This window comes from Aedes albopictus, chromosome 2 (assembly GCF_035046485.1).
Source record: "Aedes albopictus strain Foshan chromosome 2, AalbF5, whole genome shotgun sequence".
In the NCBI taxonomy this organism is placed as follows: domain Eukaryota; kingdom Metazoa; phylum Arthropoda; class Insecta; order Diptera; family Culicidae; genus Aedes; species Aedes albopictus.
Window position 1 is genome coordinate 158,601,823 of NC_085137.1, and position 105,053 is coordinate 158,706,875.

General features: G+C 40.7%; 4 protein-coding genes and 2 long non-coding RNA genes across 7 annotated transcripts; 2 read left to right on the forward strand and 4 right to left on the reverse strand.

The window, feature by feature from the left end:
- The first annotated feature begins 697 nt into the window (after positions 1 to 697).
- LOC109424218 (E3 ubiquitin-protein ligase CHIP) lies at positions 698 to 34,419 on the forward strand. The gene is made up of 4 exons (XM_029858695.2): positions 698 to 1,524; positions 30,820 to 31,160; positions 33,327 to 33,489; positions 33,550 to 34,419. The coding sequence occupies exons 1-4, from the start codon at positions 1,405 to 1,407 to the stop codon at positions 33,790 to 33,792; spliced, it is 867 nt and encodes a 288-aa protein (XP_029714555.1). The 5' UTR covers positions 698 to 1,404; the 3' UTR covers positions 33,793 to 34,419.
- A 3,839-nt stretch (positions 34,420 to 38,258) lies between these two features.
- LOC109414335 (putative uncharacterized protein DDB_G0294196) lies at positions 38,259 to 55,454 on the reverse strand. The gene is made up of 3 exons (XM_019688154.3): positions 54,906 to 55,454; positions 54,445 to 54,676; positions 38,259 to 39,073 (listed from the first exon to the last, which is right to left on the reverse strand). Exons 1-3 carry the CDS (start codon positions 54,920 to 54,922, stop codon positions 38,924 to 38,926), a joined length of 399 nt encoding a protein of 132 aa, XP_019543699.2. The 5' UTR covers positions 54,923 to 55,454; the 3' UTR covers positions 38,259 to 38,923.
- Positions 55,455 to 57,827: 2,373 nt separating this feature from the next.
- LOC109414334 (DNA topoisomerase 2) lies at positions 57,828 to 83,205 on the forward strand. The gene is made up of 6 exons (XM_029859017.2): positions 57,828 to 58,295; positions 77,413 to 78,342; positions 78,438 to 81,506; positions 81,575 to 81,685; positions 81,756 to 82,088; positions 82,358 to 83,205. The coding sequence occupies exons 1-6, from the start codon at positions 58,281 to 58,283 to the stop codon at positions 82,436 to 82,438; spliced, it is 4,539 nt and encodes a 1,512-aa protein (XP_029714877.2). The 5' UTR covers positions 57,828 to 58,280; the 3' UTR covers positions 82,439 to 83,205.
- Positions 64,712 to 75,101, reverse strand: LOC109403418 (uncharacterized). Of its 2 annotated transcripts, XR_009996811.1 has the most exons (4): positions 74,697 to 75,101; positions 74,535 to 74,622; positions 74,403 to 74,475; positions 64,712 to 64,948 (listed from the first exon to the last, which is right to left on the reverse strand). It is a non-coding gene; the product is annotated as an uncharacterized LOC109403418 (long non-coding RNA). The 2 variants fall into 2 exon arrangements; XR_003893749.2 differs by having other exon boundaries at positions 74,535 to 75,099.
- Positions 83,206 to 87,309: 4,104 nt separating the features above from the next.
- On the reverse strand, positions 87,310 to 93,806 carry LOC109424214 (large ribosomal subunit protein uL30). Its single transcript, XM_029859356.2, has 3 exons — positions 93,672 to 93,806; positions 93,267 to 93,592; positions 87,310 to 87,834 (listed from the first exon to the last, which is right to left on the reverse strand). Exons 2-3 carry the CDS (start codon positions 93,590 to 93,592, stop codon positions 87,375 to 87,377), a joined length of 786 nt encoding a protein of 261 aa, XP_029715216.1. The 5' UTR covers positions 93,672 to 93,806; the 3' UTR covers positions 87,310 to 87,374.
- A 281-nt stretch (positions 93,807 to 94,087) lies between these two features.
- Positions 94,088 to 104,189, reverse strand: LOC115258899 (uncharacterized). Its single transcript, XR_003893905.2, has 4 exons — positions 104,042 to 104,189; positions 103,494 to 103,967; positions 102,902 to 103,423; positions 94,088 to 95,645 (listed from the first exon to the last, which is right to left on the reverse strand). It is a non-coding gene; the product is annotated as an uncharacterized LOC115258899 (long non-coding RNA).
- Between the last annotated feature and the right edge of the window lie 864 nt (positions 104,190 to 105,053).

Here is a 105,053-nt window from a genome sequence, read left to right on the forward strand (position 1 = left end):
CAAAATTAAGCTCTTATTCGTTCAAAAAATAGAAAATATTGCTTCAGGAACAATTACTTTGGATATTATCGAGGATATTATGATGAAATGATAATGTTGGTATTGACATAAAATTAGCCGAATAGCAACAAAACGACGAAGGGAGCGCTCACGAGGGCGACGCCGACGACGCCACGAAATGTAAACATGCACTCTTAAACAAATCCAAAAAAGAATAAAAATCTGTGTGATAATTTAGTGTTTAGCACTTACAAAAAAGCTACATTTACAATAGAATTAATTAATTTTGCTTTTTTTCGACAAGCATGAGGAACACTTTAATTATAGTAATTTAAAAGAGCATTGTTCGACGTAGGAAAATCTTCCCATTTCAACACATGTATGTGCGATATTATTTAAGAGTGCTCGATGTTGTCCGGTCAATATACTTCTGAACGAAAATCACCAGATGGCGATAGTGTTTCAACGGTTTTTAATTTAAACTTTTGGAAACGCATTCCACGACGCATTGCACTAGCCACCACGTCAGTTTGTCGGTGATGGAATTATCTCTACACCGCTAAAGAAGTCAATTTTGCAGAACGTGCTTTTTTTTTAATTTTGCGTGAATCATTTTGAGCGTGTATTCGCGATTTTCCATAATAAATTTATGTCGCCCAATGCTTCGCACAACTGTCAGTGTCAGTGGTCATTGTTTTGCATTTCCGCGAGTCGACGCCTGATTTTCCGCGGATTGTTCGAATTCCAGCAAAAAAAATTGTTTTACCGTCAGTTTTTCTCTCCCCACTTTCATCGTTTTCGCTACTGCAGGGACCGTTCAATATTTTCCATCATTTTCGTTGTGAGTCGTCGAGCTATCGCGATCCGTGTGTGGCGTAATAGAAACGCAAGCTAGTGCTCGCATCGTATACAGCTGATTTTCATTGTGAGATATCCGGAGTGAATGTCGTCGTAACACACGACGACGACGCGGGCGGAGGAAAATAGATTTTTCCTGTGGTGAAGGTATTTTTTCTTGCTTCAGTTTCGCTTTGACAGTCGATCGGGGAGAAAGGCTCGGACCCTCCGGAGGAGGAGCAATTTTTTCGCGAACGTCCAACAACAAAGAAGCAAAGGGAAATCTCCTGGCAGCTTGCTGGTTCGGTTCCGTCGCGAGTGCTGAAAGAGTGGAGGACTTTGGAATTTCAGACAGTGTGGAGCGAGATAAACGAAAAGATTTTGCAACGAAAATAGTGTACGGGTGTGGTGGTGATTGATAAAAAAAAACGCGAATCGCGCGAGTTGATAAGTGAAGAAGTGGTATTACTCAGTCCGCACGACCTTCTACGCCTCGGATATTTTCATCTCGGTAATTCGGGACACAATTCGGAACGGTGCTACGGAGGAGCAGCTTGAATCACCATCATGAGCAAGCATATGTACTCGACGGCCAATCTGACCGATGTGGAGCTCAAGGACCAGGGCAATCGGATGTTTTCCTCGAGAAAATACGACGATGCCATCAATCTCTACACGAAGGCAATTGTAAGTGACTGCACTTTTACTCTGTCCGCACAGCAGCCATTCCCCCCTTCTCCTCTTTGGATACTCGTAGTCGTATGAATATTTTTGCTCCGCTCCAGGAACTTTGTCTCATCGTGAATGTCTTCATCGCTCGCAGTAAGCGCAGCGCAGTGATTGGACAATCAATTACGACGGCGACAGTCGTTTTATCTGTTTTCGCGCTGGTTGCTTTGATTGATGTTTACTGTTTTGTTTAGTAAGCAGACATAGGCGCTTCTTACGTCTTCGTGTTTGTTACGGATGTTGCACTCAATTATGAATTCCTTCGTTCGCACCAAAAGCGAACGCGTTTAGTTGCATTGATGTTGAGATGTAGGATTTATAGGGTGGGGATAGATCAACTAAAATAAATATGCATTTTTTAGAATGTACCTACACAGTCTGTATCCATATCCATATCCTACCAGAAAAATGAACTTGTGTCTCTATGTGTAACTTTCGAAAGGCTCGATAGGTATTCGTCCAGGTTTGTGGGATTCATTCAAAAGTTTTTCTAGGATTTCATCAGAAGTCCCTTCTGGGATTCTTCAAAGAGTTTCTTCTGGTAATTTTCCAGGAAATCCTTCAGAAATTCATCCCGAAAAAAATAAAATATTCAACAAAGTGTTACTTTTTCTAAACAGCACCAAACATTTTCAAAATTTGGCTGTTAGTTCCTCAACTAGTTAGCTTGATCTTGTAAAAATGTAGGGCTTGATTGATGAAGGCTAGATGAAGTTAGAGCATTTCTAGTAATATTGGACTACCGATCATTAAACTGCTTTATCTTGTCACTTTAATTTGAAGAAGAGAGGCGATGAAGAGAAATCGATCATGTTACTTCCGCCCTTATTTAAACTCAATCTTGGTTTACTTAAAGACTGTTTTAACATTATTATTCACCATATAACCCTCCCCCTTCTGCGCACGGGCCTGTATTTTTCTCCCACGGCCCATATTTCTGTTTGTCTAGCTCTTCAATCTTTCGTTGCACCTCTTTCTGCATGTCGCTATCCTACTGCCTCTCTCTTTCTCAGTCTCTATTTCTTCAACACTGTCTTTTTGTCTGTGTCTCTATCTTCCTATTTTGCAGTCTCACTTTCACGCAATCTCTGTATCTCATTGTTTCTCTACATCTATCAGTGTCTCTTTATATGTCTATAAGACTAGCTCTTAATCCAATCATTTGTCTATTTGTCTATCCCTCTAAACTTAAATGCCATCTATATACCTCTTTGAAGCTACATCTAAATATCTATCTTTCTGCCCATCCCTCTAATTGACCCGGGAGCGGTCGCGCCATGTACTAAGTACATGCAGCATGGAAAATACACAGCGTGAGCGTGGCGTCGTTATAGGTAATCAAAGATGCGACTGCTCGAGGGTTAACTGTCTGTTTGTCTTTAAGTCTCCTTGTTAATCTAGTTGTCTATTCGTCTTTCGTCATTCAGATGATGCGTTCTTTAAATAAATGAGTAATAAGAAAGATAATACATCTCCCTAGCTCTGTACTGCATAACAGTGCCATATGAACAGGAAACCCATCAAAGATGGGACTGTTATACGAGTGGGGGCAGTATACCTTTGGGAACGTTCATAAATTACGTCACGTTTTTAGAAGAGAGGGGGGTTCAGTAAAGTGTGACAACTCATACAAACACGTCAGAGGTGTTATACAAAAAGCGTGACATAGACAGTAGGGGGTGTTGAAAATGGACATTTTTTGCGTGACGTAATTTATGGACGGTCCCTTTCTAGCTCTTTATCTTTGTATCTCTCATTCTTTAGCTCTCTATCTAACTACCTTTTTTGTCTATTTTATGCTCTATCTCACTTTCTCTTTATCTCCTCTATTTTTTCTGTCCTTTTATTCCTTTTAGCCTCTATTATACTGTTGGTCTATTTCTCTACATCTTTATCTGTCTATTGGCCTCTCTCGCTTTTACTCTCTATTTCTGTTTCTATCTCTTTAGCGCTCTGCCTGCCTAGGCTCTAGGCCCTCTAGTTTTAGGTTCTCTAGACTCTAGGCTTTCTAGGCTCTCCAAAGCTTCTAGGCTCTAAGCGCTCTCTAGGATGTAGGTTCTCTAGGCTCTAGGGGTACCAGACACTCCAGCTCTTGGCTCTAGGATCTTTTGGCTCTCTAGGCTCTAGGCTCTCCAAGATCTAGACTCTTTAGACACTAGGGGCTCTGTAGTCTGTAGGTTCTCTATGAGCTAGGGTCTCTTGACATTCTAAGCTCTTGGGATTCTAGGTATTATAGGATTCAGGGTCTCTCGGCTTTCTAGACTCTAGGCTTTCTAGGTTCTAAGCTCTTCAGAGTCTCCAGGCTCTAGAATATGCCAGCTCTATCGTTCTCTAGGCTCATTTTGCACTATTTTCTAGGTATTCTAGGTTACACGCTCTCTAGGCTTAAGAGTTTCTTGGCGCTAAGCTCTAAACTCTCTGGGGTTTAAGCTCTCTACGTTCTCTAGGCTCTCTAAGCGCTGGTCTTTAGACTATCTAGGCTCAAGGATCTTTAGGATGTAGGCTCTCTGGGCACTAGCGGCTCATTAGGCTCTAAGCAGTCTATGATCTAGGCTCTCTAGGCTCTAGGCTTTCAGGCTCTATGATCTCTAGGCTCTAGGATTTCTAGGCTCCAAGACATTTAGGCTCCAGGCTTTCTAAGCTCTTACTAAGCTCTCTAGGCTTTATGCTTTCTACGGAGTTTCTTCTGGAACTTTTGAAACTTTTGAATATCGAGCTGTTGCTAGACTATCCCTTCATTCTTCTTTGAAATTTTCCTAGGATATCTTACTGTGTTTCCACCGAGAGATTAATTTGGGAAGCATTTAGGAGTTAATTATACAAATCCTCCAAACAATTCCAATATTGTTTGTGCTGAATGGCAGCCCAGGTGTCAATCTGAAGCTTCTCTCAACACTTAGATATCGGTATAGCTGGCTCAGGGCAAGTCATGTAATGCTACAGGGCGAGCTAACTCATCAGCCATTTCATTTCCAGCGATGGAAGAATGGCCAGGTACCCATACAAGGTGTACAGCATTTGCTGAATTAAGCTCCTCGATTTGAGTTCGGCAAGCGATAACTAACTCTGACCTAGAGTTGACCGAAACACGGCTTTAATAGCAGCCTGGCTATCTGAACAGAAATATATTACTTTGCCCATTACGTGCTGTTGAAGTGCTGATTATACTCCCCACATAATAGCAAAGATTTCGGCCTGAAAAACGGTGCAGTGTCTACCAAGTGAGTAATAAACACCAGCACCTGCTCGACCTTCGAGAAGGGAGCCATCAGTGTAACATACACTGCCGTCTGAAATACTTCTCTCCAGATATCCAGATATCCACTCTTCCCGGGAAGGGAATTTCGTGGAAAATGTCCTATATGGAAAATAACAAGCAATTGAAAGATCACTTGGAGCAAGGACAATTTTGTCCCAATTCATAAAAAGTTGAAACAACGAGGTGTCTGTTGATGTGCGTTTCACAGGAGTTTCCTCTAGTTGAACGAGTACCCGTAGATGGTAAGTACAAGAAAGTGCTTCTTGTTTGAGATGAATGTGTAGTGGAACAACGTCAAAGAGAACTTCGAGCGCTGCCGTGGGAGTTGAATAGAACGCTCCAGATATCCCCATTAAGCACATCCTTTGGAGATGGCCTAATTAAATAAAGCGAATGCTTTCTCGATATCGTAAACAACCTTGTGTAAAAGAGTCACAGTGGACTTTCCAGATTGGTAAGCATGTTGGTTCACATGAAGAGGCACGTTGGCCGGATGAACATCATGGATGTGATGATCCACAATGCGTTCTAAGCATTTCAGAGGAAAAGAGGTCAAACTGAAAAGTCTGAAACTCTTTGCTTCTTCATACGACGCACGACCCACTTTCGGAATAAACTTCACAGTAATATCCCGCCAGGATTTGGGAATATACCCTGTAGCAAAACTGCAAACAAGTATTTTTTCAAAACATGTTCGAAATGATCAAATCCCTTCTGAAGCAAAATAGGATAAATCCCATCTGCCCCAGGAGATTTGAAAGGAGCAAAGCTATCAAGTGCCCACTCAATCGATTCTATAGTTACAATACTTCGAGCCGAAGCCAGGGAATCGCAACTACTAGAAAAGACATCAGGTTCATCCGAAGATGTAATATCCACACATCCAGGGAAGTGTGTGCTGAATAAGAATTCCAGAACTTCCTCATCAAAGGAAGTCAGATCGCCATTTGGCATACGAAGTTCATTCACTTGAAAATCTTTAGATTTTGCAAGGCTTTTGTTCAACCGACTGACTTCACTCAAACTGGAAACATTTGTACAAAGGTTTTTCCAGCCGGATCGTTCAGCAGACCGAAGCGCTTTTTGATAGGCCTTGCGAGCGTATCTGAAAGCCTCCGATCCAGCCGAACGACGTCTGTTCCAACTCTTTCTACATTGTTTCCTGAGCTTCGCCAGATCACAGTTCCACCAAGGGGTTCCTTTTGTGGTCTTCACAGACCGCAGAGGGCATGCTTCTTCAAAAGCTTCCATGTTGAAGGCCGTTGTAGTATCAACGGCATCATCTAAATCACTTTGAGTGTCAATGGATGGTGTTTGGGTATCCATGAAATTTGATCGCAACCAAAACAGTAAAGAGACACCAGTTGGTTGATCGGGGATACCTGAAACGCAAGGTTTGTGAAGTAACATTCACATGTTCAAACAAGATGTAGCGATGGTCAGATAGAGATTCCCCATCTGACACACGTCAATTGGTTTGCTCGTGACTAATTCTACCAAATCGTTATGTCTAACAATTCCCCTCTAGCAGATACCATGAAGGTTGAGCGGTTGCCTATGTTAAGTAATCCAAGAACTGTACTACTTAAGTATTCCAACAATCTGGACGCTTTCATGTTAATGTTTGAGCTGCCTAGATGATACGATGAGCATTAGCATCACTGCCAACAATTAGCGGAAGGCCTTTTGAAGTGTAGTATGTGATGACTTGTTTGAAAGCATCCCTAGCAGATGGTTCATCTTGCGGTAAATAAACCAAATAATAGACTGTTTCCTGTTGAGGTTTTCAACAGGTACATCAATTGTGACAACACATACATCTCTGGTGGTTAGTTCAAAGACGAGTGTAGCAACGATTGCGTTGTTGACAAGCACACATGCTCGAGGCATGACACGCGAGTTTTCCATTCCATTCTTACTGAAAGTTGGAAACACCGAGTTCACAAGGTTTCCTAGATACAAATTCCACTAACGAAAATAAGGTTCTTAGACTAAAGCCACCATTTTCATAAGTCTGCAAAGATTTATCATTGCTGTTCTTTTATGCTGAAGATTTATCTGAGCTATCCTAACCGTAGCCACTACCCACGATATCTAAGAAAATACCCAATCAAAACTGTTTTTGAGCGAGTGTTTTCTCGATTTCGTAACAACTTTGTGTAGATAAACATATTGATTGTCATTAGGAAGCACATAAGGAGTACTTTTTCACTAAGGTTATGACTGATAATTTCAATCATGTGCCGTATCACCTTAACCCAACATGAGTTTAGATTAATCAGAAACATTTTATGCTTCAGTGAAAGTTTACAAAACAAAAACCATGGACTGAAAAATCACAATCATGTTGGATAGATTGACGTCCGCCTACCACTCAGTATCTATAGTTATGTTTGCTGCAACTCGAACTAGAACAAACACTAATTGCAAAACGTGCCAAACTACAAGTTGGTACACTGATATGATATTTTTAGAGCCAATTGCCGGTACACACTCATTTCTCGAATGCTCGTCTATGTATATACAATATGCAAAAAAAACATTTCCTTCTATTCCTTGTTCTTCCTAGTATATACGATTTTCCCGAATTCCAGCTGGATATAGACAGACAACACACATTCCGCTTTGACGTGAAATCCGCACACTCCAAAAAATCTAAACGTCAAGGTTACGTGAAAACATGCGTAACTTTTTTCCATCGCACTTTTCACGTAGCACTTACGTGAATTGGGGGCGACGAAAAATGAACGCATGAACTGATGAATTCTGCCATTCCACTGGAATGCCCCGTAGAAGTTACGTGATTTTTTATGTATGCCTCACTAAGTACTCCAATAGAAGACATATGACCTTTCAGTAATTTTAGTTAACAATTAAGATAAAAACCACCACATTTGGCGTTGACTTCAATGGTCTTTTTGTCGATTACTCCGAATATTTGTGAATCAATCAGGGTAAATGCAATATTCTTCGCCACTGCTCTAAAAAACACCTTTCCATTAGTATGTTAGTATGGAATGGCGAAAATTAAAACATTTTTAAATGGAGCGAAGAATATTGCTCTTACCCTATATAAATTGATGATTGTTATTAAAACAAGTATAAAAATGATACTATAATGGAATATTTATTTGTTTGGCTCTGCTACTTCCAAGACGCTTTCAGGGTTCACTGACACATAGGAAGGTGCCGTCCGGTATATTGACGGTGGTTGGCAATCCTCCTTCGGTTCCGTCAGAGCAAGCAGCTGCTGATGCATCCACATGCGAGCAGCATTATCAGTATATGTTCCGATGCAGTGGAATCAGAAGAAGTCAAAGCTAGTTGAAACTACGAGACTGCTTATTCGCGCTCTCACTTTGGGTAGGCGGAATTTATCAGTTTGCCTGTCGGCTGGATAACAACTATTCGTTGTATCAGTCAATTGGATGGCGACTGAGGCAGTTTCCATAGTGTGTTCCGGATCCGGTCTTGAAGAAAAACAGATAAGTTTCAGAATCCTGTAGGGAAAGAAACAAAACAAATAAATGCCTTTGTAACATTTACAACACAAATCAACTTGCCTCTTGCATTCGATTTTCGCGTTCACTCTGCTTTTCTTCGATACTCGAAAAGCTGGAAATGCTATCAGCAACGACTGGTGAAATAGTTTCGGAATGCGGCTGTCCAGTTCTTGGTTCCACCACCACCGAAGAAGTGGATGGCTCATGAGCAGCAATTTTGTCAGGAGTAGATTGGTGCGGCGGAGTAGATCGGTGTGGTGGGAGCTGGATAGATGCAACTTGCATCATGCAAGCGAATGTGGATCAAAACAAGCTTTGCCAGTCAGCCGCAATCGGTAACCCGCCGGTAATGCCGAAACGGATTCCTGCAAATTCAAAAGGAAACTTATAAGTTATCATTTCTAATGAAAAAATAATCATTTACTTACGTTTCTTGTTCGCCAAAACGAAATAATTCCGAACAAAACCGCATATTTTCAAGTTCTTTGCGTCGGCTCCAATGATGTGCGGGTTTGATCCGCAGAAATTGTCAACAAACTGGTAAAATAACCTCCGCATTCTGTTTAAAGGATCAAATTCGAACTATTATGAAACATACCTTTGATTTTATTCAATTTATCATCAAATATTTCCAGCAAATGGTCCGAAATGTCTAAATACGCTAGCAACTCTCGTAGACTGTTTTCAAAAGACGCCATCTTGAAACGCGAGCACAGCACAGAATGAACGGAGGAGTGAATATAATATTCAGCGGTCATAATGAATTCAGGGTTGTACGTAGTTTTCACGTAAGGGGTATATTGAAGCACAGTAAACACAACTAGCGGTGCATTTAAGTTCGATCGATGTTCCGGTGACTGTCATGTTGGTCAGGTAAATTCTCAAAAAGTTCATTTGTTTTTGGTCTACGTGATTTTTCAGGTAGCATTGATGTTTGGATTTTTTGGAGTGCACTGCTCGTAGTGGTATGCCAACGTATTGTCGGGCCGCCACCAAACCGGACTTCGCACAATCAAGTCGCGACGCGACCCAACTCGCGACGTTTTTAAATCATGTCAAAGGTAGTGCGCATCGTTCCCGTTGTTGTCAGCAACACAGTGCACTAGATGCGAAACAGTTGCGACACTTGTGGACCAAGAAAATGGCAATTTTTGATTGAATGTCGGTCTTGATTCCAACCGGATAGACAATACTACTACTGAACCTAACATAAATGGCATTCATTCATATTTTTCTTTTGGTGACGAACAAACGTCACGCCACTTTGCATTGTGCCGTATGTTGACGACAATGTTGCTATCAATAGTCGCGCTTCACGTGTTTTCTATCGACTGGTATAGCCCAAAAATGGTTGACGGATTACGAGGAAAAAAGCTAAATTGAAATTAATTTACGTGAACTTCTAGGGTAAAAGCTCCCTTAGTGGAGGTTGTACCAATAGTGGTGGTAATGGTAATTTAGCATAAACGTTCAAGTGCATAAGATCCGTATGTCGAAAACATTTCGTATTAAAAATCAACGCAAATAATGTAATCTATATCACGGATATCTCGGTCTACATACAAGGGCTCTCGCAAGGATTATCTATGCAAATATTGAAGAATTCCTACCAGGATTCATCTTATAATTCCTCCAGAGAATCATGTAGGGATTCGTCCCATAATTTCTTATGGAATTTCTTACGATATTCTACTCAGGATTTCTCATGAGATCACTTCAAGTGTTCTTCGAAGGATTTCCTCCCAGGATTCCTTCAGGTTTTTCCGCCGGAGTTTCTTCAGGGATCCTCCTAAGGTTTCTACCTGGGATACGAAATTTCTTGAAAAAAAGTCTCCTGGGTTTCTTTCATTGATTTTTTCAGGATTTTTTCTGGCATTTTTCCTTCCGGGATTCCTTCAATGAGTTTCTTGGAATTCATTTAGGGATTCTTCCATTGCTCGTTCTCGGGTTTTGTTATGTATTTTCTCCTACGATTCCTTCAAGCAGTGGTGATTCCCTAACCTCAAATCTACCTGTTCAACAAGTATGAATTCTCAAATTTTCTTTACAAATTAGCTTGTTATTAGTAGAAAATGACGAGATTCCAATTCTTTTTTGATCCTAAACTTCCTGTAATCGTAAGTTTCAGGGGCGTTGAACAGGTAAAAGTAAGGTTACGAGATGCATACCTGCTTTCAGGGATTCCTTCAGTTTTTTTTTATATTCCGTTGGGAATTCCACTCCAGATTCTTTCATTAATATTTCCCGGGATTCCTTCAGGGATATTTTCTATCAAGGATTTCTCCCTGGCATTCCTTCCGGGATTCTTTTGTAGATTTCTTCCGGGATTTTTTTACAAATTATTTCCAAGACGCATCAGGGATTCTTCTAAAATTCTTCCTGGGTTTTCACTTAGATTGCCTTCAGGTGTTTCTCCCAGGCTTCCTTAAGAGATTTCTTCATTGTTTTATCCCAGGTTACCGTTAGAGATTCCTCCCAAGATTCTTTCAAGGATTCTTCCCGGAGTTTCTTTACTGATTTCTTCCGGAATTCCTCTTGCGATTTCTTTGTTGATTATCCCCGGGAGTTGGTCTTGTATACACCAACCCCCCCCCCCGGATTTTCTTACAGTATTCCATCCCAGATTTTTCACGGATTATTCCCGAGATTTCATCAAGGGTTCCTCGGGTCCGTCCATATACCACGTTGACTAACAAATTCTGGTTTTTGATAGGTGTCGACTATTCTCTAGCTTCCTCCCCCTTCATGTTGTCCACGTAGTATATGGACGGCCCCATCCATGACTCATCCTTCATACGAGATTGCTTGAGGTATTTCTCCACGGTTTTTTTTTCTGGGATTTCTTCCAAACTTTCTTCGGGAATTTCTTCCAGAATTCTTTCATTGGTTCCTCCCGTGATTTCGTTATTCATTTTTACCGGTTTTTTTATAGGGTTTCCTCTCAAGATGTATTTAGGGATTCTTTCAAGGCTTTTTCGGGGATTCCTTTAGACATTTATCCCGAAATTCCTTCCGACATTTCTTTTTGAATTCCTTTAGGGATTTCTCCCGGCATTCTTTCCGGCATTCTTACTCCCGAGATTCCTTTAGGATTGTTTCCCGGATGTTTTCAGGGATTTCTTTCGAGATTTCCCATATGATTCCTTCGGGGATTTTCTCCAGGATTCCTTCAGATTTTTTTCCAGAGTTTTCATCGAAGATTCTTCTTCTTCTTCTTCTTCGTCTTCTTCTTTATGGCTCTACGTCCCAACTGGGACTTGGCCTACCTCGCTTCAACTTAGTGTTCTTTGAGCACCTCCACAGTTATTAATTGAAGGGCTTTCTTTGTCTGCCATTGCATGAATATTGTGAGGCAAGTATAATGATACATTATGCCCAGGGAGTCGAGAAAAATTTCCCGACCGGAACGGGAATCGAACCCCCGCCGTTCCGGATTGGCGATTCATAGCCTTAACCACTAGGCTAACTGGAGAACCCATCGAAGATTCATCTATGGTTTATATAGAGATTCCTCCATTTCTTTATTGATTTATCCCGAGATTCTTTTATGGATTTTTTTTACATTATTCTGAAATTCCTTCAGTGATATTATTTTCGGGATTCATTCATTGATTATTGATTTTCGGGATTCCTACGGAGAATTCTTCCAGGATTCCTTCAGGGATATTTTCCGGCGCTCAATTAGGGATTCCTCCCGGGATTCCTTTATTGACAGGGTGTCTACTACCAAGAAAAACCTGGAAACCCGGGAATCCTCAGGGAATTTTATTTAACAGGGAAAACCTGGAATGCTCAGGTAATATCTTGGACCTGTTCAGGAAAGTTTTACTCCGATAAAAAATGAAACATTGGGTCATAAAAATAAAAAGTAATGAACTTCACTACTTGTAGATCTACTCAAAAAAAGAGTCCATAGAGATTACTGAATTGTTGATATGAATGAAAAAGTTTTCGAGTATGTAGTGTTTTCTTCTTTGAACATGAACTTTTACTACATGTTTGTAGTAAAAACAAACTGACTAAACATATAGTTTTCCCGCAATGCTGCAGGTTCTTACTGGTAGCTTGTGGTTCCGTGAAGACGTTGGAAATTCCTCTGAATGATTATTCGTAAAGCAACTTAAATCAAGAAGGAATCTGGATAATCGGGAACACAAGAAGGGCTCCTAGACCTAGCAAATATTTCCGACAAGACGACGATTCCGATAAGATGCTGCAAATTCTACGTGGACGTGGATGAACCTGGAAGTTAAAATCCGTCTATCCATCCATCCCGTCAGGGTTTCTTTCTGGATTTTTTTTTTAGAAATACCTCACAGGATTTCTCATAAAATTCCTTCCGTATTTTTCATGGAATTGCTTTTTGAATTGTAGCACGCAAATTGCGGCTAAGAGTTTTCCCGTCTTCTGCTTCGTTCCCTGGCTCCGAAAACAGACGGCTTAAGCGCCACCTCCGAAGAGGACCGTCTGTCGAGTTATGTTTGCCCGGCAAGAAACCCAACCTCAGGGCGGGTTTGTTTTTAAGAGACCAAATAGCGATTTAGGGACGATACAGAAAACTCAAAAGTACGGTGGATCGAGATGTCTCACTTATAGAGGTCGCCTTAAGCGATTCTCAGAATATGGTTGATGCTAACCGTCGTTCTACCAACTCACAAAGACACCACTCACGAGTATCATCATTGGAAGAACTCACCAATTCAAATTTCCCTGTTAGCTTCGGACACGTGAGTGGAGAGACTGATTTCCCAGGCAGTCTATCCTGGCGTACAAAAAGACTAACAAAAAACAGGTAGAACGACGCGAACGTGAGAAATCTCGAAGACCAAAAAAACTGTTACATCGGGAAAAGCACTAACATTCTACAAAAACAGCATTTGAAGGTAACAAAAACTAACGAAACATTTATTCAAATTTGATAACCTAGGTTTATTAACGCATGTTCCTTTCCATGCTATCTCGCTTTTCCTTCTTCCTAGCTTTCCCTACGTGTGTGCGGTCTAAATTTGTTCCTAATCTGGTTCAATCGACGTTTATCGAAAACGATTCTGCATCCGAGCTCGGTTAGTGTGTGTGGAGTTTAACACATGCGCATGATTAATTAGATTGGGCTTTTGTTCTACTCACGGTACCTTTCAGCTACTCATCAATGCCGTCGACAAAACAGAAGCGACGGCGTGGCGGTCGACGGACGGCTTGACAAAGCAGAATGTTATTCTTAGCGCATCCTCGCTGGTGGTATTGCGACGATTGCACCAGATGCGCGGCGGTTCGGAAAGTGCGCCTTTCTCGCTGCCGGTCGCTAAACGGACCGGACCACCGGCGCAGTTGCTTCTCGGTGTCGATGACGATGGGGGTCGTCGATGGCTTGGTCGGTGTGGTGGCTACTATATGAACGCTAAAGGAAAAACGTGGTATTCGGCCGCCTCCGGTGGGTGAATGTTCCGGTCACCGGAAAAGTTGCTTGATGGCGGATCTGACGATGGGGGTCGTCGGTGGCTTGGTCGGTATGGTGGCTACCACATAAACGCCGAAGAAAAAACGTGGTTTCGGCCGCTCTGTCGGAACGGTTGTTCCCTTCCGGCTTTCCCCTCAAACCGGGACTTTTGACGCTGCGACGTGGGGTCGAGAGCGCGTTTAGCGAAAAAGGTGCGGTGTGCCGAGCTTTCGGCCGTGGATCGCAGGATCGAAATCCTGAATAAAAAGCCGTCGAACGGCTGTTCGACACGTTTAACAAAAAGTTTACTCCACACAACAAAAAATATCAATTACCTTTTTCTATTCACTAACACGCACACACAATCTACTTGACCGCACTTAACCTTTTGGCTTAGGTTATTGAACTGGCTAACTGGCTAACGGAAAGGAACGAAAAGTAACATTTAATTCAATCTAAAAGACTTCTCACATTTTACTATATTACATACTTAATTAAACACACCGCGACACAAGAACTTAGAACACGCACTCCCGCCTCTTCCACGGTCCAGGTCAAAATGGACGAGTAGAAGTTCTGTAGGTCCTCAGATAAGGTCGGATCCCAAGACTTCGTGGCCGGAAATACGTAAAATTACCGAAGTAATTTTACGATCTTTTCAAACGACAATTCTCATCAACCACGAATGAGAACCGAATAAATTGCTATCTCTTTCACTTTCATACCCATCTGAATGATCTGTATCGCTCCATCTATTTTTAAATACCCGATCCAATTTTATCGAGAGAGTTCGGGCTTGAACATTGAACCTCGAGATTGTTCGGGTTTCGTGGTGTAGTGGATAGAACGGCAGGAATTTTATTTACATGTATTAGACTTGTGAAGGCGACTTGCATGCAAGTTGTATGCGGTTTTGAAGTGCATGTCATTTCGAATGGTGACATTGAATATCGCAAAACATTTATAGTGAACTTTGGAATTTAGTACATTTGACACTGAAAACATTAAATTTGAATGAAAAATAAATCAACACGGATAATAAATTAACATTGAAGAACATGAAAAATATTTAATTTAATATACAATTTATGTACATTTTATATACATTTTATATAATTTATTGAATAAATCTTAAAATAATATTTACCAAAAAGTGACCATGCTACAGAATTTTTCACGGATAGGTAAACTACCGGATTCGTTCCAGTACTTTTTCCAGAATTCCTAGAATTTCGACCGATTTCTCCTGGATTTTTTCACGAGGATGCCACAGATTTGTTTTTTTTTTTTATCCCAAATTCTCTATAAGAATTGCTATCAGGATAAACCGTAGAGGTTGCCGCAGAATTTCTCCTAGAATTTCTCTCGGGATTCCACATGGAGATTTTACGCGATTCCTTCTGCTGTTCTTCTTTGGACTTTCCCAGCAGATCTTCCCAGAATTTCTCTCAGAGTTTCTACATTCTACAGGAGTTATTCCTTCGATTTCTACTGGAGTTCCTCCTAGTATTTCTTATGGAGTTTTCACGAAATTTTCTGCAGGAGTTCCTCCCGAGATTTCTTCCAAAGTTTTTCCTGTAATACCTTCAAGAAATTTCTGTAAGCTTTCTTCTAGAGTTCCTTCCTGGTTTTATGCAAGAGCTAGTTTATTTCCTAAAGGCTCTCGCAGGGTATATTTTGAAGTTTTTACCTGAGATTTCCCTTGGAGTTTCTCCTGGAACTTCTCTCAAAAGATTCCTTCCGATTTTGGTCCTGAGATGTATCTAAGAGTTTTTTCTGAATTTACCCTGGACTTTCTCTTAAGATTTTTTCCGGAGTGACTGGAATTTTTGCAGGAGCTATTGCTGATATTTCTCATTGATTTCATCCCATGAATTCTTTCAGAGTCATGCTGTTCCTCGTAGTTGTACCGGATTTCTTGCAGTGGAAATTGTTCCAAGATTCTGGATACTCCTTTAGGAATTTCTTTAACCCTAAAAGGGATACCTTCATGGCCTCAGTTTCGTCACCTCACTGAGTGTGTTCCATCAAAGATGAGCTTTGAAAGGCGCCTGGGGCCCTAGGGTTAATAATAACTCCCAGAGTTCTTGCAGGGATTTTTCCGCGGGGTTTCCTCAAAATGTCTCCTGGGATAACTAGCGAAATTCCTTATAAGAAATTCTTTCGCAAATTATTCCCTAGACTGCATCAGGAGTCATCATCAGAAATTCCTACGGGAATTCTACCCAGGATTTTTTCATTGTGTCGTCATGGGATTCTTTCAGGATTTTGTTTGAAAGTGAATCTGCATTGCTATTCGACTAACGATTGCTATACCGATACTCAAGCTGTGGCGGCTAATTTGCTACGTGGAAAGGATGTAATTTGTACATCACTTTTACGACGCTACTGATGTGAAGGGAATAAGAGATGTGATATCACAAGAATGTTTTTGCTGTGGCACTCACTGTTTTATATCCCTTTCGTGACGAACCAGCACAATTGTGCTATACAGCGGTAACAGTTTTGCAAATTGTCTTCTTCTACTTAGACTTTGTTTTATGTGATGTTAACTGTTTCAATAGTTCAGCCATTACTTATACTTGTTTGTGTGTAAACAAACTTTTGTTAACATGGCCTGTGAAATTTACCACAACAAGGTAAACGAAAAGTGGACAAAACCCGTATAACATGAAAAAGTATTATCTGTCGCATATTTTTTATTTCCGATTTATCCAGGTAGTCAAAGCTAGAAATCGTAAGACAAAGAGTAGTTCTTTCAAATGAGGAAAAATAATGGTTGCTTTTTTTGGAAAATCTAAGAGGTCTGGAGAGCCAAAGTTGAGCAATTTGTATAGAAAATTCACTGTTTTGCGCTCCGTCCCGAAAGGGATATAGGGGTTTCTCTCGGAGTCTCCGAGTCGGAGATACTTTCAGGGGTTCTTCAAGGATTCCTAAAGGGATTCCTTTTGAAATTTTTCCCAGGATTATTTTATGAATTTTTTTTCGGATTGATTGATTTGTCTTTATTAGAGAGACTTTCAGCCCTTGGCTGGTTCGTCTCTTTTTTTTTCGGAATTCTTTCAGGTATTCCTCTTGATATTTATTTAGAAATTTCTTCAGAGATTTCTTCATTGATTCCCTACGAATTTGTTTCAGTAAGTTCTCCCGAGATTATTTAAGGGAATTCTTCTGAGATGCTTTCAATGATTTCTCCAGGATTATTTGTGTTTGCCATAATTTGAATCCCTCCTGAATTCTTTCAGGGATTTCTTCAAAAATTCCGTCCGAAAATTGCCCCGAGATTCCTAGTGAGGCTCCTTACGAGACTTCTCCTGAAATTTCTCCCGGGATTCCTCCTACTAGGATTTCTTTCGGGATTCATCCTGATACTGGATTATTCCAGATAATATTCCCGGGGTTCCTGCGAGGACTTTTGCTGGTTGGTGGGGCATACCCGAGCAAACGCGGATAACAAAGTGATATCACTTTAATAATAAACCATGTTATCGGTGTTATCATGTTGTTATTTTTGTTATCATCTTTGCCAGTTGATGATAACCAGATGGTAACAAATTTGGTTATCGATAATTTTGGTCTATCGCGATAACACAAAAATACTAAATGATAACAAAATATGTTATCAGTTTCCAAACGCATATTTCAAAGCTTTTCCAAAACTGAGAGTCTGATGAACCTCGAATCTAAAAACAGATTCCGCTTTCTACCTTCCATGCGTCTGTAGTACGAAAGCGTAGCCTTCAAAGACTCTCCCTCTCACTGTGTCCCGTTGGTATAGGGGCTAATCGGTTGCGACTGGCAATCACTCGATCTAGGTTCGAGACCCGCTGACCGCAATAGTTGCCAACATGGATTGAAAATTATAAGATTTTTTTTTCAATTGCTGACGATGTCGGTAAAGTAGATTTTTACTATTTTGGTCGATAAAATAACTCTGAATGATAACAGACTGATAACAAAAGCAGTTATCAATCACCTGTATATTTTTATGTTGATAACTAAATGTAATTTAAAGTTAATAATCAATAATTAGTTATTAAATCATATCCATTCGTGAACTTAACGTCAAATCCACCATTTTCCAAACATGTAACATTATAAGATGTATGGCTTGAGTTACGGAATTGAATAAATAATAATAATAATAATAATAATATTAATGTTAAACAAAATATTGTATAACACAATTAGTTATCAACTTGAACTCAATGATAACTTACCTTCTTATCATTATGGTATTCGAGGAGTAAATTTGAGTTATCATTTTTGTTATGTTGGCTCTTAATTCAACCTAAATGATAACATATCCAATTATAAAACGAATGATAATCAGGTAACAGAACTTGTTATCATTTTGTTATCCGCTTTTGCTATAGGGGGTTGTGGCGTGGTGGAGAAAAATATTTGACAATGTAATAAGCCATGTATCAAGTATGAGAAAATGAGCTATCAGGGACAGGAAAATGTCAAGAATAATTTTAAAAATGCAATCTCCCTTACGGAAAGATCATGAGCCAGCCGGAAATCCAACCCAGACACTCTTTTTTTCAATGAAAAAGAGAACCGATTCTACCGTAAGATAATCATCCAGCCAATACAAAGCTCTAGCTTTTATCGATTAGTTATAGAAATGCAAAGAACAACATTAAACAATTACCACCACCGCCAGTCAACAAAACAAGCTAAACGATGTACGAAATGATGTTTTCATTCTTCATAAAAAGTGAAACTCTCGCAAGTCAGCAGGCATGCGGTGACGCAAAGAAACAACAATAAAGAAAGAACTTCGTGAATCAACAGAGGATGGCCATTAACAAGTAGTAGTTTATTCGTTGGGCCTTCCACACGGTAGATATTATCATCTTCCGACCCCGTTTGTTTCCGCCACGGCAGCAGCAGCAGCAGCAGTGACGTGAAATCGAAACGAAATCGTACCATTTATCGACAAAACAACGACCTTGAACCCTATGGAATATAATAGGTTCGTCCGTTGTCCCGACGGGTTTGGCCCATGCCTACCGCAATCCGACCTGGATTGGGGGTTGCGTTGGTTATAGGTTGGTCGACCTCGTTGCTCGTTTGCATGTATGGTGTCGTATTTCGGTTTCAATTTTCGGCATTGCCGAGAAAAAATCTATCTTCGATGACGTGTTAAATCTCAAAAGCTTTACAGAACAGCCGTTTTTGTCCATGATTTTCCATAGCTTTGTACAGTCGATACTGGCGTTGAAGTTGATGAACGGGTTTGTATTCGGATCATTTCTGGAGGATTTGCCATACGGTTGATTTGCCGTAGTCCGTAGTCGACTGGCCGTCGATGAAGCCAGCTTGATAACTTCTCACGAAGTCATTAATTTTAGGTGCCAGGCGACGGACTTTCTAGGCAGCATTCAAAATGGTGATCGCTTTGAAGTTCTCACATTCCAAATTGTCGCCTTTTTTGTGGCTCGGACAGATTATCGCTTCTTTCCACTCCTCCGGTAGCTGTTCGGTTTCTCAGATCCTGACTACCAACCGGTCTGCACCGGTGGCCAACTTTTCCGGGCCCATCTTGATGAGTTCAGCTGCGATACCATCCTTTCCAGCTACTTTGTTGGTTTTGAGCTGGTGAATGGCATCCTAAACTTCCCTCAGCGCAGGAGTCTGTCCACTGTTGTACTGTCGTAGTCGTTTCCTTCGTTGCCGTGGTTTTCCGTGCATACGTTCTTTCTCTCTGGCAAGCTCAGCTGCTCATAGAAGTGCTGCTTCCACCTTTCGATACCCTCACATCCGCCAATCAAGCGACTCGTATGCGTTGAGTTTCTGTTATGGCCTTTCCATAAACTACGTAGACTCTTAGCGGGGGACGGGGGGGGGGGGGGGGTCTGGCCAAAGTCTACGCTCCATACAAAATTCGAAAATTTTGTATGAGCAAATGTCTACGGAGGGGGAGGGGGGGGGGTCTGAGAAGAATAGACAAACAGATAATGACTCAGCTCCTCAGCGGTAGACTAGGTATAGTTGTATAAACAATCTCAGCCTTAGCCTTACGTTACCCGCCACCTTCAATAATACCACAGGCCGCCCAAGCCTAGACGTTGCGGTTTCTTCCAAACCGCCTACCTAATTGTTTAGCACTTTGTTCTGCATAATTCAATTATGGCAATTTTCCATCAAAGGTCGGTGACAACAATAGAGCACTGAATATAAAAATAACATTCAACATAGAGCAAGAAAATTCCATAGTCATCCTCGGCGTAGCGTGTGCTTCTTGCGCGTTCGTCAGAAGCTGAGAGTTTGTCCACAAAACGCAGGAAGCCCTACAGGATTCCAATTTCTACTGCATGTTGGAATATTGCGTAAAGTCGAGATGCGTTACTGGAGGTTTGTCAACGGAGGTGATTGCTCTTGTACTTGCGATAAAAAAATCCTTGCAATCACGAGCATTCTACGTTCAAACCCCATTGCAATTTACATTGCGATAGCAGGGGAAAGAATGTTGACGTGTAATACGGAAGATTTGCGCTTTTCATTGCGCTCAACGCTACACATGGTACAATTAAGGATGAAACGCGATGACGTTATTTCACACGTATAGTGATTGCTTGGGTAAATCACATTTTCGTACTGTGCTAGCTTTATCTTCTTCCTCAGCACACGTCTCTACAGGGACGCCTGCGTCTCGGATTAGAGTTCTGTGAGCACTTTCACTTAGCTTAGCCTAGATTGAATACACAGTACACATAGGGCTTGTATCTAATTCCCGTCTATCTAAGCACCGACCAATAATGATCCAATTTATTCTTGAACCTCGCCTAACGCCAATTTGGTCAATTTGGTTTCAATTACTAATTTATATACTCAGGGAAGTAAACTATCGAAATTCATCAAAATACCTTATGAAATCTAGCTATAACTGTAAAGAATAGATGTAATTTATCATGCTTATTATGACTAATTACATAAGATAAACTTTTGAAAAGAGCAGAAAAATCTTAAAATGATGCAGACTGGAATCGATCCATGAACATCGAGATCACTGAGCTCTTGCCCAACCCACACGGCTATCGACGCTTGTGAATATCGTGTTGCTGAATGTGTATAAAAGCCAAACTGTGAGTCGATTTCGCGTCATAAAGCAGCCTTATGAAATTCATTCTGATCGTAATGAATTGCCATTTCATAAGTTAGACCTTATGGTAAACTTAGGTTTATTTGGCTGAGTGTAAATTAGTTTCCATATCGTGTAAAAAATATTTTAAAAGAACTACAATTTCTTAAAAATAATTAGATTGAATAATTCGGCACCAACATTTCAAAAGGGCGTAACTGCTTTTGCAACCAATGCCTTCTCACAGAGCTGTGGGTCGTATTTCATTCATCTCACGCAATTCACATCCATTAATCGAAAGAGGAGGATTTTATCTTTCTATTTGTGCTAGTGGATTGCTCGAGAGGGATGGGATACGCTCCACAGCTTTGTGAGAAGGCATTGGTTGTAAATGCAGTTACGCCCTTTTGAAATGTTGGTGCCGAATTGTCCCTCGAATTCTGTTTCCGTCTAATCCACGTCTATTTTAGGCACACTTTCTACGTGACACTATGGTATAGATGATAAAAGAAATATGATGTTACCTCAGGCGTTTATTCGAAAAGTCGGTCAAATTCTTCATGTGTTCAGTACTATTAAGGCGAAACTGGAAGCATTTTCTCATTTTTTCGGTTTTTGATTTTTTATTAAATACAGGGCTGTTACAGATGGCGCGGATTTTGCGTTTTTCGCGGTTTTTGCGTTTCGCGCGGATTTCGCGCGTTTTTGCGAATTTCGGCGCGGATTTTGCGGAAATGGTTTTTAAATGCACTTACATCAAATATTTAGACAAGTAGCTCAACGAAACCAGAAAAAGAACGTACCAAGGTGTACCGAAAGGCTATATGTTCACTCCAAAAATGAAATTTTGAAAGAGCCCCCGGAGGGGCAAGTTTCATATACCAATCGACTCAGCTCGACGAGTTGAGATGATGCCTGTGTGTGTATGTGTGTGTGTGTGTGTGTGTATGTATGTGTGTGTGTATGTATGTGTGTGTGTATGTGTACAAAAAAGGTCACCTCACTTTTAGATAGTAAATATCAACCGATTTTAACGATCAATGCCTCATTCGACGCAGAATCTGGTTCCATTGTTTCCTATTGAAAATGGTTCGGATCGGTCCAGCCGTTCCGGAGTTATGGCCATTTAGGTGTTCCGGATCGGTACCCCTGGAAGGGGCCAGACATGAACCATGTCTGAACCGGTAGTTGTCCGGAACTGGTTCGGGGGGTCTCGACGGATGTGGCCAAATATAAAAGAGTACCAAACCCATGCATGCGATACAACAAATAACGGCTTTTCTGATAACCTGATGACTGGTTATCAAAGAAATATGTTAGGACCACATTAGGGACAGCCGGTAGTGCCGTAACCAGTTCCGGGTGTCCCTCCTAAAGCGGCTAAATATATGCGACAGAGCAAAGCTAGGATTTTTTGATAACCTCATGAACGTTAGCAAGCAAACAGGTTCAGACCGGTGAAAAAAATGTTTTACGCATATGGTCAAATCTCAACCGTTCGGTAGTAATTGAACTTTACATGTTTTTGAGTTTGCTTGTCTCAAACTGGCTATAACCTGAAAATGATCAAACTTATCGCATTTGAAAGATTATTCAATTTGCTACCAAAAAAAATCTTGGAATCTATTTGTTTAGTTAGATAACTAGAGCTTAAAAGCTCGAAAGTAGTGTTTTGCCTTTCTCGTACAGTTAGTGTACTAAAAAACTATATGTTCACTCAAAAAACGATTTTTCGAAAAAAAGGCTCGGAGTATCAAGTTGCATATGCCAATCAACTCAGTTCAACGATTTAAGATTATGTCTGTATGTGTGTATGTATGTATGTATGTATGTATGTATGTATGTATGTATGTGCGTAAAATAAGTTCACTCACTTTTAAGGCACTTCCCATTGGCCGATTTTTCGGGTTATATCTTGAATCTAACTGGAATTGTTTGCTATTAAAAATGGTCCAGATCGGCCAAGGCGTTCCAAAGTTATGGCCATTTCAGTGATCCGGACCAGCACCGGTAGAACTGGCTAAAACTGGACTAGCCCCATCATGCGATACATCAAACTGCGGCGATTTTTGTAACCTTTAGCATGGTTGACGAGTTTTGTGCGGAAATCAACACTGGAGACCAGAAGCTCTACGATGTCGGCCCAAAATTCAAGATGGCAGCCAAATGTTCAAGGTGGCTGCTCAAAATTTAATATGGCGGCTGTTTAATAGAGATTTAGGCTCAAAGCATGCTATATGGGAATATTTGATATGTGGTAGATGTCTGGACTCCTAAAATGGCGACTTGAATATCCAAGATGGGGGTCTGAAATCCAAGATGGTGGCTTCAAATTCAAGATGGCGTCTGTTTAAAGAAGTTTAAGGCTCTAAAACCATGCAATATTTGGTATGGGAAAGATGTCCGAAGTCAAAAAATGGCGACCCGAATGTACAAGATGGCGATCTAAAATCCAAGATTTCTCTAACGGTTGTTTAATGAAGTTTTAGGCTCTAAAACCATGCAATATTGGTATATTTGCTATGGGGAAGACTTCCAGAGTCCAAAGTAGCGATCAGGATATCCAAGATGGCGATCTAAAACTTAAGATGGTGGCTCCGAATTCAAAATCGCGGCTCTTTAATGGAGTTTTAGGGCCTAAAACAATACATTTTTGGTATATTTGGTATGGGAATAATTTCTGGATTCAAAAAATGGCGACTTGAATATCCAAGATGTTGGTCCAAATTCAAGATAGCGTCTTTTTCTTAAGAGTTCGAGGCTCAAACATTAAAAGCCAGATAAACGATATGATTTCTGGTATTATGAAATGGATTTCTGTTAATTGTATGAAAGAGCGATATACATCAACATTTCGCTTGAGTTTTATTGAAATGGAGTTTCGAAGGCACGAGAAAGGCGCCATCACCGCTAGGTGGATTAATTAGGGTTTTTAAAGTAGTGTTATGGAATGTTGTGCTTAATTAAAAATCGCGGCTCTTTAATGGAGTTTTAGGGCCTAAAACAATACATTTTTGGTATATTTGGTATGGGAATAATTTCTGGATTCAAAAAATGGCGACTTGAATATCCAAGATGTTGGTCCAAATTCAAGATAGCGTCTTTTTCTTAAGAGTTCGAGGCTCAAACATTAAAAGCCAGATAAACGATATGATTTCTGGTATTATGAAATGGATTTCTGTTAATTGTATGAAAGAGCGATATACATCAACATTTCGCTTGAGTTTTATTGAAATGGAGTTTCGAAGGCACGAGAAAGGCGCCATCACCGCTAGGTGGATTAATTAGGGTTTTTAAAGTAGTGTTATGGAATGTTGTGCTTAATTAAAATCAATGTTAATAGTCCCTAGTTTGGAGTGTTAAAGTTACACTAAATTATACGCATTTGTTAAACTGAGAAGATCCTCTTTTGAATTTCTTAGTCAAACTATTGAAGTTATTTCTGTCTTAACCCCGAAATCAATTTTTGGCTAAAATTTTGAATAGAACGGCAAGATTTCTGAAATAGTTGTTTCTTGGTGATTCTGAAATCTTTTTTATGGAATTTGCAAAGAGATGTCTACCGGAAGTTTTAGAGAAACATTTGGTTGATTTTTGTAGTCAAATTTAATAAAATCTTGTAAAGAAAATCATTGGTTTGGTAGGCTATGTGTGTCGTAAGAAATCAAAATAAAAAAGATGCAACTAAGATGTCCTGGAGCTTTTAATGATTGCATTCTTAGATAATTCTATGGAAAAAAAACTTTAAAAACTCTGGATAAAATATTATTCATTAGAAATTTCTAGCGATTTTTTTTAAACATGCATGAATTTCTTGATTCATTATGAATGAGTTTCAGAATGACGGAATTGACAAATTTCCTGAATCAGTTATTACTACTTGTAAACAATTTGTTTTGCTAAAACTATGATTTTCGATCAGAGCACCCGTTGTGAGGGGCACAGTGATTAAAGGGTTTCTTGGTAGATTTTTTTATGCAAAATACTTGAAAAAAATGTTGAAGCTTTTGAAATCTTTAGAATAAGAACATTTTGCTGAAATATCCATCCAATCCTAATTTCCAAGGGTGTGGTGTGACCAGAAACTCTTATCATAAATGATCCAATGAATTTATACTTTTTCAAGAATCTCTTGCTTAATGTTCAGAACATTTTTTAAATATCGCCCTAAGGAACAATATTTAGTGGTGATTCAATCAAAAATTCACTAGTATTACTCCGTTTGTTTCTGCAAAAAGTAATCCTTGAATTTTTCAAAAAGTTTCTGAAAATTCTCAAATGATCTTTTGGGATTTCAGGATTTCTTCCATAAGGTTAATTATAAATTATTTCAAAAGTTTTGCAAAATGCTGCCGTTTTCTCGTAAAATAGTAAGCACTGATTGATAAGCAATCGAAAAATTATTGATCCGAAACATATTATTGCAATTACAAAAAAAGTCTTGTTTGAAGTAGAAGTGGTTATACAAATTCATGGATTAGTAATTTAAAATCAATTTATTCATTGATCAATTGATTTTCTCTTAAAAATTTTGGGTTATAGTAAGTTTGAGTCATCAAAGCCATATGTTTTGTACTGGCGCGGATTTCATGACCTCGGCGCGGATTTCAAATGGCTTGGCGCGGATTTTGCGGTTTTCAAATCGACACTTTTGTAACAGCCCTGTAAATAACGAAGCAATATTTTCAGAATCGTATGAGATAAAGGTATCTTCTGAATTTTTTTGAGGTGGAAAATGTTTTTCCATTTTGGCAGAAACCATTTTTTTGTGAAATTTTGTTCAAAAATGGTTTCTGCAAAAACGAAAAACATTTTCCACTACAAAAAAATTCAGAAGATATTTTGATCCATACTCTACATGTGCACGAAAACCGATTTTGAAAATATTGCTTCGTTATTTAATAAAAAATCAAAAACCAAAAAGTGAAGAAATGCTTCTAGTTTCGCCTTAAGCAGAAAGCTTTCAAATTCAGTTATATGTAGCTTTAGAATAATGACCAAAATATTACTGTTTATAAACTAGGATAGGAAGTGACAACAAAAATTCGCCTGTCTTGTTATTTTTTCGTTCGATTTCGATTACATGCATATTTCGATTTAAATTTACATGCATATTTCACACCGTAAATCATTAATTGCATCTGGAAAAGCATAACTTGCAAGTAAAATTGATTTCAAACGAAAGGTTCTCTCATTTATAGTGAAATATATCCCCAATTGATTTTGCACCAAATCAATGGTATTCATCAATTTTTAGACATAGGAGCAACTTTAGGATGATTTGCATACCGACATTTTTAAGTCGATAAAATTTGGGCAGAAAAATACAATGATTTTGAATATTGGTATCACATGTTAAACCTACAAACTAGCAACACTGCCAAACCAATAACAAAGCGATCTGATCGCAGCAAACGGATATCAATTTCGACCAATCAGCGACTGCCCAGCAAACCAGAAGTCATATAAGGATGTTAATCTAAAGTTATATTAATGGGCACATATAGTTAGAATTGTATAAGGTGCAATAACAGATTAGGTTAAATTGTATACGAAGTCCACAATTTCATCTGATTTCATTTGGCTGTATAAGTAATACCAATTTTGCGTCAACAATTATACAACTTCATGTTGACATTCTTCAACAACTTCAAATGCACTTGTTTCGATTTCATTGTAATCTTAAATGTGAGATTACATTTGAGGTCATATTTGTAAAAATAAAATTATACGGTGAGGGTATGTAGTTGGAGAGCCAGTGGTTGATGAAAATTAAAGGTTTTTAAGAATATTTCAATAGGCGCATCTTTTAACTCAAATAAGTGAAGGTGCAGGTGCGTTTTATTACATTGACCTACCTAAATCTCCTACTAGCAGCTTCAAAGGCAGCTATATGCAAGTACCAGTCCAGCCGTATAGCGAATGAGCAGCTGCTCTGTTCAAGGCAGAAGTTTCTATCGTTCCTCGAACGGTTCATACATTTAGCTGCCGCTGTAAAGCCTCACCTCAGCATAATTAATGAATTTCACTAAACCACCAAAATATGTCACACTTTGCTTCCATTTTCACCAACATTTTTGTTAAAATCCACACTTTTGATCATGACACTGACACTACTTGTTGCTATTTTATTGTTTGTGAAAAATAAATCATATAAAGGGTCAAACTAAATTATATGTGAAATTATATAATTCGCCGGATGAATTCATCTTGAATTGTATATGTCTAAATGATTCTGTCAATTTATACGTATATGACCTCCAAAACGTGCATTTTAAACAATTCTTTTCGAACGCAGCAATTTCCACATAACTGAGTTGCGACAGTGTAATGCGTTTGAGTGCACAATTTTATCACCCAATACTGGGACTTGTGGCCATTCATATCAGTCTTCGAATTCTTAATATTTGCCTAAATTTTACGTTCTACAACAGTCAGTTATTGACACAGTGGTAGGGTATCTGATTAATGAGCTGCAGGTCGGAAAATCTAGGTTTGTAATGTTCCTTTTTTATATTTGAACATGTAAACATGAAATCATATATATTGCCAAGCAAAGTTATAAAAGCAAGTTATATAATACGCCAAATGAATTCGTCTGAAGTTGTATAACTTAAAGTGGTTTTTTCGAAATGTACGTATATGGCCTCCAAATTTGTGCGAATAGAGCATATTTGGTGCATCTTATACAATGTGTTTTGGACGGATAAGAGTTCACTCAGCACAGTTGTAACAGAATTATGTGAATCAATTTGTTGGCTGGGTGGTCTCCGTTTGACAGCAAATTGGTCTCAAATCGGCTGACTACGTGACGCATCCTGTCCTAGGATAGGATGCGTCACGTAGTCAGCCAATTTGAGACCAATTTCCTGTCAAACGGAGACCAGACGCTGATTGGTAGGAATTTATATCCGTTTGCTGCGATCAGATCGCTTTGTTGTTGGTTTGGCCATGTTGCTAGTTTGTAGGTTTGACATTTGATATCAATATTAAAAATCTTTATATTTTATTATTCAGGCTTCATCGTTTCAAATATGTCAGCATTCAAATGTAAATCAACCGAAGGTTACTCCCATGCCTGAATATTGATAGAAATCATTGATTTGGTCCGAAATGAATTGAATTATGATATATTTCACTATAAATGAAAGAAAAATAAAAATAGTGCTTTGCGATGCGAAATATGCATCAAAATTTCAATAGTTAAATTCAAATTGTTTGAAAGATTTGGAATAAAGAAAAGTGGCAGCAATGGGTTTTCATCGTTGGCAAAATCAAACGGAAAAACAATAAGGCAGGTGAATTTCTGTTGTCACATCCTATCCTAGATCCTATCCTAGTTTATGAATATGTTTGCTCACCAAATCATAGCACGATCACAGTGCAACAAAGAAATCTTTTCTCTGTGGTTGTGAAATACGATGTTTTGTATGCAGAAAATCCACGCCTACATTTGCCTGCATCTTCCTGAGGACAAAGACAACTGTTTATTTACAATTTATCAACGGGAAAAAGCATTTTATCTAAATATTTTCGCTGCATTCTGGAGCAGTAATCCACAGAGCTTTTGCGGGGTGTAAAATAATGGTAGCGAAGTGAAAATTGAACGATGATGAAGAACAATTCGGCTAGCTGCTGCTTTGGTCCGGTTTTCTTCGGCATATGCAAAACGAGAAAAATGGTGAAGTCGTATGTAAAATGAAATTGAAACTATTGGGACTGGTTATTGATAGTCTACATATTTTTGCTGCCATCTGATGCGTCATCGACAAAGGTAAGTTGGACTATCTGTTATGATTCGATTGGCTACTTTCCATCTGATATGACGGGAATAAGCGCATGAGCATAGGTGATTGTACACTTCGAAGTTGCTACTTCGTGATTGACCAGAGCCAGCGGAATTGCACAGAGAACCTACAGAACAAGCTTGGGATTAACACAAACTTCACAATGTACACGTTCCGAAAGCTCAAACTTTGTTGGGTCAACAACGGTGCCGGCCATGTCCTTACGGTCAACCGGGGAAGGGAAGGAATGTTAGTTTGACAACCATTGCTACTAGAGGTTGTATATACTACTGTGCCCTCCACAGTTGTCACGGGAAGAAGTTTTTGTTAGTAAGGAGGGATGGATAGTTACATAGATCAGGTTTCACTTTGATAAGCGATGTGATCCATGCATCTGTGAGCATAAAAAACACATACAAACAATTGCGTCACATATCGGGAGAGGTATATGGAACGTTTTTCCATTTGGTGGCGTTGTCAGCTGAATCCAGTCCAAAAGGTACCCATTTCCACTCTAGGACATCGGTTGCTGCAAATCAAATCCACGCTCCACGAATCCATAGCACTCGGCGGTTGATAGCATAGGTGTATGCATTCACAGGATTCCAACAATTCCAGCCGAGGCATCGATAAAACTTTTAGCGAAGCCGCCTTGGTTTTCACGTTGATCAATGTCATGTGAATTCCACTCTCGACTTCAAGTCGGTATTAACCCAGGCTTCTGCAGAATCACTGACATCAACAAGAATATGAACCTCCAGACGGTCAAAGTTCGTAGGGAACGGAGAGCTGAAATAGGGATCTGCATTGTATCCAGTTGCGGAAAGTAGACAATCCATTTTCGCCAATGCAATGGCGATGAAAAGTTGTTCGTTGACATCCTGCATCAATATCTTGTCGTGGACTAGGAAGAATACAACAAATCCTAGGGGTCAAAAAAGCTCATGATCACCTTCGGGACCTTGCGTTTCGTAGGAACTGTCTTTGAGAACTACTTTCAATTCTTCACGCATCGCAAAGGTATACGCAAAGACTTTATCTGTTGGAATCCATTTCACTTACGAGTACTTAATTCGGTGGTAGCCTCGTCTCCACCTGCAAGAACGAACTCGTTCAACGAAACTGTTTCGGTCTCCCCAGTTCGCCGCAATACATCGCTCTTGTTGGACAAAAAGTGGCGGATTTCATATCCAGCCTTGGAGTGGCCAAATTTTAAAGTCGTGAACTACCTATACTGTCCAGATAGTCGACCACGTAGTGATGCTCCTTAATAGCTCCCGCTGCTCTAGGGAGCCGGCCTTCTGCTCTTGGGTAGTGTAGCGCGTATTGTTTAACGTCGTTGATGTTCTTGACGAACTGAGCATACGATGGGGAGCTGGTAGAGCCGAACTTTGTCACTCCAATAGCACAGACCTAAACAGGATCGCCGGCGCACGTTGTGACGGTCAACGATCATGATTTGAACGTTCCCATCAGCCTCTTACAACTTTATTTGGAGAAACATCTCAATGATATCTCCAGTTACTGCCACCGGGAACAGTCGGAAACCGCTGAGCAGTAACTGCCCAATCCATTCTCATGGGCCCGGAAGTTTCTCGAACAGCTGTATCAGCTTGCATCAGCTTCGGATTGGAAAGTTTTTGTTCCTGCTCATTTGCCTGAAGAAGTTCGGCCGAATTTTGAAAAGCCAAGCCGAATTCCATGATCGATTCCTGACGGTCATTTCTGGGTCCCGGAGTTCTACGTATTTTCTCATGTAACGACCAGATCAACAGCTCCGAAGTGTACTTGTAGCTAAGTAAATATCCCTGGCGGCTCGCTTTGGGAGAGCTTAGTTCCCTGTAAAGTTCTGGCTCCATCGCCGATATTGATAAGCGTTGAGTATCATTCTGAAACGACAGGTGGATGATGATATTCGGTTTAGGCTTGGGGATTCGAAGAACTTGTGGTTTGACCGAGGGGGATACGAAGATTTCAGCTTGCTTCAAAAAGTCGTACACAAGTTTCATGTATAAACTGATCATAGAAGTCGACATATCTATCATAAATATCGCCTTCCATAGAGCCCACCCTCGCGAGCAAGTCCGCTTTCGCATTACCCGAAATCGAGCAATGCGAAGAGGAAGGAATCCAAGCCAAGTTGTTAATATTCTTTCATCTATTTTTTTCTCAAACAGATTAAAAACCCAACCAATGCCACCTACTTCACAAACCGGGCTCTCTGCCACATCAAGATGAAACGATGGGAATCATCCTGCACGGACTGTCGGCGGGCACTGGATATGGACCCGAACCTGGTCAAGGGACACTTCTTCCTCGGGCTCAGCCTAATGGAGCTGGAATCGTACGACGAAGCCATCAAGCATCTGATGCGGGCACACGACCTAGCGCGAGAACAGAAACTCAACTTTGGCGATGATATCGCGTCGCAGCTCCGGCTGGCGCGCAAAAAGCGCTGGAACATTCAGGAAGAGAAACGGATCTGTCAGGAGATCGAGCTGCAGTCCTATCTTAATCGGTAAGTTTTGTGTTGTCTGTACATAATTAAACACTCAAAGTTGACTCGAGCTTAGGAATTGCACAATCCCTCAGGTATTCCTCCAGCAATTCCCTCTGGAATTCCTGCATGGATTATCAAAAACTCCCACTAATATTCCTTCTGGGGATTCCTTTCCAACTTTCTTCGGGAAATCCCTCGAGAAAATCCCTCCGGGGATTCCTGAGGAAATCCCTCCGGGGATCCCTGAGGAAATCCCTCCGGGGATCCCTGAGATAATCCCTCCGGGGATTCCTGAGGAAATCCCTCCGCGGATTCCTGAGGAAATCCCTCCGGGGATCCCTGAGGAAATCCCTCCGGGGATCCCTGAGATAATCCCTCCGGGGATTCCTGAGGAAATCCCTCCGCGGATTCCTGAGGAAATCCCTCCGCGGATTCCTGAGGAAATCCCTCCGCGGATTCCTGAGGAAATCCCTACGGGGATTCCTGAGAAAATCCCTCCGGGGATTCCTGAGGAAATCCCTCCAGGGATTTCTGAGGAAATCTCTCCAGGGATTCCTGAGCAAATCCCTCCAGGGATTCCTGAGGAAATCCCTCCGCGGATTCCTGAGGAAATCCCTCCGGGGATTCCTGAGAAAATCCCTCCGGGGATTCCTGAGGAAATCCCTCCAGGGATTTCTGAGGAAATCCCTCCAGGTATTCCTGAGCAAATCCCTCCAGGGATTCCTGAGCAAACCCCTCCAAGGATTCCTGAGCAAATCCCTCCAGGGATTCCTGAGGAAATCCCTCCAGGGATTCCTGAGGAAATCCCTCCAGGGATTCCTGAGGAAATCCCTCCAGGGATTCCTGAGGAAATCCCTCCAGGGATTCCTGAGGAAATCCCTCCAGGGATTTCTGAGGAAATCCCTCCAGGGATTCCTGAGGAAATCCCTCCAGGGATTCCTGAGGAAATCCCTCCAGGGATTCCTGAGGAAATCCCTCCAGGGATTCCTGAGGAAATCCCTCCAGGGATTCCTGAGGAAATCTCTCCAGGGATTCCTGAGGAAATCCCTCCAGGGATTCCTGAGGAAATCTCTCCAGGGATTCCTGAGGAAATCCCTCCAGGGATTCCTGAGGAAATCCCTCCAGGGATTCCTGAGGAAATCCCTCCAGGGATTCCTGAGGAAATCCCTCCAGGGATTCCTGAGGAAATCCCTCCAGGGATTCCTGAGGAAATCCCTCCAGGGATTCCTGAGGAAATCCCTCCAGGGATTCCTGAGGAAATCCCTCCAGGGATTCCTGAGGAAATCCCTCCAGGGATTCCTGAGGAAATCCCTCCAGGGATTCCTGAGGAAATCCCTCCAGGGATTCCTGAGAAAATCCCTCCAGGGATTCCTGAGGAAATCCCTCCAGGGATTCCTGAGGAAATCCCTCCAGGGATTCCTGAGGAAATCCCTCCAGGGATTCCTGAGGAAATCCCTCCAGGGATTCCTGAGGAAATCCCTCCAGGGATTCCTGAGGAAATCCCTCCAGGGATTCCTGAGGAAATCCCTCCAGGGATTCCTGAGGAAATCCCTCCAGGGATTCCTGAGGAAATCCCTCCAGGGATTCCTGAGGAAATCCCTCCAGGGATTCCTGAGGAAATCCCTCCAGGGATTCCTGAGGAAATCCCTCCAGGGATTCCTGAGGAAATCCCTCCAGGGATTCCTGAGGAAATCCCTCCAGGGATTCCTGAGGAAATCCCTCCAGGGATTCCTGAGGAAATCCCTCCAGGGATTCCTGAGGAAATCCCTCCAGGGATTCCTGAGGAAATCCCTCCAGGTATTCCTGAGGAAATCCCTCCAGGGATTCCTGAGGAAATCCCTCCAGGGATTCCTGAGGAAATCCCTCCAGGGATTCCTGAGGAAATCCCTCTAGGGATTCCTGAGGAAATCCCTCCAGGGATTCCTGAGGAAATCCCTCCAGGAATTCCTGAGGAAATCCCTCCAGGGATTCCTGAGGAAATCCCTCCAGGGATTCCTGAGGAAACCCCTCCAGGGATTCCTGAGGAAATCCCTCCAGGGATTCCTGAGGAAATCCCTCCAGGGATTCCTGAGGAAATCCCTCCAGGGATTCCTGAGGAAATCCCTCCTGGGATTCCATGAAGTTTTTTCTTAATTTAATTGATGACGAAATGTGGTAACAAATTATATTTTCTACTCATTGCAGACTCATCAACGAGGATATGGAAAGCCGACTGGCTAAGCTTCAACTAGATGATACTCTAAATGAGGACGCCCTTAGAGACAAATCGATGGAGATTGAACGTGAATGTGAAAATCACACCACCGAACTGAATAACATTTTTGCAAAAGTCGATGATAGACGGAGGGTAACTTTTTCCAGTTGGAATAAAATGAGCAAACTTATTTTAATTCTTCCACGTTTTCAGAAACGAGAAGTACCTGACTACTTGTGCGGCAAGATAAGTTTCGAACTGCTGGTAGATCCCGTCATCACCCCGTCCGGCATGACGTACGAACGCAAGGACATCGAGGAGCACCTACAGCGAGTTGGCCACTTCGATCCGGTGACCCGGGTCAAGCTGACGCAGGATCAACTCATAGCCAACTATTCCATGAAGGAGGTGGTCGATGCCTTCCTGGCGGAGAACGAATGGGCCCTAGATTACTAAGATTGTCGAAACACGGCATCCTACCAAGCTGCTCCTACAAATAGGTACACCTAGCTCCTAGCGAACCGTCGTCGTCAGTGAAATCCGAAAGCCAATTACCAGGTATGTTGGAACTTTTTCTTGATTGTGTGCCCCTGTTCCTCGGCGTGGGAATTGAACACTACAAAACGTGATTTATGCAATTAACTTCGACTTTGGCTTCGATAAATAAATGTTACATATACCTTATACCGTTGGAGTTTGATCAATCCATTATCAGCTGTGAGCCTTGTTACTCCACGAAATTGTTCTTTTTTACTCAAAACAGCCAAACTTATCAAATACCTAGATGTGAACCTGTGACTTATACGTTTCCGTGTATAAATGTTTGGTACGCTCAAAGCAAAATATCGCCATTCAATATATCAGCAGCTGAGCAAATGTATTTTGTTTATTTGTTAGAAAAAAAAATTGTTAAATATTTCGACAAGTAAACTCCTTATTTTTCGATTTTCTATGTCTTAATCACTTGATTGGCAAGTTGACATATTTAAACAAATTCACTTGGTGATTCTCTAGTTTTAAGTTGTGTAAATTGATATCTACCTTTTAAGAAATTAGCGAATAAATTATGTTCATTTCGAGTAATGCGAGAAGCTTTTTTAATCCGAACATTTCCTGTATGGGTGTTGGTTAAGTTGTAGAAGTATTCCGTTCTACCATGTTCATGGTAGAAATTTGTTTCGTATTCCACTACGTAGGGTGGGGCGGGGCAAGATGGGTCGCATAAGGATGGATCACCATAACTTTGTAAATACAAATCGTATTGGTTTGTATTCGTCCGCTACTCTTTAATACACTAGTTGGCTATGCTAAAAGTCGATAAACAGTTCATTAAATACAAAATATGATGTTAAACGAGCAGTTTTGAAAAGTGATCGATTTTGCACCGTGAAAAAAGTGCGGGGCAAGATGGGTCACCTTTTAAGTAATTCACATTTTCTCAACGAAAAACGTCAAAATATAAGATTTGTTCCGCATTCATATACGCTCCATATCCATACTGAGTAAACAAGAGCTACTTGTAAACATTTTATAGATTTATTTGGAAAATAAAAAACTTTACGATTTGAGTGGTTCTAAGGCGACTTGAAAGTCGATGTTTTCACTAAAAAATTATCATAATTTTATGTTATAATTTTGAGTGTTCATTCCGCTTGATTGAAGTCATTTATGAGATAGTCTTGTAAAAAATAATAAATAACTTTTGAATGCTCCAAAAATACGCTCAAAATTGAAGGTGACCCATCTTGCCCCGCGGCCGTTTATATGGAGATTATATGGAATGTATCGCATAAGAAAAATGACTAAAAACCATTTTATTTTTTATTTCCAATGAGAGTGAATAATTTTTCAATCAATGTCCCAAACTTTTGTATATTCATGCTGGTCATCTAGCTAAATTACTAATATAAACAAAACATGAGTAATGCGCCCAAAAATGGCACTGACCCATCTTGCCCCGCGACCCATCTTGCCCCGCCCCACCCTACATTTCTGACCGTGAGGAAGCAGTTTCGGGTTATAAACTATAAGTTCCCAACTCAAGTGTGAGTCTCCAACAGTACATACATGTATTTGCTCTACATCACATTAGGATAACACATAATAAGCAGTACTTACCTTACCGATCAGGCTGAGGCCGGGGTGGCCTCAGCTGTACATAGTAGCCGCCTCCATTCCACTCGGTCCATGGCTGTTTGTCTCCAGTTCCGCACTCTGCGTAGGGTCCGCAGATCGTCCTCCGCTTGGTCGACCCACCTAGCTCGCTGCGCTCCACGTCTTCTTATACCGGTCGGATGGCTCTCGAGAACCATTTTAGTCGGGTTGCTATCCAAAATCCTGATGACGTGACCCGCCCACCGTAGCCTTCCGATTTTCACGGTATGGACGATGGTTGGTTCTCTCAGCAGCTGATGCAGCTCGTGGTTCATTCGCCTTCTCCAAGTCCCGTCCATCTGCACTCCGCCGTAGATGGTGCGCACCACCTTCCGTTCGAAAACTCCAAGGGCGCGGCGCGTTGGTCCTCTGCACGTAGGGTCCATGTTTCGTGCCCTGCCCATACAGGACTACCGGTCTAATCAGCGTTTTGTAGATGGTTAAATTCGTGTTACGGCGAACTTTATTCGATCGTAGAGTTCTACGGAGTCCAAAGTAAGCTCGTTTACCTGCCACAATGCGTCTCTGAATTTCTCTGCTGGTGTCGTTGTCGGCGGTCACCAGTGAGCCCAAGAACACGAATTCTTCAACCGCCTCGATTTCATCACCGTCGATATAAATTCGGGTGGCGGGCGCGGTGATTCCTCCCTGGAGCCCTTTGCAATCATATACTTTGTCTTCGACGCATTAATGACTAATCCGATTTGCCTGGCTTCACTCTTTAGTCGGATGTACGTTTCCGCCATCGTCTCAAATTTACAAACAATAATATCAATATCATCAGCGAAACCAAGCTGCTGAACGGACTTCGTGAAAATCGTTCCACTCGTGTTTATCTCCGCTCTCCTAATTACACCCTCTAAAGCAATGTTGAACAGCAAGCACGAAAGACCATCACCTTGCCGTAACCCTCTGCGAGATTCGAAGGGACTCGAGATTGTCCCTGATACTCGAACTACGCACATCACTCGATCCATCGTCGCCTTGATCAATCGTATCAGTTTATCCGGAAATCCGTATTCGTGCATAATCTGCCATAGCTGTTCTCGATCGATTGTATCATACGCCGATTTGAAATCGATGAACAAGTGATGTGTGGGCACGTTGTGTTCGCGGCATTCTGTAACAGCTGGCGGATAGCGAACATCTGGTCCGTTGTAGCACGTTCACCCATGAATCCAGCCTGATATTGTCCCACGAACTCTCTTGCAATCGGTGATAGACGGCGGCATAAAATTTGAGAGAGTATCTTGTAGGCAGCGCTCAGTAGTGTGATCTCGCGGTAGTTCCCGCTATCCAACTTGTCGCCCTTTTTATAGATGGGACACACGATACCTTTCATCCATTCCTCCGGTAATACTTCCTCCTCCCAAATCTTGGTAATGACCCAGTGTAGTGCTCTCACCAGTGCTTCTCCACCGTATTTTAGAAGCTCGCTTGGTAGTTGATCTGCTCCAGCGGCTTTGTTGTTTTTCAACCGGCCAACCTCCTTCTCAATCTCTTGAAGGTCAGGGCCGGAAGTCTTAAGTCCTGTGCACATACTCCGAGATCTGTTACCACGCCACCTTCGGTACTTGCAACGTCGTCATTGAGGTGCTCATCGTAATGCTGCCGCCACCTCTCAACCACCTCACGCTCGCTCGTGAGAATATTCCCGTGATTATCTCGGCACATGTCGGCTTGTGGCACAAAGCCTCTGCGCGAGCGGTTCAGCTTCTCGTAGAACTTTCGTTTGTCCTTAGCGCGTTACAGCTCTTCCATCGCTTCGCGATCTCGTTCTTCCTGCTGGCGCTTCTTCATCCGGAAGACTGAGTTCTGCCTGTTTCGCGCCTGTCTGTAACGTGCCTCATTCGCTCTCGTACGGTGTTGCAGCACTATCGCCCATGCTGCATTCTTCTCGTTTTTAGACTGTTTACATTCGCCTTCGTACCAGTCGTTTCTGTGATTCGGAGTCGGAGCCGAGGTATTAACTATGGCGGATCGGATGTCCTTCCAGCCATCTGGAATGTTGGTGCGCCATGCTGCTCTTCTGTTGGTAGTGCCACTGCTAACTGCTGCGCGTAGTCTCGAGCCACGTCCACGTTATGCAGCCGCTCGGTGTTGAGCTGCGGCGTTCGACTTCGACGCGTCGTAATAACCGTCGAAAGTTTTGAGCGCATGCATACAGCGACTGGATGATCTCCAGGGCTAGCGCCGGGGGGTATGGGTATCTTTGCGGGGGGAAGAACTACACGGGAGGCTGCAAAGTTTACGCATCGCCGACCGTAACCATTCGATACGACATGCAGACTGTTTCGCCCGATTACCGGTCTGTACATTTCCTCTCTTCCTACCTGCGCCTTCATGTCGCCGACAACGATATTAACGTCACGCGGCAAGCAACCATCGTATGTTTGCTCTGACTGCGCGTAGAACGCTTTTTTTCTCGTCATCAGGTCTCCCTTCGTGTAAGCAGTGCACGTTGATCATGTTGTAGTTGACCCTTAACTTCCTTAATATGTGGCGTACGCGTAGTATTATGGACGTAGTGAAGATATTAGCCTAAACAAATTAACGAGGGTTCTTCCGATGAAGTTGAGGGATCGGCATTACCGATTTCCATGCACACGTCCGTTTTCGACACTGTATTCGTGAAAGTAATGCGAACGCATGAACTGGAACTATAGTGGTTCGTTAATCAATACAGTATAGTTTCCAATGATTGATTTCTTCCAATTCTATCGATGGAGGAGTTTCTGACTTCAATTATTCAGGAAACGAACGTAATATATGTTTACCCTTTTACTGTTTATTACATTTTCAATTCATCCATAGTTTTTTTTACAGAGATGTGTAGTTTAAAACAAAATAGAGAATAAACGGAAAACAGAACATATTAAAAAAGTGAAAACACCATTGTATTTTTCCATCATTATTGTTTCGTAGAGTTTGTAGGTTTTGAATATTCACAATTACTTTTTGCTTGCATTTACAACAGTTTTCTTTGTAAATCAAAATAAGTGATCGTTATATTAGTTGTTCAGTTGATTTTGCTTCATTGATTCGAAATCCTTTCGAAAATAATCCGAATTTTACCTGTCTTTCTAACATTTAGAAATATTTTGCTTCTGAATCATGGATATAACTTCTGCCAATGCGTCCAATTTCGCAGAAATAAAAAAAAAAGGAAAATATAATCGTGTTTGTGTAACCTGTTCAATGTTGCCCATATTCATGGCCGTGTATGTGTATTGCCGATTCTATTGATCCATTCACCACGTCCAGCTGTCTCAGTTTTCAGTTTTTCAATCTGTTTCTGCTGTTGATTTTAATGATGTCTATTCCCCCCATCAACGGTTACGAATTATCCGTTTTTTTATGTTGTTGTTGTTCAATTATCCTTCCCTTTCCTCTAACGCCCAATCGATTGGTATTATTCCAGTCCAGTCTGGAACTACTGATGACCATGGGCCGAAATGTTGATCTTGTGTACTAACCGTCGACCCCAGTAGGCTTCCAGATCGAACGGGGTGAAACCGGCGAGCCGAGGCTCAGGTACACTCTTGTAGAATACTGGGGGATTTTGGCTTTTGTCTTGCGTGATCTGCGAAAAGAAAAAGGAAACGGAATCAATGATTGATCTGCTTCAAGAGTATACTCTTACGTTATATTTCTCAAAAACATAGTTATAATCTATTATAATGACTGACTGAGTTGAATACTCGCAGTATCTTAATATAGTGTTGTTAGAAAAGAAGGATAAGACGTCTGGAACTTATAAAGTGCTCGATAAACTTTGGAGGATCTATCGGCGTTTTATAAAGGGCATATAAAACATTGGTAAACAATGATTTCGCTCGTCGTACTGAGCCCACGTCTTTGTTTACGTGTACGATTTAAATTATAGGACGCATTCCCGTAAAAAAGCCTAAGACCCCTTTTGTATCTGGTTCGTTTATTTAACGTTGAACAATTTGTCATTGAAATCATCGTCATCATCAAACATTTGATAATAATAATATCTCATTATGTAGTATCATTGGAATCCACACTTAGAACCGAACCTGGAAATGGGTTTCCATCATTAAATCCAAAGTTTCACGAGGAGTTTTGGGTAAAAGCTCCATCGTCGCGCTTCAGGTTTCCCAATTCATTTGAATGATCTTTTGCAAGCGTTTTCTGTATAGTCTTGCAACTACAGGAGTGCTGTTTATGTTTTCACATGTCAACATCCAAGATTTTCTTTTAGATTTTTGTATTTCGTTGTTGTATTCAGTCAGGGCTTTCCTGTACTGAGTCCATTCTCCCGTTTGTTTCGCTCTATTGAACATTTTCCTTGAAAATTTTCTAAGGCAATCCAGTTTAAAGTTCCACCATGGCACGTCTTTAGTAGAAGACGATTGCATGGTGGGACAACTGTTGTTGAAGGAATTGATGATACTTTCATTTACTCTTTGAGAAAATGATTCTAACTGTTGGGTTTCCCATTGTAAATGAATGTGTATTCAACAATGCTACATATTGATCCCAGTTTGTCTTTCTGGGATTTCTAAATGCGGTTCTAGAATAATCTCCACCACTCCAATTGAAGATTATGTGTTTATGATCAGATAGAGAAATCTCATCTGACACGTGCCAGTTTGTGATCTTGTTAAAGATTGTAGCATTGCACAGTGTTAGATCCAAGACCTCTTGTCTGATTACATTTGAGAAAGTATGTTTACCACCATCATTGCAAATGTCTATATTGTTGGAAGACAGATAACTCTAATAGTGACTCACCTCGACTGTTAATATCCGTACTACCCCAAACCGTGTGATGCGCATTGGCGTCACAGCCAACGATAAACGATTTTTTTTTTCTTTACAGAATTGAACAAATGATGCGATCTCATGAGGAGATACCTCAGGAACATCACCAGGAAAGTAAGATGAAGCCACAGCGATCTCAGTTTTACCCCTAGTGGTTGGTACCTCTACCATGACCGCAACAATGTCCTTTCTGATAAACTCTGTAATAGGATAGCATTTTTACGTTTTGCGTACTAAGACAGCGGTTCTGGGAGAATCTTGTTGTTCATTATAAAATAGTTTACTATTTTGTGTCAGAACTCTTAGAATCTTTCGTTTATTGGACTATGGCGCTTGAATAAGCGCCACTTCCAGTCCTTCTTTTTTAAACCTTCGACTCAACACAGCAGAAGCACCTTTTGCGTGATGAAGGTTTACTTGTACTAACTTAATTCCTGTCATGAAAAATTGCATTTACCCACTGTTAAATGCCAATCTAATGAAAATGAATTTCTCGGAGTGTATTCAAATTTAAAAATAGCTTTAGCTGCACATAACGGTAAATCGCCTCACGACCCGCTAAATAGAAAGTTCTTTCGGCCTTGATTTCCAGTCTCTATTGTATAGCATTGTATTGTATTGTATTTTATTTACAGGCCTATACTGCCCCCACTCGCATAACAGTCCCATCTTTACTGGGATTCCTATTTATATGGGACAGTTATGCGAGTGGGGGCAGTATATGTTTTGATAATTGTATTATATACATAAGAACTAATACTAACACATCGTGCCCTATAAATACGATACCCCAACTTCGAAATAAAGGTCAGTCTTGCTAAAACTACCACCCGAGTAGAACGAACGTATCTAGTGAAAGTCCGAAAACCTCAGTGAACGCGTGTGAACCCCCCCTCAGTGTCTGCTGCCGTTGTTCCAGTCCACCTTGACCATCGAAGGCCGGTCCGCGAATCTCCGCCGAGTGAATTCGGGGCCGGTAAAAAGTTACTGTGCGTTTAACACCCACGTTAAGCTTCGGAATTGAGACGTAAGAAAAGTGGCCGATTATCCCGGAGGCAAATAAGGTACACTGCGCCATTGCTTTAACACAGTCTAACACAGTAAGGGCAAAATACTGTGGAGGGTGCCCTGGTACTGCACAGGCTCCGTTAACGGTTAAGTTTTTATTGGACCCCCCTAACCATTTATTCTTAGGCACGGTACGCTTGACACCATGAATTAGGGGGTCGCTTGTTCGGTAGACTTTTACCACCGGATCAGGCAATCCGTAGTGATATTCTTTGCCAGTTGAGGGAACTGGCTTGCTACCGCCACTACACGGCTATCTAGGTTGATCGGGAATAGAAATTAATATTGATGATCAACTTCTTTAGAGCCCGAACAGCCGTGTTCGAAAGGGGATTCTAAAACATTCCCCAGAAAACCAATCCCCAGAATTCTATTTCCCAGAATGTATCATTCTTCAGAATGTATCTGTTTGTGCAAAGAAGTATATGTGTGAGTGTGTGTCTCTACCCCATGATGTATATTATTTAAGACAAATAAATCAGTTGACTTGTGTCCAATGCAATGGAAAGACGATACCGTGTTCCGCCTAATTAATATCCTATCACGATGCGTCATTTATCCGCCCTTGCGCGAACATCTGGTGCCGTGACGAGCCGTTTATAAAAGAACCTGGTTAAAAAGATGAATCAACCAAAAAAATAGGAATTACAACGAACCAAACCATATGGAGTAACGGACAGCACAATAGGAGACGTTGTATCACTTCCCGCTGCAAATAGTGTGGCCTCATAGGTAGCTATTCGGCAGAGCATTGTTCGTGTTTAGCTCGCACAAAATTCAGCAGCAGTGGGCTCGAGAATTTGGCTAGACAGAGATGCTCAGTTTCGTGGACAGATGGATACCGCCGCGCTCTCCAGTTACTCCTGTGTCATAATCAGCGTTGTGCGGCGGAACAATAGATGATATATTTTTTTATTAATTAGCAGTACTTTAAGATTTGAATTGTTCGTAATTTCGATCTTATGTTAGACTTGACCATATTTGAAAACTGTTCGTTTTGGGGGGGAGTATGTTTGTGCAAAGAAGTATATGTGTGAGTGTGTGTCTCTACCCCATGATGTATATTATTTAAGACAAATAAATCAGTTGACTTGTGTCCATTGCAATGGAAAGACGATACCGTGTTCCGCCTAATTAATATCCTATCACGATGCGTCATTTATCCGCCCTTGCGCGAACAGTATCATTTCCCAGAAATCCATTCCCCAGAATGCACCATTCTCCAGAAATTCATTCCCCAGAATGTACCGTTCCCCAGAAAAACTTAATATACTCTGCTAAAAAGTATAATTCGATACACAAACAGTACAATGATGATCATAATGGTATGTTATAGGCAAGGATTTGTACCTTATAGTGTTTTTACGCGCAAACATCTATTTCTTGTACGGTATTTTAACAAATTAAGTGATGTATACATACATATCCATAAAAATAATCTACAATGGTTCAAACGTTCAATTACCATTGTATACAATTGCATGTTGATCTTTGAACCTATCTTGAAAGTTCACAAACTGTCATCATTCCAGTTGCTATCAAATGTTTTGTTCTAGACAGATTTGCAAAATTGTGCAGCACGTGTTTCGCGATGAATAACGTTTTAATTGTGATCCGCAAAATTTACAGAGAAAACGCATTTTCTACTGATGTTTTTCAGTGTACAAGATGTTTATAGACCAGTTTATTTATGGCCGGGTTTTTAAAAAAGATTATTCTGTCAAAAACTTTGAGTTACTCGGAAATACTCAACTGACCACGTTTTTCTACGTAAATGGTTGGAGGGATCCATCTCAATGGCTGTTCCTAATTATTCGCTTCAAAGCAGAGTTGATGTACACGTGCTGTAGTCCCATGTACGGGAGCCGCATGGCAAGCGAGCTCCCAGGAGCTCTGTACATTTTGAGACTGAAAGTTGTGCGCCTCATTTTTCTTAAGATGTGTCTCATGAGCTTCGTCTCATGCGCTGATTAAATTAGAAAATTTCACGACAAAAACTTCCTAAACGAACGAGAATTGAAACCTTAACCTTTGCATTGAGAGTCCCTAGTCGTATCGTATAGACCAACCAAACACTTGAGTTGTGTACGGAAAAAAGTAATTGAGGTTCTTCGTTACCAAGAAGTTGTTTTTCACCTTAGATACCAACAGCTCACGCAGCGCATGAGACGAGCTCCCCGGGAGCTAGGTGCCTAGCTCGCACCCACCAGATTTTCGTGAGCCTCCTAGCAGCGCAGCACACTGCGATTTTGAAGAGCTGGGAGACAATTTGGCAGGAGGCTCGTTGTCACATTTATGTACACATGAGCAATTGGAAACTCTGCTTCAAAGGCCCTTCATTCATGCGGTATGAGAAGGATTTTTATCATTATTCCAATACTATGGAATATAAAAACTGAACATATAAGCAGTTTTAATGCCAACAATTCTTATAACAACTCAAAAATAATGTTAATGAAAAAGAAAAAAGTATCATTGTTTTCCTTTCGGCATTTAAAAACCCAACAATGTTCCTCTATTCTATTTTTCATAGAATTAAGGAAATTAGTAAAATAAATTATTGAAATTATGACTGCCTACATTTTTAACATAGATTTTCCCTTCTTTTCTACATAGGCTGTTCTTTCGAATTGCACTTTTCAGGAAATCATGGGCATTATTACAACCACCGGTGTTAAATTGCTATACCCAACTAACATTTATTGTGAATGTAAACGTCAACAAAGCGTCCTCAATACGGCTTGATGCTGAGTTAATGTGTTGTACATATGGACGGAAGCTTCTATGCAAGCCCTATACCAATGAATCTGGCGAACTTAATCAGCATGTATATGCTGTGCGAGAAGCTTCTATGCCACTAAGTCAAAGCTCTTTTCTCGGCTCCTATGTAACCACTAACAGAATAACATCTTGAGAAGGCGCTTTTTCAGCCTTTTCGCAGTTGTTAAATAATAGTTATACGGCATCCCCAAATTAAACGTTTAAATATAATTAGGTTATGGATACCGTGACGCAATACATGTGGAACTGGAATTATCACTTTTAAAATTGAATAATTAAAGTACTTGCTGCTATTTGGAATCGAACTCCCGATCTCCGTATCCACTGGTCCCGATGATGTCCTCGCTGCCACACTGCTATACATAGATATTATAGAAAATAGCCCGTTTTGTTTTACTCCAGACAAGGCTTCATAATTGTGCCACAAGAAACCTTACCCAACTTCATCTTGCTGCAAAAGCTTGTGAAACGTCAAACGCACTAATGTTTACATTGAACAAGCTGTGTGATTGCGCCAACAGATTCTTCTTCACAGCTTCTAGCTGAAAGAGTGTTCTTTAAACGGCTACGAAGCGCTGCTGTTTTGTGTTTTGGCAACATTACAAAACGTACTGTAAAAAAGCAGCTGTTGTAGTGGCTGGGACTCTTACTCGATTTGCACATCTTCCGGAAAATCTTCCGGCATTGAATTAAAGTGCAATAAAAGCAACCCAAATAATTTCACAGCACAGAGATGGATAGCTGTAAAGAATTTGTGTAGTAGCTATATATCCCGCTTAAAGTTTGTTTTGACAATAATGTTTACATCCGACAAGCCATGTTGGTAAACCAACGTAATGAAATCGCATAACGGCCTTTAAAGCGCTGCTGGTTTGGGGATTTGTCAGTATAACGAATTGTACTGTATAGTAGCAGCTGTTTTGTTAGTGGGGACTCCTATTCGATGTGTTCAAGTTTTCACATCTTCCGGGAAATCTCCCGGAGTTGGAATAGAGTGGAGTAAAGGCAGCAAGCAATGGATTTCTGAAAACCGAGTTTGGTAGCTGGATGGTGCTTGTTTTGCAGTCGTGTATTAGCTTATGCTTTATATTTGACTAGCTTTCCTTTTATTCAGCGTTGACTGCTTCTACTCGATGGTTACACAACAGAAAGCAAATGACTGAAGCTTATAGCGCTGAAATTGTTAGTTGGGAAGGCTGACACAAATTTTGATTTTCTCTTATGTCACCACCCCATCGAAAATTTTGGTCGGAAACCAACATTTTGAGGGGGGACACAAATAAATTATTCGAAAAATTCAAACTTTTTATAGTGGAATTAGAGTCGTCGAAAAAATTTCTTAACAAATCCGATGAGTTTGATGATTTTGCCTAATTGTTTGGGTAATTTTGCATCAAATACGTTTATTATTTATCGTCCTTCCCTTTGACGAGTCAACGAGTAAAGTGACAAAAGAAGAAAATGATATTTGTTCCAGCCTAATATTTATGATAAAATTTCTCAAATTTCTAAACACCTGTGCTTGTAGTGCCGATAAGTACCTAAACATTGTAACTCGAAAGAACAGCTTATGTTGAAAAAAAAGGGATAATCTATGTTGAAAATGTAAGCAGTTGTGATGCCGATAATTTCCTGAAAAGTGCAATTCAAAAGAACGATCCATGCAGCAAAGAAGGAAAAATCTATGTTAAAAATGTAAGCAGTTATAATTCAAATAATAGTATACCAATTGCCTACATTCTAAAATAACTTGTTTTAAAAGAAAGAGCATTGTAGGGCTTTTGAACGCCGATAGGAAAACAATGTCGCCACAGACAAACAGACGTCACACTTCGAACATTTTGCGATTCAAATTCTAGTCTAGGAAACAGGTTCGAACGTTGTACGATGGCACAGGTTGATGTACGATGGCAATTATTAGAGTGTTACGTCTGTTTGTCTGTGATGTCACTTTTTTCCTTCTTCGTTAAAAATATGCTTGAGTCGTTATAAGAATTGTTGGCATTACAACTGCTTATATGTTCATCAACCATTTTCCCATCTTTTGCATAGGCTGTTCCTTCGAGTTGCACCTTTCAGGAAATTATCGGCATAGCAACTGCTTACTTTTTTAACATAGATTTTTCCTTCTTTTTTGCATAGGCTGTTCTTTCGAAATGCACTTTTCAGGAAATTATGGGCGTTACAGTCACCACCGATGTTAAAATTTCTTAAATATTTATTAAATATTTTTTTCAAATTTCAAAACACCTGTGCTTGTGGTGCCGATAATTACCTGAACAGTGTAACTCGAAAGAACAGCCTAGCATAACATAGCATAGCATAGCATGAATACTTGCACAAATCTTGGATGGAGTTGCAAAGTTGAATATTTCCATTGACATTGCTGATGTCGCTACTATCTACAATGTCATAGATTCACTCAGCTCCACACACCTGGCCAAGTCCTTGCAAGCATTTATAAATCCCTTCATCAACTTAGAAAGAGCCCATAACTGAAGCATCTTCCAATAGATGAAAGGATGTTGAAAATAGCGAATTTTCAACTTATATGCAGTTATAAAGTAAATATACTAAAATAGAAGTATTTATAAATAAATAATATTGGAAAGATCTCACCAATTGTTGTGGGGTTTTTGTGGTTCAATGCCGATTATCTAATTGTCTTGATTAATGTTCTTCTCTGTAAAGAACAACACAATACTCAGCAAAGAACAACACAATACTGAACACTAAACACCCTCGCATCTATTGTTTTGATTTTCACTCGAGACAATAGCGAACGCGATCGATTATGCTGCCATACTCACCCCTTACAGGAGCGATGCATGCACAGCAAAGAACAACACAATACTGAATACTAAACACCCGCGCATCTATTGTTTTGATTTTCACTCGAGACAATAGCGAACGCGATCGATTATGCTGCCATACTCACCCCTTACAGGAGCGATGTATGCACAGCAAAGAACAACACAATACTCCAGTGTAACTCGAAAGAACAGCCTATGCAGAAAAGAAGGGAAAATCTACATTGAAAATGTAAGAAGTTTTGATGCCGATCATTTTCTGAAAAGTGCAATTCGAAAGAACAGCCTATGCAGAAAAGAAGGGAAAATGCATGTTGAAAAAGTAAGCAGTTACGATGTCAATAATTATGCTAATAGCCTACTAAATTGTAAAGGCAAATCATGCTTAGGAGTAGGCGGGGCATAATGAGCAGCGTAAGCATTTTACCACCAAATCCAGTAAATTAAGTGCAATCAATGTGTAATGTTAACGTTCAATACTCATTTTAACCTTAACTGACAAAAGCTAATCGTTGAAATTCCGAATAAAGTTATAAATGTTGTAAAATTTTATGTTTTTAAAAAACGTATAAGGCACCATCCATTTATTACGTAACGCTTAAATCGTCATTTTTTGACCCCCCCCCCCCTCCCCCCTCCGTAACGCTTTTTTGTATGAAAATCCTAAAATTTTTGTATCGACCGTAACGCTTGGCTATACCATAGACTTAATACTAAGACATAAATGTCAGGAACAAATTCAGTTCGATTTGTGACGCCAGTTTTTCCCCCATGTTTCCCCCACTAAAATCGCCCAATACTGGTTTTCTTAAAGCGACGCTTTCAATGTCAGTTGGCTCCGCCCGTTTTCATCAAAGCAAGACTGAGTTCGCCAATTTAGTGACCATGACAACGAGAAAGATTGCCCAATGACGCAGTGTCAACTGACAGTTTGATTTTTATACATATTTAGCAACACCATATCTTCAAGCGTTGATAACCGTGTGGGTTAAACAAGAGCTCAGTGATCTCGACGTTTATGGTTCGATTCCAGTCTGCGTAGTTGTACAATCTTTTTGCACGGATCATTTTGATAAGTTGTCTTCTCTTTATGGAATTCATAGACATAGGTAGACAATTTATGATATTTTTTTTTAAATTTTGGATGTACTCCGATAATTTACTTCGGATTTTTTTGGTTAGAAAATGAAATGTCATTCCCCCTGGAACAGGTGGTAGAAACTGTTTCGCTTTGATTCGCATTCTTCTATCAGATGTGAAGTGGTGTAGTGTATAAGATAGAAGATCGTGGCACTCAAGGTCATGGTATCAAATCTGAACCTAGGGTAACTTTTTTTTTAAATCAAAAAATTGTCAATAACGAAATGAAGTAGAATTCCAATAATATTTATTGAAGAGGCTTTGGAAGTTGTTTTCTTAATGATATTCAATCAATATCGAATTGATTGAACAGTAGTAAAAGTGACTTCTCTCGGCAAGGTCATTCCAGTTCCGTCCTCGGTAAGTGAATTAAGACGCCTGATGCCCGAATTCCTCCCAGTAACGCATTATGGTTCCCATTGGCCGTACCGGCCCAAAACAACCAATCCTGAGCTAGCCCAGTGAGGAGATTCGGGCCACATAGTAGGGTAGGAGCAGCCGTGTAGGCCAACGGGAAGATAGAGTATGCAGCAGCAGTGAGTACCGACCATTTGTCTCGCTTACAGGCCAAACAGAGATATCAAACCCACACTCACTCGCCACACTAGAAGTTCAATATGTATATGCAATTAATATTTAGGTTTTCATATGTTGCCGGCCCTGAGACTCAGCTCGATGGGTATGAAGCTACTGAGCTTGTTCAGTAATTGGGAATCACTATGGCCTTGTAAATCTTTCGAGTTACAGTCGTCCAGTCCTTTTGGGACAACGAAAATTTCCTCTCGGACAATATGTGTTTCACGAGAGCTTCCGATGTTATGCCCACCAAATAGACTTGAAAAAAAAAACCGGCGGCAGAAACTTTCCTAAAAAAAACAAAATAAGTTGAACGTTAGTTTTCTTCCCCGGAACCACGGCATAAATATCAATGTTGTACACCGTGCCCGGAACGTTATTTGTAAATAAACAATCGTTTTTACTTGTTGTCATGGTTACTAGATTGGCGGACTCAGTCTTGCTTCGATGAAAATGGGCGGAGCCAACTGACATTGAAAGCGTGGCGTCAGAAACACCAGTATTGGGCGAATTTACTGGGGGAACGACTGGCGTCACAAAAAATTCGCCACCTTCGTATTGATTGTTGGCTATACTCCCCCCCTCCCCCTAGAGCGTTACGTAATTTGTGGACGGCGCCTAAAATCACGAGTTGCGTTTTGGGGGTGGGGCATAATCAACACCCTAGGTGGGGCAGGATGATCAATCCCAGTTTTGTACTCAATCAAATGCTAATTGACTATCCAGCTTTTTACGCTAGTGTGCCATAAACTGTGAATGACATTTCTTGCCGACACTATAAGTTCCATTATGGTTAAATCAAAGTAAGCTTTATGGAAAATTTTCAATATTGACAAAGTGGAACGTCAAGAATTTTCACGCCTCCGGAAACAAGAGAAATTTAATTTCATTTTTTTATGATTTTCAATTCGTTTTTACATTTTTTACTATTCTAGTTTGACAAAAAATGCTGACGATAACTAGCAGGAAGGCAATATGGAATCAGCCGTAAGTTTCAAAATGGCTTTACCATAAATATTTATATACAACTAGGAGAGACTACACCGAACTGTGTTCGAACGAGTCAACACCTATGTCGGCCATCCAGTTGAGCCAGGTTTAGGCTTTTTTTTTTTACTAAACAGGACCTAGAAGGACCGAGATCAAGCGAGATTTGACGGGTTGCATGCTTTGCTTTTGCCCGAAATAACTTCACTTATGGTTTCACTTATACCCGCTCTCGGTGTAGCGCGATCAATCGACTTTGTTAAACGCTAGTTGCTCATAAACATGGCTGATTAATACCAAATAACTCCTCTAATTTACCACCTTGCGTTTTGGAGACATGAGACGTATTTTTTTCTGGTTTTGTAGTCAGGCTTATTCTGCGTGGCGTGTGAGGTGACTAATACAAATCAAACGGGATTGAGCCGACTTTTGTCACCTAGTTCGACGCGACTCATTTTAAGCAGAATAAGCCTGAGTGTATACTTCTCTACATTTAATCAATCACAAATTGAGTCCGATCAAAACACAATTGCAGTTGGAAGTGGAGAGGCAACTGTCGCTTGAGAATTGTATATTTTTGTTCTTGTATAAAGTGCGGCACGAAAGGCAACATAAGTTAAATAATCATTAAAAAAAGTGTAAGCCCGGTAATGTATACTATTCGTTGTGATTTTAATAGTCAGCATCGGTGCTGCGATGAACTTTTGGAAAATCTCATTCCTCAACGCCTTGTACCTAAGCCCTTTTTCAGTTTTGAGGTCCTCGGATGCCTAAAATAGTCTAAAAATTAATTAACAATTTAATTTAATGTGGTACGCAGGAGAGGTTTAAAAAAAACACGGTGGCCTTCAAACAGTGAAAATTTTTGACAGATGAATCAACAAGTCTGAATACCGTGCCTACTAAGATCAAGCTATAAAAGCTGTCGGCAAGAATTGTCAAAAACGAATCACCCCTCGTTGTTTTATAGCCAGCGTAAAAAGCTGGATTCTTGTCAATGATAAACCATACCGGCAACAATCAATGAGAATTTGAAGGGATTACGGGGTTTAACTGTGGAGTTCCAAAGAGTCTACTACTGAGGAATTTTTAAACGGTGATAATATACAGATACTGACATTTCCAAGTTAATAAATTGAAAGTTAATGGCAAAACCTTACTATATGCATCAAAACAAAGAAAACCAAAATAAAAATTCGTTGGTTGAAGATGTTTATCATTTTCATCATTTTTTCACCAGTTGCTCATTTTGCCCCACCCTACTACCAACTCTTTGAAGCATATTTTTTCAACAAAATAATTTAACAATAAGTTGAAAATTGTTACGAATATATTTCATTGGCCCAGGTAATATCAAGAAACTTGATAGATACCCACAAAATTGTTATTTCGATTCCCAAAACCTTATTTTAGGTCACCTGATTCTTATAATATTTTCCCGGTGCATGACCATTTTACGCATTTTGATTAATTTTTCAAGGTAAACGGCTTTATTGACTAATGTTTCGTCATCAATTCATTGGATTTTAGTTAATAAAGCTACAATCAAGCAATTCATTTTGCAAATTTGAAGATTTACAGTGAGAATACAAGGTGCTCATCAGGGATGGCATGTCACGCAGAAATTGTGCCCATTCACGCTCATCTTTCACTGAACTTCTCAGTTTCATTTACCTTACAAAAGAGAAAGAGAAAAAACGCACAATAAAATGTACATAATTTCTCTCACGCAGAGTTTTTGTGCGGGTGATTAGAGTGCTGCGTGAGAGCAATGAGAGCCCGCAAGTCATAATCCCAGTGCGCAATTTCTGTGCGCACGCTGAAAAAAACAGAACTCAGTGCACACGCAGTGTGTTCAAAGGGGTCAATGTTGGTGAACCGAAAGCATGCCAGTGAGTCCAAAATCCGCTAAGGGGTATCAAATCCTGGGATATCAGAGACAAGCAGACGTCTTAAGCTGGTCAAGGACTTACAGTTGATGAATATTTTGGTTCCAAATTCCACCAACAGGTGGTGCTAGCGAGCTAACAAATTTAGTTTTTCATAGATATCATGAAAATTTGCAAAAAATTGCAACTAGCGCCGCCTAGCTGCAGAAACTCGAACCAAATGATAATTATTCTGAAAGCCCTTGATCTACCAAACAATTTTGCCGAAGACACCATCTTTCTAAAGAATCAGATTGCTGAGATATGTGAAATGTAAAATTTGTACGCTATCTAGCGCCGCCTAGCGGTGAAATCACGCATCATAAGGTCCATATTCTGGAAGCCCTTGACCAGCTGAACAACTTTGCCGAAGAAACCAACTCTCTAAGTAATCAGGATCCTGAGATATATGGGATGAAAATTTTGTCAGTGTTGCATCTGCTTGTCTAAGATATCACATAAATCACAGACAAGTAGATGTGACACTAGCGAATTTTCAATCTCATATATCTCATGATCCTGATTACTTAGAGACTTGGTGTCTTCGGCAAAGTTGTTTGGCTGGTCAAGGACTAACCGATAATAAGACTTAAGATTCAAAATTCCACCGCTAGGTGGCGCTAGAGACCAAACAAATTTTAAATTTCGCATATCTCAGCATCCTCATTTTGTAGAAAGATGGTGTCTTCGGCAGTATTGTTTGGTAGATCAAGGGCTTTCAGAATAATTACCGTTTGGTTCAAGTTTTTTGCAGCTAGGCGGCGCTAGTTGCATTTTTTTGCAAATTTTCCTGATATTTATGAAAAACAAAAATTGTTGGCTCACTAGCGCCGCCTAGCGGTGGAATTTTGAATCTTAAATCTTATTATCGGTTAGTCCTTGACCAGCCAAACAACTTTGCCGAAGACACCAACTTTCTATGTAATCAGGATCATGAGATATATGAGATTGAAATTTCGTTAGCGTCACATCTATTTGTCTGTGATTTATGTGATTTCTTAGACAAGAAAGTACTTTCATACTCCTGTGGTACACACAGTATTGCACTGGAAGCACGACTGAGTGCGCTCTCAACACGATTTTTTGTGTGCACATTTTCTGCGCGCACAAAATGTGCACGCAGAAACTGAAAAAACATGTTTGTTCTAACATTTGTTTGAGCACTCATTTTGAGGGTGCCGCGATGGATGCCAGAGAGTGAGCGGCTGGTTTGTGTGTGAAAAAAGTTGCGGAGTTCACCCTCGCTCTCGTTGAAAGTCGTGTGTAGAGTGTATGTTTTCTCTTCTCACGTTTCGCACTGAGGAGCATGCCATCTCTGGTGCTCATTATGCCCCGCCTACCCCTATTTCCAAAGTTTTTCTTGCCAAATGATAATTTTTGGCAGGATGTTTCTTCCGCTGATTTTTTTCGAATGAATTGTCGATTTTTAGCGATTAATATAAACCATTTTTAAGGCCGTTCGCAATGCTGTTTTATTTTGTATGGCGAGTTTTAAAAATTTTAAAACTCGCCATACAAAATAAAACAGCATTGCGAACGGTCTTAGAAATAAAATAATAGTTTTATTTTCTTTCTGGGAAATGACGCGTTTTAAAAAATAGTTTTCTGGGGAACGGTACATTCTGGGGAATGGTTTTCTGGGGAATGTTATAGAATCCGGAAGGGCATGCTTATATCTTAATAGAGATTTGATTTAAACATAACCTAGATACATGATGTTTGTCGTTTTTATGTTGTATATGGCCGATAGTATGCCTTACTTCTGTTTGAATGCCCTGTCAACCATGCTTGTCAGATGACAAGTGTCACGTTGATGCTCTTCAGGTGTTTTGGAGGTTTTCATCCACGTAATTTATTATTCAGCTATCTATCACGCAGTTGGAAAACAAGTTTGAACATTTTTTTTAATGTTTTTAATTTAAAGTGGTTTGCAAGGTCCCAATATCAACTTTATATTTTTTTTTCGTATGAAGCAGCAATGGAATATTTCACAAAGTTAAAAAAAACCTGATTATAAACAGCTCTGCCGAAGCCTAAGGAACCATATTTCTAGAAACTGAACTTATTTTTATGAACATAAGTTAGGGTGACACCTAAACAAAAAATAAATAAAATTCAAGGACGTTTTATAAACCGATTTTTTGCAAACAAAATCTTGAAACTTTGTTTCGAGCAACTTTTAGATCAGTCAAAAAGCAACAGACTGTAAAGTTCGACATATGTATTGCCTTTACTTCTAAAGTTACTCATGGATTCCGTTTGAAAATGGCTTATTTTTGACACTTCCCAAGATGATCTAAGTGATTTTTTTAAATCTTTTAGTTCCAATAAAAGATGTTTTCTCATTTTTTATTATTGAGATATTAAAACTATTTTTTTTTTGTTCAAGTGTCTAATTAAGTTTGAAAATAGGATATTTTTTTTTTGTTAAACGAAAATTTTTATTGGCTTGTTTGGAAGTGATAATCGAGAAAACTTGAAACTGATTAGCGTAGATTATTGTGAAGGTTTACCTACTAATTACCATAATCCATGCAAAACAAAGAGATTCTAACAGCGACTACCAGCACGTGACAGTATACCATTACTCTAAGTACCGACAAGGTAATGTAATGAGCAAACACTTCTAAGCCTAACTAAACTGAACGTTCAGGCTTCAGGGAGTGAGAGAGTCGTGAAACGCAGAGGGCATCCCACCATCCCGCAGCACTGACACCACTCAACAGAGCCAATGATACTCGAATGGAAAAAAAAAGTGAAAGCCGATTACATCGTTCGGTTGGTCATTGTGATGCCAGCAAATCCTACACAGGGAAGGGATGGTCCAGGATGGACAATTTGACAAGCTTTTAAAGCACAAATTTGGAACTTACCGTATTCCATGCCTCATGAATGTATCGTATCAGCTCATCATGCTGAGAATGCTGGAATTGACTTGGCGAATGCTGTTGCTGTTGTTGTTGCTGCTGCTGCTGCTGTTGCTGGTGATGTTGATGTGGACTGGACTGCTGCTGATGGTATGAATGTGATTGATAGCTATCGCGAGGTGGCATTCCACCAGGCCGTCGGGACATTCCCGGGGACGACATCATCGGTCCCTGTCGGCTGTAACAACGGAAAAATGAGGCAATTAGCAATTATTGGAAAATCATAACACTACCCAAAAAAAAACATCCTCAGCCCTGCGTATGCCGAGGAAAAACAATCGAATCACAAATACCACAGAAAGCCCCTCCCCCGTTATGGGCTTACACATATGCGGAAGAGAAACACTGCGCCTAGAGGTGCTTGGATTCCGTACGTGGAAAAGAAAAAAAAATCACAAACCACTTACCCAATGCTTCGTTCCATATTTTCCTCCTCGGGGAGCACGAAGAAAATGCACAAAACAGGAAATTTGATCCTCGGGCGGAATGTGCCCCGGTGTCTGACTATGCCTTAGGGTTTTCCACTCGAAACGGGTCAAATCGACCGACAAAATGCCTCCTTTAGTCCGATGGAAAACAGCAAAAAATATCAAAAATAAAAGCCCTTTCCACACTCGCACTAGAAAACACTGTGCTGCTGGCTGCCACTTTTGCTTGGAGGATTGGTGGTGGTGGCTTTTCTCCTTTGTTTTGACAGCAAAATCGAAAACCCTCTCCTTGCTGCGCTCTGTTCGCTCTCTCTCGCTTGCCTTCGTCGTCGTCGTTGCTACTGACTGGCAGGCAGCTCGTCGCGGTATCAGTCCAGCAGCGTACCAGCAGAGTGGGTGGGGGTGCTGGATCTTTTTACACCAACGGATCAAACGGCCATGCAGAGGACATGGACATGGAACACGCACAAACCCAGGTCACCACCAGCAACACACCAGCATGAGTTTATTGGCCAGTGTGTGGAAAATGTTTTGTTACTGTGGGAGACGAGTGCGCGGGAAGCGGGAAAGCGAATGAAAACACAGTTGGTGAGGCGGGAGAGGAGAGAGAGTTTGGATACTCAGCTGTCAAAAAACCGTTAAAGCAGGTGCAAAAACAGCCGTCCGTTAATGAAATATGACGTTTAAGGGAACTGTCAAAAATCCCATGAAGCACAAAGTTATACACACACTGAAAAATATTTAAACCCAGCGAATAAGTTTTAAAAACTCAAATTTGACTAAAGAGCTTTTAGTTTTTACTCAGCATTGGGTTGTTTTCTCCCTCTCCCCACACGAATGTTGTCAAAAACGAAGAGAGATGCACCGACACATCCGTGCGGCTCCGTGGAAGAAGCCAAATTTGGAGATAGGACCTATTAAAATGTTTGGCCTGAAACTCGGAACACTCAAGCCTTCAGTATACGCTTTGCCAAATGAGCAAATATTTGACCAAATTTGACAAATTTATTTGTCATGCGTGTACTGACCAAATAAATTTGCATTAACATTGTTGTGCAAATATTTGCCGAACTTTGTCATGGCGAATATTTGCATATATAAAGGTCCCATTAGCAGTGAAGAGAATTGTCAGACAAAAAAGGCGCAAAACAAGCAACAAAGAAGGGGCAACGATTACTCTTTATCCCTACTGGTAACTGATAATGACATGATCTAGAAAATTTTTGTTGCAGACAAAACGGAAGCTGAATTTGTTGCGTACTTTTCAACTCGTGAATAATCAATTAATACTAACCCAAAGTCGAAACTGTTTGATGATAGATCTTCAGCAGAGTTACAGTGTTTACCGACTCGAAGTTACCGTTCGAAAATAGCAATACAAAGCTTAAAAATCTAGAAACTCGTGATGTACCATGTATATCTTATTATTTTCAAGTTGGGACAAACTTATGTCGCATTGGGTGGATTGTCGCAACAAATGCAGGTTGCGACATTGTTATTGTTGCGCGATGGTTGAATTTTGATTCACTGCCCATTAGACATGACAAATATTTGGCCAAACAAGCCCAACAAATGACCAACACAACGTAAATCATGGCAACCTCGGATGAATGTCGGACTACCTTGGCAAATATTTGTCATGACAAACCGTCTAATGGCCCCTTAACATATTGAACACTTTAAGTAAGTCAATATAGCAAATATTTGGTCATGTTTGCAACTCCGATCAGTACTCGAGTGGCAAACATGTGCAAATAAGAGTTTGCCAATTGTTTGTCACACGTGTACTGACCATTGACAAATAATAGCCAAACGGAAAACGTCTGCTAACGTCTGATACGTCAAATAGCCAAATATTTGCGCATATTGGCATCTTTAGCGGTGTTGAGATATTTACATATTCAGAATCTGCATTCAAAACTGAGCCGAAATCCAAATTTTCATGAATTTTGGTGCTCGGGAACCTATTTAAAAATCAGTTTGAAGTTTGTATGGGAGCGGTTTGTCGTCGCATTTTGTACTGGGCGGAACTGTCAAGCAGTTGCTCAGCTATCAAAAGGTGATTTCGAAAAATCTATTTGAAATTGATTTTAGGTACCAAAATAAAGTTCAAAAAATCTGAAAAAAAAATCAGTCACTCAGGAAAATTGCCTCATACTTAATGGCAAATATCCATGTGCCAAACCACATCCAAAGTATATGCAACCAATACTCGATTACGCAGGCAAATTAGCACATGAATAGTATGTGCTCTAAATTGTATGAGTCGCTGCTGTATGGTGCCTCATCAAAAGTATGAATCGCACTAATGGAAAACATTTGTTTACCCCCATTGCAAAAATCCATGTCTCGGACACATAGAAGGAATGAAGATTTTTTTCCCAGTGTGGTTCAGAAAAAGGTGCTTCGTATAAAACCAAAAAAACTAATACATTTTTCTTAATTTAAAAACCCAATTGGCAAAGCGTGTACTGAATGCTTCAGTATACACGGAATTACTATTATTTATGCATTTTGTATCCGCATCTCTCTCATTGTCTTTCTGTTTTCATGCTATCTGCCGTGTAGCCTGAGTTGAAGCGAAGTGATTTGTCAACCCAGATGAAGCAGCGGATAGCATGGAAACAGAAAGAGAGTGAGAGAGATGCGGATACAAAATGCATAAATAAATTCCGTGTATATATATTTACTTTTATTTCTGAGTGAAGCGAGTTCGAGAAAATCAAAGTTTGAGTTGATTTGTATTTCCGTGTACGTGACTGAGTAAATTTTTCAGTGTGTATGATGCTGCATGGGTCAAAATTCAAATTCTCACCAAGCCGCCGCGTTCGTTAGCCGCCCGTTAGCCGAAAGATTGAATTTTTCCACCGGTCGCACCGTTTTTGCGTTGTTCTTGTTCTCCTGCTCATCATTTCGCTTTTGTGACGGGCAGCGGCAAGCAGCAGACAGCGCTAGCAGCGGCAACTTGGTTGCAATTCCTTCGGTCGCGTTCCTTTAAATGGCGGTCTTTTGAATATTCTTCGTTCCCTGCAGTGAGTTTTGCCTGGAGAAAAAAATATTGTCTCTGCCATCGTCGAAAGTGGTAAAGTGAAAATTTACCTGTGCAAATAGTGGTTTTGTGCTGTGGGCGAAGCGTTTTTCTCATCGGTGTTGAAGCAGCTTCGGCAGCGGACTTTCTTGTGAACGGTGGTGTCGAAGAAGAAAAAAGTGGGTTCGCCTCGCTTGGGTTCATATTTTTCGGTGTGAAGTGAAGCCGCCTTCGCCAACGGAAAAAAGGACTCTTGCTGAAATTTCTGTTCGAGTGATATTTTTTCCTGTTTGACCAGCTACCGGAGCCGATTGCCTGTTTTTAAAATGACCGACATTCGGGTAAGTTGCGTAGTTTTCTCCTAATTTGCGAAAATAGTGCGGTGGAGCTGTCGCAGGAGGCAGCATCACCGGTATAGGGAAGGGGAAAGGGCGGTGAGATGAGGGGTGTAGAGCGAACCGGCTGACGTTGGGTCTGTTGCGGGGGGAAATAAACCAAGCGCTGCCGCTATCCGGTTGGATGTACCAGAGGCGTCTTCAGCACAATTTTCAAAAGGGGCTACAAATGCGTGAATTTTTTATTTTCCTATTATTTTATTCTTCTCTTTCAGTATAGGTAATTGTAGTTTATTAATAATTATAATAAACAAATATTGTACGAGGTTATGGCGATTAACATTTAGAAGAAGATAAAAAATAAAAATAACAGTGGGAATCTCAAATTAAAAATAAGTAACAGTTGCTTGTTGAGGTCTGAGACGTTGAGGTCATCTATGGATAGTTTCGGTAAAAAGGTATAGGGTATTGTACTATTTGGGCAGGTGTACCTATTTTGGGCACTTGCCGCTATAACTAAGTCAATTTCAAACCGATTGATTTGAATTTTTGTTCAGAGTTAGATACTGTACGTGCCTAACTCTATACAAAATTTCAAATGAATCGGGTTGAAATTGACTTAGTTATAGCGGCAAGTGCCCAAAATAGGTACACCTGCCCAAATGGTACAAGACCCTATTTAATTTCATTTTCAAATTAATTTATTTTATACTCAGAGATATGGTTTACCCACAGAGTTTACCTTTCAACTGAGATTTGGGTTGAAGTTGTGAACCTTCTTGAGCAGCTTGTTCTGTTTCTCCTGCAGCCTTTTGTGGTGAGAAAACTTACTTTTCTGCCCATTTTTCTTAGAAGAGATTCAAATTGTCCTTAGCCCTTTGCGACTGGAGGGAAAATATACAGGGTGTTAGGTTCCTGAGTGCAAACTTTTTAAAGGGTGTTAGAGGATTATAAATGGAGAAAAAAATTGTTCTACGCATATGGTCAAATCTCAATTATTACGTAGTTATTGAACTTCCCATGTTTTTTACTCTTACTGCCTTAACTGGCTATAACTTGAAAATTGTCAAACTTATCGAAGTTTTTTGACCCTTATTCGAAAGATTATTGAATTTTCAATCAAATAGCATCTTTGAATCGATTGGTTTAGTTAAATATCTAAGTTCTCTAGGGCAAACAGCTCAAAAGTAGTGTGTTTTAATTTGTTTTTGTCAATTATCTTTGAAAAATGCGTAATAATTTAAAATTCTTTCTCAGGCAAAGTTGTTGCCCCTGTTCCACCTTACAATTTGTTCTTTGACATCAAACTTCATCTTATATCGTTTTGTTGCAATTTCGATTTAACACATCACATTTCAGATCATAAATTTGCAACTGTCATGGAAAGCACTTTTTTTGCGCATTGTGCCGCACATTTAAATCAAAATTGCAAGAAAACTATAAGAGCTAAAAGTTTGGTGTCAAAAAACGAATTGTAGAGTGTAACAGGGGCCACAACTTTGCCTAAGAAAGAAATTTAATTTATTACGCATGTTTCAAAGATAATTGACAAAAACCAATAAAAAATACACTATGTTTAGCTATTTTGCTCTTGAACACTTAATTATTTAACTAAACCAATCGATTCAAAGATGCCATTTGATAGAAAATTCCATAATCTTTCGAATAGGGGTAAAAAAAATTTCACTTCTCTTTCTGCTAAGCTTCATCTGCTCATGTAGCCTAGCATCCGTCGACGAGAAGTCGTCGATGTAAAACAAACCTGTGTGTAGGTGATACCTATAGGCCTAGTTTATACCGTCTTCTTTCTTCGGTGGTACTTCCCTGCCTGATGGGTTTGTGCTACAGCCATCCAGCTTCTTTCAGCAAAATACACGCTCATTATGGCCCGTTTAAAAATATGCTAATTCTACGCGACAGTTCATTTTCGAGCAGTATTGGCGTCAATTTAGCGCAATGTAAACACTTTTTAGCAGACAATAAAATTAGCATGACAAAATCAGAAGCTTCTGAATTCGGTGCTAAAACTAGTGGACAATAATGAGGATATTAGACTGTCCGACACAATTGGCGATTAAAAGTAGAGGTTATGTCGTGAAAATTTGGAAGTTTGAAAGGGAAATACCAGCTCCCCATCAGTTAAATCATCAATTTTTAGATTAATTTATCGATAAAATGATTTTTTCTACCCCGATCCCACATTCAATTTTATCTGGAACGACTCAATCACTAAAATACGAAATGGGATTTCACAAAACTTAACCTCACTTTAGGAGGCCAATTAGCATCATGTAAACGTTCTGCTAGAAGAATTGTCTGCTAATTATCCATCACGCCAATTTTATTGGCAGATAGAAAAGTGTTTACATTACGATAGTTTGGTACCAACACAGTCGGACAATTGATTGTCTCAGATTTAGCAGCTAAATTTTTAGCGGCAATGTAAACGATACTAGCGTGGAATAAATTGTCCGACAGAATATTGTCACGCATTATTATCGCATATGTAAACGGGCCATTACCTCTTGGGGGATTGGTTGCAATGCTAGCTGCAAGGGTCAAATCAGTATTGCGTTCATTTCACACAGCTACATTGACTTCGCGCAGCAGCGCGGCGTTCTGTTTCGGGGTTCGCCGTCAAGTCATAGGGGTGGGTGGGTAAAGAGTAGGGTGGGGCGGGGCAAGATGGGTCACCTAAGGATGCATCACCATAGCTTTGAAAATACAAATCGTATTGGTTTGTATTCGTCCGCTACTCTTCAATACACTAGTTAGCTATGCTAAAAGTCGATAAAAAGATCATTAAATACAAAATGTGATGTTAAACAAGCAGTTTTAAAAATTGATCGATTTTGCGCCGTGAAAAAAGGGCGGGGCAAGATGGGTCACCTTTTTGCTAATTCACATTTTCTCAACGAAAAACGTCAAAATATAATATTTGTTCCGCATTCATATATGCTCCATGTCCATACTGAGTAAACAAGAGCTACACACTAAGAATGAATCGCAGAATTCTGTGGAATATTCCACCGAACGTCAACTGTAAAACATGCTTTTACAGATCTTTCTGTGAAATACAATGTTTTCCAATCCAACTGTCAAAGTTTCACGGAAACTTCGGTGAAAGCAAACAAATTACTGAATTTTGTGAAATTTTTACGTAGCGGTTCGGTGAACATCAAAATGTTTACCGCGCGCTGCCATTTTTACCGAATTTCTGTAAAAGCCGTAGTCAGCCAAGCGCGGGTTGTCAACATCAAAATGTTTGGTTTTAATTGTTATTCCGTGAAGTTGGCAAAAGATATCGGAAGTATAAAGTTTAAATCAGAAAATATCTCTAAAATAAAACAAGTTTTAGACCATTACCAGCAGCAGAATTAGAGGTAGGTTAGTATTTTCCGTAAGATCAAATTGTACATTAATAATATGTATTTTTTGTAGTAATTGTTTCTGCAGTGTTGAAGTCACCGCCTTGCATCTTCTCATGTACGATTACGTGAAAAATACCCTTCTCTTTTCGGCGATTCATGTATCAAGCCATCAACTTACATATTTACAGATAATAAATATACTAATTTCAAATAAATCTAAAACAAATCGAAATTTCATTTTAATTTTGATTTAAGGTGAATATATGACGAAGCCACACCCCAAATTTTCAAGAGCACGAGCTGAATGAACCAAACGACGGATTGCGCTGAAAAGTTGATCGATTGGTCACCACCGGGGTGTGACCAATCGATCAACTTTTCAGCGCAATCCGTGGTTTGGTTCATTCAGCTCGTGCTCTTGAAAATTTGAGGTATGGCTTCGTCATATAATGTCCTTAAGAAAACTGAAAAAATCTACCGAAAAGTTCGGATAACTGCAAATTATCCAACTGAAAAATCACCGAACGTTCAGTGAAACCAACAAAAATAAACAATGAATTCACAGAAAATCTGTAAAACAAATCACCGAAACATTCGGTGAATTTGACAGATGAGCATTTTCTATCTTCACAGATTGTTCGGTGAATCAAAAAATCACCGAACAGTTCACCGAAAATTCTGCTGTTGAGATTTCGGTGAAATTTCACAGAATTCGGTGATTTACTCTTAGTGTGTACTAGTAAACATTTTATAAATTTATTTGGAATATAAAAAACTTTACGATTCGAGTGGTCCTCAGGCGACTTGAAAATCGATGTTTTCACTAAAAAATTATCATAATTTTGTGTTATAATTTTGAGCGTTCATTCCGCTTGATTGAAGTCATTTATGAGATAATCTTGTAATAAAAAATAAATAACTTTTGAATGCTCCAAAAATACGTTCAAAATTGAAGGTGACCCATCTTGCCCCGCGGCCGTTTATATGGAGATTATATGGAATGTATCGCATAAGAAAAATGGCTAAAAACCATTTTATTTTTTATTTCCAATGAGAGTGAATATTTTTTCAATCAATGCCCCAAACTTTTGTATATTCATGCTGATCATCTAACAAAATTATTAACATAATCAAAACATGAGTAATGCGCCCGAAAATGGCACTGACCCATCTTGCCCCGCGACCCATCTTGCCCCGCCCCACCCTACTGTGTGGGCACCAAATAATTTACTCCTAAAAAAATTACTTATGTTTGTCTGTCCCTGGCCAAGTTCGCAGGGGTTGACGGTATTAAAGTGAAGGAGTTTCATTTTGAATATTGTTATGTAGTGTTCTTTAGTGAAACATATCACCTTTTTAACACTTTTATGCGCCTCCAACAGTTCATCACGAACCGGCTGCTGCAGATGGAGTATGGCTGATCATATGCATCAGACATGCTCGATAAACACGGAGGAACCGCCGGGGCTCATTAGAGTCTATTCCCAAGCAATAGTTCCAAGTCGGTTGGATTTGAGAAGTTTTTGATGATGTTACAAATTCTAATTAAAGTATTATAGGATTTGTTTTGGAACCTTTTACAACCAGCTGACTTCAAAATGTTGTTTGGGCTCTATTTCCCACCTTTCTCGGTTGATTTTGATTAATAATTTATTATTGTCATAGTTGCTTTTTCGATTTTTTACAATGTTAGTTGGTCATATTTTCTTTAAATAAAGCAATTAAAATCGACCGAAGAATTAATGGGAAGGAGATTTGCAGCACTTGTGCTGATAGATTCGAAGCTAACGTGCCAACACTTGAACGCATTGTTGATGTCAATGCGTTCGACGTGACATTTTGGATAAAAACTGACTGCTTTTTATTAACTGAACAACGTTACTTGTGTAGGGCTAGCTTGACATTTCTAGGTTACGCTTGAGAAAATGACATGGTTTATCTAGGTAGTACCGATAGGGCATGTAACTCACTAGCTCACGGCATCAAGGATTTGGTCTACACTACAGGGTCGTTCGAGGTCATTATCATCACACCCATAGCATGATCCAGATTATCACTCCGAGCAGGAGCTAAGATTACGGAAGCTCTGCTCACAGAATACACGGAGACAAAGGACAAGCAAACGAAACATCAAAAACGAGGAAGAACTTGTAGTAGGATTATGATCCACTAAAGTCGAAGCCTGGTGGTTCTTATATGAACCCGGAAAACGACGGTTGAGTGAAATTGGTGAAAGACCTTAAAACCAAGGTTACTCTTTCCAATAATTAGCTATTTTTGAGCCTATCATTACAATTAATACATTTATTTGATGACGTCACATTATCGGGTATACTTGCATGCTTTTGTTGTTGGGCGGTTCGGATCCGGATCCCTGCTGTGGTTCTTTGGTGGGGGGGGGGGGGTGCTTTGTTGCTATTCCTGGCTCTACTCGTGCTAGATGGTTGTCACGGTTAGCCACGCCGATCGGAATGGTTCTTCGGTGGGGAATGAGGGGTATGTTGCTATTGCGGTCGTCCCCGGACTACCAGCTTTTCGAGTTGGGAGGTTGTTCGTCCTCTTTCACGCTGAAGGCTCGTTGACTCCGTCGTAGACCTCGGGGAAACCCAACGTATCTAAATACCCAAGGTAAGAGATTCCCGCAAATGTCAAAAATGAGACTCACCAACACATCTGTGTTAGTTATGAAAAGTTGGTGTTTTTACACTAAAATGTCATTATTTCAGCAAAGTTTATAAAGTTTTAGTAGTTTGGATGTTTCTAAACGCTGAAAAAATATGTTTAGAACCAATTAAAAAAAAATTGTTACCGATTTTCAAATGGCGATATTTCCTGTTTTATTGCATGGAAGTCACTTTTAATCCAGTAAAATGCAATTAAATAATTGCTTCTATGATGAGAGTGCTTAATTTCTTAAGAAAGTTTGCTAAATAGTGATGCGCCCATACAAATCAGCGCAAACTTCATAACTATTTTTTGCTTTTTTCCTTTTCTCACTAATCCGTGAATATTAGCGGGAATCTCTTACCTTGGTATTTAGATACTTTGGGGGAAACCAGTAGGTGTGTCTTCCGAGAGATTTGGAAGATGGCGTCGGTATGTAACGGGGCGATGGCGGGCCAAATCTTGCATGGCCGGTTCACAGATCTGGCGGGACCTCTCTGCTGGTATCAGAGCAAAACGGGTTTCGGCCTGCAAGGCACAAGCGTTCTTCCAGGAAACATCGGTCCAGCACCACACTGTCGAAGAAACTCAAGCACATAAAGAAAAAGGCCCTTTACAATGGACCTGACCACCATAGATTAACCCTTAAAAGATGTGGACAACTTTTTTGCATAGTTTTACTTATAGCTTTTGACCCAGTGGGTGGATTTTCAAAACCAAAATGTTTTTATCAAGGGGATTAGTTGTGCTATCATATGCATATATGGAGATTATGTTATGCTAGAACATTTTGGAGATATAGCTGGGAATGTAGTGTACACCACTTGTTCTTCATTCAATTCCGCGTTTTATTTCTATGTACATGTGATATATTTTAATGGAAATTGCACAATATTCTTTGTTTGGGTTGGGGCTGTTAGACAGAAATGTCTTATGTCATTTTACAGATGTAACATAGATCTCCAGGTTATCCAAAACGTCCAAAAGTTTTGAACTTTATCTACTGAATACAAACAGTTGTGTTTATTTTTTAAATCACTTGAACTTGTTGAATTACATTCAAATATACATTTTGAAACATGAAATGATGGTAGTCATGACCTAGAACATCACCAGGTAACTTAAAATAGCTCTGGAGTTCTGATTGTAAGGCCTTTACCTGTAATACTATATCAAACCAATGTATAAATGTCAGAACTGATTTCATTAGATCCATACATGTAAATCAGAGTATGAAAGACTTTCTGCACATCAATGGCGATACCTTAGGCCATCCAAATCATACTGGAGTTAAGGCCTTTATATCTACACCCGTAATAACGCATCGGGTGCATTTCAAACTTGGTATAGTGCGTTTTGGTAGTTATAGAAGATCAGTTGAATCATATGATACATGTATACACATCATAGAGGCATCCTGGATCATCCGAACTATTCTGAAGTTGAGAGATATGGTTTGAATTTGAAATGGTATATCAACAGAAGTGCACAAACATTAGAGTTTACCCATTTGATTCATACACATAGTTCAAGCCATGGGAGAGAAGTTCCCAGAGCATCAGAGATATGTGAGGTCACCTTTCAGTATTATGTGGTTAAGGCCTTCAGTTCTTCACTCGTAACAAAGCATCCTGCACGTTCAAAACTTGGCGCAGTATGTTTTAGTAGACATAGATGATAAGTTCGACCATATATAATATAACTTAAAGCTTTTCAAGATCGTCCAAACCATTCTGAAGCTAAATTATACGGCTATCGTTTGTCATGACCTATCAAGTGTGCTCAGGAAAGAGACGAACCAGCCAAGGGCTGAAAGTCTCTCTAATAAAGACAAATCAATCAATCAACCTATCAAGTGCACTAATATCAGCATTTATCTAATTTGATTCAAACATATAATACAAGTCGTGGGAGACAAATTTCCAGTACATCAGCGATATCTGCAGCATCTTTTTTTTTATATTATATGGTTAAGGGCTCCAAATCTTCACTCGTCAGAATTCATCGGCTACACGTTAAACTCACTATAATGCGTTTTGGTAGTCATAGAAGATCAGTTGTTTCACGTGATACTTAAATGTACATCTTAGAAGCTTCCCGGATCATCCAAACTATTCCAAAAATGAGACATATGGTGTGCATGAACTCCTGGAGAAAGTTTTGGAGGATTCCCGAGGAATACTCGGGGAACTCACGGAGAAATCCCCGTGAAATTCCTGGAGGAATTCTCGAGGAACTCCTGCAGGATTTTTCAAAAGGTTCTTGAAGTAATTCCAGAATAGCTCCTGTTGGAATTTCCAAGAAACTGGCATTTATTAGGAACTCGTAGAGGTATTCTCGGAGAACATCACGATGAATTTCTGATGAATTTTTGGGTAAATTCCTATACATCAAAATACTATAAAAATCATTTTTATGTCAGTGGATGCACAAATAACACTCCCAAAATATTATGAGATCCAACAGAAATATGCGTGAAAGAATTACATCGATAAAGTAAAGAGATATAAGAGTAGAGGTTGAAGAGCTTGAAGGTCTTAATTCCAGAATAGTTTGGATGACCTAGACCACCAATTGAAGGTGGCTAAGTTAGAATTGTACTCTGAGGCTCTAGGTAAGAGTACCGTTATATTCCGCGAGCATTCGCTACAATAAAAAATATCCAAAGATTTACAGATATTGACACCCATACTTAAAAATATATTGGGTCCATTTGTATGCCAGTGGACTCCCAAATAGCAACACATAGACATACTCGTAATATATGAAGTGCGACACAATCGTGGAAGAATTATGCCGATAGAGTGAAGTGAAACAATAGTAGAGCCTGTAGACCTTGAAGGTCCTAATTCGAGAATAGTTTGGAATGCCTGGAATATCTCATGAATATACCAAAAGCATTATAGTTATACACTGAGGCTCCATCAGCAGTATACACTACATTCCACGAATATTTTTCACATTTAAATCATGATACAGTATGTGGATATTGTAACTCAAACTTCAAAGTGTATTGGAGGCTATTTTTATTTCACGGAATGTCCAAGTTCCACAATATCGAGTTACTCGTAGCATTGTGAGGTCTAATGGACATCAACGTGACTATATTTCTTGAACAGAGTAAACACAAATGAAGGTAGATGTTGTAGATCTTAAGGAAATGAATGTCAGAGTAGTTTGGATGACCTACATCACCCAATTCATGTACCATGAATTTTCGAGGGATGCTTTGAGGCTAGTATCGTAGACCATGTTCTGTGATCATTCATCGTGTATAAAATTTGGTTTAGAATGTTGGATTCATGACACAAATTTCGGAGTACTTCGGAGGCCTAAGAATAGCTCTGAGATCAAAACTTCAACAGACTATGATGGGTAAATACGTTGCATGTCAAGAATCAAAGAAAACTATTGATGATTGGCAAAATGATGGAATTTGAGCAAAAACATGTACATTTTACAAAAAGCTTTTCGGCTACCAGTAAAAGGGGGGAGGTACCATGCATTTATTAGCACAAATATTCCCCTTGACTATAAAAATGACTCCAGGGTAAAACAAAGAAGATATTGCAATTTTAACAAAAAAAAGATCGTCCCGGTTTTTACGGGTTAACCATAATAATACGTTGATTGTTTTACTTCTGCAACAAGTTGAGATTGTTCTTTTTTCTACACGACGAATAACATGAAAATGTTAGTTCTTTTTTGAAAGGGAGTAAAGCTGTGGGCCCCGATTTAAACTAGCCTAGGTAAATGATCTCGTGAATAAAGGAAAAAAAATGAACCATAGTGATTCATGTTATTCTATGCGCGTTGCAACAACTTTTATTTTGGGTTTTGTTCGGAGGTTCACTTGAAAGAATGTCTACAAATTCAAAGCATAATATTACTTGCAGTACATATATGAAAATAAGTATTAAATCTGATATGTGGGCTCTATTTTTAAAAGTCATTACCAATTTTAACTGATCTCATCATCAGCATGGTTTGGATGATCTGGAACAGCTTCAGTATACAAGAAATATGATTGAATTGATCTAATATGTCTACTGCAATACTTTACACTAAGTTTGAAATGTAGCCGATGCAAGCTCGTGCCCAAGGGAGGAGTTTAGGAGGTTAAACCCCTCACATTTCCGAACAGTTAGAAAATCAGTGTCCGGGAGAAAGGAAAAAAAGTGACCGAAAAAAAAGCTCCGAAGAAAAAAAAGTTTGTAGTGTTTGTTTTCCTACTGCAAGGTTGCTCAGCCTAACCCGAAAGATGACCAGAGCCGCGAAGAAGGATAGAAACTGGTGAGAATGTTCCACGTCATTATAAATATTTCAAACGTGTCTTCAATCTGTTTCCTTTCTGATAAGCCTATTTTATTCTCATACGATTGTTGCATAAGCGGTAAGTTTTAATTTGACAATAGTCAACCGTTGTCACACTTTTGACGGAAGCTGGGTGGGGGGTGGGGGATTTCTCGATATCTGAGTGGGACCACCAACTCGGTGACTGAGTTTTTCTCGGTGTTCCCTCTGAAAGCTCTTCCGATTGTTGAGTTTCCGCTACGCATCACCAAATGCAAATATTAAACATGCTCTCACACGGTGAATCAAACAATCACAAAACACCATAACACCTCTCCCATCCAACAGCAACACAAAACAAAACTGCTTCGAGTGAGTTATCTGTTCAGGATTTCTAATTTAAATCACGCCTGATTATGGCAGCCCAGAACGCTTTACTATTACTTTAGAGCTTTTAGTAGAACTTGTTACTTCAGACTCTAGTTTAATTTAAAAACACTTCACTAATACTTTACTTTTGCAAAAGAAAATAAAAAATGAATAACTCTTTTAAAGAAAAACTAGAAAGGACGAGCAAATTCCTTTTAATTCTACTACTGTGCTTATCTTCGGACAGATAGGCCTATTTCGTCTGTGACTTACAGACTTCTTCAGTGTCAGTCGAGCACTTGACACTGAAGAAGTCTGTAAGTCACAGACGAAATAGGCCTATCTGTCCGAAGATAAGCACAGTAGTAGAATTAAAAGGAATTTGCTCGTCCTTTCTAGTTTTTCTTTAAAAGAGTTATTCATTTTTTATTTTCTTTTGCAAAAGTAAAGTATTAGTGAAGTGTTTTTAAATTAAACTAGAGTCTGAAGCCCAGAACGGTATTATTTCTGTGATTCATTTTTCATCCATTTGGCATCCTTGCTGATCCAATGAGAACAGGCTGAACAGTCACATCAAATCACCCGATTCAACTACAAAGAAGCACGATCAAAATCATTTATGTTTGAGTTTGGATCGTATGTGGGCTCGAGATAATCGCTCTTTTTTCAGATTTCAGCATTTTTGACTAGAATAATTAGAAATCATTGCGTAGAGTCCGCTCCAACACATAATCCTAATCTTTTCGAATGCCCTCGACATGTACTATTCATTTCTCCTTTTTTTACTTAGTAAACGGAATCAGTTGAGTGAAGGAGTTGCTTCGTGTATGCTCTCACCCATGGCCAGGCTGTAGGCAAAACTTTGATTTTGATATGTCTACATACATCAAGCAACTGTGTCAAATTTTTGCAGAGTGGTGCTTCGAAAGAAGATCGCTGAAATCTTATATAGTTTTATAGAATAATATTTTATTGAGACTTGATTATTGTAATTTTAGATTTATTTAGAGGCATCACTGAAATGCGATCAGTTAACCTATTTGGATGTCCTGTCACATATCATGGTCAAAATGATGTTTTACAGACTGTTTAACTATTTTATTTACACAAAAAATAAGGTATTCAATAGAGTAACCTGGAGACTGCCCGTATTGGAACGAGATACTAACAATTTTATGTAGTTTGATTTTCAGTTTAGAGAGTATTTAAATATATTTTTATTTCATTGTACTACATCTTTTATTTGAATGCAGTATATTCCATTATAAATTGATTATATATCATCTACCACGTTTACATCTTATTATTATAATAATGCTTTATCTTACTATCTTTGTTGTGAATCATTTAAATTATCGACAAGCTGATACATTATTTAATTTTGCAAATAATATTTCATTCTTCAATTCACAGAAAGGTGAGTCCTTCTCACTCCCCAAACCATTCCGTAGAAAGCTTAGCAAGTGATTCAAATTACATTACGCAGTATGTCTGATGAGACTGTTGGAAGGTGCAGATAATTTTTCTATTGCAGGAAAATATTTTCTAGTCAAGAATAATAAGAAGCAGATTCTGGTCAACCGAATATTTTTTTTAATTATCAATATTATTATTATTATTATTATTTTATTGTAGCAAGAATACTGATGAGTTTGCAGCTGGATAAGTTATTATCATTTCAAATTTCTACCCCACAACTTGCTCGTAAAATGACTTGCCAGCGATTAATATTCTTTCAAATAATCTATAGACTGATACTTTATATCATTTACATTTTATAACACTATACTTTATTACTACTTTCATTGCTTCTACTATATTTCAATAATGTATTCCATTATAATATATAATGTTATTGCCTATTTGGGGTCGGGAGGGTGCATCATGGCATCATTGAAGTTGTAACTGTACGACGGAGCGGATGGAGAGCCGGAGTGTGGTAAGAAGTAACTGTAACATCCTTGTAGATGGGTTCTTCAATCCAATGGACATCACACGAGGACACAGCGAGGGCATTAACATTATATAGCATAACAGCAATTTTTCGATTTAATCACGGATAAAAATAATTACCGAGAGTTCAATCAATCCGTGTTTTTGGTGGAATGGATAATAAACTAACCATGTTTTTTGTTAAAAATTGGTTAAATTGACTAATTTGTGCATCATTTTTGACATTTTATTTCAGATTTAGGAACGTTTAGAGGTTCTATTGTTTGGGATGCTTTATTTTTCTACAAAAAAAAAAAGTAAAAACAACAAAACGTGTTCAACAATATTACTTTGACTCGTAATTTTATTATTAATACCTTTATAAAAAATATTTAATCCTACTGAAATACTACAGGTTTGAATGTTACAATACTACTCGTCGGTGAAATAGTTTTCAATAATCACCTATCTTATCTCATTTTACTATATGATATGCATTACATTATATATATTTAATTTCCTTTTATCCCATTATTGAATATATATCATCTATCGCGTTGATTTGTATTACATATTTAGTGCTTGAATCTTGGCTTGAATTGTTTTAGGATTTGCCCAGAAAATGAAGAACCTGCTGATCAGATCGGAGGGGAATGGATTGACCACGACGCTTACGATGCCCCATCTTCTGCAATTTAGTGTAGACGAAAGTCATGCACGAACGGCGAAAAGGAGCACCTAGATGAACTGCTGAGATTGTTTCGAACTATACCTAGTTTATTTCCTAACTATATCTATTTAATTTTACCTTTATAACATTGTACCTTTATAACATTGTACAATTTTCATTCGTAAATTCCGGGGTTCACACACACACGGGGGGGTAGCCTAAGGGAGTTAAATGAACTGATGCCCGGACTTAAGTTCGTGGAATAGCCAGACTTTTGTCATGAGATAGCAACTTTATGTTGACTACCGAAGGAATTCAGGAATTTTAACTCACCCTGCTACAACAAACCATCAGGTAGATCATTCCCTCCCGGAGTGATTCTGCAGCCATAGGTAATCCTTGCGATGATGGTGGGTACACTTAAATCATCATCATCATCATCATCATTAAACCCCTCACATTTCCGAAATTCCATGAACTAGGTACCACTCCGCCTTTACGAAAACTACAAAAAAACCCCTCCCTTGCCCTCCTTTCTTGTGCACGAGCCTAAGCCGATGATTTGCTACGGGTTGTAGATATGAAGGCCTTAACCATATACTATTACAAGTCTCGCGTTACATTTAAAAAGGGCCTATCCCTAAAATGTAAACAAATCGATTTTGATACCTTTCCATAGCATCCCCCAACAGTAACATACTGTGCAAGCATCACCCGCCTAACCGTTAATCTTATCAGAATAAACCCCACCTTCAAAACGGCCGATCATTGCTTTTTTCCCAATCATTCATAAGCCCGTGATCCAAATGGGCCAGTAACGGTAAAATCTTGTTTTCATTTGTTGGTCCTCTCGTTTAAAGGGCCGACAACCGAAAATTTTCCGAACGGCTCTCGGCCCGAGCGCCGAGAGAGAGAATTCTCTCTCTCAAAAACGGCCAAGCCTTGATACGATGTCAACAACGGACTCACACGGGGGGCCAATCCACGCTAAGAAAATTTTAGAAAGACTCACAATAAGGCGTACACCGGAAGAAGTTTTTCAATTAAGCTTAACATGTTAATCTATAATTTTTCATACTTTTTTGATAATTTTTAATGCAAACTTGATTATTGAAGCAAAGATACATCTATTCTTGTGTCATTAAAACGAAAAGCACGTTGAAAAATCCGAAAACTGTGAAATACGAATAGGAAAAGTGATGGAAAATGTTTGCATCGATTTTTCTCAATGTTTACGTTCTGGGGATAGGCCCTTTTCAAATGTAACGCGAGAAGTGACCTCAGATATCCCTGACGCACTAGACATTTGTCTCCTATTATTAGCATTTTATGTATAAATCAAATGAACAAATTCTGATATTCGTGCACTTCTTTTGATAGACCATTACACACGCAAATTATATGTCTCATTTCCTGAATAGTTTGGATGATCCAGGAAGCTTCTAAGATGTATATTCAATTATCACGTGAATCAACTGATCTTCGATGACTACGAAATCGCGTTATAGTGAGTTTAACGTGTAGCCGATGCTTTGTTACGAGCGTTGATCTGAAGGACTTAACCATATAATATATAAAAAAATGATGCTTCAGATATCGCTGATGTGCTGGAAATTTATCTCCCACTACTTGTATTACATGTTTGAAATCAATCAGAATGGTTTGGATGATCTAGAAAAGCTTTATGTCATATGATATATGTTCGAACTTATCATCTTACTCTACCGAAACACACTGCACTAAGTTTTGAACGTGTAGGGTGCTTTGTTACGAGTGTAGATCTGAAGGCCTTAACCACATAATACTGAAAGGTGACCTCGGATATCTCCGATGCTCTGGGAACTTATCTCCCATGGCTTGCACTATGTGTATGAATCAAATGGGCAAATTCTATTGTTTGTGCACTTCTGTTGATATACCATTTCAAATTCAAACCATATTTCTCAACTTCAGAATAATGCGGATGATCCAGGATGCCTCTATGATGTGTATACATGTATCATATGATTCAACTGATCTTCTATGACTACCAAAACGCACTATATCTTGTTTGAAATGCACCCGATGCGTTATTACGGGTGTAGATATAAAGGCCTTAACTCCAGAATGATTTGGATGGCCTAAGGTATCGCCATTGATGTGCAAAAAGTCTTTCATACTCTGATTTACATGTATGGATCTAATGAAATCAGTTCTGACATTTATACATTGGTTTGATATAGTATTACAGGTAAAGGCCTTACAATCAGAACTCCAGAGCTATTTTAAGTTACCTGGTGATGTTCTAGGTCATGACTACCATCATTTCATGTTTCAAAATGTATATTTGAATGTAATTCAACAAGTTCAAGTGATTCTAAAAGTAAACACAACTGTTTGTATTCAGTAGATAAAGTTCAAAACTTCTGGACGTTTTGGAGAACCTGGAGACCTATGTTACAGCTGTAAAAGGACATAAAACATTTCTATCTAACAGCCCCAACCCAAACAAAGAATTTTGTGCAATTTCCATTGAAATATATCACATGTACATAGAAATAAAGCGCGGAATTGAATGAAGAACAAGTGGTGTACACTACATTTCCAGCTATATCTCCAAAATGTTCTAGCATAACATAATCTCCATATATGCATATGATAGCACAACTAATCCCCTTGATAAAAACATGTTGGTTTTGAAAATCCACCCACTGGGTCAAAAGCTATAGGTAAAACTATGCAAAAAAGTTGTTCACATCCTTTAAGGGTTAATACCCGGTGACGCCACTATACCTAACCTCTATCCGTACTATTGATCTTAGAACTTGCATTTACCTTTTTCTTGTGTTTTTGTTCTAACTGTTTGTTCTCGTTTGTTTTTTTCTGTTTGTTCAATGTCGTAATTTAACTATAAATTTTAACACTGATTAGTTTTTTTTATACTCCTTTTATAACAATTACACTAACCGTACTAACACTTATTTTTAACACATATTTTAGCAATTTTACAAAGTGATGTAATAACACATTTTAACACTTGACTTATGTACGGATCCTAGCGTATTAGAAAAGAAATAACATATAAATTAAAAAGAATTTCACCAAACTGAGGCACTTTAGGTTTCTAACCTCTCAATAGTTATCTGATATTCGCGCGCGCACTTCTACTACTTTCGAGGATCACGATCGAGAAAAGAAGGAAAATCCCTCCTGCGGGATTCCTTTATATAATGCCATTCCGCATAATGTTAATATTTGACATTTATGTTTAAGTTTCATGTTTGCTCACCCCTGTTGTCCCGTAGTGCCCTCTGTGAGTGAGCATGACAACAGGGCTGTTTTGTTTTTTTTTCTGCCCAAGCTCAAACTGCTCGGCTTGTCCGTCACTTGGTAGAGTGTGAAGGTAGAACACTCACTCACTCGTGTTTTGCAGCAAGTGAGTGTGTACGTTCTTAGTATTGTAGGGGAAAAGGGGGAGAAATGGACTTGCGGTGGAGCCAACAAGTAAATATTGGAACCTAACGGTTACAGACAATTGAACGAATTTGAATATTTTTCATAGTATTTGTAGAGGGATGAATACAATAGTTGACAAGCAATCTTTATCTTTTTTTTAAATTTTATTGCAATCAACTGACCGGCGTATTTTTGTTTATATCTTAGGGTAGGGCGGGGCAAGATGAGCACCCTAAGGATCACGTTGAATTTATTGGAAGTGATCACAATTTTTCAAAGTACCTCTCAGTAGTTCTTTTCTATATCATGTTTTCTACCACCCATAAACATGACAGGGTTCAAAATGCACAACAAGGATTATTTTTTTGACTAAACAAAAAAGATGTTTTCCGTAATAATTAGCGAAATAGCCGTAACCAACAAAATGTACACAATTTGAGTAATTGCAGGAGTGAAAAGATGCTAGATTTGTCTTCTAAAGGCTCACAAAGTTTCCTTGATATCACTTTTCTAACTATTGAAAATCACTGATTGAGTGAAAGGCGTAATCCCATTCTATTCCAAACGAACAAAAACAAGAATTACGCCTTCTACTCCTTTGTTTTGTTTGGTGTTTTGTTTACGAAAGTGAAAGGCGAAACTGAAATCAACACGTAAACACGGCGATAGTAGAAGGCGAAACTGAAATCAAAACGTAAACACGGCGAAAGCAAATGGCGAAATTCTGTCAAAATCATAAACAAGGCGAATAGTAAAAGGCGATTCTGAAAATGATATCGATTCGAGGCGCATAGTATTGGGCGAAATTAGCATTCTCAGGTATCAATTCAGGCGTAATTAAATAAATGTAATTTTTAGTGCAAAAAATATCAAATTCGTGCAGTGTTCTTAGAAAAACAAGAAACTATGTCAGAACTGTAGCAATTAACCTTATTTAAGTTGAATTATTCTGTATTACTTCTAAATAGGAATTCACATTTGATCAGCAAATTTCGGTTGTTGTTTTCGCATTGTTATTGTTTTGTTAGTTAAGCCCTATTACTCCCGAAATGAGCGATCAGCTGATCCGAAACGTCTCGTAAAATGGCTCATTCAATTTGCTCATACCTATGCCGTTTTCGTTTTTGCGGTGGAGCTATACCGGTGTAGCACTTTTGCACCGAAAGTGTTCGTTTTTGATTTTCGTGCTGCACCGGTGTAGCACTTTTTCTGCACCGCTTAAGTGCAGCACTCAAAAATTCGGGAGTGTAGCGGGTGTACACCGTGTCCAATGTGATATATCACATTGCACCGTGTCCACCAATCAACGTTTGCAAAGTTGTAAATATTTTGGTTTTTATTCACGCACACCAATGCAACTGCACCGAAAATGTTCGTTTTTGTAGTGAAAAGTGTAGCACGAAGCGGTGTAGCACGGCCACAAAAACGAAAACGACAATAGATAGTTCTCGACATTTGATTTACTTACGTGATTTAATTTTCCGTGTCTTGTGATTTGTGCTTTTGAAAATTCGAGGTGCAAATAAAGCAATTAAAATCGACCGAAGAATTAATGGGAAGGGATTTGCAGCACTTAATTGTGCTGATAGATTCGAAGCTAACGTGCGAACACTTGAACGCATTGTTGACGTCAATGCGTTCGACGTGACATTTTGGACAAAAACTGACTGCTTTTTATTAACTGAACAACGTTACTTGTGTAGGGCTAGCTTGACATTTCTAGGCTACGCTTGAGAGAATGACATGGTTTATCTAGGTAGGACCAATAGGACAATTGAACGAATTTGAATATTTTTCATAGTATTTGTAGAGGGATGAATACAATAGTTGACAAGCAATCTTTATCTTTTTTTAAATTTTATTGCAATCAACTAACTGGCGTATTTTTGTTTATATCTTAGATGGTATTATGACACCAACAGAAATTTGACACAAGGGATGAACACAAAGAAGTAGAAAACGATTAGTGAAATCAAGAAAACGAATTGACACGATCGACTATATTTTAACATACGAAGTGCGATTGATTCGATGAAAAAAAAACATACGACAATTGACTTAACGAGGAGAAATACATATTGAACCATACCACAACATCAAACAAGAAGACAAACACAAACCGTGTGACCATAACACTACATAGACAAATCCTGACTGACTGACCAATTGAAAACTTTCCAATCTTCTACCGTAACTTTTTGAGTCAGTTTGCAACACTGTCTTAATGGATATCATTTTCCGCGTACGGCTGGCAAACTGCTTCTGAAAGATTACGTATTCTTTTCTATTTTCGGGTATAGTGTAGAGGTTTCAACTCTATTCAGAGTGCACCTAGAAACCTAGCAAAAAAAAACTAAAGTATTTTGTCCTTCTCCCATCCTTATTACAGGCAGCCTTCGCTGCACAGCAAAATGGCGCTCCCGGTGCCGCAGCTGGGGCAACATCCAGCCCCAAGATCGGCGGCAAGTCGATCGAAAAGATCTACCAGAAGAAGTCTCAGCTGGAGCACATTCTGCTGCGTCCGGATACCTACATCGGTTCCGTGGAGCACCTGAAGGAAACTATGTGGGTGTACGACAGCGAGGCGAAGAAGATGGTTCAGCGCGAGATCAGCTACGTGCCGGGTCTGTACAAGATCTTCGACGAAATCCTGGTCAACGCGGCTGACAACAAGCAGCGCGACGCCAAGATGAGTGCTATCAAGATCGACATCAACCAGGAGACGAACACGGTCTCGATCTGGAACAACGGCCAGGGTATCCCGGTTGTGATGCACAAAGAGGAGAAGATGTTCGTACCGACGATGATCTTCGGACATTTGTTGACTTCGTCCAACTACAACGACGAAGAGGAGAAGGTCACCGGAGGTCGTAACGGTTACGGTGCGAAGTTGTGTAACATCTTCAGTACCAAGTTTACCGTGGAAACGGCCACCAAGCAGTACAAGAAGTGCTTCAAGCAAACCTGGGGTGACAACATGAGCAAGGCTTCCGAGCCCAAGATCAAGGAAGACTACTCCGGCGATGATTACACCAAGATCACCTTCTCGCCGGATTTGAAAAAGTTCAAGATGGAAAAGTTGGACGATGACATAGTGGGTTTGATGTCGCGGCGAGCTTTCGACGTGGCCGCTTCCACCCGCGGGGTTTCCGTGTTTCTGAACGGACAGAAGTTGCCGATCAAGAATTTCAAGGACTACATCGATCTATACGTCAAGGATCAACAGGACGAAGTCGGAACGCAGGTCAAGGTTGTCTACGAGAACTGCAACGAGCGGTGGGAGGTGGCGGTGACGCTCTCGGACCGTGGATTCCAACAGGTGAGTGTGGTTTAACTTAGCTACCCGGTGTACTAATAACCTTTTTTATAAATATCGTAAACGATTATAAACTTTTTCTCTTTTATTTTACACAGGTCTCGTTCGTCAACTCCATCGCAACAACCAAGGGTGGTCGTCACGTAGACTACATCACCGATATGGTCGTGAAGCAGCTGATCGAGGTCCTGAAGAAGAAGAACAAGGGTGGTGTCAACATCAAACCGTTCCAAGTGAAGAATCACATCTGGGTTTTCATCAACTGTTTGATCGTCAATCCGACGTTCGACTCGCAAACCAAGGAAAACATGACCCTCCAGGCGAAGAGTTTCGGCTCCAAGTGCACCCTGTCGGAGAAGTTCATTACCGGGGTTTCCAAGATTGGAATCGTCGAGTCGGTGCTGCAGTGGGCCAAGTTCAAGGCTCAAACTGAGTTGAACAAGGCATCCGGATCGAAGAAGTCCAAGGTTAAGGGGGTTCCCAAGCTGGAAGATGCTAACGATGCTGGTTCGAGGAATTCCTTGAATTGTACGCTGATCCTCACGGAGGGAGATTCAGCCAAAACGTTGGCCGTGTCCGGATTGGGAGTGGTTGGGCGTGACACGTACGGTGTGTTCCCGTTGCGTGGTAAGCTGCTCAACGTTCGAGAAGCGACCCACAAACAGATCCTGGAGAATGCGGAAATCAACAATTTGATCAAGATCATTGGTCTGCAGTATAAGAAGAAGTACATCACGATGGATGACTTGAAGACGCTCCGTTACGGTAAGGTCATGATCATGACTGATCAGGATCAGGACGGTTCTCACATCAAGGGTTTGTTGATCAATTTCATCCATACCAACTGGCCGGAATTGCTGCGGCTACCTTTCTTGGAGGAGTTCATCACTCCCATCGTAAAGGCCACGAAGAAGAACGGCGAGGAACTTTCCTTCTTCTCATTGCCCGAATTCGAGGAGTGGAAAACCGAAACCCCGAACGCTCATACCTACAACATCAAATACTATAAGGGTTTGGGTACTTCAACATCCAAGGAAGCAAAGGAGTACTTCCAGAACATGGAGCGTCATCGGATTTTGTTCAAGTACGACAGCACCCAGGATGACGAAGCCATTACTATGGCCTTCTCGAGGAAATGCATTGAACAGCGTAAGGAGTGGCTTACAGCCCACATGGAGGAGAATCGTCACCGCAAACAGGTGGGACTCCCGGAACGGTATCTCTACACCAAAACCACAAAGGCCATCACCTACAAGGAGTTCATCAACCTTGAGTTGGTGCTCTTCTCGAACTCCGACAACATTCGGTCAATTCCGTGCATGGTGGACGGTCTCAAGCCCGGTCAGCGAAAGGTCATGTTCACGTGCTTCAAGCGAAATGATAAGCGTGAGGTGAAGGTCGCCCAGCTGGCCGGTTCAGTCGCTGAAATGTCCGCCTACCATCATGGTGAACAGTCCCTGTGCGGTACCATTGTCAATTTGGCCCAGAACTACGTCGGAAGCAACAACATCAATCTGCTGGTCCCGAGTGGTCAGTTCGGTACTCGTCTTTCTGGTGGAAAGGATAGCGCCAGTCCTCGTTACATCTTCACCATGCTGTCCCCGTTGACTCGGTTGATCTTCCACCCATTGGATGATCCTCTGCTGGAATACCAGTTCGAGGACAACCAGAAGATCGAACCACTTTGGTATCTGCCAATCATTCCAATGGTGTTGGTCAACGGAACGGAAGGTATCGGTACGGGTTGGTCGACCAAGATTCCGAACCACAATCCACGGGACATCATTGCCAATCTGCGCCGGATGTTGAACGGCGAGGAACCCAAGATCATGCACCCCTGGTACAAGAACTTCCGCGGAGAAATCGAGTCCGTTGGGCACCAGAAGTATTTAACCGTTGGAAATGTTTCCCTGCTGGATAACCAGAAGATTGAAATCTCTGAACTTCCGATTGGCACCTGGACCCAGGTTTACAAGGAGAACATCCTGGAACCGCTGACCAACGGAAACGACAAGCAGAAGGCGATCCTTTCCGAGTACAAGGAATACAACACCGATACCACGGTTCGATTCGTCGTTTCGTTCCTGCCGGGTGAATACGACCGTATCTACGCTGAGGAAGGTGGCTTCCATCGGGTATTCAAGTTGACCAGCTCGCTCTCAACGTCCACAATGAACGCGTTCGACGACAAGAACTATCTGAAACGGTACGATCATGCCAACGATATCTTCCATGAATTCTACAAACTACGTCTGGACTACTACGGCAAGCGTAAGGCCTATCTGGAAGGTATGTTGCAGGCCGAAGCGGATCGTTTGACCGATCAGGCACGTTTCATCGTCGAGAAGTGCGATCGCACGATCGTGGTTGAAAACAAGAAGCGAAAGGCTATGATCGACGAACTGATCAAGCGCGGTTACCGACCTGATCCGGTTAAGGAATGGAAGCGTAAGGTCGCCCAAGAAGAGGAGGAAGAAAAGGATGAACCCGAAGAGGAAGAAGAAGCCGAAGATGTCAAGCCCGGAAAATCCTCGAAGAAACAGGTAGATCCGGAAAAGGCATTCCAAAAACTAACAGACGTGAAAAAGTTCGACTACCTGCTCGGTATGTCCATGTGGATGCTCACGGAGGAACGCAAGAACGAACTGCTCAAGCAGCGTGATGCCAAGCTGTCCGAGTTGAACTCGCTGAAGGCCAAGACGCTGGAGATGCTCTGGCAGGACGATCTGGACGCGTTGAGCAAGAAGTTGGACGAAGTGGAGGAGAAGGAACGTCTGGATGCCATTTCCACGGAGAAGAAACTGAAGAGCGGTGCCGCTGCAGCAAAGGGAGGTCGCGGTGCGATTAAAGCCTTCAGCAAGAAATCGGCCATCGACGACACAAAACCGAGCGACATGGGTGAGGAGGTCAAGTTCAAGGTCACCGAAGAGTTGTTGAAGAAGTACGAGAAAGCGGCCGCACCGGCCAACCCGAGGGTCAAGAAGGAGAAAAAGGAACCGGGTGAGGGCGGAGAGGGCGATGAGTTCGATGCCTTGATCGAGGGCAAGAAACCCAAGGTCAAGAAGGAACCTAAGGAGCCAAAGGTACCCAAGCCCAAGAAGGAGAAGAAGGAAAAGGACGGAATGAAACAGTCCAAGCTGAACTTCAGCGGCAAGGGTAAAGGAAAGGTGAGCAACAAATTACGAGACTTCGAAACACTAGAATATGTTTCATTATTGGTTTCTTTTTATTGCAGAAAAAGAAGGATGATGACGACAGCTTCGATTCGGGCGCTAGTGATGACGAATTTGGACCGCCGGTGAGCGTCCCAACTCGCCAGAAGAACGAGCGGCGTGCTGCATCACAGGTAAATGAGAATTGCTATTGAACTATTGCGAGATATACTTACGAGAACTAATATTCTCTATTCCCAACAGAAAATCAAATACTCGTTTGACGACGAAGACGACGAGGACAAAAACTTTGACCGGTCGGACGACGAGCTGTTTGACACGAATCCGGAGCCTACTCGTGGCGGTGGAAGTGCAGCAGTCCAGGGCTCACTAGATGACGGTAGCGACATCGAAGATGGCGGAAACGACGTGGTCGAGGTGGAAGATTCCCCGGTGGTGAAACCGAAGAAGGCTGCTCCAAAGAGGAAATTGGGTCCCAAGGCCGACGGCCCGGCAGCGAAGGCAAAGGCACCGGCTGCCAAGCGAGGCCGCAAGAAGGATAGCGGCGATAGCAGCGAAGAGGAAAAGCCCAAGAAGGTAAGTTAGTCGACAAAAACTCTATCGGTAATCCAGTCGCTCTTATTCCGTTCTGTTTCAAGTTCCGTTTTTTGTACTGGTTCTCGTGTGATTTAATAACAAATCTAGCGTATTTTTTAAAAAGGGACTAGATGCAAAATACAAAATAAACCCGAAATTTCACTATTCCTATAGGTACATCTGTTCTAAACAGAAACTATAGTTCGGCAACAATATGATTGAATCGTTTCTAGCAAAAACAATGATTTGCTCTTTCTTTTCGTTCGCAGAAGCCCAAGAAGAAGTACGCCGACAGTGAATCGGAACCGGAGAGCGAACCCGATTACGATGACGATTCGGACTTTGAGTAAAAATGTTCGAGTTTTCCCTCGGCGCCGCCTAGAGGATGCTTTTCCTAAGATATAATTCTGTGTCACCATGAGCACTTAACCACCTATTCTCAATCACCGTTCGGAACGTCTTCTTGTGGAAGGTGTTCCAGTATTACGGTTGAGTGCGCAGTTCGGGAGGACAAAACACAACCGAACAGAATCATCTGTGTGTAACAATTAAGACCACAATCCCATTTTACCACCGTTTGTGAAACATCTCTCACGGCATTGCTGGACCACACCGCGTATGAGAGCAACAAACACTATTTTAATGACAGTATAGACGTAGCTTATAGAAATCATTTCAGCACACACAACAATAACTATTAGAGTGTAGAATCTTATTTTTTGCACCCGTGCGTAAGCATTAAGATAATTTATACACTTATTCTTTGTACAACTTTTACGTTTTTGGATGAAAGCTTTTCCGGTAGGCGAATGTGTTTTTCCGTTGTGTGCGAATCAGTGTTAGGAACGAAAGGAAGATATATTTTGTGCAAGTACAAACATTGGCAATTGTATGAAGCGTGACACCCGACCGAACTGAGGTGTGATTCCAGCACCTTATCCCCTCTCCTATAAGAAGCGAAAACCAAAAGGAAAATAAGTGGATATCTTCCTTTGCGTGTGGGTGTGTGTGTACGTGTGTATGCGTGCGACACTGTGTTGCTGTGAGGTTCTCTCTCTCATGTACGTTAATATTTTGTACCTTCGCTGCGTTTATGCACTCATTGTATTTTCATTACTTTTATGTAATAAGATCTGTAGATATTATCATGTAACAAAAACAAAAAAAAATGGCATTTTTCCTTTTATATCACATTTTTTTGGACAAACTTTATATCATGTTTTGGGTAATCTATTAGGGTAAAAGCTCTCTTAGTGGAGGTAGTACCAATAGTGGTGGTAGTGCTTATTTAGCACTATTTTGAATAAAAAGCTTGCAAATTACATTTTTAATAGATACGTCATAACTAATTAATAACATTATTTCAGTTTTGTGTTCAGCATTTGCCGAAAAACCTATTTTAAACAATTATTTTCCTTAAATTGTTTGCTCCTTTGAACCTATAGTGGTGGTAGTGTTCCTATAGTGGTGGGTCCCATAAGAATTCAATGGGATGCGCCACTATAGGAACCAATGTTAAATTTTACCTCCATAATAGGAACCGTGTACCTATAGTTGGTGCAAGTGATTTTTTAGCAAAAACTGAAATAAACAATGGTTTTTACATTTTTCCTAGCAAATTTAAGTGAAAAACTACCGATTAACGTTTTCAGACTTCTTATTTTGTGGTATTATCAATTTTATTCAATTATTTTTCTACAAGGAGCTACTAATAGCACCACTATTGGTACATTTACCCTATTCGTTGGTCTTGTTTTCGCAGCGCAAGGGAACGAGCGATTGTCTGACGCTGTATTCTAGGTACTTAAATTCAACTGGCCTACGCTCGGAAAGAGCAAATGGGTTCAGTGATCTTGGATATTAAGGGGGCTTCAAATTTCATGGATACTCACCATCCATTGACACTCCAAGTGATTTAGATGATGCTGTTGATACTACAACGACCTTCATTATGGAAGCTTTTGAAGAAGCATGCACCCTACGGTCTGTGAAGATCACAAGAGGAAACCCTTGGTGGAACTCTGATCTGGCGAAACTCAGGAAACAATATAGAAAGAGTTGGAACAGACGACGTTCGGCTGGTACGGAGACTTTCATGTCGGCTCGCAAGGCTTATACAGGAAAGCTCTCCGTTCTGCTGAACGATTCGGCTGGAAAAACCTTTGTACAAATGTTTCCAGTTTGAGTGAAGTCAGTCGGTTAAATAAAATCCTTGCGAAATCTAAGGATTTCCGAGTGAACGAACTTCGTTTGTCAAATGGCGATCTAACTTCCTCTGATGAAGAAGTTCTGAAATGCTTATTCAGCACACACTTCTCTGGATGTGTGGATATTGCATCTTCGGATGACGCTGATGTCTTTTCTTGTAGTTATGATTCCCTGACTTCGGCTCGGAGTATTGTAACTATACAATCGATTGAGTGGGCACTTAATAGCTTTGCTCCTTTCAATTCTCCTGGAACACAGATGGGATTTATCCTATTTTTCAGAAGGGATTTGATTATTTCAAACGTGTTTTGAAAAAAAAAATACCTACTTGTTTGCAGTTTTGCTACAGGGTATATTCCCAAATCTTGGTGGGATATTACTGTGAAGTTCATTCCGAAACTGGGTCGTGCGTCGTATAAAGAAGCAAAGAGTTTCAGACCTATCAGTTTGACCTCTTTTCTTCTGAAATGCTTAGAACGCATTGTGGATCATCACATCCGTGATGTTCATCTGGCCAATGTGCCTCTTCATGTGAACCAACATGCCTACCAATCTGGTAAGTCCACTGTGACTCTTTTACACAAGGTTGTTTACGATATCGAGAAAGCATTCGCTCAAAAGCAATCTTGTTTGGGTGTTTTCTTAGATATCGAGGGTGCCTTTGACAATGTGCCATTCGATTCCATATTGGAAGCCGCACGGGGTCATGGTATATCTCCAATGATTTCCAATTGGATTCATCAAATGCTCAAAAACCGATATCTCTTCTCGACATTGAGTCTAGCAGGGATTAGGAAATTGAGTGTTTGTGGATGCCCCCAAGGGGGAGTCTTGTCACCGCTTTTGTGGAATCTCGTAGCAGATACGCTATTGAGGCAACTCAATAATAGCGGTTTTCCTACTTATGGTTTTGCCGACGACTACCTAGCATTGTTAGTTGGTATGTGTAAAACCACCCTTTTCGACCTGATGCAAAGCGCCCTTCAGGTAGTTGAGGGTGGTGTCAATATGGCCTTTCGGTTAATCCGAGTAAAACATCTATTGTTCTTTTTACGGAAAGGCGAAACCGTAATGGCGTTCGACCTTTGCGTCTTTTTGATTCTGTAATCGATGTGACTGAACAGGTTAAGTGCGTTGGAGTCATTCTTGATTCTCACATTGAGTTCAGAATCAAGAAAGCTTGTATGGCCTTCGGGCAATGCCGGCGAACCTTTGGTACAACTTGGGGTCTAAAACCCAAGTATGTAGTACCTAGTTCTGAAAATTTCATTTCGTCATATCTAAGTTCAACCACCTACAGCTCATTTTAGAAGCTGAACCTGAGAATATGGTATATGAAAAACTTGTGCGGCTAAACCAGTTCTGTAAGAAAGTCACGGAAAAACCGCTATTTTTCAAATATTTAAGGTAAATGTCACGGACTACCTTTGAAAAATGCCAAATGATATTCACCGTGAATATCATTAGCATTTTTCGAAGGTAGTCCGTGATATTTACCTTAAATATTCGAAAAATAGCGGTTTTTCCGTGACTTTCTTGCAGAACTGGTCTAGCTGCACAAGTTTTTCATATACCATATTCTTAGGTTAAGCTTCTAACATGAGCTGTAGGTGATTGAATTTGGATATGACGAAATCAATTTTTCAGCACTGGCTGCAATTCTGCTTTTTACAGATTTGTAAGATACTTCGCCACCCTTGGAGACGGCTCAGTACAATACAATTTGGTTTGACGACATGACTCCAAACTATTTCAGTATTGTCTGTGTTGAATGGCAGCCCAGGTGTGAATCTGAAGCTTTACCCAACACTTCGATATCGGAATAGCTGGCTCAAGGCCAATGAAGTCATGTGATGCTCCAGTGCGAGCTAACTCATCAACCAATTCATTTCCAGCGATGGAAGAATGGCCAGGTACCCATACAAGGTGAACAGCGTTTGCTGAATTCAGCTCCTCGATTTGAGTTCGACAAGCGATAACTATCTTCGACCTGGAGTTGGCCGAAGCAAGTGCTTTAATAGCAGCCTGGCTATCTGAACAGAAGTATATTACTTTGCCCATTACGTGCTGCTGAAGTGCTGATTGCACTCCGCACATAAGAGCAAAGATTTCGGCCTGAAAACGGTGCAGTGTCTAACAAGTGAGTAAGACTGATACAGCCTTAGCTCACGAGAATAATCACCAGCACCTGCTCGACCTTCGAGAAGGGAGCCATCAGTGTAACATACGATGCCGTCTGAAATAATTCTCTCCAGATATCCAGATGTCCACTCTTCCCGGGAGGGGAATTTCGTGGAAAATGTCCTATATGGAAAATTACAAGCAATTGTAAGATCACTTGGAGCAAGGACAATTTTGTCCCAATTCACCAAAAGTGGAAACAACGAGGAGTATGTTGATGTGCGGTTCACAGGAGTTTCCTCTAGTAGACCGAGTACCCGTAGCGTCTCAGCCCGTAGCCGGTAAGTGCTTCTTGTTTGAGATGAATGTGTAGTGGAGCAACGCCGAAGAGAACTTCGAGCGCTGCCGTAGGAGTTGAAGAGAACGCTCCAGACATCGCCATTAAGCACATCCTTTGGAGATGGCCTAACTTTGATTGGATCGTTCTCATTTCGCCCTTTTGCCACCACACAAGACATCCATAGGCCAATATTTGACAACAGATGTGTAGATCCATTTGATATATGTACTACACGCATGGCATTAGAATCTGCGCGGGGTGTGAGGTGACACGAGTCGAATGAGGTGACAAAAGTCGACTCGATCCCATTTGAAATGCATTAGTTGTCTCACGTCACGTGAGACGAAACCGTCCGTCTCACCTCACACGCCGCGCAGAATAAGCCTGAAAGCCGCGCTGTAGCCATCAAGGCATTAATGTAGAAAGATAACTCATAGGGCATTCTTTGCCCAATGGTCTCCGTCAGGGGGTTTCGGATCACTTAACGTACCTGTGTGCCAAGACACAAGAAAAAGAAAATAACTAAGAAACAAATATGCTTACACGTATAAATTCAATTTTTAAAGGTATTTTGTTGTTTTATTTAACTCGCTCTCTCGCAACCTTACCCTCTCAACTTAGATCATACGCTGGATAAGCTCATTGATCTTATCCTCACGGTTACCGAAGTCACCACCCTCAACGTAGTGGTTGTTCTTCTTGCGCCATCCACCGGTCGGGGTGTTTAGCTTGAACGGCCACAGGAAGTTGTTGGCCTTGCGGAACAGCGGTCCGGCGGTGTAGATCTGGTAGACCAGATCCTCGACGCACTGCATCTTGTAACCGCCGCGCAGTTTACGCTCAATCACGAAGTTATCGGTGATCGGGATGCGGCTGTGTCGGTGCTTGACGAAGCCACGCTTGTAGATCAGATGGCGGACCGATTTCAGCGTCGGGTATCCGTAGGTGATGTACGGCTCCGCAATGCGCAGCATGTTCTTGGTGGCCTTGTTCAGCTTGATGAACGTGGCGTTGTTGATCTGGCGCAGACGGAACAGTTGCAGCACCTTGCGGACCTTAGGGGCGACCTTGTTGATACTGGAAGTGGGGAAAGAGAAAGGAAAAGATTAGTTCTGCTGATTCGTTGGACAAAAAGTTAATCCTTCAATAGTCGAGAACGGCGCAATCAGAAAAATGTCTCTTTGCCATCCCTGATTGTGAATGTCGGTTGAGGAGCAAGTTACAATACACGCTATGTCCAAAGGGAAGTATTATGAAAAGTGAATGTACCTCAAAGTTTATTCGCTAGAATCGTATTTTTGGACCCCTAGATTCAGAATAGGGTAGAAGCTTCAGTTTTGGCCAGCCCGGAGTTTTGGCCATAGTGCGGTATTCAGCCTGTAACGATCTAAATTGGCATACACTTATTTTTTACTAGTAGATTCTAATATAATAATATGATTGCAGCTGTTAAAACCATACATTTTGATTAAGAACTGGAAGAAAAAAATAATTTTCCTTAAAAAACAGCTCCCATATATCTATTTTGGCCAGGGTGCTTCTAATTTGGCCACTCCCATAAGAAACACACGTGATTGGCCAAAATAGAAACCAAAGCTAAGAATATGGCCAAAACTGCGGCTAGACTTCTATTTTGGCCAGTGCCACTTTTAATACAAAAATCAAGTATTAGCTTGATTTCTGTATTTTTCTAATAAAGTATAGATCGAAACCTTTCATTTAACACATTGGTAGTTTTCATTGAATTATTGGTTATTTTTATAAAAATGATTTCCCTTAGACTGGCCAAAACTGGTGCCCGCACCCTATGTGCGATTTAAAATAATCCATCTTGGGGTTTTTCCCATACATTTTTATATGGGATGAAATTAACCTAAAAATGACTTTTTTCGCCATTTGTATGGGAAAATAGGAAAAAAAATAAAAAAAAACCGAAAAAATCGAAAAACCCAAGATGAAATATTTTAAACCGCACAGATTCTGAAACTAGAGGTCCAAACCTACACGCAGAAAAATCTTTTTTAAACTCAAAAAAATCCTGTGTAAAAACAACAAAAATAATTATCGTTCCCCGGCTAATAATTTATTTTTTTGATTTCAAAAATAAATATTTTTTGGTTTAATAATCAAAATTGTTGTTTTTAAAAAAGTCAGCTGTCAACATCTACAAAGAAATTTTTTGTTGAATTTACATTTTTTTTAAATGTTTAGCAAAACAACAATGATTCCAAGCGGGAATCGAACACACACTTCTGGAATGCCGATGAATAATCGCGCGTTGTTCATTATAGCCACAACTGCTCTTGAAAATTTATCACTAAATGTAAATCACTTTCTACGTTATGGACGCTTGACGCTTTCTGATATTGCCAAAACATGATCATATTATGCGTTGCGCGAAAATTTTTGAGCGCAAGTGCTCGTATACCTCCGCCAGTACGGTAAATCGTGTTGGTGTTTTCGGCGCATTATTCTTTGGCCCATTCGCGCACTTATCGTAAAAGACACCAGAACGATTAAACGTACGAGCGGAGATCTATTAGCGATTTTGCACCATTTTCGCTCTCTATTTTCTTGCAACGGATAATAAATTATCGGTTAGAGTGATTTTCCTCTATGGTTGGAGGTGCCAACAGCGCTCTAAATTTGGTAGATGGCACTTACAAAGCTGCAATCTAATGTGTTAGCTGCCTGCCATTTAGACGTGAACATTTTTTGGATCTACAATATTTTTTTTAGAATCAAAAATAAAAAAGTATTTCAAACAAAAAAATATTTTTTTAAATTGACAATTTTTGTCTCGTTCAGCTGTGGTATTGAAAACAACAAATTTTATAGTTGAATGAACAAAATAAAATTGTAGAATTCAAAAATAAGTCTGTTTATAACAAAAATGAGCTTCAAAAATATATTTTTTTGATTCAATAAGATGAAATTTCTCTGCGTGTACGATCCTATGGAATAACATTTGAGGTACATTTGATTTTCATAATACTTCCCTTTGGACATAGCGTGTAGCATTCAGTTATTTCATCAGCGATTGAAATATGAAGCTCTCAGAGATTTAATTCTGATCACATTTTCCCTATGTCAAGGATTTCTCCAGGAAATCCTGAAAAATTAATTTTTGAGAAAGTATTTCCCAAATTCATTATTTGGGAATTATTTATTTCCATAAATCATACAACTATATTGCTCCAGATGCTTTTGAATACTCAATGAGAATTTCAATTGGTAGTTTAACTAGAAACTACGAATACTCAAAATTCTCGAGAATTTGCTGAACCAGGACTTTTACCAGGGACTTCTGCTAAAGCTTCGGGATTTTCCCGATACCTTATTCCGGTTTTCTCCGAACATTCTTATCCACAACTAAATACAATAAATGAGTAGGTACATCCAAGAGCTTCATGAAAAACAACAGAAATCTTTCAAACAAAATATTAGAAGTACTTTTATGAGCTACAATAGGCGTGTTTCGAGGAATTTCATCAGATACTAAAAATCCCTTCAAATATTCTTTCAATTGTTTTTCACTAACTATTTTTGAATTGTAAAAATATTTTCACCAGAATTACTCATCCAGAATTTTATAATTTAATTTTTAATTTAAAATATTCTTGGGGCAATTCATTCATTCATTCAAAATTTTATCAGCATCCAAATTTATCAAAGACTTTTCGCTCAAATGACAAAGGCTATATCAAATATTCTCCTAGAGATTGTACAAGGATATTTTTTTAGAAAGAAATTATAATTTTTGTTATGTTTTATAACACTTTTATAGGACGTTTGATGTTTTCAGGAACATGTACATCCTGAAATGCTAAAGTGACATATGAATCTATGAATATTTGATTGTGTCTCAACCAGTCTCTCCACGACAATGTTCTTTAGAATATCTTTGAAATTGTTCAAATTGTGATGTTATGTAACAGCACTATGATTAACTTTAATTGTCATGACTCGACGACAAGATATTAATTTCGAAGAATGGTTTTTAAGCCAGTTCACCCACTATGTTATATAGTTCAACAGTTGTTGAATGCATTTCCCACAGATTCTCGTACTTATGCTTCTGGAGACAGTACAAATTTTAGAATTTTGGAAATTCCCGGTGGCTGGCAACAATTCCCGAGGTTTTCCCGACTTTTTCCCGGTGGTTTCGAATTCCCGAGCTTTTCCCGGTTTTCCCGAAATTCCCGACTGGGTGGCCACCCTGTACGATGTCCGTTAAAGACACGTGTGGGCAGTTACTGACCGACCCGGCTGACCAGTTGAAACGCTGGTTTGAGCACTTTGGAAACCTTTTTCAAGTGTCGGTCACATCATCAACACCTCAACATGACGCATTACCCGTATCAACACCGAAGCTCCATCAGTGCAGGAGATAGAAACAGCCATCCGTAGCATGAAATCGAACAGGGCCCCAGGGGTCGATCGCATATCAGCTGAGATGCTCAAAGCTGACCCCGCAGTATCCGCACAACTACTGCATCAATTATTCGGCAACATATGGGAAACCGCGACATTTCCGGCCGACTAGATGCAAGGCGTCTTAGTAAAGGTACCCAAAAAGGGTGACCTGACTGTTTGCGATAATTGGCGGGGCATCATATTACTGTGAAGCGTTCTCAAAGTCCTCTGCAAAGTGATCCTTGAGCGGATACAGGAGAAGATTGACGCAACTCTTCGACGACAGCAAGCAGGATTCCGTGCCGGACGATCCTGTGTGGACCGTATTGTAACGCTCCGTATCATTCTGGAACAAATCAGTGAATTCCAAAAGTCTCTCTACCTGGTGTTCATTGATTACGAAAAACCTTTCGACCGTCTCAATCACGGAAACATGTGGGAAGCCCTCAGGCGCAAGGATCTGCCTGAGAAAATCATCCGCCTCATTGAAGCACAGTACAGAGCATTTTCGTGCAGAGTACTGCACAACGGTGTTTTGTCCGATCCCATCCGGGTCGTTGCTGGAGTGAGGCAATGATGTATACCATCACCGCTGCTGTTCCTCATCGTAATCGACGAGATCCTGGTAGGTGCGATTGACAGTGATCCAAATCGTAGATTGCTGTGGCAGCTCATTACCATGGAGCACCTAAATGACTTCGAACTGGCTGATGACGTTGCTCTTTTAGCTCAACGGCGCTCCGATATTTAGAGTAAGCTCGATGATCTTGCCGATCGCTCCTCGGCCATCACGACCATCAACGTCAACAAGACCAAATCGTTGAATGTAAAAACGGTCAAGTCTTCTAGCTTCACGGTAGCTGGCCAAGCAAGCAGTGGAGAATGTTGAAAGCTTCTAATATCTCACGGCTGATGGAGGCACCAAGATAGTAGAATAACTAGCCATACATCTACTACCAAGATCGACATAGCATAGCTTCACGGATCAAGAAGGCAAGGGATGCTTTTGCGAGTTTAAGAAATGTATGGAAAAACAATCAGATTAGTCGACGCACAAAAATCCGAATTTTCAACTCGATCGTAAAATCTGTGCTGCCGTAAGCCAGTGAAACATGGTGTGTATCAGCGGAGAATATTTACGGGTGCAGATCGTTCATCAATAGATATGTAATACGTGCATGGTGGCCCCACGGATCTCCATCGTGGATGTCATCAAAAGCCGATAGCGACAGAAATTTGGGAACGAAAGTAGAGGTGGGTCGGCCACACAGTCGACAGAAATTTGACCTGGCCACAGGTCAAGGCGATGGCTGGCAATCTCCCAGGGTGGCAATCCGTGGGTGCTCAGGACTGAAAGTAAAGTTAATATTCCTCATCTTGATTGGCCATCGTTCGAATCTTGATAAGCGTATTTCGGTTAAGATTCTTGAAGAGCGAGTTCAGCACTAATCCTTGGGCTTTGTTAGAACAAACTTCCAATCGTTATAAACAATCGGACCTAACAAAGAAAAAGTTTTACAATATCGGGCCAACTTGTTTGCTTCGCTGATCACTTGCCAGGGTTGCAGATCTATGTTGCATGCCCTTTGCGTTGGATATTGGGGGATTCTTGAGCTTTCTTGGGACAATGTTGAGTTGTTCCTGGTCCGTATACACAATAAATCTTGGCTTTTCACTGCAAGATACTTGTTTCAATGGCATCATACATTAACACATGCCGGCAGCATGAACAAAGCACTGAATTCACCTCAAGATGAAGAGGATTTGTTCTGCCTATAAGCTTATAATCTTCGCCACAGGTTTGCACAACGATTTCACGAAGCCTGAAGCGGCTTAATCTAGCCATTCACACAGATTCGCAGAAAGCATGTTGCTTCGGAATAATTTCCCATCATTGTACGGTCGCATTGTTGACACATTTCTGCACCTAACCTTCCGATTGTTTCTTCCGAAAACAATAGCTCAAAACGCCGTTTTCAACACTTCACTAAACGTCCACATTGAGGTGAGGGTTCCGCACACGATCTCCCGTTCCGGAACAGGTTCCCGCAAGCCTATCGCAACTACCGAACAAAATCGAAGAAAACACTCACCCACGAATACGCATCACGAAGGCAACCTTCGGCTCGGCCGGGATGTAGATGTTGCCGGCCTTCTTGGCAGCGCGGGCCTTCTCGACCACATCGCGGTCCATGCGCAGGTACTTCTTGGCATACTTGGCCGCACGGAGCAGGTTCTGGCGCTGGCGGACGAGCTTGACAGCCGCCAGATGACGACGCCTGTGCAGGCTGCCGGGGCGGGCGATGGTCTTCACTTTGGTTGCCTTCAGTTTCGATTCCGGCACCGCGGGCAGTTTCTTCTCCTTCTTGTCGGCCGGGGCCTTCGCGGCCGGGGCAGCAGTCTTAGCCGCAGCTGGCATCTAAAAGCAAGCGAACGGAACGGTTAAAATCGATTTTCCGACGGAATTGACCGCTATTTCGCGGAGAAAAACAAAGCACCTTTCTAGTGTTCAGCACGTTTCACGTCGAAAAGACCGAAAAAGAAGGAAGTTGTCATCAGTTGGCAGTATTGGAATTTGACAGCGGTTGGTGTCAAAGGACGCAAATGAGAACTGTCAAGCCACACCAATGTCTACACATGTGGAGAGATTGCGCTTCGGAGATTTTGAATGTGTCGGTGCACTATGGAAATACAATTAAATATTAAATAATTTTTGGTCAAAATCTGTATAGCTCATTGCAGGATTTTAATTTTATTGATTTATGGGCAAACAAATTTTCATTCAAGTTTTAGCTTATTCATTATCATAACAGCACAGGAAATTACATTTTCATTTCAATTATTCAGTGGATTTAAATACATGAATTAAGTAAAACCCGCTTGAAAACATATCAAGCCTAACTTTACCTAAAGGCTGGTTTACAGTTCGGAAAACGTGTCACGGGATTTGGTCCCCTGTGTGTTTTAAATGGAGCGCGGAATTTCAAATTCCGCGGCGGAAAACATGGATGTCAATTTTCCCGAAGTGTAAACCCGGCCACGGATTTTGGCGCGGAAAGGGAAAAAATCTCTACACACATTTTTCCCGGCGGAAAGAATTCACTTCGAATTGTTTCCGCGCGCATTTTGATCTGTTTGAGTCGCTACCGAGGTCGCTACAAAGTTGAAGTGCGCTAAGAATGGTTGAATCGCTGTTTTTGGACATCCAATTAAATTGTGTTTTACCCTTTTTGCTAAGAATTTCGTCTATTTGTAAGAAATACTAGAACTATAGTTCCTTATCCATATTTTCTACGATCATGAGTGTACTGTTTTTTCGGGATTTCTGGGAGTTTTTTTTAGTTCTTCCTAGTGATTTTTTTTTAAGATTCCCTTATGATTTATTTCCAAAAGTCCCATCGTACGTTTTTTCTTCGGAAGCTGTTCCTTAGGAATTTACTCCAGAAGTTACCAATAGGAATAATTCTAGGGTATTTTTCTCCAGGAGTTCTGCCTGCCAATATTCGTCAATTTTTTCCTAGTTTCTTCTAAGTATTTCACTTTGTTTTTTTTTTTTTTCAAAGGAGTTATTCCTGGGGATTTTTGCTGGAGTACCTGCTGGGGTCTGATTTTTCCATAGGTTCCTCCTGAATGCTCTTTCTGAGGATTCTGAGAAGTTCTAGTTTTTCAAGAAATTCTTCCTTCCATATCAACCAGATTCCGATATTCTTCATAGTTCTATATCTAATCGATAGCGATCGCCATCGAAAATCTTTCACTGGTTGACCGGGTAGGGATTTATCTTTAGGAGTCCTGGGCATTTTTCCCTAGATTTTCCTCTTGGGAAGTTTATTCTGGGATTTCACCTGTATTTTTTTCAGGAGTTCCTCCTAGTATTTTGTATTGATTCTCCTGGAAATTTCTCTAGAAGTTGTAAAAGGCCTTTCTGAAAAAGTTCGTTGAGGAGTTACAGCAGTTTTGGTCATTTTTCATAGCATTCCTTTATTTGTTTAGTATTACATATTACAATAAAACTGATTCAACAATTCCTCGCCACAACACTCGATTTGCACACATTTGCTCAATCATCGGCCGCGTTCTACATTAGCCAGATCGTTCTGCACCTGATCTTGCATGCTACCCTCCAGGTCTCCTTGTACTATACGGATCTCTTGCGAACCAGCTTTGTAGGCTTGTTGTCCGGCATTCTCAAAACATGCCCTGCCCATCGTTTCATTCCAGCTTTTGCCACCTTCCGGATGCTAGATTCGCCGTAGAGTGCAGTGAGCTCGTGGCTCATCCTTCGCCGCCACACATCGTTCTCCTGCACACCGCCAAAGATGGTTCTAAGCACCCGATGCTCGGACACTTGCTATCTTCCTTGAGCATATTCCAGATCTCGTGCCCGTAGAATACCACCAGTCCATCAGAGTCCTGAACATGGTGTATTTGATGCAGGGGTGAATCTTTTTTATATCACTCGAAGACGGCGGCTGAAATATACGAACATTCATTAGTATTATTTTAATTAATACTATGCAATTCCTTCAAATGATTTTTTTTTGTAAAAGTTCCTCTAAGGGGTTTTTATAACTAAGTTTAACGGGTAATCTGATTAAGGATTTTTATATAGGGATTCCTCCCGAACATTTCTCTCCGCAAGTTCCTTGTGTTTTTGGAATTTTACTCATGCATATTTTTCAGAAATTCCTGTGAAAGGAATTTCAGTTCAGGTGTTCCTTCAGGGATTCCTCCAGGAGTTGCTATAGGAATTCCTTCAGGAGTTCCTTCAGGGATTCTCCCAAAAGTTCCTTCATGGATTCCTCCAGGAGTTCCTTCAGGGATTCCTCCAGGTGTTCCTTCAGGGATTCCTCCAGAAGTTCCTTCAGGGATTCCTCCAGGAGTTCCTTCAGGGATTCCTCCAAGAGTTCCTTCAGGGATTCCTCCAGGAGTTCCTTCAGGGATTCCTCCAGGAGTGCGTTCAGGGAATCCTCCAGGGGTTCCTTCAGGGATTCTTCCAAGATTTATTACAAAAATTCCTCCAGAAACTTCTTTCGGGATTCCTCCAGGAGTTCTATCAGGGATTCCTTCAGGGATTCCTCCAGGAGTTCCTTCAGGGATTCCTCCAGAAGTTCCTTCAGGGATTCCTCCAGGAGTTCCTTCAGGGATTCCTCCAAGACTTCCTTCAGGGATTCCTCTAGGAGTGCGTTCAGGGAATCCTCCAGGGGTTCCTTCAGGGATTCTTCCAAGATTCATTACAAAAATTCCCCCAGAAACTTCTTTCGGGATTCCTCCAGGAGTTCTGTCAGGGATTCCTTCAGGGATTCCTCCAGGAGTTTCTTCAGGGATTCTTCCAGGAGTTCCTTCAGGGATTCCCCCAGGAGTTCCTTCAGGGATTCCTCCAGGAGTTCCTTTAGGGATTCCTCCAGGAGTTCCTTTAGGGATTCCTCCAGGAGTTCCTTCAGGGATTCTTCCAGGAGTTCCTTCAGGGATTCCCCCAGGAGTTCCTTCAGCCTCCAGGAGTTCCTTCAGGGATTCCTCCAGGAGTTCCATCATGGATTCCTCCAGTAGTTCCTTCAGGGATTCCTCCAGGTGTTCCTTCAGGGATTCCTCCAGAAGTTCCTTCAGGGATTCCTCCAGGAGCTCCTTCAGGGATTCCTCTAAGAGTTCCTTCAGGGATTCCTCCAGGAGTTCCTTCAGGAATTCCTCCAGGAGTGCGTTCAGGGAATCCTCCAGGGGTTCCTTCAGGGATTCTTCCAAGATTAATTACAAAAATTCCTCCAGAAACTTCTTTCGGGATTCCTCCAGGAGTTCTATCAGGGATTCCTTCAGGGATTCCTCCAGGAGTTCCTTCAGGGATTCTTCCAGGAGTTCCTTCAGGGATTCCCCCAAGAGCTCCTTCAGGGATTCCTCCAGGAGTTCCTTTAGGGATTCCTCCAGGAGTTCCTTCAGGGATTCCTCCAGGAGTTCCTTCAGGGATTCCTCCAGGAGTTCCTTCAGGGATTCCTCCAGGAGTTCCTTCAGGGATTCCTCCAGGAGTTCCTTCAGGGATTCCTCCAGGAGTTCCTTCAGGGATTCCTCCAGGAGTTCCTTCAGGGATTCCTCCAGGAGTTCCTTCAGAGATTCCTCCAGGAGTTCCTTCAGGGATTCCTCCAGGAGTTCCTTCAGGGATTCCTCCAGGAGTTCCTTCAGGGATTCCTCCAGGAGTTCCTTCAGGGATTCCTCCAGAAGTTCCTTCAGGGATTCCTCCAAGAGTTCCTTCAGGGATTCCTCCAGGAGTTGCTATAGGGATTCCTTCAGGAGTTCCTTCAGGGATTATCCCAAAAGTTCCTTCATGGATTCCTCCAGGAGTTCCTTCAGGGATTCCTCCAGGAGTTCCTTCAGGGATTCCTCCAGGTGCTCCTTCAGGGATTCCTCCAGAAGTTCCTTCAAGGATTCCTCCAGGAGTTCCTTCAGGGATTCCTCCAGAAGTTCCTTCAGGGATCCCTCCAAGAGTTCCTTCAGAGATTCCTCCAGGAGTTCCTTCAGGGATTCCTCCAGGAGTGCGTCCAGGGAATCCTCCAGGGGTTCCTTCAGGGATTCTTCCAAGATTTATTACAAAAATTCCTCCAGAAACTTCTTTCGGGATTCCTCCAGGAGTTCTATCAGGGATTCCTCCAGGAGTTCCTTCAGGGATTCCTCCAGGAGTTCCTTCAGGGATTCCTCCAGGAGTTCCTGCAGGAATTCCTCCAGGAGTTCCTTTAGGGATTCCTCCAGGAGTTCCTTCAGGGATTCCTCCAGGAGTTCCTTCAGGGATTCCTCCAGGAGTTCCTTCAGGGATTCCTCAAGGAGTTCCTTCAGGGCTCCAGGAGTTCCTTCAGGAATTCCTCCAGGAGTTCCTTCAGGGATTCCTCCAGGAGTTCCTTCAGGGATTCCTCCAGGAGTTCCTTCAGGGATTCCTCCAGGAGTTCCTTCAGGGATTCCTCCAGGAGTTCCTTAAGGGATTCCTCAAGGAGTTCCTTCAGAACTCCAGGAGTTCCTTCAGGGATTCCTCCAGGAGTTCCTTCAGGGATTCCTCCAAGTGTTCCTTCAGGGATTCCTCCAGGAGTTCCTTCAGGGATTCCTCCAGGAGTTCCTTCAGGGATTCCTCCAGGAGTTCCTTAAGGGATTCCTCCAGGAGTTCCTTTAGGAATTCCTCCAGGAGTTCCTTCAGGGATTCCTTCAGGGATTCCTCCAGGAGTTCCTTCAGGGATTCCTCCAGAAGTTCCTTCAGGGATTCCTCCAGGAGTGCGTTCAGGGAATCCTCCAGGGGTTCCTTCAGGGATTCTTCCAAGATTAATTACAAAAATTCCTCCAAAAACTTCTTTCGGGATTCCTCCAGGAGTTCCTTCAGGGATTCCTCCAGGAGTTTATAATTCCTAAGAATCCCTAAAGATTCTCGGAAATTCCCAGTCATCTGGGATGTATTCTAGAAACTATAGAAAATATTCTGTAGCATCACGGAATATATTTAAATTATTCCTGAGAATCCCTAAAGATTCTCAGAAATTCCCAGTCATCTGGGATGTATTCTAGAAACTATAGAAAATATTCTGTAGCATCACGGAATATATTTAAATTATTCCTGAGAATCCCCAAAGATTCTCAGAAATTCCCAGTCATCTGGGATGTATTCTAGAAATTATAGAAAATATTCTCAATCATTCATAGAAATCTGTAGCATCACGGAATATATTTAAATTATTCCTGAGAATCCCTAAAGATTCTCAGAAATTCCCAGTCATCTGGGATGTATTCTAGAAATTATAGAAAATATTCTCAATCATTCATAGAAATCTGTAGCATCACGGAATATATTTAAATAATTCCTGAGAATCTCCAAAGATTCTCGGAAATTCCCAGTCATCTGGGATGTATTCTAAGATTATAGAAAATATTGGAAATTATAGAAACCATTGGGGAGCTTTTGGATTATTTTATTTAACATCGCTTCTATTACATCGTGAATTTATTACATCGCGATAATTAGATCGGATCTGTGTATTACATCAAATGCCGGCGTGTACATCGGGCTGTGTAATATTAATCGATCGATGTAACGACTTGGTTGCAGCGATTTCGATGTAATATTCCACAGTTTTTTTTTTTGCTGTGAGAGGAAACTTTTGGAGTAATCCTCAAAAAGAACTCCAGGAAGAATCCCTACAATGATCTCGTAGGAGGAATACCTACAATAAACTCTAGGGACAATCCCAAATGGAATCACCACAAGAAATCCTTGAAGTGAACTCCTGGAATAATCCCAGAAATGAACTCTTGGAGGAATCTTTTGAATACGATTGTACGAATCCCCAGATCTCCACCTCAATCATTTAAGGATCAGGAAGAATTTCTGGAGGAATACTTAGGATAAATTCCTGGAGCAATCCTCAGGAGTAATGCCTGGAGGAATCCTCAGCAGGGAATTCTGGAAGAATTTCTAGAGGAATCCTGCAGGAATCCTTAGTAGGAAACCTTGAGAAATCCTCTGGAAGAACACTCATCAGGATTTACTGGAGGAATCCTCAATAAGAACTCCTGAAGAAATTCCTAGAGGAATTTTGAGCAGACAATCCTGGAAGAATTCCTAGAGAAACCCTCGACGAAACCTCAGAAGGCATTCCATGTAGAAACTCAGCAGGAATTTCTGTAGGAATCCTCAGCACAAATTCCTGGAGCAGTCCTCAGCAGGAATACCAGGAGGAATCTTCAGGGGGTATTTCTGGAGAATCTTCGGGAGGAATTCTTGGAGGAATCCTCAGCAGGAAATCATAAGGAATTCCTTGAGGAATCTTAAGGAGGAATTCCTGGTGGAATCCTTAGGAGGAATTCCTGGAAAAAACCTCAGCAGGAATTCCTGGAAGAATCCTCAGTAGGAAATTCTGAGCAACCCTCAGTTGGAATTCCCGGAGGAATACTCAGCAGCACTTCTTAGAGGAATCCTCAGGAGAAATTCCTGGAGAAATACTCAGCAGGAATTCTTAGAGGCATCCTCAGCAGGGAATCCTGGAAGAATTCCTAGAGGATTTTTCAGCAGAAATTCCTGGAGGAATCCTCAGCAGAAATTCCTGGAGGAATCCTCAGCAGGGAATCCTGGAACAATAGTTAGGAGAAATTCTGGGGAGGAATCCTCAGTAGGAAATCCTGACCAATCCTCAGGAGGAATTTCTGAAGGAATCCTCAGCAGGGAATCTTGGAAGAATTCCTAGAGGATTTTTCAGCAGAAATTCCTGGAGGAATTCTCAACAGGAAATCCTGGAGGAATCCTCAGCAGGAATTCCTGGTGAAACCTCAGCAGGAACTCCTGGAGGAATCCACTGGGGAATTCCTGGACGATTACTAAGCAAGATTTCGTGAAGGAATTCTTGGAGGAATCATGATGGAATTCCTAGAGGATTCCTCAGCAGAAATTCCTGGAAGAATTCTCAGCAGGAAACCCTGAAGGAATCCTCAGGAGGAATTCTTGGAAAGAATCCTCAGCAGGGAATCCTGAGGCATTCCTGAAGGAATCCCCAGGAGGAATTCTTGGGAGGAATCCTTAGTAAGAAATCTCGAGGAATCCTCAGGAAGAATTCCTGGAGGAAATCCTGGAGGATTCCTCAGCAAGATTCCTGGTTGAACCTCAGCAGGAACTCCTGGAGGAATTCTCTGGGGAATTCCTGGAGGAATACTCTGCAGAAATTCCTGGAAAAATCCTCGAGGGAATTCTTAGAGGAATCCTTAAGGATTACCTAGAATATTTCTCAGCAGAATCCAGATGGAATCCTCAGGAGGCATTCTTGGGAAGAATTCTCAGCAGGGAATCCTGAGTTATTCCTGAGGGAATCCTCAGGAAGAATTCCTTGAAAAATTCTCATGAGGAATTCCTGTTGGAATCCTCTGCAGGAATTCTTGGAGGTCTTCTTGGAAAAATCCTCAGCAGGGAATTCTAATGAATTCCAGGAGGAATCTTCAGGAGGAATTCCTGGAGGAATCATCAGCAGGAATTTCTGGAAAAATCCTCAGAGGAATTCCTGGAGGAATACTCAGCTAGGCTTCTGGGAGGAATTTTAAGACGAATCCTGGATGGAATCCTGAGGAATTCCCGGAGAAATTCTCGGCAGGGATTCCTGGAGGAATTTTTGGAGGATTTCTCGGAAGAAATTCCTTGAGGATTCCTCAGGAAGATTTTCTGGAGGATTCCTTAGAAGGATATCCTGGAGACACTTCTGGACGAGGAAACTGCTTGAGGTAACTCTTCGAGAAATCCTCAAAATGAACTCCAGGAGAAAATCCCTTGAATGAACTCCATGAGGAATTCCCAGAGGGAACTTCTGACGGAATCTCCAAAAAAAAATCCTTTTGGATCAATATCCACGAGAACTCCTGGATGCATCCCCCAAACAAACTCCTGATTGAATTCCCATAAGAGCTTCTGGTGGAATCCCTAGAGGGAACTCCTGGAGGAATCATGAAAAGGAACTCTGGTAGGAATTCCTAGGATGAATCCCTATAATAAACTCTAGCAGGAATCTCAGGAAGGAACTCCTGAAGGAATCACCAGAAAAAATCCCCAGAGGAAACTCCTGGAGGAATCCCAGAAATGAACACTTGGGGGAACCCCTACATTGAACTTTAGGAGGAATCTTCAGAAAGAACTACTGTACGGATCCCCTAAGGGAGCTCCTGCAGAAATTTCAAAGGAAACTCCTGGAGGAATCGCTAGAGTGAACTCCTAGAAAAATCTTTAAAGGGAACCCCTGGAGGAATCTCTAAAAGGCACTCCTGGACGAACATGCATAGGGAACTTCTAGACAAATCCGCAGAGGGAACAGCTTTTTTTCTGTTCAGGTGAGCCACTGCGACCAGTATTTAGATCTTTTGTGGCAATACCCGTATCCTTAGTGCATGTCGTACTACTCCATTGGCATTGGGGATGTAGTACCGGTAATACCGGCACCGAAATACCGGTCGGTAGTACACATTTTGGTACCGAAAATAACGGTACTGAATCATCTATAGTACCGGCACTTTCAGTACTGGAAAATCAATACTACAATATTTATGGAGTTTAAATCTTTGCATTGGTAATAAATTAAGTAAAGAAAAAAAATCTAAATTGAAGAAAAGAACAGTTTAATATTTGTAATTTGTAAAGGATAAGTATGACAAAATTTATTATTACACAAATATAGAAGCATTACATAGATCCTTAATTTAGACTAAGGGAACAGGAAGGGAACTCCTGGGGGAATCTCCAGAAAAAAACAAAACACTTGGAAGAATATCCAGAAGAATTCTTGAATGCATCCTCTAATCTAAACAAACTCCTGAGTGAATGCCCAGGAAGAGCTTCTTGCGGAATCCTTAGAGGAATTCCAGGAAGCATCCCTACAATGATCTCGTAGATATTATAAAACTGAGGAGAAACCCCTACAATATACTCTAGGAGCAATCCCAGAAACGATCTCCTGGAGGAAACCCTAGAATGAACTCTACGAGGAAACTACAGAAAAAACTACTGTACGAATCCCCAAAGGGAGCTCCTGCAGAAATCTCCAGAGGGAACTACTTGAGGAATCACCATAGGAATCTCCTGCAGGAACCCCCAAAAAGAACTCCAGGAACAATCCCAAGAGGGATCCTCAATCTTTTAGATTGGATTAGCTAGAAGCGCATATTTATAATACATCACATGCTTACACGAATAATGAGTATATTGTAAATAGGAAAGGTATATTAAACTACTCACCATCACAAGTCGATTTATAGAGCATCTGGATCGTTTTGTCGCGATGCTAGTTCCATATAAAAAGCTAGTTCCGCTGGGGAACATCCCGTGTCCTTGTTGTGCATACTATCGGCCTGCATATTCGAACCGGTTGGGCATGGTCACATCGTAGTCCCGTTGAAACTCGTCAATATTTTTCAGTCAACTTTTTTTCGACAGCTTTGTCAGCGGGTTTCCTGGATATCATTTTGTTCAGGGCATCGTGCAAAATAGTCCGCCGTTTGGAGGGGCATTTAATCAATTCGATAATGTCGTCAATTGAGTCGGTCGAAAGCCGGTTTCACACGCACCAGTGAAATTCCATGCGTTTCGGGACGTTTCGGGATACCGTTGGAACGAAACGACAGCGACCGTTGGAGCTTGCTCGAATCATGGTGCGCCGTCGTCATATCGTGGGCAGCCATCTGTGCTACCCGTCACGTAGTCTGCCGGCGCCGATCTTGGATCCGAAACCGATGGAAGTAATTAAAGTTTAAATTAAAGCTAAAAGAAGCAAAAAGAATGCCTATCTTAAACCATATAAGCAGATTGGGGGAAGCTGTAAGATACTTACCAATTCCTCTAGAAATTTTGTTGCGGACTGCTTTAGAAATTGAACTAACACCTTCCGTGGTTCTGACGCCGTGTAGTCTCCGAGCAATGGTTCTGCTTGCGTCGTCCAATGTTCGCTGTTTTCCGTGCTCCAAGGGTGGATCCGACAGAAAAGTAGTGTAGTAGATGCGGACCCCCAATGGGCGTATCCGGCAATGCAATTGCGTCTTCGGGAACGTAAAAACAAGCCTTTTGGAGCGAAGCCTTGGTGCGCCGCTGCTCGATGACCCAGAGTTGATCGATGTTTATTTATTTCAGCGATCCGCTGAGCACAAGCCGAGCTGTGCCGTTACTTTCCCTTGTCCTCCTGGGACGAAGCATTTTTGGCGACCGCTTTCAATCGAATTATTCAGCATGCCGCAGTTCCGGACGGTCAGGTGCGGGTTTTGGTGGTTTGAGCAGCAGTAACTTAAGATGCAGAAGGCGGATGGCACACCTGAAATGCACTTCAAAATGTTAATTTAACGCCCTTTTTTATATAAACCGATAACTTTTATAAAAATTACTTACTTTTGAATAACTATTGAACGACGAATGATCAATTGCAGCACCAAAAAAACGAAAAACATTCTGGACCGATTAGAGAAAACATTTTTTCTGGGACCGATGTAAACACGTAAACAAACGTCAAAGTTATTTGTGGAGAGATGAGGAGAACAGTCGGCACTTGCGTGAATCTAACATCCAGCAACCAACAACCTTTTTTATTTTTCCGTGTTTTTACTGGTTGGTGTGAATCTAACAACCAGTTTTTGTACCGTACTTCAACAATGGAGTGACTTTGTACCGATAAGACGATTATTCATGTAAATCATATGCCCGACCAGTTGCAACAACTGAAAATGTTGCGCGACGGCAAAAATGTTGCATCGCATAAAAAATGTTGCATGCCTGTAAAATGTCACCTCTATGAGAATACCAACATAGGTTGAATGTAAATAACGCGATATTAAAAAATGTTGCAAGATATGGAAGATGAAACTTGTTGCACGACATTGAAAATGTTGCATCAGATGAAAAATGTTGCATGCCTGCAAAATGCTACCTCTAGTTGAATACAAATGCAGGTTTAATGTTGCGCGTTATAAAAAATGTTGCATGATAAGAAAATTGTTGCACAGCCAAAAAAATGTTGCATGCCTGTAAAATATCACCTCTATGAGAATACTAACATAGGTTGAATGTAACGCGATATTAAAAAATGTTGCACGATATGGAAGATGAAACTTGTTGCACGACATGGAAAATGTTGCATCAGAAGAAAAATGTTGCATGCCTGTACAAAATCACCTCTATGAGAATACCAACAAAGGTTGAATGTAACGCGATATTAAAAAATGTTGCACGATATGGAAAATGAAACATAAGATAAAACTTGTTGCAAGACATGGAAAATGTTGCATCAGAAGAAAAATGTTGCATGCCTGTAAAATGTCACCTCTATGAGAATACCAACTTAGGTTGAATGTAACGCGATATTAAAAAATGTTGCATGATATGGAAGATAAAATTTGTTGCACGA

What these genes read in the sequence shown, in the direction of transcription:
- LOC109414334 (XM_029859017.2), top strand. An exon ending in GCGGCAAGGGTAAAGGAAAG is followed by an intron (nt 81,507 to 81,574) that starts GTGAGCAACAAA and finishes TTTTTATTGCAG; the next exon opens with AAAAAGAAGGATGATGACGA. An exon ending in AAGAGGAAAAGCCCAAGAAG is followed by an intron (nt 82,089 to 82,357) that starts GTAAGTTAGTCG and finishes TTTCGTTCGCAG; the next exon opens with AAGCCCAAGAAGAAGTACGC.
- LOC109414335 (XM_019688154.3), bottom strand. An exon ending in TTCATGAGGCATGGAATACG is followed by an intron (nt 39,074 to 54,444) that starts GTAAGTTCCAAA and finishes TTCTTTTCGCAG; the next exon opens with ATCACGCAAGACAAAAGCCA.
- LOC109424214 (XM_029859356.2), bottom strand. Translation starts at nt 93,592, where the DNA reads ATGCCAGCTGCGGCTAAGACTGCTGCCCCGGCCGCGAAGGCCCCGGCC. An exon ending in TTCGTGATGCGTATTCGTGG is followed by an intron (nt 87,835 to 93,266) that starts GTGAGTGTTTTC and finishes CCCCACTTCCAG; the next exon opens with TATCAACAAGGTCGCCCCTA.
- LOC109424218 (XM_029858695.2), top strand. Translation starts at nt 1,405, where the DNA reads ATGAGCAAGCATATGTACTCGACGGCCAATCTGACCGATGTGGAGCTC. An exon ending in ATCTCTACACGAAGGCAATT is followed by an intron (nt 1,525 to 30,819) that starts GTAAGTGACTGC and finishes TTTCTCAAACAG; the next exon opens with ATTAAAAACCCAACCAATGC. An exon ending in AAGTCGATGATAGACGGAGG is followed by an intron (nt 33,490 to 33,549) that starts GTAACTTTTTCC and finishes CCACGTTTTCAG; the next exon opens with AAACGAGAAGTACCTGACTA.